Source organism: Lissotriton helveticus (assembly GCF_964261635.1).
Source record: "Lissotriton helveticus chromosome 1_1 unlocalized genomic scaffold, aLisHel1.1 SUPER_1_unloc_11, whole genome shotgun sequence".
NCBI lineage: Eukaryota > Metazoa > Chordata > Amphibia > Caudata > Salamandridae > Lissotriton > Lissotriton helveticus.
Window position 1 is genome coordinate 675698 of NW_027611650.1, and position 144179 is coordinate 819876.

The 144179-nt window shown below is 45.7% G+C and overlaps 2 protein-coding genes across 2 annotated transcripts; one reads left to right on the forward strand and one right to left on the reverse strand.

The window, feature by feature from the left end:
• Positions 1-2026: 2026 nt before the first annotated feature.
• LOC144805466 (uncharacterized) lies at positions 2027-46831 on the reverse strand. Its single transcript, XM_078672014.1, has 3 exons — positions 45634-46831; positions 4963-4974; positions 2027-2887 (listed from the first exon to the last, which is right to left on the reverse strand). Exons 1-3 carry the CDS (start codon positions 46829-46831, stop codon positions 2211-2213), a joined length of 1887 nt encoding a protein of 628 aa, XP_078528140.1. The 3' UTR covers positions 2027-2210.
• Positions 46832-125618: 78787 nt separating this feature from the next.
• LOC144805467 (uncharacterized) lies at positions 125619-131945 on the forward strand. Its single transcript, XM_078672015.1, is given in 3 exon segments — positions 125619-125733; positions 125806-125877; positions 128709-131945. Coding segments are annotated over 3 exon segments (2277 nt in total). The 3' UTR covers positions 130799-131945.
• The last annotated feature ends 12234 nt before the right edge of the window (positions 131946-144179 follow it).

The following is a 144179-nucleotide window of genomic DNA, read 5'->3' on the forward strand; positions in this document are numbered from 1 at the left end:
CACTGTCGAGACAGGACCCCCTTCTAATGCCACCTGTGCCAGACTCCTTGCTGACAGCAGTCACACTGTCGAGACAGGAGCCCCTTCTAATGCCTCCTGTGCCAGACTCTCTACTGAGGGCAGTCACACTGACAAGACAGGACCCCCTTCTAATGCCATCTGTGCCAGACTCCCTGCTGACAGCAGTCACACTGTTAAGACAGGACCCCCCCTCTAATGCCACCCCTGCCAGACTCCCTGCTGACAGCAGTCACACTGTCGAGACAGGGCCCCCTTCTAATGCCACCTCTGCTAGACCCGATGCTGACAACACAAATTATCTTGAGTTTAGGGGCTCAATATAATTTCTTTACAATCAGCAGTAAAATGCCAAAATGCAAATCATTTTTTTATTCTATTACATATCTTAAAAACGTGTCTTTCTTTATAATATGTAAAACTTAGTCATTATTGTGTACATTTTATAGCGTCGTGATTGGTTCTACCTTTATATTATTTTTGTGCAATCAATCTGTTTTTTAATTTCTTTTGTGGAACAATCATGTCAAAAATCGGCTCCATTAGCCATCAAAAAATCGTCATCCAAGAATGTAAAATGGTGATTTTGCCTAACTATCACACAACATGCGGCTCAGTGACTTTTATAAATGATTCCTCACTCTCCTGAAGAGAAGCCGCGTGCTCACCCTGTCCATCACACAGCATGCAGGTTAGAGACTTTCATTAATAATCTGTATTTGCTGAACAGACACCGTGTGCTCGGCCTGGCGATCACACAGCTGCAGCTCTGAGACCTTCATTATTGATCCTGCACTCTTCTGAAGTGAAGTACTCAGCCTAGCTATTAACACAGCAGCAGCTCTACGACCTTCAGTGTTGATCCTGCACTTTTCAGAAGTGTGCTCGGCCTGGCTGTCACACAGCTGCAGCTCTGTGACCTTCGTTACTGATCCTGCACTCTTCTGAAGTGTGCTTGGCCTGGCTGTCACACAGTTGTAGCTCTGTGACCTTCATTATTGATCCTGCACTCTTCTGAAGTGTGCTCGGCCTGGCTATCACACGGCTGCAGCTCTGTGACCTTCGTTACTGATCCTGCACTCTTATGAAGTGTGCTCGGTCTGGCTATCACACAGTTGTAGCTCTGTGACCTTCATTATTGATCCTGCACTCTTCTGAAGTGTGCTCGGCCTGGCTATCACACGGCTGCAGCTCTGTGACCTTCGTTACTGATCCTGCACTCTTATGAAGTGTGCTCGGTCTGGCTATCACACAGTTGTAGCTCTGTGACCTTCATTATTGATCCTGCACTCTTCTGAAGTGTGCTCGGCCTGGCTATCACACGGCTGCAGCTCTGTGACCTTCGTTACTGATCCTGCACTCTTATCAAGTGTGCTCGGTCTGGCTGTCACACAGTTGTAGCTCTGTGACCTTCGTTACTGATCCTGCACTCTTCTGAAGTGTGCTCGGCCTGGCTATCACACAGCTGCAGCTCTGTGATCTTCATTATTGATCCTGCACTCTTCTGAAGAGAGGCTGACGTCTTTGTAGCTTTGAAAGTTGACAAAAGATCTTCACACATTTCCTGCAATGACACGGCTTTTCCCGTGTGTGTTCGCTGATCAGCACTTAATATTGAATATTCATAAAACCTACTTCAACATTCACTGCACTTGAATGATTCCTGTGCGTGTTTTCTGATGCCGTTTTAGACCTGATATATATATATATGTATATATGTCCATTGTCACATTCCTTGCACTTGAATGGTTTTCCAGTGTGTATTCGCTGATATTTTCTTAATATTGATGATTCACTAAAACTACTTCTACATTCTCTGCAATGGTATGGTTTTCCCCCGTGTGTGTTCTCTGATGGTACTTGCGGTCTGATAGTTGACTAAAGCTCTTCAGACATTCATTGAACTTGAATGTTTTTCCCCGGCGTGCGTTTGCTGATGAATCCTTAATGTTGAAGATTCACTAAAACTACTTCCAGATTCACTGAACTTGAATGATTTTCCTCTGTATGTGTTCACAGATGCTGTTTTATGTATGATAATTGAGCAAACCTCTTCATACATTCACTGCACTGGTATGGTTTTTCCCCCGTGTGTGTTTTTGATGCTGATTTAGGTATGATGATGGACAAATGCTCTTCACACATTCACTGCACTTAAATGGTTTTTCCCCTGTGTGTTCGCTGATGAATCCTTAATGTTGAAGATTCACTAAAACTACTTTCACATTCACTGCACTGGAATGGTTTTCCCCTATGTGTGTTCGCTGATGTTTCCTTAATGTTGACGAATCACTAAAACTTCTTTCACATTCACTGCACTGGAATGGTTTTTCTCCTGTGTGTGTTCTCAGATGGCATTTTAGGTCTGATAATCGACTAAAGCTCTTCAAACATTCACTGCACTTGAATGGTTTTTCCCCTGTGTGTGTTCGCCGATGTTTCCTTAATGTTGACGAATCACTAAAACTTCTTTCACATTCACTGCACTGGAATGGTTTTTCTCCTGTGTGTGTTCTCAGATGGCATTTTAGGTCTGATAATCGACTAAAGCTCTTCAAACATTCACTGCACTTGAATGGTTTTTCTCCTGTGTGTGTTCGCTGATGATTCTGTAATGTTGACGAATCACTGAAACTACTTCCACATTCACTGCAATGATATGGGTTTTCACCAGTGTGTGTTCCCTTGTGCCGTTTTAGGTTTGCTGTTTGACTAAAGCTCTTCCCACATTCATTGCACTTGAATGGTTTTTCCCCTGTGTGTGTTCGCTGATGATTCCTTAATGTTGAAGAGTAATTAAAACAACTTCCACATTCACTGCAATGGTATGGTTTTTCCCCTGTGTGTGTTCGCTGATGTGTCTGGAGATCTGATAGCTGGCTAAAGCTCTTCATACATTCAGTGCAATGATATGGTTTTTCCCCTGTGTGTGTTCGTTGATGTCTTTGTAGGTCTGATAACTGAATAAAGCTCTTTACACATTCAGTGCATTTGAATAGTTTTTTCCCTGTGTGTATTCGCTGATGGGGTTTTAATATTGAAGACAAACTAAAGCCCTCACTGCATGTGTCTGAGACTTCTCTCTTGGTTAGCGTCTCTGGCTCTGGTATATACTTGTTTACATCCTTTGACTGTACTTCCTGAAGGGCCAACATGACTGATAAAGCACTTGTGTTATTCTTGCATTCCCTGTATGAGTCGTATTTTGCACGTTTGTTTTCCGATTAAAGAATAAAGTGCAATGGTCACCAATTACTTCCCAATCTCATAATGTGTGAAAGGCTTCTTCGTGGGCAATTGTGTCTTTAGACTGGATAATGGTTCTGCGTGCTTGTGGGTAAAGATCCATCGTCCTTCTGGTCGGGGCACACTGGGACAGTGCTGTGTATTTTAGACTGCAAAACCCCATTTCTTTTAACCTTCAGTTGTCTGACTCCACTCCGTTGCGCTTTTCAATGCTTGCTGTGGATTGGTCTGAAACAGTTTGCAATGCACCTCTAGCACTGAATGGTGGCCTGGTATTATTTAAGGAAGCAGAGCACTGCTGTAACCACCTCATACCGACCTCATGATCAAAGCTGTTATTGGACATGTTTACACAAGAGGAGGTTTATCAGTGTTGTCTTAATTTTCTAGAGGTTACTTCTTCGTTTTGAGGCACGGAGGTGCACAGCTGAGACTCGTGGAATCACTGAATTTCTCGTGTCCCTTGTCCCTTCTTCCAGGATGCCTCAGTTTATGTTCAGTCCGGCTGGCTCTGTCGGTACTTATGTTTTCCTGAACACTGGAACTCAATATTTCAGACTTCATCTTTGCAGATTTACAGTGTTATCTTCCTTATTTTGAAACATTTCGTACAATCAAAGATTGTTTTCTGTCAGATTTAAAATTACTTAAAGGGAAACATAACGGAATGTGCATACACAATTTTTAATTGATTGTTTAAATATATCTTGATTACCATTTTTGAAACTTATGAAGGCATCTTTAACCGTACACAGAAATGTACATAAAAGTTGCTTTGAATATGTCACATCTTACTTATTTCAGCAAAGGTGTTCATGAGTAAGTTAGTAAAAAAAAGCACTCATACACTAGTCAGGAAACTGAGGAGTACGCTGGGTGGTGGGAAATGTGTGCCGGTGCAGTGATCTCACAACTTTTCCACACAGAAATGTGAGGAAAGTGTGACTTTCTATCTAAATTGACGTTTTGCAGGAGCTTCTAGGTAGCAAAACGCTGGAGGTTTCACGCAACCCACACCACCAGCCAAGACCCATCCATGCACACCACCAGCCAAGCACCATCCATGCACACCACCAGCCAAGCACCATCCATGCACACCACCAGCCAAGCACCATCCATGCACACCACCAGCCAAGCACCATCCATGCACACCACCAACCATGCACCATCCATGCACACAACTAGCCAAGCACCATCCATGTACACCGCCAGCCAAGCGCCATCCATGGACACCACCAACCAAGGACCATCCATGCACACAACTAGCCAAGCACCATCCATGTACACCGCCAGCCAAGCGCCATCCATGGACACCACCAACCAAGGACCATCCATGCACACCACCAGCCAAGCACCATCCATGCACACCACCAACCATGCACCATCCATGCACACAACTAGCCAAGCACCATCCATGTACACCGCCAGCAACACAACATCCACGCACATCGCCAGCCAAGTGACAGCCCACACATACCACAATCAAAGCTGAAGTCCACACACACACCTCAAGACATGGTCCATCCATGCAGACCGATAGCCAAGCAACAATCCACGCACACTGCCAACCAAGCACTAGTCCACACACACTGCCAGCTAAGCGCAAGCCCACACACACCACCAGCAAAATGCAGGTTCACACACAGTCAGTCAAACGCCAGTAAACACCGACCATCAGCCGCACTCCAGTTCACACACAGAAGCTAGTGTCTAGAGGTTTTCAGCAGATTAGCCTAAAAATATTGCTGATCTGCCCCCAAGAGTGTGGAGGGGGGCAGAAGCTGCAAAGATTTGTTCACAAAAAAAGGGGACCGGCCCAGCCTAAGCCTATAAACATTTCTCTGGTTCCTGGTGGGCTTTCTGCACCCCAGGGAGCAGATCAGGGGCTATTGCCCCTTTGGGGGAGGGTGCATTAGCATCGCACCCATCTTTTACTAAAACAAATCCTGGTGTCTAATAGGCTTCCTGCCCCCGGGGGCAAATCAAGGGCAATTACCCCCATCTGCCCCCTGAAGGCGGGCAGAAAGACTATCCCATTTTTTGTTTGGAGGTGGGGGCATTGGCATACATATTAAAAACAAGAAATCCCTGGGGCCTAGTGGGCTTTCTGCCCCATGGGGGCATAGCGGGGGCTAGTACCCTCAATTAAACCTGAGGAGGGGCAGAAAGACTTCTATTTTTATAATTGTGAATGGGGGCATGGCTTTGCCCATTGTGGGTAGCCCCCCATCCCTCTTTTCTAATAAAAATGAAATCCCTGGTGTCTAGTGGGCTCCCCCCCGGGGGCAGATCAGGGGTAATAACCCCATCTGCCCCAGGGAGGGACAGAAAGACTGTCCCTTTAGTTTTGGGGTATAGAGACATTAGCATGCCCATTCTGGGAAGCCCCCACACCTCTTTCAGAGAGGGGAGAAAAACCTTAGCGTCTAGTGGGCTTTCTGCCCACCTGGGGGGGGCTGAACGGGGGTAATAATCCCTGTTAGATTTGGCTGTCTCTGGTTGGCAGAGGAAGTTACTTCTGACCAAGCAGGGACCCACCTCCTCTAGTTAGGGTAGAAGGTTACCCCCTTAGTAGTGTTACCGAGTGGTTAGACTTATCTTCGAGGAAAGGCATGACGCATTTATGACCATGTACAGTAATATCTTCACACTCTACAAATGGACACCACACCAGTTGTATATGAAAATATAGTGTTCTTTATATAATCTTTATCATCAGGCCAATAACGGTAAAAAAGAATCCACAATAAGTTAGAAGAAAAAGATGATTGTAAGTGCGTTGCAACAAGACTCAGTTCAGTTCGGTTTCGAGTGGCTGGGGCGACTCGGATACTCACAGTCGACAGGGGTGTGATGTGGAATCATCTGGTACGATGTGTTCGATAGTATGAGTCGGTTCTGGGGAACCGCGATGAGAAGTTGCTGGACTGTAGACGTTGGTACGAGGCGCACTTGATGTTTGGCTCGAGGCGTACGAGCCACGCTGAAATACTGCTGGGCTGTAGATGTCGGTACGAGGCGTACGAGCCGCGCTAAAATACTGCTGGGCTGTAGATGTGCAATGCGATGCGTACAGGAGGTACGGTTCGTAGGGTGTGAGCCCCGACAAAGTCAGCAGGGCTCGTCAGATGCGATGCAATGCATACAGGAGTTACGGTTTGTAGGGTGTGAGCCGCGACGAAGTCAGCAGGGCTCGTCAGTTGCGTTGCAATGCATACAGGAGGTACGGTTCGTAGAGTGTGAGCCGCAATGCAGTCAGCAGGGCTCGTCAGATGCGATGCAATGCGTACGGGGGAACGGTTCGTAGGGTGTGAGCCGCGATGAAGTCAGCAGGGCTTGTCAGATGCGATGCAATGCATACAGGTGGTACGGTTCGTAGGGTGTGAGCCACGACAATGTCAGCAGGGCTCAACAGATAAGATGTGATGCGTACAGGAGGTACGGTTCATAGGGTGTGAGCCGCGACAAATTCAGCAGGGCTCTTCTTAGTCCAAAGCAATCTAAACTACAGCCAAAAAGGCCCCTAGATGTAGGGCAAAAGGGGTCTTTTGAAGTTGTTTGATCCGGCAGGGGGTTCATCGGTACCCAGGTCCTTGTTGTGGGTGTTTCCTGCCAGATGACACCTCTTTCCTTTGAATGAGGGAGGCAGGGTCCCCAGACGCTCAGCGGGAAGTGGGGCCGGCACTGTGGAAGGCAGGATGCTCAACGGAAACTACGCCACCCCTCCCATCTAAATGCAGCCAGCTAACACCAGGCTCTGGAGACGGCCTCGACCCTGTCACTTTTCCCAGACATCTGACCACACATCTTCGGCAGCACACAGCAAGGTTTGGGTAAGAAAATAGTCACTTTCTAAAAGTGCTATTTCCAAGCTCCGAGTCTAAAAATCATTCCCCTAAAAGAATGCATTACGAACTCCTGAGTTCAGGGACACTCGTCTGGGATCTCTACCATTTTCACTGGGTCAGATACGAATATAAGATGTCATATTTATCAGAAGGAGCACTTGCACTGTGGCACTGATCAGCAGTGGCACAGTGCTCAGAGCATCTTGTCCAGCACAAAAATAGGTCATACACGTAGGAGGCATAATGAAAATGGAAAGGGAGTCCCACGCCAAGGATGCCAGGTCTAACAATCCCTATCTACCTCCCAGAGGGGCAAGCAGACTGTTGCTGTTGTGTTTGGGGTATGGGCATAGACAAGCCCATTGTGGGCAGCCTCCACCTCTCTATTATTAAAAAATACAATAATCCCTGGTGCCTAGTTGGCTTTCTGTGACAGTTGGGGCATTATAATGCCCATTTTGGGCAGCCTGCACCCCTAAGTAAAAAAAAAAAAAGATTCCTTGGTGTATAGTGTGCCTTCCGCCCCACCTCCCCGGGGGGGGCAGAAAGACTGAATATGGCCAAATTATTATGGGGGAGCAAAGGCTCTTGCCGAAGGAGCCAATCCCCCTCTCTGGTGTCTAGTGGTGGATCCCTGCTAGGGGATCGCCCTCTTGCGGTGCCAAGAGCATATAGGCAGTGAAAATGAAATGAACCGATCAGCTAATTTCACTTTCACTATAAGGAAGTCAGCACGCCATGCACGCCAATTGTCAGTATACTGGAAAAAAGTGCATCGGGCAGCTAGATTTCAAAATAGTGGGCCTTGGACGTAATGGTTCAATCCTTGGCACCGGAGTGCCACAACCTTGAACGTAACTGTTATGTCCAAGGCTTGGAAGGGGTTAGTAGATCTAGCTCTGACACTGATGTAACTGGAAATGCTTCCCAACCATGATGTGCTCTACATCTGCCACATATATTATGTAATTGATGCTCCCTGCAACCAATATTGCTCAAAGAGTTTTCTTTTGTTGATGTTTGACAAGAATAAAACATGCAATCAAATATTTATGAGATAATGAGATGCAAACATACCTCCACCCTGCACATCCTGGGACAAGACTGCTGGAAAGAGATCGATGGGAAATGAGAAAGGTTTGGAGGTGAGCAAAACACTGAAACATTACCTGAAAGAACAAATTAAAAAATAATTGTAAGGAGGAGATAGATGGATATTAGAAATTACAATAGGGACAAGCAAGATAAGGAAATAAACTCACTTGCCCTGTGATTTTTTATAGAGCAAAAAAAAGTTAAAGTTAGCAAAGTACTGAAAAAAACACAATTTAGAACCTATAGAAACTGAAAACAGAAAAGCCTATGCATCTTGTTTTCAATGCCTATGATCAGAGAAGAGGACTTGCTGTATGCATGGGAGGATTAACTAAGAGATCTAGTGTGCCATGACGGTGCACCAGGTGCAGTTTTCTGTAGTCATGAATTCCAATGGTCTCTGGGAAGTGTAGTCCTTTTATAACTGTGTTTAACGTGGAAGCTGATAAAGCAAGGGATGAAATGCATAATAGTTGAGATTTTCTGAATCTTCACACCTAGGAAAATCTCAATTCTGAGCATGCATACAACACATAATGTGAAGTGCGCACTTGGATTAAAACAAACAGATGGCAGGCAAGAAAAGAAGTGGATAAGGGCAATAGGGAAAGGGAGAGAAAGAAGCACATTGGTCGTGGCACTCTTCCTGATAGCCATAGAGCCCCTCACATTCACCATATGCTGCACAGAAGACATTTGGGAAACTGAAATCATAGCCGGCGACCTGAAAATTTAACTGTGTGCGGACATCATACTCCTCACTTTACCCTCTCCAAAACGTTCGCTGTCAGCACCGACGTTCACCATATCAGACTTTACAGTATTTTCCAGGTACAAAATGAACTAGACCAAAAGTGAAGTCTTACCCTTGATGGTCAATACAACGAGGGAAGCCCTCCGCGCACATCCATTTCGGTAAATCGTCACAAAGATGAAATATCATAAGTATTGATTACTACCAATTTTCCAATGATGATCAAAGGCAATATGAGTCCACTGACTGATCAAATGCACATGGAGTTCACTAAATGGATCAAATGGCAATTGTCGCTGTGGGGACGAGTCTAAACTGGGAACCTGGTGGTAGTTCAAGGTTTAACTACATTTGCAGCATGCTGACTATACTGGTCCTGGCATCAGATCTATGCCTAATAGACGCAGCCCTTAAAACATACTTCTGGCAAGGTGAGACACGCGGACTGGACATGCCGAACCTCCAATGCTCTACTTCAGGCGGACTGAGACTCCCAAAGATGGAAATATATCATATGGCGCATCAGGTCTCACATCAAGTATATCATTCTGCCACAGATCTGAAACGCCTCAATTGGGTACTCCTGAAACAACAATTGTGGGTGGTCACAGGGACCGCAGGTGGTATATCTGCATCATCCCTCACAGATACCTCAAACAGAACTGCTTTGTGGGCCGAGAGCTGGAGAAGCGATGAAGGGGGGTAAATCTTTGCCACCATGTACTCCGCCGTTGCTAGGGGGTGCTGGTTTGTATCCTTCCTTCCCTGTTCCTCTCACAGATCGAGATCATAGACCCAGAAGGTCACTACGTAATATTAACAGGTAAACTGGATGGCAAAGATATAGCCTGTGTGAATATTTATGCCCCCAATGTGGGCCAAACTATCATTCCTTTTCTCCCTAATTTTCTGTTCACCCGAATACATCATTACCCTATGTTACTAGGAGGAGATTTTAACTGCATGGCTGGAGTACCTTTAGATAGATCACACACCCACTGCTCACATCCCTACTACATAAAACTGCCCACGTTGGATTAACGATTGAGGATTTGTTGATGCCTGGAGAACTTTAACTTCGGAGGGCGGCTTCGATTCTTATTACTTGGGTACACACAAGCTATCAGTACACATAAATGCTTTCTTATGCTCGGCTAGCGTACATGCAAGAGCTAGAAGGGTTGAATATCTGGTGAAAAATACTGCGACCACCATCCGTTATTACTGATTCTGGCCTGGGCGCTGTCCAGACCCCGCACTGCGACATGGAAGCTCAATCCTGCGAAGCTGATGACCTAGTCTTCAGATCTACCCTAGGGAACGTGATCAGTTATTATTTTAATGAAAATATCTGTACGACTTCCTCCCCACTAACGGAGTGGGAGGCATTCAAAATAGTGGTACGTGGTCACAGAATCTCAGCAGTAGTAGGGACTCGGTCCCAGCGTCACACTGAGATCAAACACTTGGAGCACCTCTTAATAAAACCGGATCTACCGTCAGAGGGAGAACAGGTGCTGCATGACAGACTGAGAGCAGAAAGCAAAAAACTCCTAAAACTAGTGGAGAGACTCACGGCATACGAATAGTTAGCATATATAAAACTAGGGCACACATAGAATGCTATAAATCCAGTAGATTACTAGTGTGGATGCTCAATCTTGATAGACAGGGTTCCCAAATATTGCAGATGCAAAACAAGGGGAGGGTGACCAGCGTTATAGGTAAGCCGAGATTAATACGGCCTTTGCTGTCTATTATTCTGACATCTATGGGTGCTCTGATGTGGACCCAACCCAGCCAGTGCAGGATTACGTTCTATCGGCAAGTACGAAGCAAATGACACAGGCAGTGGCTGCATCCCTAGGGCAAGGTACCAGGCTCAGATGGCTTGACCCTGGAATTTTATGCATCTTGTGCAAACTCGCTTCCCCCAATCTTGACTACACTGTATAATGCAGCAAAAACAGTGGGGGAACTACCACCAATGAAGGGAAAGTTCCTGTTTGTTCCACTCCACAAAAAGGGTAGAGTGATAAGATACCATCCTATAGACTGCTCTCCATATTAAATGTACATTATAAACTACTTAGTAAATTGTTGGTGACTGGGCAACCATACAGGTGATCTTATTCACACGGATCAAATGGGTTTTATACCTAAACGCAGTTTGATCCCTAACATTCGCCTAATGCTCCATACCCCATTAGTGGACTATCCTAGAGCACTAGTGATCAACACTGACACAGAGACAGCATGTGACTATCGGCGCTGAGACTTTCTTGATGCTACTCTGGCCAGCATGGGACTGGGGAATGGCTTCATCACCTGGACACGTCTGCTATATTTGCCCCTGATGTCTCCGGTCCGAAACGGGGTGTGATATCAGCACCCTGTAGGGTAGAGGCCATTGCCACACAGGGTTGCCCGCTGTCGCCAGTGCCGTTTGCCTTGGCTGTTGAGACCCTGGCCCTGACACTCTGCACCATCCATCATTATCGAGGAATAGTGATTGACGACCACCCCATCTATATCCCCCTATATGGAGAGGATCTATAAGTGTACCGGCGTGGGGAACACGCAAATGTGGATCACGCATTTAGAGCATCGGATGATTTTAGCCAGACGTCGAGAGTCCAGGTGAATTGGGATAAGTCAAATGCATTCCCGATACATGCTCTGACACCAGCCAGTATTCTGCCAGAAATGGAGGAGGATCTCTGCTCGGAACCAGTCACATTATGCTTCCTGGGCATTCATATTTACTACAACTTGGCCGATCTTGAGCAATCTTCAACTGGCACTGATTTTTGCAGACATCCATAAATTTCTGGCTAATACTTCCTCTATCAGTCGCAGGCAGGGTGATACTGTGAAGGTGTTTTTCCTTCCCAGTCTCTTTCATTACTTTGCAGCTCGCCCAAATTGGCTCACAAAATCCATCTTTTGGGAGATTAACAGCCTATTGATATACCTCATATAAGGCACAGGACGTCGTAGACTGGCATTAATAAAACTACGGCTCCCCACTGATGGAGGTGGGTTAGCGGTCCCTGACTTGAAGCTTTATTGCCAGGCGGCGCACCTAAAATGGGCAGCGTACTGAAGACATTGTCGATGGGGGAGAGGGGCGTGATAGAGACTGGCGTACACTTTCTCTACGCCAGTACCATGCTATGGGCCAGATTGATTAGCCCTAATGCTCAAACAAGCGTTAAATATCTGGTCTTTTGCTGGACATCCAGCAATTTCAATGCGCCTGGGACTTGCAGCGAACACAAATGAGGGTTCCGTGTGTGAAGTACCTTACACTGTCGGCATTACTACAACTCTCGCATGAGGTATATTGGTCTAGGTTGTTGGAGAGAAAGGGTATGAAAGTGGTATGGAGTGGGTAACAGGTGGAAAATTAAGGAACTTTGTGGAAATCGTAAACAAATATACTCTACCTTCCCACCACTATTTACTGTATGGGTCAGTGGCGGCAAACATGCGGAGGCCATGGGGGAGGACAGGCAAGAGCCCCCGAAACAGAGGGGTAGAAACCATGTGGAAATAACGCCAGTCCACAAGGTGGGGGGGCGGGTGGGGTTAGGGATCTGAGAAGTTCCAGAAGAGCCAGTTGTTACACAGCTGTAGAAGGCCCAGCGAATCCTTGCATCTGTAACACTATTCAAAGCATCACATAACAAAATTCCATAACAGAACACCAACAAGACCAATGTCTGTACACTGCCGTATTACATCATATAACAATAAACAGTAATGACATCCTATCTGCAGAGGCTACACATCTTCGCCCCTTTTTAACACCACACACAGACATACACACACATACACACACACACACAGAACCACAGAGACACTACCACACACAAAACAGGACAATAAATCAACCCAGAGAACCAGAAAAAAGCAATACCCAAGGTAAATATGAAAAACTAACCAGATGCCACTCAACATGTAAGAGGAGCGTATCTGTTAGGCACTTTGTTAACATGAGAGCTCCTTCTTGACCAAGAACTCTGCAGCATTCCTTGCAACAGACACTTGTTTGTCACTTACATGTTTTTCACTTTCATTCTCACATTTTCCATTTCTAGCCACTCTTGTCATATTTCACCATTGTCCATTCGAACCACGAACAGCATTGCCTCTAACCTCGATGACTCTAACAGGATCTCTAGATTTCGAAGATGCATTTCTTAGCAAAATGGTGTCTTCCTGACACGTGCCAAATCAATCATTGCGATTTTGACCTCCTGGACATATTTTTCCCTACACCTCACGTCCCTTTGACACCGAGCAACACTGTTTGTCACTCAATTTCCCGGCATCATCACTTGCTGTAGACATTCATCACATCCTTGACCCATCACCTCCATCTTCAAAAAGGACACGAGGACAACTCTTTCCTTCCCCTCATGAGTGTAAGAGTTGCTTTACCAGAGATCGAAATAGGGACACAACGAGGACACCTCTTTTCTCCAAGTCATGAGTTTAAAAGTTGCTTTACCAGAGATCAAATGAGGGACACAACAAGGACACCTCTTTTCTCCCTCTCCTGAGTGTAAAAGGTGCTTTACCAGAGATCGTGTGAGGTGTACAGCTATAATCCCACCCTAAATATCTGGGGCCTCATTTATGAGGCCTTGCGTCAGTTTTGCGCTTCCGATGCGTCACTTTTAGTGAGCATCGGTGGCGTAAAACATGCCTCCTGTTGCGCACTATTTACAAAGTGACGCATCTAACCAGATGCGTCACTTTGTAAACCCCTGCGCTACATTATACCTGCGTCAGGTATATTGTATGCAGAGGGGGCGTTTCCCCGCAAAAAGCCTCGTAATAGTGACGCAGTGAAATCTATGAGATTTCACTGCGTCACTTTTAGGACGCTGTTGCGTCAAAATCTTGCGCCTGCCTCACAGCTGGCGTAAGACTGACGCAAGCCCTTTCACATGGGGCTTTCCCCATGTGAAAGGACACATTGCTGGAGTTGCGTCACTTTTGTGACACACTCCAGCAATGTGTCACTTTTGAGCTTACAGATACGTCAGAAATACTGACGTATCTGTAACTCCTTGCTACATGATGCGTCATACATTAAATATGACGTATCAGGTATGTCGCAAGGAGTGCGCACTGAGAAGTGACGCATCGCTGCATTCACGCAGCGATGCGTCATTTTTCATAAATGAGGCCCCTGGTAGTTACTACACAGTCAACTCTGAATGTCACCGCGCTCTGGATACACTCCACTAAAAACCTGTTGAATCTCTTTAGTTGGCCTGAGGGTGGTACAATGGCGTGCATAAATGTTTCACTCCACATTTGCATAAAATCTCTGTCATGGTGGAAGAAGTCAATTGAACTCCATTGTCAGTGAGCAGCTCCTCGAGGGTCCCTTCTCTAGCAAACAATTCACAAACAAAAGGGATCACAGAGTTCGTGTTGGGTTCGGCTATACCACGTACTTCCACCCGCCTGGAAAGATGATCCATCATGACAATAAAGTGTCTTATATTGGAAGGTAATACATGAAAAGGGTCGGGAAAAAAAATCAACCACAACTCTCTGCCACACCTTTCCAGGACATGATACAGGCACAGCAGTGTACACAGAGGTCACCAAATGTTTATCACTCAAACAGCATGGTGCACAATTTCTCACTAATCCTTCTACCTCCACATCCACTCCAGGGCACCAGAAATCATTTCTTATTCTGCTCTTAGTGGCGCTCATAGCCAGATGGCCTACATGAGCTGTCTCCAAAATCTTTTGGTGGAAACATCCTGGGGGAATTAACTTATCATCTCTTACCAACGATCCACCTTTCAAAGATAACTCATCCGCCACCTTGCAATAAGATTGCAAAGAATTCTCCAAAGTTTTTTCCCTCAGCCCCCCAAATTTCCCAAAATTCATGACCTTGGTCAGTACAGTATCCTCCCACAACCGATCACACAATTCCATTAAATTGGAACAAATGACCAAATCTTCAACTTATGCAATGATACATGCCTCAATTTCTTCCTGTAAATCTACTGAACACAAATCTAATGGTAACCAAGACAGAAAGTCCACTCTAATGTTCTTTCATCCTGCAATTTTAATCAAACTAAAACTCCAATCATTTGACAGATAATCTGGCTGAGGATCTTAATTTGGATTCTAGACAAAATAGCAACGAGTGGTCTGTGATCGGTCCTCAAGCTAAATTTACTTTTCAAGAGATATGGCTGACACTTGCCGACACCCCAAACGCATTCCAACATATCACTTTCTATTACAGAATATTGTGTTTCCAAATCTTTCATGCTTCTGGAAGCAAACCCTACAGAGACTTCCATCCAATCCATTACTTGTAGCAAAAAAACTCAATGCCATATTGTAGAAAACTGGCTATATATATACTGCACAAAAATGAGGAATAGTGTGTATAGAGACCGAGTGAACCCAGAGGTAGGCAGAGGTTAAAGTTAGATAGAACCTTACTCTCTAAAGTGGTAGCTTGGTCGAGCAGTAAGGCAGTATCAGAGGACAGTGTTAAGCATTTGATGTACACACTTGGTCAGCAAATGACAAATAAACATGGCACGGGTATGCATAAAATACTTTTCAGTAATAAGTTACTGGATATAGAACAGTTTGAAAATGCAATAGAAATTGTACTTTGTTTGATTTACAGGGTATGCAGAAGGATGCAACAGTTAGCAAATACAGTACATTGAAATGAATATGCTTTTTCAGTAATTTTCACTGCCTGTAGGGAGATGGACCACCTCAACATTTTAGGATTTTCTCCTTTTATTTGCATTAGCCATCTGAGAGGTCTGTGATCAGTTTGAACTAGGAAGTGAGTACCAAACAAAAATCGTCTCAACTTCTTCAGGGACCAAACCCCAGCAAAGGCCTCCCTCTCAAAGGCACTCCAACGCCGCTCCGTGGGGAGGCGCCTTCTACTTATAAAAGCAACAGGTTGGTCTTGGCCTTCATCATTGGTCTGGGATAGGACCGCTCCTATCCCTGGCTCAGAGGCATCAGTCTGCACTATGAGCTGCTTGGCATAATCTGGAGCCTTCAGAATTGGTGCTGAGCACATTGCTTCTTTCAGGGTGTGATCCAGCGGCCTATAGAAAATATATCATAAACAACGCTACCCAACTTCATAACCTATAAACAAAATTCTATACTAAATATGGACCCATTTATAAACCTGACATATTTTGGGCCTACTGAATCAGGTGGTCAGATTAAATCTATATACACATTATCTACAAACTATATACATTTTTATACATCTGCGAAAAGAATATTGTCATTAGAATAAAACTTAACCATTTAAATGACCACCATTGGCGACGTGATCTAGCTAATAGTAACCTACACTTCTGAATAACCAAGACCAGCTTGTTTGTCAAAAGTAAGATTTTATTTACTAAATTATGGTATATAAGTTGATAGTTTTATAAATGAATTTTATTAGCAATAAAGCAAGCATAATTGTAAAGAAATGTGAGAAAATACAATTTAAGTAAGTAAATCAAATTTAAAGTAAATATATAAAGTTTAGCATTTCTAAAACCTAATTCCCTAACTGAGCTAAATAGATAGAAATTAAAGTAAAGTTCTTTGAGGATTCTTACGTGCTCCACGCAAAGTCCGACAGCACATCACCCTCATCGGAAAGTCAGAAAGCAGCAGCCAGCCCATCCCTAGGGGCATGACTTTTTATACCTTTCTACGCTAACTAAACTACGCAAAGGAAAGTTTTCAGAAATCTTCGACGTCCCATTGGCTGAGAGTGACAAGTGACATGTCACCCACTTTTCAAAAGTTCTATTAAATCATGTTTCATAAAGACCATTGTCTCTTCCACGTGAAACCAGGAGCTTCCTGAGTTTGCAACAAATGTTCAAATTTGTTCTCACTACGTCCAAGCAACTTCCGCGGATGCCAAGTTAAGGCTGACAAAATGTTCACTTTCGACCTTGGCCATGTCCGACAGAATGATGACAGCACATCAGTTTTTGCTTTGTGAATGCAGCTTTGATAAACGCTTTAATTCAGAATGGGCGTCTCGTGACTTTTGCAGAATTACAAGTCAGCTCTTTTCTGCGACTCAAGTGACTAGGCCCAAAAGCAGGCAACTTAAGCTTTCTAGTATAAAACAAACACAAGAAGAGTATTAATGTAAGAAATAATGTAGATTCTGTATCCACCCCAAGATTTACTAATTAATTAACCCACCCGATTAATCAAAATGTTATCTAGCCATTGCAAACAAATAAAGCAGCGTTTATATCTACCAGTCTCCGTTATTCCATGAGACTTATATGCACCTAGAATAGTAGAAATGACATCACACAGACAAGGAAAAGCAAAACAAGCACATGCTTCTTTTAAGTTTGCAGCAGTTAGTAATGACAAAAACGAAAACAATAAATTATTTTATTATTTTGCACGAACAAAAAGATGCAACAATTATGCACGTTTATGAGCACACATGTTAGTCCCCCCATGTGTAAAGTTTAATCTAAGTTGTATTAGCACGACATATCACAAATCATTAATATTATTATTCATGTTATGGAAATGTGACTTCACGAGTTTAAACAAAATTTTGTTTTCTATCTCGCTCCATCAACTCCCTCATCTGGTGATTAACAAATCACCACACCAGCACTCAAAATTTTGATAATTTAAATTTCTAAGAAATCGATTCAAATTCATTTGTATCAGTAAACCTAAAAGTCTGTTTCTGCATAATCTTTGGAATTAGCATAACGCTCTCTATGTAACTCCTGTAATTCGATCTCTCTTTCTTCTTCTTTTCTGAGTTTATAGATTCTTTTCTTTTCTTTCAACTGTTTCTTTCTTTTATGTAACAAACAACTTATTTTGGTCAAAATAAAAATGAATACTATTATAATCAAAGGTGCCAGAATCTTGCCAAGAATTGAACTTCCAATATCATGAAACCAATTTTTAATTGCTTGAAACCTTTTTGAAAGTTTCCCTGTAAAATCATCTTCTTCTAAAGGAATTATCTCTGAATGCATTTGTGTAATATTCTTAATATACATTTCAATATTCTTACTTTCATCAGGTATATATGTACAACAATGTTGTACATGTAAAATGCCACAGACTCCTCCCTCTTTTGCTAAGAGTATGTCTAAAGCAAGGCGGTCTTGTATTACCATAGATCTAATTGCAATAACTTCAACATTCACTAATTGAAATCCATCAGCTGTGTCAGTTGATAATCTATCAACTATAGTGGACAATTTTCTGATTCTCCCTGCATTTAGGGTTATACCAACAAAAGGTATTACAGCTTGAAAAATATCTCCCAGAACTTCAGTAAAAGTTTCTCTTTTAACTCTATTTACATAATTATGAATTTTAAACAATCCTTCTGAATCTCTGTCAACATGAAACACTTTAGGAAAAACAATTCCCACATAACAAGTTCCATACCAGTGGTCTGGAAGGTTGTAGTAGGCTTTGTCACCACAAACAAAATAAATCCCAGGGAAGATAGGATCTTTTCCACCTTTAAATCCCCAACCTCCCAAAATCTGATAAGTATCTTCACAGTTACTTGCACCTACAAAGTAATTATCAAAAAGTGTATTATCTCTTCTAATGCAAAGTTTTCCACTAATTGGTTTGTCTATGTGAATTGCAATATTTTCAAGCATTTTGCCATTTAATTTCTCATCCTCTTTCTGCCAGAAACTTGACTTAGTCTGCTTGACTAATTCATTCCTATTATAAATTGCTCTTCTCTCCTCGACCATGTTCAAAAATTTCTTTCCTTCAGCACTTAATTTACATGTTAGATTATTCTTGTAAGCATACTCGTAAGTGAGTTCGTTAGTAACAAGGAAAAATTCTCTCATTTGTTTTGCTTTCTTATGCTTATTTAAAGCATTATCAATCTTAATATTTGCAAAAATTTCATCATAATTTGAATAGTAATATTCTAAACGTCCAGTTTGATAAAATAAACTAGTTAATACACTACATGTTACAGCATAAGTGAGAGGAAGCATATTATATGTTACTCCCTCAGAAACAGAAGCAGGTAACTTAACGCAGACGTAGCAGTCTTTTGCATCCATTACCTTAACATATTCACTCAATAGCTTTGTGAATGTATTACTTGAAAAATCACCAATTGATTTATCTTGATGAATGTTAGGCTGATGATCAATAACTTTTGTAGACGCACTATGTTTAGTTTGGCTAACCAGAGCTTTGCTTGTTATGTTAACTTTGTGTAATTCTCTATTCATTTCCAAAGGGATAATCACAGCTAGAACCAACCAGAGCAGAATTAAAATGAGCAGACACACCAGAGTCATCTTACAGCATCTTTTAAAAACAGAACACTTTGAAGTGCTCTCCTTAACATAAGGCATTCTTGGTTAATTTTAGCCTCAAAAAAATAAAATAAATTTTAAAATTCTAAATTTATATTTACACCCCCCTTTTAAAATATATATATATTTTTTTTTTTTTTTTTTTTTTTTTTTTAAAACCCTAAACAAGATTTCTTCGACCTTATGTCATACATAAGTTTTCTTCAACTAAACAGTTTTTCTTCGACCTTGTGTCAACTAACAAATTTTCTTCAGCCTTCTGCCAATTTAATATTTCTGTACTTCAATCATTGTCACTAATTTCTTGGATTTCGTTTTCTTCTTCACTACTATCATATATGTCAATAACAGGTGGAATTACTAAGTAAGTCCACTCAGGAGACTTGTATTTTTGGTTTGGTCTTATTATTCTCTTCCCTTTTCTCGATATCACTTCAATTTTTCTTCCAACTCCAACTTCTTTTCCAGGACTCTTTTGACTACTGATTTCTTCAACTTGTTCTTTTGGCTTTTTGATCAATCTGACTCTCAATCTTCCACCTGGCCAGTAGTCTGTTTTTCTCACGTACTTCTTCTTTGGTTCAGAATTATTTGATTCTGACTTCCAAGTCCTTTTCTTTCTGTTTTCACTTTCACCTTCCACGTCACTTTCTTCAGTTTCGTAGTCTGAAATTTCAATTGACTCAGGAACTTCTCTATTCGGCAATTTCACTCCTTCAGGAACACTTTGTCTTCCATCACTGGTACTCGGTAATTCGTCTTCCTCCTCTTCCTCAATTACTCCCAACTTCCCAGATTTCGGATTTCTGTTCCTTACTTCAGAGTTTGTTCTCTGCCTTTCGATACTCTCCTGGTCTGAAGCTTCTTTTTGTTTTGCTTCTTTGTCTTCAATGGAGACAACCGAATCCTCAGTTATCTTTCCTTTTAACAGATTCTCTTCACCTTCAGAATCTATTTCAATTATTTCCAAGTCTTTTCTTGTCAAATTTCCATTCACTGGCACAGTTTCCAGATGTCGACTTTCTTGTCGATCTTCAGAATCTGGAATTATTTCACCTTCTGTTTCGCCTTCTGCTTCAGAATCAGAATCATCTGTAGTATCACTTTCAACATCAGAACTCTCAGGAGTTGGTACTGGAATAGTATGACTAGGATGAATCCAACGTTTCAATCCTCTGCACTGTACAGCATTAGTAGTGATCAAAATTATCTGCCTAGGTTTCTGCCATCTAGGAGCTAGACAATTCCTTCTCCGATGTACTTTCGTTCTGACCCAATCGCCAGGTCTCAGATCATGTATCAAAACCTTTTCATCTGATTGAGCTTCAGTTCCCACCTGATTAGACACAGAAGTTACCATATCAGATAACCTTTTACAGTAATCCAAAATAGCACTGTCATTTATGCTCAACAGTTTACCTACAGGTACAAAAGCTTGCCTCATAACTCTTCCCATTAAAATTTCATGAGGACTCAAACCTGTCTTTTTATCTGGTGTACTTCTTAATGACATCAAAACAAGTGGAAGAGCATCAGTCCACTTTATACCTGTTTCAAGACACATTTTTCCAATTCTGTTTTTAATTGTTCCATTTATTTGTTCAACTACTCCTGATGCCTCTGGTCTGTATGCACAGTGTATTTTCTGCTCAATGCTCAAAGCTTCGCAAATTAACTTCATCAGTTTGTTATCAAAATGGCTTCCTCCATCACTCTCAATAGTGACTGGAAAACCGTACCTTGGGATGATTTCTCTGAGCATTAGTTTTGCTACTGTAATTGAATCACAATGTCGTGTAGGGAAAGCCTCTACCCATCTTGAAAATAAGCACACAATTACAAGCACATATTTCAAACAATTGTGTAATGGCATTTCAATGAAGTCCATTTGTAACCTGGTAAAGGGACCACCCTCTCGACCAATTATTCCTGTCCCCACCACTGATTTTCTGTTTGGATTCATTTGTTGGCATGACAAACACCTTTGACAAAAAGATTCAGCAATAGTTCTAAACTTGGTATTGAACCATGTTTCTCTGAAAAGTCTAACCATAGAATCTCTTCCTAGATGTGCTGGACCATGATATAATCTGGCCATGTCAGCAATCAAACAATTTGGTAAGACTACTCTGCCATCTTTGTAAACCCACACTCCATCTTCTTCACGTGGTCTACAATCTGATCTTAACCATAAGTCTTTTTCTTCATCTTCTGCTTCATTTTGTAAATCTCTAATCTCATGCCATGTTTCTACAACAGTTGTTAGCATTAATGAATTTGAATCAGTTTCTTTACTCCTCTCCCGATTGTATGAATAATTTTTCCTTGCGCAGTATTTAGCTGTTTCATCTGCGAAGGCATTTCCTTTGGAAATATAATCAGTTCCTCTAGTGTGCGCTGCACACTTAACAATGGCGATTTCTTTTGGCAATTGTATTGCTTCAATTAATCTCCTAATGAAAACTGCATTTTTAATTGGTGATCCTGCTGATGTCATGTATCCTCTCTGTGACCAGAGTTGTCCATAATCATGCACAACTCCGTACCCATACTGACTATCAGTAATGATGGTAACTCTTATATCCTTTGATATTTCACATGCACGAATTAAAGCAATTAATTCAGCCACCTGTGCTGAACGAACTCCTTCAAGACATGATGCTTCTTCAACATCTACGACTGTACAAACTGAATATGAAGCTTTTAAGACACCTCCTTCGGATCTTAAGCATGACCCATCTACAAAGTAGACAAAATCCGATTCAGACAAAGGTCTGTCTTTTATGTCTTTTCTTGGTTTAGTGCAGAATTCCATGACATCTAAACATTCATGTTCTGTTTCAATGTCATCAACAATTTCAGAATCAGGCAGTAATGTAGAAGGATTCAGATTTAAACATCTTGAAATCGAAACATTATCTGCTCCCAGTATGATTTTCTCATACTTTGTCAATCTGCTACTTGTTAAATGTTGAGTCTTACCTCTTGTCAGTAATATTTCAACTGAATGAGGCACAAAAACTTTCACAGGAAATCCCATAATGATTCCTTCACTTTGTTCGAGGCTGATACTTGTAGCTGCAACTGCTTTCAAACAACCTGGTAATGCTTTAGCAATTGGATCAAGAACTGCAGAGAAGTATGCAATAGGTTTCTTTAAATTTCCGTGTCTCTGAATTAACACAGATAATGCACATCCTTCTCTCTCACTGCAATACAGTTCAAAATCTTTCTCATAATTTGGCATACCTAAAGCAGGAGCTTGGCATAAGCTCTTTTTCAGGTTCTCAAAAGAGTCCATCTCAGCATCATTGAGAATAATTGGATCTTTTACATCTGACTTTGTCAGTCTTTGTAGTGGTTTTGCAATTACTGAAAATCCACTTATCCATTGTCGACAGTAACCAACCATTCCCAAGAACATTCTGACCTGTCTTTGTGTTCTTGGTGGTAACATTGCTTGAATCATTTTTATTCTCTCTATTGTTACTTGTCTTTTTCCCTTTGCAATTCTGTGACCAAGATATTTTACTTCTTGTTTGCAAAACTGTAGTTTTGCTGGGGACACTTTATGTCCTTCTTCTGCAAGGCGATTTAACAGAATTATTGTGTCTGTTACACAATTTTCTCTTGTCTTTGCAGCTATTAACAAATCATCAATATACTGCACTAGCGTAGACCTACCAGGTAAGTCTAGGTCTTCTAATGATCTTTTTAACAATTCGTTAAAAATTGAAGGACTTTCTGTATAGCCCTGAGGGATTCTTGACCATCCGAGGGTCTTACCTTGGAATCTGAAAGCAAAGATTTCATAACTGTCTGGATGTAAGGGAACAGTAAAGAATGCATTGCAAAGGTCAATGACTGTATACCATTCAGCATCATGTGGAATCTGAAATAGAATTACTGCTGGATTTGGAACCACAGGACAACATGGAACGACAATTTGATTAACCTTTCTCAAATCTTGTACGATTCTAAATGTTCCGTTAGACTTTTTAACTCCCATAATTGGTGAATTACAAGAGCTACTCTCCATTTCTTTTAATACACCTTGCTTGATTAATTTTTCAATTATAGGTGTAATACCTTCAATTGTTTCTGTTTTCATTTTATATTGTGGAGTGTTTGGAAATTCTATTCCCTGTTTCAATGTAATTTTTACTGGATCTACGTTTTTCATCAGACCCATCTCATTTCCAGTAAAATCCCATATTTCAGATTTCACTGTTTCTTTGAGTTCTTCAGGTAAATCTTTTTCTTCAAATGCAGGAAACAATTTTGTTTCTTCTGCTTCCATCATCATCATTGTCATTCTGTATAAACCATCTTCCTCCATTGTTTGTAACTCAACTCCATCAGGAGAACAATATATTCTACAATTCATTTTACATAGGATGTCTCTGCCCAATAGATTTACTGGACTACTATTACAAACCACAAATCTGTGTTTATCTCTGTAGTTTCCAATTTCAACTGGTACTGGATCAGTTAAGTCAGTTTTAATTTGTTGATTACTTACTCCGACAACTTGGATGGTATCCCCAGAGAGAGGTAGGTTTTCAATTTCCACTGATCTAACAGTAGAACGGGTAGCACCAGTGTCCACTAGAAAAGTGATGTCTACATCATTAACTTTCCCGTTTACAAAAGGACCAGACTGGTCAACCTCAAGAGTGGCTCCAACAACACACTCTTCCTCCTCTCTCGGGCACCGTCAACAATAATCATCAGAATCGCTGTCTTGACTTTCTGCTAATAAAAATTGTTGTGAAGCATTTTGCATTTGAACCCTTTGCTGCTTTTGCTGTTTTTGTGGTTTTATTACCTGTTCACTTCCCTGAAATCCCACGTTTGGATTATATTTTTGAACTCCCCCACAATTCGGAAAAGGTGGTTGTGGCAATTGGTCTTGACGATTATTCACCTGTTGTTGTTGCTGTTGCTGTAACTGTCGCTGAATATTTAATTCGTTTAACCCCTGTTGTATCTGTAGCTGTCGCTGCAGGTCAACACCATTCTGCATCTGTGGATTCAATAAGGAATTCTTTAAGTTTTTAGGAGGATGAGGACACTCGTCTCTCCAATGTCCAATTTCGCCACAATTAAAACAAGGTAATCTTTGTTTCAACTCCTCGATCTTTGGGCTAAATTTCTTTGGGAAATTATTACCTTTAAACTTTCCTTGTATCTGGTTTGTATTCCCAGTTTGAACAAAATTAGTGTTCTTATTACCCATACTGGCAATTTGTTGCTCAGCCACTTTTACTTGAGCCCACATGGCTTTCTCCTTCAGCTTCTTCTGTTTTACTTCTATTTCATCACTGCAATACTTAGCTTTTCTTAGAATATCATCTACAGATAGTGATTGCCATCCGACAATACTATTTCTGATCATTTCTCCAATTTCAGGTTTTAGTCCATAAACAAATCTATAGACAAAATGGCTCATGTCTTTTTCATCTAATTTTTCATAACCACTGTATTGTTTAAAGATTAACAGTAGTCTTTCATAAAAAGAATGAACTGATTCTTTTGTTTCCTGTTCTGTTCTTTCTATTTTAACCCAATCGACTTCTTTGGGTGGAATTTTGTTTTTCATCCAAACAATTACTTTTTCATAAAAATCCATTACAAGTGGATTTGGAGCACCTGTTTCTTTGATTTGCTCAGGTTCTGTTTTTGGCCAACTAATCGATATCTTGCATTCTGTCCAAAGATCTGATGGAACGACAATGTCAAAAAATCCATCTAAATCAATCCACAGAACTTTTGACACTTTGATAAATCTATCAACTTGCCTGTACCACTCAACTGGTTTCTCCCTCAATTTCGGAAAGTCATTTGTGAATAACAGAATGTCCTGTCTCGACCAAGGGACATGAACATATCCTCCACCTGCAATTTCTCTCATTGGAAATTGTTTTGACAATTTTTCCAATCTTTCATCTTCCTTCTTTTTCGTCCATTTTACTCTCCATTTGTTCAGTTCTCCTAGCTTTTTGATATAGACAATCAAATCTTTAATATGAACTATTCTTCCCATTGAGTTTAAACTCTCGATGTCACTTTCTGAAAAGTCTAATCTGTAATGTTTCGCAAAATTCTTTTGTTTACTCACATCGATTTCAAGTTCTGCTGCTAGATCCTCTAGTTGATCATATTTGTTTTTCGTTTTCCACTGAATGCTTTTGCAAATGAACAGTAGTTCATCATCTCGATAGTAATTTAAACTATCTGGACCAATTGTTCCAATTATTAATTCTTCGATATTCGCTTTTAATTTGGCCACATCAAGTTTTGGTGTGGTTACCCTGACTTCAGGACTCCCTATATCTGATATAGCACCCATTGGTGTTTTTGGAGATAAATCCTCATTAAAGGTTAAATCAGGCATTCTCGATTTAGAAGAGTTTATTTCAGATAAGTCTGAATAAAATTTTTCAGCAGCCTTTTGAATTTCTGTATTTAAAGGAATAGTTAATCCAGTTTTGTTTGTTTCCTTTTGATCAAATACGGGCTGAACAGGACCAATTGTTACTGGAACTGTCACAGCTTCCATGCCTTTTGTCATTCTTTTTATTAATTCTTCTTTTGATCTTAAATATTCATTATAATCAACATCTTCAACATTTCTTGCCTCTCTTGTATAATCTTTTGGAGGTTCTCTTGCTCTTGGAGCCATTGTAAAATGTCTACCTTCATTTCGAGCATTCTCGAATTCTGGTCTTCTAGGAGTTTCAATGATTTCACAATTATTTGGATAAAGTTTAGGAGCTTCATTAATTGGAGGTGCACTCGGTGAAGTTTCAGTAGAAACCACCGGAGTAGACCATGATCTAGGAGGTCTCAAAGGCTGATTCTTTCTAGCAGTTGTATATATTTCTTCCATTACTGCATCCTCAGATTCACTTTCCATAGATTTCCCTGTAGGAGTACCCATTACCATTTCATGAATTAAATACAATCCTTCACTCATGTTTCCCTGTCTCCACATTCGCAATCTATCTTCATGAGTTTCTCTTCTCCAAGGTGGATTTTTAGAAGGTCTTTTAATTCCACTAGCTTCTCTTTGTAATTGATACATCTCGTCTTCCCACTCAACTAAAGCTTCAAATTGAGTTGGTCTCGGTTTCGGAATAAGAGCATTCATTTTCTCTCGTAAATTTCTTAAGACTTTTACATTAAATGAACCATCATCAGGCCAAGTTAAAACACCGTCGTTCTTAGTATAGCGTTTCCAACTATCGAACCATAAGACAGTATGATATCCATATTCACCTTCCATATACGCTGCAGGTGTTTTATACTTATGAAGTAGTTTACCACCTCGCGTTTCGATTTTCTTGTCAGGTGAAAATAAATTCTTAAACTTCTGAAATAATGTTGGCTTTTTCTCAACATGTTTAAAATGATAACTCATTTTTAAGAGTTAAATCTAATTCACAAAATCGTTCGTAAAATATTTCCGGGATGTTCCGAAAAACAACCAATCCGTGCGCGAAACACACCAACAAGCCAATGACAGTTGAGCTACGTCACTTTTCTGCTCAACCAATAAATTTGGAGTTTTTTTTTCCGAAGGACCAATCAGCTCACAGGCCGTCAGAGACTCAAGAGCCAATCAGAACATAGCTTGTGACGTAGGTCACCCAATCCCAGCGCGGCTCTGTGACGTACACAGCAGCTGCGGTTTCTCGTTTCTCACTCCTGGCGCTTACCCCTCCTTCACAAAATCTTTTCACAGCGCCATTTTAAGAACACTTTTCAGTGTAAATTAATTCTTAACAATGACTATAAGGACAACATCTGTTCGTTTCACTATTTAGGATAGTTTACATACATTCAAGTATCCACACTTCGGAATAGACGGCGCTATTCACACTAAGGATAATATTCAATTGTTAGTAGAGTAACCTTACTCCACCCTTCTAACACGTATAATTATGAACTCGCTTTGCTCTGAACCCACCGCGAAGTGAAAGTTCTAAGAGTTCCACTTGAACATAAAATACAATTCAAACTTGCACTTTCACACTGAAATTTCCCTAATTTCAAACACACATGAAATCCGTACGGGACTCTCACCTGTTTATAGAAATCATGCACCGTTAGCAAAATAACGACGTTATCCGTACAGGGCTCTCACCTGTTTATAGATATGAAACATGTACCCGTACAGGACTCTAACCTGTTTATAGATAATCATGCACCGACGCTAATTTACCCTTCACTCAAGCTCGGATATAACTAATACTCTCATCACAGTGAGTTTTATGGAAGGCGCTTTGTCCCTATTCTCATGCTGCTTTAATTTCTTAGAAAACCCTCACTATACAAGATTCAGACCTAGCCCTAAAACTGTGCTGCTCGGCGACAACACTATGGTACACGGCGATACCTCTTGTGATACTCGGCGATATCACTACAAACAGAACAGATGGCTTGCGTGACTAATTTCTCGCCACACAATCTATACCGGTATAGCTTACAGATAGCACGAAAAACGAACTCAACATGTGTTAAAACATCGATCCTATTTCCATGCCATAACGTTTTAGTAACCCTTAGCAACCACCATATTACCTTGGTTACTCTTAGCAACCATCAATTTCTGCTACCAGAGAATTGATCCAGCGGCCTATAGAAAATATATCATAAACAACGCTACCCAACTTCATAACCTATAAACAAAATTCTATACTAAATATGGACCCATTTATAAACCTGACATATTTTGGGCCTACTGAATCAGGTGGTCAGATTAAATCTATATACACATTATCTACAAACTATATACATTTTTATACATCTGCGAAAAGAATATTGTCATTAGAATAAAACTTAACCATTTAAATGACCACCATTGGCGACGTGATCTAGCTAATAGTAACCTACACTTCTGAATAACCAAGACCAGCTTGTTTGTCAAAAGTAAGATTTTATTTACTAAATTATGGTATATAAGTTGATAGTTTTATAAATGAATTTTATTAGCAATAAAGCAAGCATAATTGTAAAGAAATGTGAGAAAATACAATTTAAGTAAGTAAATCAAATTTAAAGTAAATATATAAAGTTTAGCATTTCTAAAACCTAATTCCCTAACTGAGCTAAATAGATAGAAATTAAAGTAAAGTTCTTTGAGGATTCTTACGTGCTCCACGCAAAGTCCGACAGCACATCACCCTCATCGGAAAGTCAGAAAGCAGCAGCCAGCCCATCCCTAGGGGCATGACTTTTTATACCTTTCTACGCTAACTAAACTACGCAAAGGAAAGTTTTCAGAAATCTTCGACGTCCCATTGGCTGAGAGTGACAAGTGACATGTCACCCACTTTTCAAAAGTTCTATTAAATCATGTTTCATAAAGACCATTGTCTCTTCCACGTGAAACCAGGAGCTTCCTGAGTTTGCAACAAATGTTCAAATTTGTTCTCACTACGTCCAAGCAACTTCCGCGGATGCCAAGTTAAGGCTGACAAAATGTTCACTTTCGACCTTGGCCATGTCCGACAGAATGATGACAGCACATCAGTTTTTGCTTTGTGAATGCAGCTTTGATAAACGCTTTAATTCAGAATGGGCGTCTCGTGACTTTTGCAGAATTACAAGTCAGCTCTTTTCTGCGACTCAAGTGACTAGGCCCAAAAGCAGGCAACTTAAGCTTTCTAGTATAAAACAAACACAAGAAGAGTATTAATGTAAGAAATAATGTAGATTCTGTATCCACCCCAAGATTTACTAATTAATTAACCCACCCGATTAATCAAAATGTTATCTAGCCATTGCAAACAAATAAAGCAGCGTTTATATCTACCAGTCTCCGTTATTCCATGAGACTTATATGCACCTAGAATAGTAGAAATGACATCACACAGACAAGGAAAAGCAAAACAAGCACATGCTTCTTTTAAGTTTGCAGCAGTTAGTAATGACAAAAACGAAAACAATAAATTATTTTATTATTTTGCACGAACAAAAAGATGCAACAATTATGCACGTTTATGAGCACACATGTTAGTCCCCCCATGTGTAAAGTTTAATCTAAGTTGTATTAGCACGACATATCACAAATCATTAATATTATTATTCATGTTATGGAAATGTGACTTCACGAGTTTAAACAAAATTTTGTTTTCTATCTCGCTCCATCAGGGTGTCAAAAGCCTTTTGACAACTAACTGTCCAGTTTACCTTTATGGGCATTTTCTTGGAGGTGAGTTCTGTGAGGGGAGTCACAACGGACCCATATCCCTTCACAACCCTCCTGCAGTACCCAGTCAAGCCAAGGAATGCCCTGACTTGGGCCTGGGTTGTTGGAGATGCCCAGTCCAGGATAACCTGCCTCTTGGGCTGTAAGGGTTGTACCTGACCTCCACCAACAAGGTGGCCCAACTACACCACAGTGCCCTGCCCTAGCTGGCATTCGGATGCCTTGATGGTTAGGCCTGCAGTTTGCAGGGCTTTTAAAACCTTCCCAAGGTGGATCAGGTGATCCTGCCAGGTGGAACTAAAGACAGCAATATCATCAAGATAAGCTGCACTAAGGGACTCCAACCCAGTCAGGACTTGATTCACCAACCTCTAGAAGGTGACAAGGGCATTTTTTAAACCAAAGGGCATAACAGATTTCTCCTAGTGCTAATAGTGCTCCAACAGTTTCGCAGAAAAGCAGTGAGGTACGCACACATTACTAATTGATCACAACAAATCTCAGTAGTGTTAAAAGATTTTTCAAAGTGTATTAAACAGCAGTTCAGAATGCACAATCCATTGTGCACATATTTCTCATACAGCAGCGTTGTGTGTACAGATTACAGAGTACAGTAAACATCACTGAAGTGTACACTGATTTCTCCTCGAGTAGCGTCCTATTATTTCTCAAGGTGTAGCAAACAGTAGTGCAGTAAACAGCAGCATGCAATGCTTTATCATAGTCAATTACAAGTAATGAAGCGTATATACAGAGCATAGTAAAAAAGCAGTGCAGTGTGCACAGATTCGTCACTGCAACAAAAAGCAATGCAGCCCATATATTGCCGTCACACAGAAAAAACAGTGTGGTGTGAACAGATCACTCAGTGTAGTAAGATGCAATGCAGTGTGCACAGATCCCTCATATTGTAGTATGATGCAGTGTAGTGTGCACAGATTTCTTAAAGTGCGGTAAGATGCAGTGCAGTGTGCACAGATCATTCATATTGCAGTATGATGCACCGAAGCGTGCTCAGATGTCGTAAAGTGTAGTAAAAAGCAGTGTGCACAGATTCCTCAATGCAGTAAAAAGCAGTGCAGCATGCACAGGTGTCTCCCAGTGCAGGAGGATACGGTGTAGAATGCATGGATAGTGCAGTACAGATCAGTGCAGTGGCACAGATTCCTCACAGTGCAATAAGAGGCAGTGCAACAGTGCAAGGATCCCCTCTTTAACACAAATGATGCCAACAAACACCCCCAGAGCAGATAGAAGAGCCCAGCTCAGTCCCAGGGGCCCACGGATAAAAGAACCCAGCTCAGCCCCAGGGCCCCCGGATAGAAGAGCCCAGCTCAGCCCCAGGGGCCCCCGGATAGAAGATCCCAACTCAGCCCCAGGGGCCCGGATAGAAGAGCCCAGCTCAGCCCCAGGGGCCACTGGATAGTAGAGCCCAGCTCAACCCCAGGGCCCCCGGGTAGAAGAGCCCAGCTCAGCACAGGGGCCCCCAGAGGGAAGAGTCCAGCTCAGCCCCCGGGGCCCCGGAATGAAGAGCCCTGCTCAGCCCAGGGGCCCCAGATAGAAGAGCCCAGCTCAGCCCCTGGGGCCCCCGGATAGAAGAGCCCAGCTCAGCCCCAGGGGCCTTGGATGGAAGAGCCCAGCTCAGCCCCAGGGGCCCCCAGAGAGAAGAGCCCAGCTCAACCCCAGGGCCCCTGGGGTAGAAGAGCCCAGATCAGCCCCAGGGGCCCCCAGAGAGAAGAGCCCAGCTCACCCCCAGGGCCCCTGGATAGACTAGCCCAACTCAGCCCCAGCGGCCCCCGGATAGAAGAGCCAAGTCAGCCCCAAAGGCCCCCAGATAGAAGAGCCCAGCTCAGCCCCAGGGCCCCCGGATAGAAGAGCCCAGCTCAGCCCCAGAGGCCCCCGGATAGAAGAGCCAAGTCAGCCCCAAAGGCCCCCAGATAGAAGAGCCCAGCTCAGCCCCAGGGGCCCCCGGACAGAAGAGCCCAGCTCAGCCGCCCATGGGCCCCCGGAAAGAAGAGCCCAGCTCAGCCCCAGGGCCCCCAGATAGAAGATCCCAGCTCATCCCCAGGATCCCGGATAGAAGAGCCCAGCTCAGCCACCCAGGGGCCCCCGGAAAGAAGAGCCCAGCTCAGCCCCAGGGGCCCCCAGATAGAAGAGCCCAGCCCCCACCCAGGGGCACCCGGATAGGAGAGCCAAGCTCATCCCCAGGGCCCTGGATAGAAGAGCCCAGCTCAGCCGCCCAGGGGCCCCCGGATATAAGGGCCCAGCTCAGCCCCAGGGCCCCTGGATAGAAGAGCCCAGCTCAGTCCCAGGGGCCCACGGATAAAAGAACCCAGCTCAGCCCCAGGGCCCCCGGTTAGAAGAGCCCAGCTCAGCCCCAGGGGCCCCCGGATAGAAGAGCCCAGCTCAGCCACAGGGGCCCCGGGATAGAAGAGCCCAGCTCAGCCCCAGGGGGCCCCGGATAGAAGAGCCCAGCTCAGCCCAGCTCCTGCAGAGATTCCTTCCGGGATTATTCAGTCTATTTCTACAAACACAGCAGAAGGTGCTGACAATCTCCTACCTGAGCAGAGACCTGTGCAGACGTGTCCAGGCTCTCTCCTCCTCCTGAGGGGCTGATGGGGGGGTGGGGCAGATCAGGACTCTGAGGGGGGACAGGGGCAGATCTGGGGTCTGAGGGGGGTCTGTGAGGGTCTGAAGATGAAGGTATCTGCCCACCAGACAGACAGGGCTCTTTCCTTCTTGGCAGCTGGCTGGACACACAAGGAGAGGCCGGCAGTGATGACAGCCTCCGCTGCTGATGCTGTCTCTGCCGCCGCTGACCCGGAAGAGGAAACCCTTCTCTCTTTCATCCAATGAGCAGCTCAGTGGTTTCATCAGCAGGTGAGGAGCGCCCTCTGGTTGCCGCTGCTGGAACCGCCTCCTCCAGGCTCCAGCAGTGAATACATTTCACACAAACAAGCACTTATACCTGTAAAGACCTGGGATTTCAGATGTCACAGACGTGAATGTTTTTAAGGGTCAGACAGTTCAAGTACAGGGCCTCACACTTGGTTGCTGCTGTAAAAAAGTATTTGTAGCTTCACTTCAGATGAGCATCTTCCGAACACTGATGTAAAGGACTTAAGAGTATTTACAGAAAGGTGACAACTGGAAGTGATAGTCCGTATTTCAATGAATATATCTGTATTTCAATGAATATATAAGTATTTTGGTTAGTTTTGCAATTAACCTGGACAGCGTATTAATTTTTTAAAATTATTTATTTGCAGCGTTTTTCAAATCCACAGCGTAGTACGTAGGAAAGTAAACAGAGTAAAATACCGTGGAGTTTTAAACACCAGATCAGTGACAATGCAGCATAGGTCATGTGTCAAAGCGACAATTAAAGAACATAGCTACCAAGGTTTCATATTGCTATGTGTGACATCTTCATAATTTCAGTGTGATTATGAGTGACATTTCAATGACAAGAAGTGACATTTTTTTCCCGAGAAAAAATCAAGCAATGAAGACGAGGGGAACATATTTAATTAAATTAAATTTGAGCAACAAAAAAATCTTTAAACTGCTGCAAAGCACTTGAAACGCATTAAGCCTCTGGCTGAGGCGCAGAGAAGTCTCAGGCATAGCCAACAGCTAGTGCGCTGTAGTGTTAATAATTTTATAAATGAGTCTCCCTCAACATTTACACAGTTGTTTCGAAGTATTTCAAGGAATGGCTCGTTCAACTCGAGGCAGCTAAGCACAAATTAGTAAATATACAAAATAAACAACCTGTTCTATTTCACATCCACATGCTCCAATAATTGGTGTATTTTTGCTTCACTTTAGTTTAGCTAGCATTCATGTACCACACGTATACATCCGGGTACGAGCTGCCTCACAAACATGGGCACTACCTTCGAGAGACACCTAGCAGCCTCTTGAGAGCGCTGAATTTAATTTCCTATCATCACCCAAGTAAAGCACAATTTTTCTGTTGGCTCACCAGGATAAAGTCAAGTGAAAACTAAGGGGGGTGGACAGACTGGAGCAGTAGTACGCACCCCAGGCATTTTGGTCGAGGCAGCCTCAGGCTCTTTGAAGCACACACTTAGATGCTCATTATGATGGCGGGAGGATCGCCACCTCCGGGACGGCGGTGGCGATCCTTCCGCCTTCAAATGTTGATTTACCCACCGATGGGTACCGTGGTGGACGGAAAGTCCGCCCGCTGCATTTCTGCCGGTGGCAGTCTTCACAATTGTCTGGCAGACGGAGCAGGGACACTAATATGGTGGCAGTGCCTTTCAGGCACCGTCCGCCATATTAGGATGTGGGAAATTTAAGGCCTTGCCAACTAAAGGAAGGGAACCGGTCTGTTTGGTGTGATAGAAAGACCACAGATGTAAGTGCAACTACAGTTCACCAATGATACATAACTCGCACAATCTCAGGCTTGAGCATGGTTTCCATCAGCCCACCCATTTGGCGGAACTTCGTCATCTGGAAAACCAGGAGAGCGGGTCGCCACTAGCCAAAGATGATACTTGGGCATAGATGCTGGGCCTCTTGCTCTCAAAACAGTCTCAGCCTCTTTGTTTGTTCAAGATATGCAAGGACTGATGGAGTGCAGTGCAGGTGATCAACGTGAGTGTGAATAAAAATGACTAGAAGGACAAAAAATATGTTTATTAGGAATTGTCCTGATGCCATATGTTAAAAACCGCCTGATAGTATAAAATAATTTGGACCATCTATTGGCTACAAGTGGGGTCGACATGTTTCAGCCATGAAGCTCGTTGGCTTGGCTTTCTTCAGGACCTTATATGTGAAAATGCTAGTGCAGAAAACCTTAAATGCAAGAAGTATTGTGTAAATACATTTTGAAAAAGTGATAAAATCAGTGGTTTATTACCACCCTACCAGACATGTAACTCATGTGAAGGTAGTTTGAAAGCTACTTCTTCATCCTAAAAAGGGAGAAAAGAGTATTTGTAAGAATAAAGCAGCTTGGTGCAATGGTGAACGGCAATAAAGTACTCATTTAAGGGAACCAATATAATAATGATAATTAGAAAAGTACTCACCCAGCTTTTTGTGGGAGTGAGCCTCACCTCACCCGGCAATTGCTCGGTGGCAGAGGCCTCCTTGTACTTTATGACAAAGGGTGAGTCGAACACAATATTGAAACGACTGTGTGATATGATTCGCCTATTATGTTTTGAGCACATTCTTTTGCCGTTCACCATTGCACCAAGCAATGCGTTATACGTCTGAGTCAGGTGAAGCAGGAGGTCAGTCAACCAACACTGTTATTCCTCACAGTGGCACTTATAGGCAGCCAAATTGTTCATCAAATTACCTCTCAAGGCCCTTCCTGCCCTCCCACAGCACCTGTGAATAGGAGATGGACCCAACGTTCTCCTCCAAGTTAGGGGAGAGGAGTTGGCCTAACGGCTAGGGCGGTCGACCTCGAACCTAGGGAACTGGGTCCGAGCCTCGGCAATGTGCTGAACATCCAGTGATTCTGGGCAAATCACTTAATCTCCCCGTGCCTAACAAAAATGAATGTGTCCTAATGTAACGCAACTGGTGCTATGTAAAGCGTTCAGATACCCTATTCGGGTCAAGTTCACACTATATAAAACTCTATTAAAAAAAAAGTACTGGCTCAAATATTGGCACCATCTGTGCTTGTTTTCAGGGGCTTTATACCATGCTGTATGCATAGTCCAATGTGCCTGAGGGGTTTGTAACCGTCGAAGTTTATGGTCGCGTTCCAGAAGATCATGATCAGAGGTACTGTTTGGGAGGATGAAGGCGTTAACGTTTACAATGGACGCAGGAGGTGAAAGTATAGTCCACGTCCCTCAGGTGCGTCAATCACCATGGATCCATCAAGGCATGAACATCAATAATGTCAGAGAGGATGAACCGGTCTCGGGGCTGCCTGGTCGTATGGTTTCTGGACTTGTCAAGGTGCCATACTCCAGAACCCCCCTCATGAATACCCTGGCTGCCCCAAAAGAGAGCAGGAGTTTGGTCAGCCGCCGGGGCATAGATAGAGCCCACACACAAAGACTCATTGAGAATCTGAACCTTGGCAAAAGTATATCTGCCCAGGGGGTCCCGCCATGTCTGCAGTATGCAAACCGCCAGGGATTTGTGAAATAAGATGTCCAACCCACTCTCCCATTTTCCAAAGGAGTAGATGGGTGTGTAAGGGTAGTCTGGATCCTGCTGGCATGTAGTACCGTACTCATCCGAACCCTTCTGAGTTCATCATGTTAAATAGGTGCAGATTTGTTTCCAGGAGCAATGCTACATCAAGGCGGTGCATCTTCTGAAATGAGAGGATATTCTGCCTCTTGATAAAATGGGTCAGGTTGTTGACATTAAAGGGCATATTTACAAGGAAGTGGTGGGGCACGGTGTTGGCCTCCTTGTCTTAACGCAGCGCTCTCCACTTCTGAAATACAGGTCTGTACTGTATTTACAAGAATACGGTGCAGCCCTGCATTTCTCCCTGTGCTGGTGCTACATTTAGCTGATGAGATTTTTTTAATATATGAATATTGTATTGTATGTATTTAACTTTTTCTATTATAATTGATATCATTTATGAGAAACAAAAAAAGATAAAGAAATAAAAAAGATATATTTTTGTAAATTAGGAGTATGTAGTATGTCATTGTACAGAAATCTATGATATGACTGCTGCACAAGCTAATATCTAGCACTATGCCCAGTGCAAGCGTTTTTCCAAGTAAGTTGTTGTCCTTGTTAGGGTAATATCCTATTTACAGGGAGCCCCTTGTGTTTTTGCAGATAAAATACTAATCCTACTCGACCTGTCATCAGCTTTTGACACCGTCAAATACGACAACCTGCTTGATCTCCTGAAACACAGAATGGGAATGTCTGGAAATTTATTTAACTGGTTCACCTCCTTCCTCCAAAATAGATCCCAAAGATTCACGGTCAACCAATCCCTGTCCATCCCCATGCCCGTCACACTGGGAGTTCCACAAGGCTCCTCCCTCTCTCCCACCCTGTTCAACCTGTTCATGGAACCTCTTACTTATCTTCTCAGCCTCACCAAGATATACTTCCAAATGTATGCAGATGACACCCAAATATACATCAAGATACACTCACTGGAGGACATCAAACCGCTCAACTCCACACTATAAAAAACCCAACTTGGCTGGCCGAAAACCATCTACAACTTAACTCACTCAAAGCGGAATTCCTTTTAATCGCTCCCCCTAACAAAACTCTCATGGATTGGATGAAGCACCTAACAGCTCTAAATGGACAACCGCTCATAGTCGACTCAGCGAAATCTCTAGGGGTAACGCTGGACAATAACTTAAAGATGCAGAAACACATTAGCGTCTCAACAAAAGGCAACTTCCATCTAAAGAACCTTCGAAAACGGAAACCCTTTTTTGCCCGCACACGACTTCAAACAAGCAGTTCAAGCCATAGTAATCCCCTGCGTGGAATATGGAGCAGTAACCTTATGCGGTCTCCCAAGGTCATCAACAGCCCCGCTAAGAGCCATGATCAACTCAGCTGCACAACTCATCACTGGTTCTAAGAGAAACGCTCACATTTCCCCAGACCTGAGAGCCCTCAACTGGCTACCGTTTGAAGCCAGAATTCATCTAAAAATCGCTTGCATGACGCACAAGGCCCTCTACCACAACGCCCCACAATACCTAGCTCAGAAACTGGTGCTCTCTGCGGGAAGCAGAACCTCCAGGAGTGCCAAGACTCTTCTCCTACAACCTCAATGATTTGCCAAGAAAAAACTTATAACCGGTCCTTTTCTGGTATGGCTCCGAGGATATGAAATGCTTTGCCCAGTGACACAAGAATGAACCCTTCCACTGCCTCCTTCAAAAGAGAAGTGAAAGCTATCCTCATGGCTAAATTCATGTGAACTCTATGACTATTTACTGTAGTTTTGCCTGTATATATGACCGTATCTTTTATTAGTTGTGTCTTGTATATCTTGCCTTCTATTGATGACCTGTAAAGCGCTCTGATACTCGCAAGAGTCTGGTTTGCGTATATAAAACCTTCAACATAAAAACAAAATAAATAAATACACAAAGCGGGACAGTAATCCAAGTCAGAGTTTCAAACCCACTACTTCCTGAAGTAAGCCTAAAGGAGGTTCTGGCGGTGCCCGACCAAAAGTACCAGTGGAAACCAAGTTGCGTGAAGTTTGAGTGGTTTCCTAGGGTCAGCTCAAACTGCAGCGGTTTAGGGAAAATGACTCTTCCCCCTTCAAGAATTTGACACCAGCCGCTGTACTAGTGGCATACGTACTGTCAGTAAATTATTTTCAGAGGGCCATCGGTCATTCGCATTCAACGCCCATGATCTTCCAGAAGAAGGTCTGTCTGACCCTTGTGAGCACTCAGCATTTCTGGACAGGAACCAGTGAAGTTTCTGCCCCCACACGGGATCAAACTAGTCCTCGTGGATCACTAGGACCAGCCGCTCTGTGCAGCAGCCCTAGTTTTCCTGAAGTGTTCACTCCATGTCTGCTACAGGTGTTGCTGAAGAGGGTTGTAATAAGTTGGAACTGACAGAGGGACTGTCTGTTGTTCACTTACCAGTCCCCTACAGGGCCTGCTGGAGAGGGTCTAGAATAGGGTGGGTTTATGAGAGAGAGTTTAGTGTTCACTCACCAACCGCCTACAGGTGCGGCTGGAGAGGGTCTAGAATAGGGTGGGTTTGCAGGTATGATGAGGGACGGCTGACGTTTTCCATGGAGCGGCGCTGTTAGCAGATACATGTACACACTCTCACTAGCAGTACTAACAGTGTCAAACAGGGATTGGTATCACCATCACCGTTCCTTTGTAAAGTGTACATGTTTCTATTACTTTCATGTTTTACATCTCAAACCTTGATTTCCAAACCTGTGCTGAATATACCTAGCTGGCAGCCCATCTGGACATGGGAGGAGGGGGCCTAATCTAGTCACTTATTGCAATTGTGAGGATGATTAAGTGGTGATAAACAGGTTTGACATTGAAATCCATTGGCTTTGAGTCTCTGTGCCCTTCCCTTTGAGAATTGACCAACCAACAGTGTTACATCAGGCCCCTCACACCTCTCCGATGAGGAACACCCTAGACCAGTGGTCTTAAAACCTTTTAAGGCCACGCCCCCAACCCCACAGCAATCGTCGGGCTCCCCTCAGAATTTTTGACAATTATTCTAATAAATTGGCAATGTTTAAATATGTCTAGACTTATTTAAACATTGCAGTTAAGTACTGTTTTAAGAATGCAATCAAATACATGATTGCCAAACGGATGTATGACGTTACAACGCATACTTTTACAACGCCTACCATTACAACGAAACTTTTACAAAGCAAAAACTTTTACAACGCATACCTTTACAACGCAAGATTTTACAACGCATATACCTTTACAACGCATACCATTACAACGTAAGTATTGGTAAGTATATAATAATTTTTTTTATTTAAATTTATTAAAAATATTGTAATATAATTTAATTGTATTTAATTTTATTTAATTAATTTAATTTAAATCTAATTTTATTTCATTTATAAAAAATACCCCTGTACCCCAAAAACCCAAAACTGACCCTGAACCCTAAAAATACCCCTTTACCCAAAAACTGAAAACTGACCCTGAACCCTAAAAATACCCCTTTACCCCCAAAACTGACCCTGAACCCTAAAAATAACCCTTTACCCCAAAAACTCAAAACTGACCCTGAACCCTAAAAATACCCCTTTACCCCAAAACCCCAAAACTGACCCTGAACCCTAAAAATACCCCTTTACCCAAAAACTGAAAACTGACCCTGAACCCTAAAAATACCCCTTTACCAAAAAACTGAAAACTGACCCTGAACCCTAAAAATACCCCTTTACCCAAAAACTGAAAACTGACCCTGAACCCTAAAAATACCCCTTTACCCAAAAACCCAAACATATAACATTTTAAAAATAATTATATACTTACCAATACTTACGTTGTAATGGTATGCGTTGTAAAGGTATCTGCGTTGTAAAAACATGCGTTGTAAAGGTATGCGTTGTAAAAGTTTTTGCGTTGTAAAAGTTTCGTTGTAATGGTAGTGCGTTGTAAAAATTGCGTGGTAAATGTTGTATACCTTGCCAAACATGCTATTCTGGTCAGGCAGGCTTTAATATAGCCTTATGGCCTGCGGACGAAGGCCTGCGTCTCAGGACTATAACGGGTTCAGGGCATTTAACAACAGGTATATCCCAAGGCAGAAGGGCTATAAGGCTATTAGAACATTCCACCCACTAAGGGTAGAATGTTCTAAATTAAAAATTGAAAACAGGAAGACAAACATTGGAATGTTGGAGCTACAGACCTATACCAGCCATTACAAGCCCGGAGCTGCTTCAATTGAGCTCCCGACATACCAATGTTCTAATAACGGGTACAAGTACCCACAGTGAGTTTATTTGAAGTAGAGTTCCGTCCCTTTTGACACATACTCCTAGCTAGGATATAAACGACAAAACATGTTAGTGATGGCCCACTGGAGAGCAGCTTACTGCCGCTCATTATTTTCAGCTTAAAACGAAGCACCGTTATCAGCATAATGCTTCTTTTGACCAGAGCCTAGCGCCCCACCTGGGATCTTCTCAGGCCCCCCTGGGAGGGACCGCCCCCAGTTTGAGGCCCCCTGCCCTAGACATACATTTCAAGCAGTCTCAGATCCTAAAAAAAAAATATCACATAAGAGCTGACAGAATGTGAGTGAATGAATCAATCAAGATTTATTTAGGAAATAAATAATATTTCACAACATTAATACAGCAATAGTACAGAAGAACAAGTAAACAACTGAAATGCATGTGAACATCAAACTAATCAATTCATAAACACTGGTAGGAAACAAGGAACTGGTGGATCAAATGGATAAGATACATCCTACATCTAAAACTGATTACACGTTTGATTAAACATTCAAAAATACACAAACTGACTAAAAGGATTCCAAGGTTGATCACGCCACTAGTTAAATCAAACCTGCAGAAATATGTTTCCAGCAACATCCTCCAACTTATGGGTGATAGGAATTTTTAGGCTAATTAAGTCACTTTTTGACCTAAAACTCCATAGTTTGTTTGTGTCATACTGTTGACCAATTACTACAGAACGTCCAGATCATCTGAGGTTAGGAGGAAAGTTAGAGTCTCACAGTAGCATTCTTAATTTTTTTTCATTTTTAGGGCTTTATTACAGTGAAAATGTATCTCAATACATAACTGTTAGCAAATTGCTACTTTGTTATAATTTTATCCGTCCCCTCTGAGTCAGCAACTAGGTGTTTCAGAAATTGATGACCTCCTTGTTAAGTACACTGCAGTGAAAACTAGGGACAGCTTTCTTGTTCATCAACCAAACTACCTTTTAAATTAGTTTCAGCATCCCCAGTGCCTTCCGCTTAGATTGAGAAGCCAGTTCTCGGTGAACACCCACCATGTCATACAGGACAGGTAGCCAAGTCAAGAGGAAGTCATCTTTTTTTACTTGAATATCATTAGTTCCATACCAAAAGTGCCATGGTGGACGAAACTCTTGCGCTGTATATGTGCTATGCCCTTTCTAGCATTTAACAGTAACTAAAGGTTTCATTTCCAAGTTGTAAAAGTGACCTCGTCCTAGTCTACCAGATAATGACCTACTATGCTAGGCTGTATCTCAAACCATCTTTATAGGCATATCAGCTAGCACCTGTTTTAAAGAGAACCAGGGGAAGAAAAAGGTTTACGCACTCAAAAGAACCAAATACCATCATTTTCATATCACAATTCTTTGTGTCAAATGTTTTGGTTCTCTAAAATTTCCAAATGATTCGACCTCACTCTATTAATTATATTCAAATGTATGAATATTTAGATATGGTGCTTTAGAAGTACTGGTGTGAATATGTGCACAAAATGAAGACATTTTAACACAATTCCATACACAAATTTGAGCTGGATAAACTGGGTGATAACAGCGATTCTTGTGCCAATCATCTACACTCGAGCTCGTTAGGTAACAAAGACAATCATCAGTACAGACTACTTAATAATAATAAGGGAGTTTTATAAAGCGCCCGGTTACGCTCATATGGCGTGTCCCCGCGCTAAGACAGAAAAAAACTCATGCAAGCAGGCCACAGAGTCAACTCGAGTTACCGTGTGTAGAGATGTGTTTTTAGCTTCTTCCTGAAGCCGGCTTCAGACGATTCTAGGCGAAGGTCCAGAGGTAAGGCGTTCCAACCTTTCGCCACCAAGTAGCGAAAGGATCTGCCTCCCATGCGAGCCTTTCTTGTCCTAGGGACCTTTAACAGGCCACCATGGGAGGAGCGCAGAGCTCGCATAGGTTCGTATCTAGAAACCAGACTCTGGAGTGGTGCTGGCGCCCTCCCATTAAGGATTCGATGGCAGGTGCAGAGGGCCTTAAACTCGACCCTGCTCTTCACTGGAAACCAGTGAAGAGTCTGAAGGGCTGCTTTGGAGGCCGATCTTTTAGGGAACTTCAGAATGAGGCGAGCTGCCGCATTCTGCAGTACCTGGAGACGATTTAATACCTTACTGGTTGCTCCTAGGTACAGTAGGTTGCCGTAGTCCAGGCGCGATGTGACGAGGGCATGCACCAGCGTCCTACGGGCAGACATGGGAAGGAGATCTAAGACATTCCGAAGACTTTTTAGGACGCTGAAGCAGACACCCACCACACGGCCTATCTGAGGTCCAAAGGACAAATCAGCATCAAGCCAAACTCCAAGATTCTTGGCTTCCCGACAGGGGGTTGGAGCCTCGCCTAGGCAAGCGGGCTACCACGCCGACGACCACACACTTATCCCTATCTTGGCTCAGTGCAGGAGGGCTTTTAGTTGCATTATAGTCAATTATACATTTAAAGTTAAGCTTCCGTAGGACAATGGAATTATTATTCCCCAGAGGAACCCACAGAATTCTCATTTACAAGTTACAAACGACAACAGCTCAAGCAGGTGCTGCTCAGTAACACCAGCAGAGGGCTCCATAGATTGCTTTTGCTCAAACTTTAGCACTGTATGTTCTTACAGGGGCTTTAAGGAACAGCCCTCCTTCCATACTATGAAAAAAGCTTGAAACACTCGGTTAGTCCTGGACACAGGAAGACTGACATTCTGGATATGATTGTGGCATAAAACTGTCGACAAAAAAGCCAACCCTTAAATGACCATAGTTTTATAACTGTTCACTCTTTCGATGTGCTCACAGATTTCTGAGAAACTCTTTGTACTCGGCTCCCTTATTCCACCTCCATTACAGATACCCTTGTTCCAGATGTAACACAATCTAACACCCAGTATATAAAGTTGCACTCAATAAGAACCTTAAAATAAGTCTCTTTGGAATATGATAAATGTATGATTACATCCCTCTTGTAGCACAATACATACAAGTACTGAACAATTTATGGCATTTTTATGAACTATTAACAAGGGGAGTGCAAAAACACAGACACATTTTTAACTTTCCCAAGAATTGAAACATTGGATGGACAAAAATGACAGAATTAAAAGAAGTGAAGCCCAGGTCTTCGTATCACAAGTAGCACTTCTCTCCATCAACACAGGAGAGCTAGTCCCAACTCAAAGAAACCTTGTCAGCCATGTGAACACCGAAAGCAGAGCCATTCAGAGAGCAGTCACACTGACGAGACAAGACCCCCTTCTAATGCCACCTCTGTCAGACTACCTGCTGACAGCACAAATTATCTTGAGTTTAGGGGAGCAATCTCATTTTTTTGTAAATCAGCAGTCAAATGACAAAATACAAATAATTTTTTTATTCTATTACATATCACAACACATGCCTTTTTTAACATGTACAATCTAGTGATTATTGTGTACATTTTATAGCATTGTGATTGGTTATAGCTATATATTATTATAGTGCAATCAACCTTTATTTTTCATTTCTTTTGAAGAACAATCATTTAAAAAAAAAAAAGAAACGGCTCCATTAGCCATGTAGAAACTGTCGTCCAAGAAGGCAAAATGGTGATTTTGCCTGGCTATCAAACAGTGTGAGGCTCTGTGACTTTTGTTAGAGCCCTTTCTGTTCAGCAGAAAAGTCTTATGCTCAGCCTGACTATCACACAACATGATATTTATAAACAATTCCTCACTCTCCTGAAGAGAAGCCGCGTGCTCACCCTGGCTATCACACAGTATAGGGGTCGAAGACTTCCATTAATAATCTGCATCTGCTGAACAGAAACTGTGTGCTCGGCCTGGCTATCGCACAGCTGAGACTGTGACCTTCATTATTGATCCTGCACTCTTCTAAAGTGTGCTCGGCCTGGCTATCACACAGCTGCAGCTCTCTGACCTTCATTATTGATCCTGCATTCTTCTGAAGTGAAGTATTCGGCCTGGCTATCACACAGCTGCAGCTCTGTTACCTTCATTATTGATCCTGCACTCAACTGAAGCCTTGTGCTCGGCTTGGCTATCACACAGCTGCACCTCTGTGACCTTCATTGTTGATCCTGCATTGTTCTGAAGTGAAGTATTCGGCCTGGCTATCACTCAGCTGCAGCTCTGTGACCTTCATTATTGATCGTGCACTCTTCTGAAGTGTGCTTGGCCTGGCTATCACTCAGCTGCAGCTCTGTGACCGTCATTATTGATCCTGCACTCTTCTAAAGTGAGCTCGGCTTGGCTATCACACAGCTGCAGCACTGTGACCTTCATTATTGATCCTGCTCTCTTCTGAAGTGTGCTCGGCCTGGCTATCTCACAGCTGCAGCTCTGTGGCCTTCATTATTGATCCTGCACTCTTCTGAAGTGTGCTCGGCCTGGCTATCACACAGCTGCAGCTTTGTGAGCATCATTATTGACCCTGCACTCTTCTGAAGTGAAGCCTTGTGCTCGGCCTGACTAACACATCAGCAGCAACTTTGTCGCCTTCATTATTGATCCTGCACTCTTCTGAAGTGTGCTCGGCCTGGCTATCATACAGCTGCAGCTCTGCGACCTTCAATATTGATCCTGCACTCTTCTGAATTGAAGCCTTGTGCTCGGCCTGGCTATCTCACAGCTGCAGCTGTGTAAATTGTAAATAAAATTGTAAATTGATACTTGTATAGCCGACTACTCACCCGCAAGGGTCTCAAGGCGCTTGTACGAATACCGCTGTGGTACCCATCCTGGCTTTCCCTGTGAGGTGTCCACTCCTGGGCACCCCCAAGGTGGAGGCCAGGCATCCTTAGCGTTGTGGAGGCCGTTGTGGAGATTAAGCAAGCTATTGCCCAGAGTTGCAGAGTGGGACTCCATGATTGGAGTAGGCACCGAGGCCAGATTTATCAGGTCCGTGGAATTTTTGAGCCCAAGACCCGCCGAGGCGGGGAATTGAACCCTGGTACCGGGCTAGACCTCTGCATCAGGGTCTGCCGCTCTAACCATTGAGCCACACTTCTCCACAATGGCTGTGTGACCTTCATTATTTATTCTGCACTATTCTGAAGAGAGGCTGATGTCTTTGTAGCTTTGAAAGTTGACAAAAGATCTTCACACATTCACTGCAATGACATGGCTTTTCTCGTGAGTATTCGCTGATCAATACTTAATGTTGACGATTCACTAAAACTGCTTCTACATTCAAGGCAATTATATGGGTTTTCCATAGTGTGTGTTCTCTGACGCTGTTTTAGGTGTGATAATCAATGTAACCTCTTTAAACATTCACTGCAATTATATGGTTTTTCTCCTGTATGTGTTCTCTGATTGTGATTTTGGTCTGATAATCGACTAAAGCTCCTCAGACATTCACCGCACCTGAATGGTTGTTCCCTTGTGTGTTCGCTGATGAATCCTTAATGTTGAAGATTCACTAAAACTACTTTCACATTCACTGAACTTGAATGATTTTTCCCGTGTGTGTTCTCTGGTGCCGTTTTAGTCCTGCTAAATGTATAAAGCTCTTTCCACATTCATTGCAATTGAATGGTTGTTCCCCTGTGTGTGTTCGCAGATGTTTCCTTAAAGTTGATGAATCACTAAAACTACTTCCACATTGACTGCACTGGAATGGTTTTTCCCCAGTGTGTGTTCTCTGATGCTGTTTTAGGTGTGATAATCGATTAAACCTCTTCACACATTCACTGCAATGATATGGTTTTTCTCCTGTGTGTGTTCTCAGATGGTATCTTAGGTCTGATAATCGACTAAAACTCTTCAGACATTCACTGCACTTGAATGGCTTTTCTCCTGTGTGTATTCGATGATGATTCTTTAATGTTGAAGAGTAATTAAAACAACTTCCACATTCACTGCAATGGTATGGCTTTTCCCCTGTGTGTATTCGCTGATGAATCCTTAATGTTGAAGAGTCACTAAAACTATTTCCACATTCACTGCACTTGAATGGTTTTACCCTTGTGTGTGTTCTCTGATGCTGTTTTAGGTTTGATAAATATATAAAGCCCCTCCCACATTCATTGCACTTGAGCGGTTTTTCCCCTATGTGTGTTCTCTGATGCTTTTTTAGGTGTGTTAATCGACTAAACCTCTTCATACAATCACTGCAATTATATGGTTTTTCTCCAGTGTGTGTTCTCTGATGGTGTTTTAGACCTGATAATCGAATAAAGCTCTTCGGACATTCACTGCACTTGAATGGTTTTTCTCCCGTGTGTGTTCGCTGATGATTCCGTAATGTTGACAAATCACTAAAACTACTTCCACATTCACTGCAATTATATGGTTTTTCGCCAGTGTGTGTTCCCTGATGCCGTTTTAGGTGTGCTGATTGACTAAAGCTCTTCACACATTCACTGCATTTATATGGCTTTTCCCCTGTGTGTGTTCGTTGATGACTCCGGAGTTTTGAGGATTCGCTAAAACTACTTTCACATTCACTGCAATGGTATGGTTTTTCCCCTGTGTGTGTTTGCTGATGTATCTGGAGACCTGATACCTGGCTAAATCTCTTCTCACATTCAGTGCAATGATATGGTTTTTCCCCTGTGTGTGTTCGTTGATGTCTTTGTAAGCCTGATAACCGAATAAAGCTCTTTACACATTCAGTGCATTTGAATAGTTTTTTCCCTGTGTGTGTTTGCTGATGGGGTTTTAATATTGATGACAAACTAAAGCTCTCACTGCATGTGTCTGAGACTTCTCTCTTGGTTAGTGTCTCTGGGTCTGGTATATACTTGTTTACATTCATTGACTGTACATCCTGAAGGGCCAACATGACTGATAAAGCCCTTGTGTTATTCTTGCATTCCCTATAGGTGTCGTATTTTGCAAGTTTGCTTTCTGATTAAAGAATTACGTGCAATGGTCACCAACTACTTCCCAACCTCATAATGTGTGTAAGGCTTCTTCGTTGGAGATTGGGTCTTTTGGTTGGATAATGGTTCTGCAAGCTTGCGGGTAAAGATCCAACGTCCTTCTGGTCAGTGCACACTGGGACAGTGCTCTGTATTTCAGACAGCAGAACCCCTATTTCTTTTAATCTTCAATTGTCTGACTCCATTCCGTTGCCTGTTATTATTTTAGGAAGCAGAGCACTGCTGTGACCACCTCATACCAATCTCATGATCAAAGCTGGTACCGGACATGTTTACATAAGAGGAGGTTCATCAGTGTTGTCTTAATTTTCTAGAGATAATTTCTTCGTTTTGAGGCACGGAGGTGCACAGCTGAGACTCCTAGAATCACTGAATTTCCTTATTCTTCCTTCCAGGATCTGTCAATTTATGTCCAGGTTCGGCTGTCTCTGACGGCACTTAAGTTTTCCTGAATACTGGAACTCAATATCTCGGACTTTGTTTTTGCAGATTTACAGTGTTATCTTCATTATTTTGAAGCATTTTGTACAATCAAAGATAGTTTTCTGTCGGATGTAAAGAGATTTAAAATTACTTTAAGGGAAACATAACGGAATGTGCATATACAATTTTCAATTGATTGTGTAAACACCTCTTCATTACCATTTTTGAAACTTATGAAGGCATATTTAACTATAAACAGAAATTTACATATAAGTTGCTTTGAATATGCGACATCTTAATTATTTCAGCAAAGGTGTTCATAAGTAACTTAGTAAAAAAAAGAGTACTCGCATAGCACTCATACACTAGTTACAGCTTTAGCTAGATGCACATGGTGAAGCTTTTGTTAAAACAAGAACAGCACTTTGAGTAAGAGATGGATCAGGAAGATTTGAGACAGAAGGGTGGACATCAGAATGTTGTGCGATAAATCAAATATTACTGTTCGCAGAGGTGCCTGGCTTCATCCACTACACACACAATATGTAGTAGAGCAGCAGTTTGATGTCTGTATTTACTTTGTGGTTTTTCTTCTCTCACATATTTTAACGTTTGTCAGTATTACCCACTGAGGTGGATGTTCCCCGGCTGGACTAGAAGATTGAGATGGGCTGCTCTGTTGTTTAGTTGTCCCACCTCCAACTTTAGAGCTTGAGATAACACACTACCCTGGCGGCCTATTAGTTGACAGCTGTGCTGCATCAGCGAAGCAAGAGCACAGATGGTGCTCCAAAGCCAAGCCTGTTAGCACCCTTTCACCCCTGGACCATGCACAGCACCCGAAACACTCTCTTAAAAAAATCTCTTAAGTCAAACTGCTCTGTCCATATACCCTACACCTCTGCTGCCCTCCATACAAGGTAGGACCTGTTCGTAAATGTATTCACCTGCACCTCACATGCATAGACCTGCTTTCAACATTCCTTTTCCAGCACAAAAACTGCGAACAACATTTTCCAACCACGTAATTCCCATGACTTTTCATGGATCCCTCCTCCTACTCATGCTTTTCATCATCACCTGTACAAACCACCGTGGCCACATTTAATGGAACAATACTGAGGTGCGCTCATTCTTTCCACAAGATGGAGAATGCACCAGAACAGGGCACGCTGCACAGAAAACAAAGATAAAGTGCCTTCTGCTACTCTCACACATGCCCGGCAATGACACAGCCCCTGCACAGCTTTTGCTAAGGCCCACATGCTTAGCATTGCTTTTCAAATACCCACAAAATGCCATAGGCACAGCTCAACAATGTAAAATAAAAATAATTCACAGTGTGAAACCCACCAGTAAATGATACAAAGCGTGCTGCATGCCACAAGGGTCTTTACGATCTCAGCTGCTTCATACAGGAGCAAAGTTTGCTGTCACCAAAGTGCTCTTCCTTTGAAAAAGGTGCTATGCACGTGGTATTTGTACAGCACAAACCTAACCAAAAAGCAGCTGAGCTCCCTATCGGTCCAAGGCAGGGACAGAGTCAACGAGTGATAGGTGAGGCAGTTGGATAGTAGATTGTTACTGCATTGTGGCCGAAGAGCCTGAAACTAGCAACCTGTGTGCTAATTCCACATCAGCTTCTCCTCTATGACAGGTAAAGCAGGTGCAGTCCCAGATCAGACAGAAATAAAACATTTATAGCTCAGTAGCACTGATGCGATAAAGAACTGGGTAGAAGGACGCTGGCTTCCAATAACACAGCACTGAGCACCCCACCTCAGCCAATCTTTAACGATTCTTTGAAGAACAGAGTAACAGGAAGGTGTATTAAATGCTGATCATCAACTTTTCACCAGTGGCACACAGGGGACTGCATTGGCTAGATGAACGCTGTGCTCCCTCAACCACTCAAGTCATGCATACAGGCGCTACAACATGTTAGCGAAGTGTCCTGGAACCCTCAATTCCAATTCACATGCGCACACACACACAAGACTTACACCGTAGTGTTTTTTTTCAATGAAGGATGTCGTCGAGGATGCAAGAGGAGCAGGAAGGAGAGCAGCCAAGAAGGGGAGGCAGCAGAAATACAGGTAAGTGCCTTCTTTATATATTTGTGAGGCATTTTGAAGTGGGGAGGGAGTGGCTTACTCCGCTCTGCCATGGAGGCAGAGTTTTTGCCTACTCCGCGTTCACCGGACCCCTGGATATTGACATCCGACGCAGTACAGCTCGTACACCGTTCCTCGTCGTCCTCAACAGCACCTGGTCCACGCAGCTACAGAGACAAGGGCATCACCAACTCTTCTGCAACAGCCGACATTGGTGGGCACTTGACTCCCATGCCCTGGGTCAACCCTAAGTAACCTAGACTTTTTCCCCTCTGCTTACAGGTATTTTTCTTCTTGTATCCACTCTTGGATTCCAACAGACTCTCCAGCTTCTTCGCAAGCAGAATCTAGTTGAAGAAGATTTCTGGCGACACTTCGTACCTATGCACATGGGTGCCCTGGGACAGGTAATCTGGATTCCTGGGTATCCAGGGGTGGGGTGACTCTCGACCCGTCCATCTTCCTCAGGGTGTCTTCCAAGTCTTCTGGGAAGGGTCACCTTTCCTAAAAACTATACCTGCGCCTTCGTCCATTGACTAACCTTAAGCACACGGTCATGAATTCATTTAGTACACTGCCTGCATGGGGATCCAGGGTCCTTACCATGGGTGATTCTTTGGTCTCCCAGCACTACTAAGTCTTCTGTGTCAACCCCGACTTTGGTTGATAGTCGCACTCCACTACCTTTGTATATGGTTTGGTCTCCCCCCTGGGAGCCCACTGTATTTTTGTGCTACTTACCTGTCATATTATCAAACTATTTTGTGCATTGTAATTATGTTTCTGGGTAGGAGATATTGCATTGAGTTAGTGAATGTCTGTAATAAATAACAATTTTAAATGACTACACTGTGTGGGTCTTTTTCACTAAACCTGCACTTCCAGATTAGATACTGCTGAAACAAGCTGCTTTACACTCCTCCTAGACTAAGCATGAAGGCTGCTTTCCACAGCTACCACGTATAGAGCTTTCTAAGGTTGTCTAAACCACTAAAAACACCATATGGGTTGTCTGGATTGGCTCAGGGTGCTACACTTGATTAGGTGTGCACCATATACCAAGCCAGCCTCTCACAGGGGGAACTGGGATATGCATATCCTTAGCATAGAAGCCTAGAACGATATTCGATCACCATGAAGAAACTATGTCCGGGACCCCATGAATGCAGAATGTATGTACAATTGTACCCAAGTATGATGTATATCCTCCTGTTCATGTGATCTCTGTTCCCCTGTCAACGGTGGGGCCGGGAGCCATGCCGGCAGATGGCATGGATTAGACATCATGTTGATCTACCCTTATGTGCTCCATGCACACTCTCCCTTATGCCTACTTCCTTATAATTTACAGTTTTATTGACGCACTGTCTGCAATTAGGATTGGCATGTTTTATAGTCCTCACCGTCCTCCTCACCTTGTGCTCATCCTTTACCTTAGCCCCCTCGCTGCCAGGCCTTTTGTCCCCCTGTGCTACTCCCTTTTTTGGCTATTTGGGCTAGTTTGCACTTAGGCACCCATACCTTTTTGTCCACATTAGGTATCAACGCCAAATTAACGTCCTTTTCTTCCAACATCCGGAGGATTCTAAAGGTACCCAGCGTTTGTGGATTCCCCTGGAGGGTACCGAGAAATTAGGCAAAATACAGCAACATTTTATTTTTATTTTAAATGGGAAAAAAGTGCTGCAGAAGACAGCGTCTTATTTTTTCCCTGCAAATGGTATCAACGAAGGGTCTGTAGTGCCAAAATCACAATCTTCCCAGATTTCCAGGAACAGGCAACTTTTGTCAGAAAACAACATTTTCTCTACAGTTTTGGCATTTTACAGGGAAATAGTCTATTTTCCTATTTTTGGTGCTTTCAACCTACTTCCAGTTAGTGGTAGAACTGGGTGTAAAATCAATAATGGATCCCGGAAAGCTTTTCTGAAAAAAAGACATAATGCTGAATTGAGCAAGGGGTCGATTGTGTACATCTTCAAGGTTTTCCTATAGAACGTAACAGTTGAAATAACAAAATATTGAATTTGAGTTCAAAACAACAGCCATTTGTGCCTACATTTTCACCTGTAACTTCTTCTAACTATGCTAGATTTTTTACAGCAATATACTGTTATATTCACAGGACCCTTCTGGTTGCGGGGATATATCGGGCTTGTAGGTTCACCAAGAACCCGAGATACCCAGAGCCAATAACTGAGCTGCACCTTGCAATGGTTTTTGATTGTGTACAGGGTATACAGCAATTCATTTGGTAAAATATAAAGAGTGAATAATAGGTATCATAGAAACGTAGGTATTTCTCATATTGGGAACAAGATAATGAGTTTAGAAGCAGTGGTTATTTGCATATCTCTGAATGTGTGCGTAGCAATACCAGCATGTGAATTAGGGGGCATTTTTCAAAATGTCTTCTTTTTTACCCACTGTGTTACATTTGGAAGGCAGAAATGCATAGACAAACAGCTGCTAATAACACTTGTTCTACTATTCTGGGTTCCCCTAAGTCTACAGATAAAAACGGTACCTCACTTATGTGAGTAGGCCTAGTGCCCGTGACAGGAAATTGGTCAAGATGCAACATGGACATTTTTTGAAAACTTGATACCCAGGGAAATCCAGGATGGGGTGACTTGTGTGGCTCTCGCCAGGTTCTGTTACCCAGAGTTCCTTGCAAACCTTAAACTTTGTAAAACAAAAACATTTTCCTCACATTTCTGTGATGGAAAGTTCTCGAATCTGTGGGGAGCCACAAAATTCCAACCACCCAGCATTCCGTAAGTGTCTTGATAAAATTAGTACCCCACCTATGTGGGTAGGTTTAGTGCCCGCAACAGTAAACGGCTCTAAAAGCAACATGGTCACATAATGTTTTGCAAGGAAAACTGACCCTTTTTTCACTATGTGCCTACCTTTGGATTTTGGACCCTAGCTCAGCCAGCACATAGGGAAACATAGCAACAGGAAATTGCCCAACTAGACACCTGGGAGAGTTCAGGGAGGTGTGGCTCGCGTGGATCTCCCAATGTTTTCTGACCCAGAATCGTCTACAAACCTCAAATTTGGCTAATAAAAATTATATTTTCCTCACATTTCTGTTTGGGATGACCATGACGGCACACATTTCCTACCACCCAGCGTTCCCTTTAAAAAATAAAAATGATACCATGTTTGTTTGTCCAATGCAGAATCGCCTAAAACATTAAAAAATATATGTTTTTGGCCTTTCCCAGTCACAGACCCTTGGCCACCCACACAAGTGAGGTATCATTTTTATTGGGAGACCGAGGGGAATGCTGGGTGGTAGGAAATTTGTGCGGGCATGGTGAACCCACACAGAACTGTCAGAAAAATGAAATTCTTTAACAAAATTTGAGATTTGCAGGGGATTCTGGGTAAGACAATGTTGGGGGGCCCATGCAAGCCACACACCCTTGGACTCCTTGGCTGTCAAGTTTTCAGAAATGTCTACGTTTGGTAGGTTTCCCTAGATGACCGCTAAGCCAGGGAGAAAAAACGCAGGTGCCCACCTTGCAAAATAAGGTCATTTTGTGACAGATAATTTTGTTGTCTCCACAATACGTTTTGGGCCCTCCCTGACGCAGGCCCTTGGCCCTCCCACACAAGTGAGGTAGCATTTATAATCGGTAGAGCTGGTAGAACTCTGGGTGTTAAGAAATGTGTGTGGGCTTGGTGATCCCATAACTTTCTCACACAGAAATGTGAGGAAAATGTGATAGATTGGGAGCACCTGCGTTTTTGGTCCCAGTTCGCAGGCCATCAAGGGAAAAATACTAAACATAGACATTTCTGAAAACAAGACACCCGGAAGAGTCCAGGGATAAGAGGCTTGCATGGATCTCCCAAAGTTTTCTTATCCAGAATCCCCTGCAAAGCACAAATTTAGCTAAAAGGTCAAATTTTCCTCACATTTCTGTGAGCCAAGGTTGTGAGATCACTGCGCCGGCACAATTTCCCACCACCCAGTGTTTCCCTCAGTCTCCTGATAAAAATGTTGGGAAACGCATGCCTTACATTACATGCCTTTACAACGCGGTTGTTACAATGACTGCGTTGTTACAATGCGAACCATTACTGTAGTGTAGTTCCTATCTTCCCAATATTCTCTGCGCATTGGAATAATACCTACAGCAGTAAAGGCCTAGGCCAGACGTTAACTAGGTCTACTACTGTCGATACTAGACTTAAAGTTTTGGGTTTGCCAGCGTAGCTCAGAGTTCGCTAGAAACTTTCTCGAAGTTAAGTCCTCCAAGGAGGACTTAACTTCCCTGATTAGACAAGAAGGGATTTAGTTTCTGACAACCATAGAACATGACAACTTTGCTCTCCCCTAATCAAGAGTCAATCTCAAGAGTCGTGTGAACAAAAGGCAATTTATTTTACTCAGTCAGTACGTGCATTCTTAGTCTCATCAGAATGTAGAGAAAAGGAAGAGACGGGCGTGTTCAATAAAAAGGTGTTATTTATTGATCAGTCTCTTTTCTCGTACAAGAGAAATGGATCGATATTATTGCAATACTTATAGTTAAGTAAAGTGCATACATTAAAAGCAATAGTATAAAGTAATACTGTAAAAACATTGATATGGTTTCTAAGCCATATGATGTTTTAAAATGAATAAAATATATTACATACACATATACATTTGACTAAACGTACTCAACTGGTGTTTCTAGATACGCCTACCCCGTGTACCTGACCTAAGTCTAATACGTGGGCGGGAATAGAAAGTTACAGTTTAAGTTAAGTTTGTTTTTGCCAAGTGAATAACTAAAGAATTCTCTGTGAGGGGTTATTCAGTTCTGTACCTGGAAGTTAGGATGAATGAGGGGTGGTATCTCTCTCTCTGGTCTCGATATTCCAGGCGGCCTGCGAGGGCTGCCCAGAAACGCCGGTGCTGGATTCTCGGCAGGAGAAAGCAGCGTGTCTCTCAGCGCGTCAGGAAGGCGGGGCTGCTGCCAGCGGGGTCTGCTCTGCTCTCGGCTTCGGCAAGTATGGCTGCTCCGTCTCGTCACCACGCGTGTGTTTGCATATGGCAAAATCGGTAATATTTATACCTTTAAGGTGCCGAGATTGACGTAAGGATGGACATAGATACGTCAATAAAGATGTCATACGACTTGCTCGTTAGCACATTCTTTTACTAAAGTTCTCCGTGAAATCAAAACAATGGCCGCAGGGTTTTGCCCAGGTTGTCATAGGTTTGATTTGTTATGAGAACTCCGTATGCCTTATCAGGGGCTGGAGGAATATCGCTTGTCTAATTAGATCGCAAGCGTTATGACCTAATCAGATAACACGTTCCTGTGCCGTAGTGTGACTGCGTCAGATAACGGTATCTGCATCATGGGGAATTTCTGCCTCATGGGCTGACTGCTAGTTAACTTGTTGGTTTGTTTAACTAGAATAGGGTCAGGAATAGGGGGATCGATTCAGAACCGATAGGAATACATGACACCCACTCCACGATAACTATGGACATATTTACTAATCTAGGCATAGTATAACATAGTACAACATACTATAGAGTAGTGTGTATACCTTACCACCCCAAAATACATAAATGCATTTTGAAATTTTCAAATATACTGAAAAGAATTGCAGACATATATATATGGTTTGCACTCAAGCTGTAGAATAATGCCAAAGTAATCGCATTTGTATACATTATTGCTTATTTGGTATATGAGAATTACACATGAAATGGTTTCTTACAGAAAAAAGTTTCGAGACCATTCCATCACAGAATAAAATATCTTTATGAACATGCCAGCGGGCAGCTAATGTCTATAAGCTATCTAAAATCTAGAAACCTTAGTTCTCTAAGAATAGTTCTTACTTTAAGCAGAAGATAGTGTCCCGAAAAATATGCAAAAATATTTGGGGCTGCTGGAAAAACTGCTGTCCGTGAACTGGAGCGAAAATGTTCATGTGACTTTATTTCTAAAGTTGAAGGCCGAATTCAGGGAACGCCGTGTGCGAGCTTGCTCAAAAGTCTCTATTTCTGTTCGGGTGAGAACATCATATCATTTAGGCTTTCGAAAAAACTGTCAACAGCTTCCTGGGAGAGTTCCACTAACTCGGAAATAGGTGTAATCATGCATTCATGCGCATGATTGTCTCCATTGACATTCTGATTTGTATTACTGACAGAAGGTCGTACCTGTTCGATGCTGCTTTCATCTTGAACTTCACTACCCATCAATCGTAGTGGTGAAGCTTCCACGAATGCCGTCATCAGGATTGGTAGCCTTTGAGGGCAGCACAAAGCATGAACCTTGATCGGGCTCAACAATGTTTCTGCATCCATCGGCGCATCCGATTGTAGCGTCAGACAGGTGTCTAACACGCATTCTTCTCCGCATAGCAGACACCTCAATACAGGTAAAACACATCTTTGCCACATTGGTCGAAATGATAGAAACCAAGTCATGTTCAGGTCTCTAAGCCGGGAGAGTCCCAGGATTTTTGATATCCGGTCCCGGTATCCAATGGCTAGGATTGTTTCTTCCCTTGTCGCAAGAGTTTTGTCTGTGACATGGGTTGCCATAACGAAAAATAAGGACTAAGAATAGGATTCCTGCAATTAGTCCCAAGATCAGGGGAAGTCCGCCAAAAATCGAATGGACGAAATCTGGAAAAATACCCAGTATGGCTTTGAATGGTGTTAATGCCATCGGAAATACTGTCTTAAATACATTTGAGACCCCAGTGGTATCAGAAATATTTAAGATTTCATTTAGGATTTCCGCGAAATGTACGGGGGAATTAGTTGATAATAATGTATGTATCTCTTCAGTCGTCCTTGCGACTTGAGGATCATACGTTTCTTTTGATGACGAGAGCCTGGTAGGCGTCTGAAGAAGGACTGTTTTCATTCTGCTTAAAGTATCTATTCGAATAGAAGTAATTTTCAAATCGGGCCATGCCCTTGCCTCCCTGTCTGGGAAGGAGCTGGGGAACAATGAGCGTCCACAGCACTTGACCTTCGCAGTCGTAGTAACTAGATAAGGAGTCCCGGGCATAAGACTACAACATCTGCGGTCTACAATAAGAATGTAACTCCCATTATAGAGTCTTTGAAAGAATGGTTCTATTTCTGTTGCAGGTGCGCCTTGCTGGTGACATGAAAGGTTGTATGAATTCCCTTCACAGGCTCCATGCAAACTAATTCCGTTACACAGAAGCGTGCCGCTTAGTGACATCGCACAATTGTTGCCACTAAGAAACACTTTCTGTCCTTTATTACTGACACATGCATGTGAATAGGGCAGGTTCCAAGTTGTTTTCAGGTACGCCTTTCCCAATTTCTCGTACATGCCAGCCTGTATATATTTTTGGCAGTATGGAAACCTGAAGGTTGAGATTGGAATATTTACGATTCCATGTATTATCCATTCACTGACAGGTCGTTCTGACATTGTCATTGGTAATCTTTCTAGTTTTTCAATGCTCAAGATTGTATAATCAGCACCCTTTTGCGCCATACCGATTTGTCTATCAGTAAGGTTAAAGATTTGGAATAGTGACGTTGTGTTGATTAAACGCCAAGGCACATAGCCTGAACGCAGATTTTGTAACGTCCAGCCAAGCTGTACAATAGAACGCAATTGTGACTGACCATGTTGTAATAACAGTAAGTCTTGCGATAATATATCGATTGCTGAAGACACAATGCTGTCCAATGAAAAAATTCTGGAGGACAGAGTCATTAACCCATTGTCCACTACAGAAAGTGACTTTTCCAAATTAATACGGTCAATTTCCCGTATTCTTTCTGCTGTTTCAATTTGAGTAACCTTCCAGGCCTCATTGTATGCTGCATATACAGAGGCTGCTATGAAACGCTTTTGACGCTGTTTGCGTGGTCCCAAAGTGAAATCACGCAAGTCAGCACCATCAGTAAGTAAAGTTAGGTGTTGCTTAATTTCTGCCAGTGTGGAAGTTTGTAGCCATTGAAGGCATAATTTGCCCACACTGTAGGTGGTTATTATCCCTGGGTGATGTCTTTGAGGATATCTAGGGTCTGGCCTGTTCATTTTGAAACCCTGTGTTTTGTTCAGGAATCTGTCTTGACAGTTATTAGTATCTGTGGGCCAGATCAACCACTGTTTCCAATCAGGATGTGTTCTGTTTTGGTTTAATATATGGTTTACGTCTATCTCTTCATCTGTATCAGAGTTATTGCTAAACATTGTTGGCTTTGGAATAGACGGTTTATTTAAATCTTTGATTTTGGCTAAGCCAAGACAGGTGGTTTGTTGAACAGTGTCATTTAAAAAGATCATTTGTTCTGGGATCATGCAGGCTCTAAACAAAGCTTCTATACCCTGTACTTGCCATTCTTTTGTACCCCAAACACTTTTCAATTCAACATTTTTGTCCCAATAATCAAATCCAAAAGTATTCATTTGTTCAAAAAATGAGTCTGAATATAACAATTTTGTGTTGGTTATCATGGTTTTGGTTCCTGTCTTGTTTGACAATTTAAAATAGAATGCTTCAGCATTACTTGTGTTAAAACCTGAAAAGTATGAATATTTGTCGTAAACGGTTCTTGAGCTCCCTTTTGGAGGTGTTGCACAATGTTCCCATTGATTATAATTTAAAACATTTCTAGGTTGTGCAGATCTATGTAAAAAGTGATTACCATAGTGGTTATAGCAATACATACTGTCATAATTTGGAGAACCCTGCAAATAATCATGTTTGGTAAATTTAGCAGACATTACTAAGTCAGACATCATATTATTAATGCTTTCGAAGTCCCAATCATCAGCAAATGAGTTTGGTTTTGCAAAGTCACTCAACGAGATCTTAATTTGGTGTGGATATTTCAGGATCTCGACCGGACCATAAATTTCATAGTCAGTGTTGTCCCAGGCTACCCCACCAGGTATAGGATTGGCTGTGAAGTTGGCTGAAGAAAGTTCTCTTTTCTCGACGTGTGAAGATGTGTGTGGTTTGAGGATCAAGTTGATGTTCTGACTTGCTGTGTCCATTTTAGCATATTTTCCCTCAATGAAGCGTCCCAAAGTAAGTACCATGATGAGCCAAAGTATGAGGATAAATGCACCAAAACCCACCCAAAATTCAATCCATGGAGAAATCAGATATGTTTCTTTCAGTTGTTTCAAATGTTCCTTAGGTTTGTCTTTAAAGGATTTTGATGATGGCTGTGTCTTTGATTCACTGAAGCCTTCAGAGGAATCATCGAAGTTGATGAAGTAGCCGGATGCAGTTCTGTCAATTGTTCCAATTGCTTCAGGATTTTTGTTTCTTGCATTTTCACTTGGTACTTCATTATAGATTGGTGTGTCTCTGCTAAATGTTTTTATTTGGGTTTTCAGAGGTCTGAGTTCTATTGCATTGTTGCATAGTGCTTGTTGTTCTTCTGTAGGCGTTTCGAATGTGATGAGCCTCTTTGTTAGGACCTCTGTACTGGTAGCAAACCTTGGTGTTCTGCTACTTATTGGGAGTCCACTTGGCCTACTGTTTGTTATCGGCCACATGTTGTGGTTTTACCAGGTCGATGGATACAACTTGGTTCTCCTTTTTACCAGCAAGTGGCGGTAGTACAACTGATCTTGTCCCGTTGACAGACAAGACAGGAACTGCTTTTCTGTAAGAAGGCCCAAATTCCTTCTTTACCGCGATCTTTTCCCTGACTAGATCCCCGACTTTTGGAATCCAGACAGGTCTTGCTGGGACAGGTGGTGGTTCTTCAGTGGTTGTTGGCTGTTGTTTCAACTTTATGTTGCTCAGGTCTTTTCTTGTTTTGTTTAAGTCCTGCAAAATAGCCAAACGGTCTTTGATATCAAAGCTTTTTTCTTTCACCACTGAAGTCTGACTATCAATGTCAGAGATCATCATCCTAGTTCCAAATAATAATTTGTACGCACTGAATCCCTTCAGAGAATTTCTTGGCAAGTTATTGAGACTACGTTGGACACTTATTAGATGTTTGACCCACCCAGCTCCCGAACCTAATACCTTTGCCGTTATAGATTGCTTTATGTCACGGTTTTTTCTTTCAACAATTCCGTTCCCCTCAGGGTGAAATGGACAAGAGTACCGCAATTGCACGCCCATGCTGACCATGGCCTCCTTATAAGCCCGAGAGCTAAAAGCAGGACCATTGTCCGAATGCAGCATGCCAATTGCGTATGTGCCGATAAAGACTCGCAAATCTTTTATAACAGTTCTGGCGTCAGCCGTTCGCTGGGGCCACATCCATATGAATCTCGTGCATGAATCCACTGCGACCAAGATATATTTATAGTTACCATCCCTTTGTAAGGGACCGCAGTGGTCTAGATAAACACAGGCTAATGGTTTATCCGAGATTAGAAGGGGCGTCTGTGCTGGACGTCTCACCGTTGATACTTTCATTTTTTGACATATTTCACACTCTAGAACATAGTTCCTTGTTTGTCTTCTCATTTGTGGCCACCAGTATCTCTGTTTTAATAATGATACTGTGGCTGAGACGCCAGCATGTATAGAAGCAAGCCCTTCGTGTGCCGCTATTATTAGTCCTAACCTATGTTCCATGTTTGGAATTGCCCTATCCCCCACTCCAGGGATTCGAGCAAAAGGAACATTGTTTGCATCAGTTATGTATGAGTATTTTACTGGAAAGCCTTTAGGGAGTGGTTCTATCGAATCCTTTTCTGAAGCGCTGACAGCTTGTAATATTTCGCTGTCTATTTTTGTTTTTGACCGGGTGACGGCAGCTACGGAAGCCGTTTGCACAGCTGCCTTCGCGGCCTCATCAGCCAATGAATTCCCTGCAACGTGAACGCCATCACGTTGATGACTCAGTGTATGTATCACGTGAGTCTTTGGTAGTTCTTTTTGTAAAAGAACCACTTGTTCCCAGAGCATTTTATGCTTGATTGTGCCACCTTTCGCATCCTTGAAACCATTCTGAAGCCAGATCTGCAAGTATTCATTGTAAGATTGAACGCAATAATACGAATCGCACACTATGAGTGTGGGGAATTCTTGATCGGTATTTTCAAGCGCCATCTTGAACGCCAGTAGTTCAGCTCGCTGAGCTGTACAATCTCCTAAAGATTGTGTTTTAGTGATTGCTGGTTTAAATTTTCCTTCGTGCCAGCGGCCTTTAACGATCGTGCACGCAGCACTGTAAGCTTGCTTACCCCCCACTGCGGGTTGTGCTGATCCGTCTGTATATATTATACAGCCGTAGTGGTCAAGAGGCAGAATTTCGGTTGGCGGAGGACATTCAAATTCATATTGGAGAAATTCTTGTGTTTTTAAGTAAGGATCAAATTCGTACACCACGTCTGTTGCAGCAAGAGAATTAGCCCATTGTATCCATCTCGGATGGAGTGCTTTAGCATTTGGAATGCTTGCCTTTGTTACCGCCTCTAGGGCTGGTATTGGTGTCACGATTATTATTCGTTTACCTTGTGCCAGGGCTCGTTCTTTTGCTATAGCTGTCTGTGTTGCGGTAAGAATTTTTTCCGTTGGGCTAAATTTCATTTCAGCCTTAGTGTACAAGTGTGATTTGAATGCAATTGGTACCTTTTCCCCCTCATTAGAGGTCAGGTATGTGAATCCGCATCTCCCTGGGATGACTCGAATCACAAGATTGCGTGTGTTATCACGTGTTTCTAATTTTGTTTTAATTAGCATGTCTGTTTGTAAGGATCTCAAAATTTCTGTGTGTATTTGAGTCCAACTGGATCTTTTAAAGTCTGGTTTAATTAGATCATAAAGGGGTTTGACCCTTTCTGCGTAATTTGCAATATATGTTCTTCCGAAATTTAGGAAGCCTAGAATTGACTGTAAGTTTTTTAGTGTTCTAGGTGCTTGGAGTACGGCACATTTCTCTAGGAAATTGTCAGCCAGGCTTTTGCCTTCACTTGATAACTCATATCCTAAGAATAGGACCGTCAGATGGGCAATTCTGGACTTTTTAAAGTTGAATTTGTAACCCTCTGCAGCGAACCCAAGTATTATGGTGTTCACTCTCTTCAAGTGAGTCTCCAAGTCATCATCTGTTAAGTAAATGTCATCGACATAAGATAATGCTTCATCATCATATAGTTGTAGTAATTCTGTTACTCTCGCTGAGAATACTCCCGGGCTGTTCTTGTACCCCTGGGCTAACCGACAGAATTGTTTTTGAGTGCCATTTACTGAGAATGCAGTTAAATATCTGCTCTCTGGTGCTATGTTTTGACAAAAGAATCCATTGGAGATGTCCAAGGTTGTTTTGTATTTTTTGCGCACTATGTTATTCATTAGTGCAGCACTGTGTGAGTTTTGCACTGCAAAAGTTTTGCAACATGTGTTGAGGTGTCGGTAATCCAAAACTAGACGATATGAATTGTCTGGTTTGGAGACCGGAAACAAAGGGTTGTTCATTTGTGAGGTGCAAGTTTCAATCACCCCCTGGTATTCTAGCTGATCTAGTATTTCATTTACCTGTTTTTTAGCTTCTTGCTTAATTGGGTACTGCCTTTGTGCAGTAGGTTGTGATTTTAACTGGATTTTGTGAGGAGGAGAATCCTCATCCCATCCTACATGATTTTTATATAAAGCAGGTGCTAGAGCCACTGCCCACTTTCTAGCAAGTGTGTATTTTTTATGAATTGGAATTTGATTTGAGAAGGCAGGCATAATTATTTCTTCGCCATGAGGGCACTCCCTGACAAACTCTGGTGGCCAGTCTTTTTCAGCTAGAAGGATATCATAGCCCTTGGAGAGATTATCCCAAAATAGTCCCCTTATTTTCCTAGTCTTATCTCCCTCTATACGTAATGTTATCTCGTATATCTTGTGGGGTTTGCTAACTCTGGTGTCCGCAGTTTCCACTTGAAGATATTCATTCGTGTCCACTGTCTCCAGATGATTCATAAGGACTTTGCGAGCTATGCTCACTTCTGCTGCACTGTCTAGCATTGTCTGAGCCCACTCTCCGTTTTTCAGTTGTGTCCTCAGTATTCTCGGCATTGTTAACTACCTTGATACTGGCTACCTTCTTTTTTGGAAATTGTAATTTCTTTTTTAGCTGAGCAGGTTCCTTGTCCTTGGACTTGGCGTGCTCTTCTCTCTGTTCTGATCGTCCTCTTCTTTCCGATTTCTGCGAGGAATTCTGAAAAGATTGAGAGGGACGTGTATCAATGTCTTGATATCTATCAGGTTTTTTTATATTATCCCTATTTCTAAGGTTATATCTATTCCCAGAGGGGTCACTCTGCGGTGACCTCTGTCTTCGGTTTGGAGATTTTTCTCTTCGCCTAGGAGACCTTCCTCTGGACTGGAATTTCTTTTCTTTAGGATTGGATTGTTTATTTCCATCCCAGTTCTTTTTTGGTGAATTGTTATTAAAAAATATTTTTCTGGACTTTCAGTCAGTTGCGGTTTTACTGGTATTCCACCTAAACTATCTCTACCTAGTTCCTCATAGGATTTTTCTAGGATTCTGGCAATTTCAGCTGGTTGGTCTGCTATATCTGTCTCTTTTAACCTCTGGCGGATCGCCACGTTTGCTGCTTCTCCCTTTATGTTGGCTAATAATATAGCCGAGACCTGCTTGAAGTCTTTCAGTAATTTCATACCAAGAGTTAAAGCAGGTTCTGGACCGTATTCGTATTGAATTTGTTTTAGCACATCTGGTATCACCGAAATGGATGGAACACCGTGCGTTTTTGTGTAGATGGAAGCAAAGACTGTACCCCAAGTGTCACAGTCCTCAATGTGTGGTGCGATTCCCATAGGAAGACAGATAGTCAGAATCCTGTGTTTTTCTAGCGGGGTGGTGTCAGGAAACACCGCCTCTATTTGGGTAATTTTCTGTGCCAATCAGAATGGTATTTGTTCCCGTTTAGCCGGAACTTTACCTAGGCAAGACTGGATGTTCTGTGGTGTAATCTTATTTGTGTTCCCCTGGTGAGGGGTCAGCTGTGGAAGTTTAATCGCTGGCTGAATTGTTGAAGTCCGCATTACATACTGGACTAATTGTCTATGAATTTTTAGTAATTGTTTTAGCTGTATTAACAGCTCTCCTGTTGACATCCCTTCGATGTCTGGGTGTGGTGTGTATCCGGCTAAGACCGGCCACGTTGCTCCTGGTCTACCTAAAGGACCGAGCCTGGTGATGTGATTATTATGTATTAGGGCGCCATCAAATAAGAGCAAATGCTCTTGGAATTTGAGTGGTACTTCCACCTCCTCGAAAGGAGTGTAAATGTCAGGTGGTACCTCTATTTTGTAATAGTGGAAGTACTTTGTTACAGCATTTGCTGCTGGAAAATGTATCCATGTATAGTATACCTCTGTCTGCCGATATTCGTGTGCCTCAATTACGAATATGACTGTTCCACCTCTAGGTGTCAGTCCATTTTCTATAAGTTTTAAGGTTATAGATTTCCTTTTGGTGACCGGGATTAGTATTATATCCCCGTCAGCATCCTGTAGTGCAGTATCAGCTGCTGCTATTTCAGCTGCTAATCTAACTGCCTCTCTTTCATCATCACTCTCTGTCATTTTACTGACCGGATGGTTATTTCTTTTGTTTGCAGATCAGGTTTCTTATGGAAACAAAGATTAGATGCACAATATTTTGGAACTGTTTATCCTTCAACGTTGACTATACCAAGAACCTTACATAGGAGTTCCCTCCTGCGAGGTTTTGGAGGATATTACCTTTCACCCACTCCAGACGTCTTTGGAGTATTTGGGAAAAGGGGTCTGAGTGAGAAAGCACGACTGAGTTACTCTAAATGTCTTACGTTAGTTTTATCGCCCTTTCCAAACGCGTTGGGCGCCATGTAGTGTAGTTCCTATCTTCCCAATAGGCTCTGCGCATTGGAATAATACCTACAGCAGTAAAGGCCTAGGCCAGACGTTAACTAGGTCTACTACTGTCGATACTAGACTTAAAGTTTTGGGTTTGCCAGCGTAGCTCAGAGTTCGCTAGAAACTTTCTCGAATGTTCAAGGAGGACTTAACTTCCCTGATTAGACAAGAAGGGATTTAGTTTCTGACAACCATAGAACATGACAACTTTGCTCTCCCCTAATCAAGAGTCAATCTCAAGAGTCGTGTGAACAAAAGGCAATTTATTTTACTCAGTCAGTACGTGCATTCTTAGTCTCATCAGAATGTAGAGAAAAGGAAGAGACGGGCGTGTTCAATAAAAAGGTGTTATTTATTGATCAGTCTCTTTTCTCGTACAAGAGAAATGGATCGAAATTATTGCAATACTTATAGTTAAGTAAAGTGCATACATTAAAAGCAATAGTATAAAGTAATACTGTAAAAACATTGATATGGTTTCTAAGCCATATGATGTTTTAAAATGAATAAAATATATTACATACACATATACATTTGACTAAACGTACTCAACTGGTGTTTCTAGATACGCCTACCCCGTGTACCTGACCTAAGTCTAATACGTGGGCGGGAATAGAAAGTTACAGTTTAAGTTAAGTTTGTTTTTGCCAAGTGAATAACTAAAGAATTCTCTGTGAGGGGTTATTCAGTTCTGTACCTGGAAGTTAGGATGAATGAGGGATGGTATCTCTCTCTCTGGTCCCGATATTCCAGGCGGCCTGCGAGGGCTGCCCAGAAACGCCGGTGCTGGATTCTCGGCAGGAGAAAGCAGCGCGTCTCTCAGCGCGTCAGGAAGGCGGGGCTGCTGCCAGCGGGGTCTGCTCTGCTCTCGGCTTCGGCAAGTATGGCTGCTCCGTCTCGTCACCACGCGTGTGTTTGCATATGGCAAGATCGGTAATATTTATACCTCTAAGTTGCCGAGATTGACGTAAGGATGGACATAGATACGTCAATAAAGATGTCATACGACTTGCTCGTTAGCACATTCTTTTACTAAAGTTCTCGGTGAAATCAAAACAATGGCCGCAGGGTTTTGCCCAGGTTGTCATAGGTTTGATTTGTTATGAGAACTCCGTATGCCTTATCAGGGGCTGGAGGAATATCGCTTGTCTAATTAGATCGCAAGCGTTATGACCTAATCAGATAACACGTTCCTGTGCCGTAGTGTGACTGCGTCAGATAACGGTATCTGCATCATGGGGAATTTCTGCCTCATGGGCTGACTGCTAGTTAACTTGTTGGTTTGTTTAACTAGAATAGGGTCAGGAATAGGGGGATCGATTCAGAACCGATAGGAATACATGACATTACATCGCGAGTCGTTTCAACGACTTGCGGCAGGGGGCGAGCTGGTGTTGGATTTAGAATCCAACAGCTTCCCTGCTGCTGCACAAACTGGAGTAGGAATAGTATTTTATACTATTTACAATTCCTAAGTCCAACGCGGCCCCTAGAGCAAGTCGTTAAAAAGACTTGCAATGTAATAGTTTGTGTTGTAACTACGCGGTCATTGTAACAACCTCGTTGTAAAGGCATGTGATGTAACCCATTCGAAGTTAAAGTATATATTCAAAAATTATACCTCACTTGTGTGGGTGCCCAAAGCAGAGTCAGCTTACTAACCTATATTAAAAAAAGCCCTTTTGGACCCTCTTTGGTTACCCCTCTGTTTTTCATTTTATACGTTTTGTTGTCCGTTTTGGGCACCCACACAAGTTAGGTATTTTTTTTATTAGGAGGCCGAGGGGAACGCAGGGTGGTGGGAAATTTGTGCTGGCACGGTGATCCTACAACTTTTCCAAACAGAAATGTGAGGAAAGTGTGACTTTTTAGCTAGATTGAAGGGTTGCAGGATATTTTGGGTAGGAAAATGTTGGAGGATTCATGCAAGCCACACCGCCAGCCAAGCACCATCCATGTACACTGCCAGCAACACAACATCCATGCACATCGCCAGCCAAGCGACAGCCCACACACACCGCCAGCAAAGCGAAAGTCTCATACACACAGCAAGACATGGTCCATCCATGCAGACCGATAGCCAAGAGACAGTCCAAGCACACTGCCAGCCACACACTAGTCCACACACCCTGCCAGCTAAGCGCACGACAACACACACTACCAGCAAAATGCAGGTTCATATACAGTCAGCCAAATGCCAGTATACACGGACCATCAGCCAAACTCATACACAGAAGCAAGTGTCTAGTGGTTTTCTGCCTAAAAATATCGCTGATCTGCCCAAGAGGGTGGGGGGCAGAAGCAGCAAAACTCTGGTCTCAAAAAAGGAGAGCAACACTTGCCTAAGGCCATAAATATATCTCTGGTTCCTAGTTGGCTTTCTGCCCCCTCCTGGAGCAGATCGGGGGCTGTTGCCCTTTTAAGGGAGGGGGGCATTGGAATCGCTCCCATCTTTTATTTAATTTAAAATCCTGGTGTCTAATAGGCTTTCTTCTCCCAGGGGCAGATCGGGGGTAATTACCCCCGTCTGCCCCCTCAAGACACACAGAAACTATCACCATTTTTTGGGGTGTGGGGGCATTGGCATACATGTTGAAAAGAAGAAATCCTTGGGGCCTAGTGGGTTTTCTCCCCCCCGGGGCAGATTGGGGGTGAGTACCCTCAACAATGGCATAACGAAAGTTGTGGGGGCCCCCCGCAAGGTACATGGAGGGGCCCGCTCTGAACTTAATCCAGAACTCTTAGGCTGAAATCTCTGGTGTCTAATGGCTTCACCCCCCACAGGAGGGCAGATCCGGGGTAGTAACCCCAATCTGCCCCTGGGAGGGACAGAAAGACTGTCCCTTTTGTTTTGGGGAGTGGGTACATTAGCATGCTCATTCTGGGAAGCCCCAGTTCCTCTTTTAGAAAAGAAATAAAATCCCTGGTGTCTAGTGAGCTTTCTGCCCCCCTGGGGGTAATAAGCCCCATCTACTTCCCAAGGGGGCAGACATCCTGTCCCTTTTGCATTTGGGGTGGGGGCATTGAGATGCCCATTGTGGGCAGCCTCTACCTCTCTATTATAAAAAAAAAATCCCTGGTGCCGAGTGGGTTTTCTGTTCCTGTGGGGAGATGGGGGCAGAAAGGCTGTGCTGCTTTTTAGACAGTTGGGGGCAATTATACTGCCCATTTAGGGCGGCCCCCTCCCCTAAATTTAAATACAAAAGAATCCCTGGGCTCTTGCGTGCCTTCTTACCCCCCGCCCCCACCAGGAAAGACTGAATATGGACAAAATATTATGGGGGAGCAGAGGCCCTTGCCCAAGGGGCAGCTCCCCCCTACCTGGTGTATAGTGGTGGATCCCTGCCTGTGGCGATCCCCAAGCAGAGATACACTAGATTCTCTCCTTTCCGATGATAGCTCTCCCGTCTGCTTACATGCTCAGGGCTAAGACAGCCCCAGGAGCTTCTAGGCAGTCAAAGTGAAATGAGCCGATCGGCTCATTTCACTTTCACTGTAGTGACGTCAGCGCGCCATGCACGCCGCTCGTCAGTACACTGAAAAAAAGTGCATCTGGCAGCTGGGGAAGCTCTACCCCAGCTCCCAAGGCTGGAGAAAAAAAAGGGATTTCAAAATAATGGCCTTGAACGCAACGGTTACATCCTTGGCACCGGAGCGCCACTACTTTGGACATAACCGTTATGTCCAAGGAATGAAAGGGGTTAGTAGATCTTGCTCTGACACGGTTGTCAAATGAATGAAAAGCAGATGCTTACAACTCAACACCGACAAAACAGAAGTACTCATCATGGGCCCACACCCCGACGCCTGGAACGCTTCCTGGTGGTCCACCGGCCTCAGAAGCCCACCCGCCCTCACGGGCCATGCACGCAACTTTGGAATCATCCTTGACTCTGAGCTTATAATGGACCGCCAGATCAACTCCGTCACTTCGTCCTGCTTCCACATCCTCTGCCTCCTATGTAAGACCTTCAGGTGGATCCCCCTCGAGCATAGAAAAGACGTCACCCACGCCCTTGTCACCAGCAGACTCGACTACGGCAACGCACTCTACGCCAGAATAAACAAAAACCTGACCCGCAAGCTACAAAACATCCAGTACGCCGCCACAAGACTGGTCCTCAACTTACCACAACACTGTCACATCTCCCAACACCTCTGCACACTCCACTGGCTCCCCATCGATGCAAGAATCACCTTCAAGATCCTCATCCACGCACACAAAGCCCTCCACAATACCGGACCAGCATACTTCAACAGCTGAATCAACTTCCGCGCACCTCAAAGAACCCTACGATCAGCCAAGCTCTCCTACTCTGTGGTTCCCCACACCAGAAAGACCAGATCTGGAGGCCGCTCCTTCTCCTTCCTCGCGGCCAGCGCATGGAACACCCTGCCGCTCCACCTCAGACAGACAACATCACTCCCCATCTTCATGAGAAACCTCAAAACCTGGCTCTTCGACAGACCCCTCCTGGATGGACTGGAACCTGCACCCCTCCCCCAGCACCTTGAGACTCCTACGGATGAGTAGTTGCGCTTTAACACACCCATAATTGATTGATTGATTGACAATGCTTCCCAACCATGATGTGTTCTACATATGCCACATATATTATGTCATTGATGCTTCCTGCAACCTGCATCGCTCAAAGAGTTTGCTCTTGTTGATGATTAAGAAGAATAGAAAATGCAATCAAATATTTATGAGATAATGAGATGCAAACATACCTCCATCCTGCACATCCTGGGACTAGACTGCAGGAAAGAGATCGATGGGAAGGGTTGGAGGTGAGCAAAACACTGAAACATGACCTGAAAGAGCAAATTTCAAAAAAATAGTTAGGAGAATATAGATGGAAGTTAGAAATGACAATAGGGACACGCACAAGAAGGAAATAAACTCACTAGCCCTGTGATTTTCAACAGAGCAAAAAAAAAAGGTAAATATTGTTTTAAAAGTTTAAAAAACACTGAATAAACCCACAATTTAGAACCCATAGAAACTGAAAACAGAAAAGCCTATGCATCTTGTTTTCAATGCGTATGATCAGAGAAGAGGACTTGTTGCATGCACAGGAGGATCAAATATGAGTCCTAGTGTGTCATGACGGTGCACCAGGTGCGGTTTTCTGTAGTCATGAATTCCATTGGGCTCTGGGAAGAGCAGTCTTTTTATAACTGTGTTAAACATGGATGCTGATAAAGCTAGGAATGAAATGCATAATACTCGAGACTGTCTGAATCTTTACTCGTAGGAAAATCCAAATTCTGAGCAGGCATACAACACATAATGTGAGGTGCGCATTTGGATTAGAACAAACAGATGATAGGCAAGAAAAAAAGTGGAGAAGAGCTAAAGGGAAAGGGAGGGAAAGAAACCCAATGGTTGTGGCACTCTTTCTGTTAACCTTAGAGCTCCTGGCATTCACCATATGCTGCTCAGAAGACATTTGGGAAACTGAAATCATACCCGGCGACCTAAAAATTAAGCTGAATGCGGACAACATACTCCTCACTTTACCCTCTCCAGAACGTTCGCTGTCATCACCGACGTTCACCATATCTGTATTCACAACATTTTCCAGGTACAGAAGGAAATGAACCATAAGTGAAGTCTCACCCTTGATGGTCTATACCAGGAGGGAAGCCCTCCAGGAACATCCTTTTCGGTAAATCGTCACCAAGATGAAATATTATGAGTATTGATTACCACCGATTTTCCAACGATGATCAAAGACAAAATGACTGCATTGACTGATCAAATGCAGAGGGATTTCACTAAATGGATCAAACTGCAATTGTCGCTGTGGGGATGAGTTCAAACTGTGAACATGGTGGTAGCCCGAGGTTTAACTACATTGTCTGCATGCTGCCTATACTGGTCCCGGCATCAGAACTAGGCCTAATAGGCGCAGCCATTAAAACATACTTCTGCAAGGTGAGACCCAGGACTGGCCATGTCCAAACTTCAAGCCACTACTTCAGGTGGACTGAGACTTCCAAGGATAGAAATATATCATATGGCGCATCAGGTCTCACAGGAAGCAACTCATTCTGCCACATATCTGGTACGCACCAATTGGGTACTCCTGAAACAACAACTGTGGGTGGGGCAATGAGACCGCAGGTGATATATCTGCATCATCCCTCACATATACCTCAAACAGAACTGCTTTGTGGGCCCAGAGCTGCAGAGGCGATGAAAGGGGGAAATCTTCATATGTACTCCGCCTTTGGTGGGGGGTGTTGGTTTGTATCTTTCCTTGGACCCTGTTTTTCTCACAGATTGAGATCATTGACCCAGAAGGTCGCAATGTGATATTAGCAGGTAAAATAGATGGCAAAGGTATAGCCTGCGTGAACATTTATGCCCCCAATGTGGGCAAAATATAATTCCTTTTCTCCCTAATTTTCTCGTCACCCGAATACATCATTACCCTATGTTACTTGGAGGAGATTTTAACTGCATGGCTGGTGTACCTTTAGATAGATCACACCCCCACTGCTCACATCCCCACTACAGAAAACTGCCCACGCATTTCAATGTCGGATTAACCATTGAGGATTTGTTGATACCTGGAGAACCTCAACTCCGGAGGGCCGCTTCGACTCTTATTACACAGCTTTGCACAAGCTATCAATACACTTAAATACTATCTTATGCTCAGCTAGCGTAAATGCAAGAGCTAGAAGGGTCGAATATCTGGTGAAAAATACTGCAACCACCACCCGTTATTACTGATTCTGGCCTGGACGCTGTCCAGACCCTGCACTGTGACATGCAAGCTCAATACTGCAAAGCTGACGACCCAGTTGTCAGATCTACCCTAGGGAACACGATCAGTAATTACTTTATGGAAAATAGTGGTACGACTTCCTCCCCACTAGCGGAGTGGGAGGCATTCAAACTAGTGCTACGTGGTTGCATAATATCAGCAGTAGTAGGGACTCGGACCCAGCGTCATACTGAGATCAATCACTTGGAGCACCTCTTAATAAAACCGGATCTACCGTCAGAGGGAGCACAGGTCCCGCATGACACACTGAGAGCAGAAAGGGAAAAACTCCTCAATTTAGTGGAGCTACTCCCGGTATACGATTATCGAGCATTTATACAACTAGGGCACGCATAGAATGTTATAAAACCGGCAGATTATTAATGAGGGTGACCAATCCTGATAGACAGGGTCCCAAATACTGCAGATGCACAACAAGGGGAGGGTTACCTGGTTTACAGGTAAGCCGAGATTAATAGGTAATAAAGGTAATAAACAAAAAAGGCCTACTGGAAGAAGCTCTCTGAAGGAGCTCCAAGTGCTTGGAATCCCTTTTTTGGAATATCCCGATCAGCAGCAGTCACCGAACGGATTCTGACACCCAAGAGTAACAGGATTATTCAGCGCTTCTGATGTGGAGCATTCTGAACAAGGACATCGCAAAATAACAGCGCTTACCTGGGGTTAGACCACTGAGGGGACGCCATCTGCGGGTCGACATGCTGTGGAGATGACCGGGTCTTCCTGGACTCATCGCAGCCCATCGTCGGATTCTGACACCCAAGAGTAACAGGATTATTCAGCGCTTCTTATGTGGCGCAAAAAAAAGCAAAGCTCTCGCAACCACAAGGCAGTAATTATCATAAAAAACAGTAATGACAATAAAGTGGAGAACAACAGCAGATCTTGTATTTTCAAAATTCCAAAGGACGTTTATTGGATCCACATTCAGCCGACACGTGTTTCGTCGTGTTCAATAGTTGAGTCAACACGACTCTTCAGGGCTGGTAAAAGACCCAGGCATCTATAGGTTAATGCAAAACGTCGGTGTTGTAGAGCGATGAATCCTGTATATGAATTAAAAGGTGATCATAGTATGAGTAATCCAAAATACTAGGTTCCGGGTTGGGAATACAACTAGTTTTCAACGTAGGCGCTCACTGAAGCGCATTGGAGAGCAAATGTCGAGACTAGACACGTGTAAGTGTCAGAAGTTACCGGGAGGGGATCCAATAGGAAGGACTGGAGTTATTTGTTTAATTTTCATTAAATATGCGGTGCGCTAAAATTTGGAATCCCTCCTCTGTGTGTTCCCGGTCGCCGTGTTCCATGGACGGACATATGTGGCGCATTCTGAACAAGGACTACATAGGCCTATGCTCGAATTGCCACCGAAGTTCGACGACCGCTGAATCTTCGCCCGTGTGGAACACCAAAGGGCGGGGAGCTCTGCCATGGATTAAGGAGAGGGAGGCTAGCTGGACAGGAATCTCCCCTAGCGGCCCCCGATGACCACTGGACGAGGCTCCATGAGCTCGTTTCCACAGCAGCAGCAAGCCCCGGAGTTCCGAGGACGAGGCTGCAGGATCTCGCTCTGACAACTGGATCTCCCCACTTCAGCGGGGCCTGCACGCGCTGGGCTGCTTTTCGATCAAAAACTGAGGGCCCATGCCGGGCTAATTATCGCTCTGTGTTTTTTTTGCCACAGCAATAGCAAGCGCCGTCGACCTGAAGTCGAGGCTGCTTGTCTTCTGTACCGCAGCAGCAGCAAGCATTGGAGACCAGGAGAAGAGGCTGCACGATTGCGTGGAGGCAGCAGGGTTTCCCAGTTCCCCCACATCCGGATTCCTCACAACAGCAGGGCCATCACGCACTGGGCGCCAGCCGTTTGAAGTTCCAGAGGCTAGGTCGGGCCGATTAACCTCGCTTCGCCTCGGTGCAGGAAGTCGCATCTCTGCCCCGCCTCCACAACAACGTCGATAGTGTGTTTGTTTTGGATCCTTTTCAGGAAATCTTGCCTCATTAGGAGATGCTTACAGCGTCCTTGGAACCTGGGCAACATAACCCCAAGTCTCCAAAGGGGGGCCTAGAGGTAACCTGCAGCCCGACCAGTCTTTGACAGTATTGACGACAGCGACAACATTGTGGCTGTTTTATTGGTACCCCTGCTCACCTCTATTCTGTTTTCATTGTTATTTTCAGTTTGACCCTTATTCTCTTGATGTACTTTGCGATTAGTAGGAGGGTAGTGGCTTTGGATTATATCCCCACAAAATGGCAGTTTGCGTTAAACAACAAAGACAAGGGGGTCACCTTCTGCCACTGGGCATTCCTTTGAGAGATAAACAGTAACCTTCTGACCCAAACCATAACAACTGAAACAGGACTACAACCCTCTACAGTCTTATGGTCATTGAAACAGGTCTACTCCAGGGCTCTCACAGCCTATGGAAACAGAAAGAGGACTGCATAGATGCCTACGAGGATCTTGCCTAAGGAGTTGGCCATATTAGACTGACACTACCACTGGAGTACAGCACATTGATCGTTGACCACCGTCCCCACTCCATACGCATTTCAGGTCAGAATTTCGTTTCACTGCATTCCTCCCCCATTTCATTTCATCTCATTGCATTCCCCCGCATTTTAATTTAGTCTATTTAATTTAAGTATTTCATTTCATTGCATTCCTCCCTCATATCATTTTATTGCATTCCTCCCTCATTTCATCTCATTTCTTTGCATTCCTCACTCATTTTATGTAATCTTTCTCTTTGCCTGTGGTCTCTTCTCTTAGCTAGCCCACTCCGCATTTTAACTTAATCTATTTAATTTAAGTAATTCATTTCACTGCATTCCTCCCTCAATTCATTTCATTGCATTCCTCCCTCATTTCATCTCATTTCCTTACATTCTCCCTCATTTAATGTACTCTTTCTCTTTGCCCTTGGTCTCTTCTCTTAGCTAGTTCATTCCACAGAATACTCTGCTCCTGGCACCTATGGTACTTTCAGTAGTATATTAGATCTAACCCCTGTTTCCCCCCTCAGGTCAATATCCAGCCACCTCCTTAGTTGCTATGTCCCCCTCCCATACCCATCGACCTCCCCTAGCCCATCACGCAGCATTGCACTGACCCCTCACGAGCCCCATACACGCTCTGCACCCCATAACATCTTCCCCATTATTAAAGAACAAGTGGCTAAGCCCTAAACTGCCACCCAAGCTACTCCCACAACCAGTACTCAAAATATCACATCGCCAATCCCGTCTGACAGCCACGCCCCACCACTTCTCCGCCCATTACTGGCTTTGGCATCATACGCCACCTCCTTCCACACCACCCCCCAGCACACTACTCGTCACTTCACCAAACCCTCCCCATCTATGCTCCTCTATTACACCGACCACTTCTCACACTGGAGACTCATGCCACTCCCACGCAGACTAACTCACATATTGTACTTCCTCCGAGCACGACTGAGAAAGCATATGCACCCCCTATATTGATTCCTCTCCATGCTCGATCATTGCTCCCCCCCACTAACATCATCCCTTCCATAACCAACTCTACTGCTACCTCGTCCTTGCTGCACATTGTTACTCTTAGCACGCACTCTCCCCATTCCAGTCCACCCCCCTTCCCCCGGTCAGTCGTTGGTACATAATAGGACACCACATTACCACTTAAATACCACGCCACCCTTAGACCACTCATCGCACCGAGTACACTTCCCACACCCACACCCCAGCCTGCCAAAACCACAACTCAGCCATCTACATCCATAACTCACCCATCCACACCCTTACCCCTGCCAGCCACACCCACAACTCAGCCATCTACATCCACTCCTTCGGCTATACTAATACTGGCACCAGAACATAGACTGGACCAGACCACAATGCAGCCATACACACTCATAACACAGCCAACTACCACACTCATAACCGCTCCAGACCCCAGACTGGATGAAATCATGATCGCACTTCACCAAATCAAAGAAGAACTCCAAGCTTTTAAAGAGGTGATATTGAGTCAATCATGGGGCGTTAGATCTACTAGACTCCCAAGCTAGCAAGCAAGCAAGGAGGCTCCCAAAACACCTAACATTCACCTCAAAACTCACTCTACCCAGCTGGAAATCAGTTCCCTCCCATAATAACTCAACCTGCCCAATTCGAAGCACCAATCCGTTTTCGGAAAGCGATCTACTTTCTCTTCTACACTCTTATGAACCCTCTCTTGCGATCCCTCTCACTACCACTGCAATGTCTATCCACACCATCCCCCCGAACCCTCACAGGACTACTAAGCGTCGGTATCTGGAGTGGGTCCAACAAGCCTTGGCAACAGCAACCCACGCAAGATAACAAAATTGGCTTCGGTGCAGACCAGCAAGGTCTTCGTACTCCACCTTTGGAGGGGAGTCGGAGTATATCGGGAGCAACCAGGAAAACTCAGTAAAGGAAAGATTGTCCTTCGTGGGGACCCACTAGCCAACGGACTAGAGATTGCGAATGAGCCTCGAGCAGAAATGCACAAAGTGGGCCCACGGAACACTCGTGGAGTGTAGGCCTCTGAGCTTCGGTGCAAAAGGTGCTTGGAGCAGGGGCTTCAAATGACCCAATGCACAACTTCGGGAAACTTCGGGAGTAGGAGCAGTTGCAAAAATGCAGGATGTCCAGGCAGAGTGCCCTAGCAACTTGTTTGAACTGGGAAATGCATGGAGCACCTTCTATGCCCCATGCAGTGTCTGAAAAGCATTCACTGAATGCAAACCACCCTACCCAATACACTAAAGCCTGTCTGGGAAGTTGCTAGCACCTCCCTGGACAGGAAACCTATTGTCCAGGCCTCCCCTGCCGGAGTTGAGTCCAGCAGCAGGAGGTCAGACTCGTGTCTGTGGCAGCAGCATCCGTTTTGTGATGCTGAGGCTTTTCTAAACTTTAACAACTGGGTATACCAGTGTGTACATGTCTTCTCCCTCTAGAAGGGTGGAATGCAACCCCCGCCGCCATATCTGGGGGGGGTGGGGTAGTATTCCAAAGTGTTTGACACCTTACACAACATGTTTTGATAAAGCCAAACCAAATTTAGCATTAACCGCGAGGATTATAATGCACTTAAGAGTATATGGTATGGCTATATCATAGAACAGCTATAAGGAGATATTTCCGAAAGCTGCAGAGGGACTCAGCCCATGCTAGGGCACCCTCTCACACAAAACCAAGCACTCTGCCTTGATTGTTAAGGCCTGCCATAGGAGTGACTTATAGGTTACTATGTGTCTATATATATAGGTAGATATAGGGTTACTATATCTAAGTAAGGGGGGCTTACACCACCTTACCCAGGCTGCAAGTGCAGACCTGTGGTGCCATTTTGGAAGGCTGTCCAGGGGTGGCATAATACATGCTTCAGCCCCTGGTAGGCCTCTGGGGTACCTATGCCCTTAGTACCTAAGGTACTATATATAGGGACTCACAAGGGTAACTCAGTAACCATTCTGGTATGCACCTAAAGTACATGGTATCAGTTTAGAGAGCGAACAGCTAGGCTGTGGGCCTGATTAGCAGGGCCACAGCCAGACTAAAGTCGAAAAACCAGGGAAGCACAGCAAAAAGTGGGGGTAACCATAGGAAGCAGATCCTACTCACCTACATAGAGTACGGAAGGGTCTCTCCGTGTGGCCTTCCGAAAGTTACAACTGCACCTTTAAGAGCTTCGATAAATGCTGCTGCGAGACCCATCCCTGGGTCTAAAAGAAGGGCCCACAGCTCCCCAGACCTAAAATCCATGAATTGGCTACCACTGGAAGCCAGAATTCATTTGAAAATAGCGTGTATAACGCACAAAGCCCTGCATCACAAGGCACCCAGCTATCTGGCACAGAAACTGATGATTTCTGGTGGGATACGACCCTCAAGAAGTGCGGAAAGCCTACTACTGAAACCGCAAAGATTCAACTAGAAGAAAACCACAAACGATCCTTCTCAGGGATGGCGCCCAGGATTTGGAATGCCCTTTCCCCGGAAACAAGGCTGAACCCCTCCACTGCAGCTTTCAAAAAGGAAGTAAAATCGATTCTCATGGCAAAATTCTCCTGAGCATAATCTAAAATAATTTTGAGACCATACGTACTCGCGCTACTAATCCTTATTATGACAATGGCCCATTTAGAGTTACTTTATATATTATATCTACCCTTCACCGGACTCAACTGGATTGCTTCTTTATTTTACCTAACTGCTTCACTGTTATATGATGTTATGTATACATGTTTAACTTGCATTTAATTGATGTATAAAGAACCTTACTTAATGTAAAGCGCTCTGATACCCGCAAGGGTCTTGTTCACGCTCTATAAAACTTTCAAAATAAAATAAATAAATAAACATACCTTCCACTGCTTGACAGGCCTCCTGCATGGCACGCCCAAGGTCTGTGCACACACACACACACAATCCCTGCAGCAGGCACACAACCTCTGTAGCGGATAATGCCATAAGACAACCTATGGCACAGGAAACGATTGCAATGACTAAAGCTTTTACCTAGTCTGAGAGATGGAAACAGGGGCAAAGGGAGAAAAGGGGCACGGGGCAGCAGGGTAGCCTTGACGTCATCTGCCTCAGGGACATGCTTCGGAAATAGGGGTAGAGGTGGCCAAGTCAGCAAAAAAACAGCAAGAGCTGAGCAAAGAGTGAATACAGATTCCTCACCGTGTTCTAAGATGCAGTGTAGCATGCACAGATACCTCACAGGGCAGTGGCGCAGACTTCTCACAGTATAGTAAGATACAGTGCAATGCACTGATTTATCATACTGCATTAGAAAGAAATCCAGTGTGCACAGATTCATCATTGAGCAGTAAGATGCAGTGCAGTGGCAGATTGCTCATAGTACAGTAAGATGCAATGCACTAAAACCGATTCCTCATTATGCAGTAAGATGAAGTGCAGAGTACACAGATTCCTCACAGTGCAGTAAGTTGCAGTGTACAGATCCCCTCTTTAACACATATGATGCCCACAAAAACCCCCAGGGCCGGAAGGAAAGACCCCCTTGGCCCCCGGATAGAAGAGCCCAGCTCCGCCACAGGGGCCCCGGATAGAAGAGCCCAGCTCAGCCCCAGGGGCCCCAGCAATAGAAGGGCCCAGCTCAGCCCCAGGGGCCCCGGATAGAAGAGCCCAGCTCAGCCCGGCTCCTGCTGAGATTCCCTCCAGGATTATTCAGTCTATTTCTACAAACACAGCAGAAGTTGCTGACAATGTCCTACCTGAGCAGAGACCTATGCAGACGTGTCCAGACTCTCTCCTCTCCCTAGGGCTGGGGGGCAGATCTGGGGTCAGAGGGGGGGTTCTGTGAGGGTCTGAAGATGGAGGTAACTGCCCACCAGACAGGGCTCCTTCCTCATCTGCAGCAGGCTGGACACACCAGGAGAGGACGAAGTGATGTCAGCACCGCTGCTGGTGCTGTCTCTGCCCCCGCTGACCCGGAAGAGGAAACCCTTCTCCCTTGCATCCAATGTGTGCTCAGTGGGTTTCATCAGCAGGCGAGCAGCACCCTCTGGTGGCCGCTGACGGAACCGCAGCCTTCAGACTCCAACAGGGAAACAAGCATTGGTGCCTGTAAAGACCTAGGATTTCAGATGTCACAGATGTGAATGTTTTTAAGGGAAAGACAGTTCAAGTACAGGGCCTCACACTGGTTGCTGCTGTGGAAAAGTATTATAGCTTCACTTCAGATGATCATCTTCCAAACACTGATGTAAACCCCTTGGATGCGTCGGACGGCTGGGGGCCGTCCGACGTTACTGTTAGAAATGGGATCCCTGGTTGGCCGAGGCTTGGGCCAAGGCCAGGCAGAAATCACCACTTCTAGTTAGGGTAGGGAAGTCACCCGCCAAGACAACCCCTGCTCACCCCCTTGGTAGCTTGGCACGAGCAGTCAGGCCTATCTCGGAGGTCATGTGTAAAGCACCAGCTAGGACCCCCTCTAAACCCTTACTGAGGGAACTACATTGGCTCCCTATACGACAGCGCATTGATTTTAAGATCTGCTGCACGGTCCATAGATGCATCTATGGTGTAGGTCCTAAATACCTGTCTCAATCCCTGGTGCTATATCAGCCCAGCAGGTCCCTTCGTTCAAGCAACCAAGCCCTTTTAAAACCTCCGGCCACAAAGAAATCCAGACAAGGAGACCGCGCCTTCTCCTCGGTTGGACCTGCCTTATGGAACAAATTGCCACCTGATGTTAGATCTACTACTAATTACCTATCTTTTAGGAAAACATTAAAAACCCTTCTTTATCAAGAAGCATTCCTGTCCACTTAATTCCCCTAGATGCACTGACTGAGAATTCTATAGCTGGCTCAGCGCGGAGATACCCTTACGGGATTGATTCCAGCGCTATAGAAGAAATTAAAATTAAAAATTAAATTAAAATTAAATTTGCGCACGCACCCCCAGCAACAACCTTCCGGGCCCCCCACAAAAGGACTCCACACAAGAGATATATGAAAATAGCTTTTGTATTACAAGGGACCCATAGGAACATATACCTTACAGGGTGCCAGAGGCACGGGCAGGATTTACAAGGGACAACATACAGGACAGGGCCATGGGACCACTGCCAGGGATATGCACATGATGGAGTCGGCATTTAGAACATATAACAACTGGGAGTTTCCTCGAACTAGGACTAGAACACACAATCACCAGGAGCTTAGCATTAGAATACGTCCCGCCCCGGGGTTTCATAGGACTAGCACTAGAACTCACTCTAACCAGTATCAACACCCATGAAGCAAGGTTATACAGGAGGGAAGGAATGGCACGGTACATAACACCACAGACGTACCTGTAGGAAGGAAACACAGAATAACTCTCAAGGAGTACAGTTACATTTAGCTAGTACTTTCAACAGGCCCACGGGCCTTCCGGGGCTAGGACGCCCAGAGTCTCAATGTTCAGGACAGGCTGTAAGCAGCCCAGCGCACACCTACACGTAGCAGCTGCCCACGAAGTGCTGGGCAGCTGGGGACCAAGGATGAGGCCAACACGTGGGAGTCTCACAGACTCGGAACAATGGGCTAGGGTGGAGCCTCTCAGGCTCATGAGGAATGCGCCAAATGGGGGAGCCTCTCTGGGCTCGAGAAGCAAGGGCCACGTGGGAGCCATCTCGGGGCTCGAGAACAAAATGGTGGGCGGAGCCTTGCCGGCTCATAGGGACAGGGGCCAAAGGGGGAACCTCTCGGGGCTCGAGGACCATGTGTGGAAAAGTCAGCCCATAATGCACCTGATGCCCAGGCTGCTGGCGCAGAACGCCTCTGAGTACCCATCTTGAACAATTACCAAATAAAGAGACGGACGCTGGAGGCAGGAAAACAAGAACAGAGTTTTATTTCTCATGAGGAGAGCCTGTCATTTCAGACACTCTCATAGTGTCTTCAGGAGGTGCTCTAACAAGTTCCTCTAAGGCTTCGTCTTTTATACACATGTTTATGATACACAAACATTCCTTATTACAATAAAGACATTGTGAAGCATGAAGATATTCCAACACGTGGCTACAGTAGGGGCCCTCACCCTCCATACAATAGGAGGGGGCTGTCACGCAGCTGAGTGTTCTGCTGATTCCTTTGGAATGTGTGCGCCTGATCGAATCTCAGGGGGTGGGGAGGTCATGATCAATAGTAGCTCCCTTTGAAGAGGGGCGAGTGCATACAGTAGTGGGCAGGAAACTGTATCCTCAGGCTAAGGGATGACCAGCGGTCCGTGCAGACAATCAGGCTCAGAGGAAGGGGTCATCAAAGGAGGGGTATTCATGGAAGAAAAGGAGGTGTTGGTCAGGCGCGGGGTGTGATTCCCGGAGACAGAGTCATGCGGGATGGGAGGGTTCATGACTTGTGCATGTGAGAGCGGGGGCGGTCAGGGTGCATGGGGGATGCTTGCAGGGTCAGGGAAGGGCGCTGATGATCGATCGCGAACAGGGAGACCATGGCACCTAAAATGGCTGTTGTATATATGTGCGCATGGGTCTATGCTGGCGGGATAACACAGTCAGTGTTTTGCAATACCCGTTCTGCTTACAACAAGAGGTACAGTGAACACAAATGAACGCCGCTTATGTGCATATACATTGCTATTTTCAACAGTCGCCGCTTTTTAACGTAAGCTAGTTCTTTTGTGTTTACCCTAACTGACGGAGTGTACATATAGCCATGTGTGGCCAATGAAATAACGTTCGTCAATGCTAGCAGATTGAGTATAACCATATGTAGTCACAACGATTGGCGAAATGTGGTACGTATGAATTTACATTTGTTGGGTTATTCATACAAGTCTAGAGATTGACATAACACTTTAGTCGGGGGCAATCAGGAAAAACGTTCCGACACATTATAGACTCAGGTTCTGACTTTCTCTTCAGTGACATCAACATACAGTAAAAGTGCTATATGAGACTTTTGGACTTGAGTGACCGATGAAACATTTTTGAAAGCAATAAAAAAAATAGTTGAGGGAGGAATTCAGTTCGATGTAAGCAACTAGTCAAGGGGTGGGTAGAAAGTTCAGGAAGGGGGGGTCTTAGTGAAAATGTCTTTTCAACGACGAGCCACCACTGGTAGACTCTGGTAGTCCGTTTTCTTTTCGTTGGCGCTTTTGAGCACCGGCGGTGGAGCTATAAGTCCAGCTCGGAATCATCCTTACGCGTTGCAGGGTGCGATCAGTCCTCTGCTGTTAGATCACAGTCCTGTTTCCTAACTGATCTTCTTAGGGGTGCCTTATGCTGGGCACCTGCGTGTCTTTCTTCTTCCGTGGCAAAACCTTATTCTGTCTGAATGCTGTTCTTATTTTCTGAGTCAAAACTTATGTGAAAAAGGGTGAGTTTGTTGAATAATCGAGGGAAGAGAGGGCGGAGTGGGGCCAGATCTTTGAACACACCAAGGGACCAAGGGAGCAAAGGACAACGAGCAGGCAGGCCCATCAGTCGGACTCAAAAGGGGACGGGGACTTCAGGCACGAGTGGGTCAGCAAGTCGAGGGCTTCAGGGCAGCCCTTCATTCCTTCATCTGCCGAGTTTGAGAGTTGTGCCTCGTCCCGCGTCTCGTTGCTCTGCGGCTCCACCTTTGGTTGCGGTCACATGTGCTTCATGTCTGTGGCCAGGCTGTGCGTCACGTCCAGCTCCTCTCCTCCGGTGATTGTATCTTTAAATGAGTACAAAACAAGTTTTTAGAAAAACTGGCAGGAGAAGGCATTTATACATCTCAATTCCGTCCCCAACCCTAAGTAGGTAGGGAATAAGTTCATCGGTCACAGTCAGAAGTCACCACTTATGGAGTATGTAGGAGGACATTTCCACTGAATTCGTACTTTCTATCTGGCGTTCATTCATGACATACGCGGAGAGAAGTCGGATTCCCATCGACAGTGTATTCTATCAAACTCAAAATCGAGTCCTTAACCCAAGTACCAACGATCTTACATCTCCCTTCGGGGTCGGCTAACTCTCGCAAGCAGGAGGTGTTATCATCATGTGGGGAGGGGGGGGCAAAGACCAAACATGCTTTTCTTGGGGAGTGACGGTTAATCAAGGTTATTAATTGTGCTTCGGGGATAGCTGATATGGAGCCGGGGTCAATCGGGAGAAGCGAGGACGCTTTGGACATCCGCACTTAAGTGCAGAGGGGTGGGACAATCTGGGCATTGGGGATCGCATTTCTGATGAACTGAAAAACAGAAGACCATTGACGTTATAGTCCCCCTATAAAAAGGCCAGATTAGGGGACATCAGTCGTCTGACCTGTCCTTTCTTTCATTACCAACTCGGGTTCTATCGTTTTTGCAGAAAGGAGAGGTAGTAATATGGCAAGTTACAATCGTTTAGTTCCTGTCAATTTTGCCGAACACCTTTGTGTTCGAAGAGACCCAATTAGGTTCGTGCCGGTGGGGCACAATATTATCTACACAAGGGAGGAGGAAACAGGGGGACCTTCAGAGCGAGAGAGAGAGTGAGAGTGAGAGTGAGAGTGAGAGTGAGAGTGAGAGTGAGAGTGAGAGTGAGAGTGAGAGTGAGAGAGAGAGAGAGAGAGAGAGAGAGAGAGAGAGAGAGAGTGAGAGAGAGAGAGAGTCGTCCGCACTCAAATCGAACCACTCTGTACACGTTTGACATGGAGAGAGAGAGAGAGAGAGAGAGAGAGAGAGAAACGTGTACAGTAATAGGCCATTTGGTGTGCACACAACACAGAACAGTAGGGGTTAAGTAATACGGAGATCCATACATCACGTACACACAAACTCAGACGGGGGAGACAGTACATGTATTATATACAAAAATCCAAGACAAAACATAGAACAGTTATTGGCCAAAATTATCTTTTCCTGTATGCTGTGCATCCTTAGCATCCTAAGCTCTCTTTACCCTTTTCTTCTCTTTTATTCGTCGGCTGCCTTTACTGGTGGCTTTGATTGTACACACTTACGCCTTTGGCAATTGGTCATGAACTAACCTGGTCGGGCTAATGCTCACGGTGGGATTTTCGAGTCATTTTAGCAAATGTGTTTCCAGGCTGAGACAACAGTTGGTGTCAATTGGAGAACAATGGGGCAGCTTTGAGTTACATGTCTATGAGGATGCGAAAAAGGAGGTAGTAGGTTTTTAAATATTGGCAATATTCCTAGTCCTCCCGGCGGAGGATACTTGTGTAAACCTTACCTCGGAATATTCCTTAAACTTTCCCTATTTAGTTAAACATAGGAATGTATTCATTATTGTACGTCATTTTTAGTTGCATTATTCGGGGTTTGTCGCGGTTAGGTACCATAATCAAACCCTCTTTCCCGTCTCTTCGTCCGCTAGATCACCATTTTCGTACATTAATCGACATTCCGATGTGACCTGCAGAGAGAGGGAAAAAGAAGGGGGCAGGGGCTACATTGATAGACACATTAGAGTGCGTAAACCCAGAAAGGCTTTTACTTACTGCATACTCGGCCTATCTCCACGGGATGCAGTCCCTGCCAACTGGGCGTTCAAGCCCAGGTGGACCGTTAGTGTGACTTTTCTTATATAGGTAGCATATAAAGTATAGGCTAAATACCAGGATCTTTAGCGGTTGCTTTTGGCTGTACAAAAAGGAAAAAATACACAACTAAAACTTGGACCCTTCATATCTGCAATATCTCTATATATTATATCTTTTAACTCTTAACTAATCGAGCTGAGTCATTTCACCTGTATTTTAGTTATATCGGAAATAGGGATCATTTATTTGAAACTTATCAATCTACGCGTGACAACTACGTTTGCTTTTCCCAAAAATCTGTAATAAGAATGTCGGTGCACAAATACGGGCCTACAACCCCGTGGGCCTGCCACGGAGCAGGCTGGAACTGTAGATGTGGGGATACTTTATTAGTGAAAAACCTAATGGAGTCGGGGGTTGTTTATTTTATAATAAAAAGTGCGACAAGTGCAATAAAAACATGTCGAGAATTCAGTGTGAGCGAGTATCATAATTGTTGAAATTCGAACTTGCAATAATCATGAGGCGCCAAAACTTAACAACAATTCATTGTCCGAATGTTCAATCAGTACCCATCTGATGTCAACTCGCTGTCTGAACACATAATCAGTACCCATCCTATATCAATTCATTGTCCGAACATATAACCAGTACCCATCCCATATCAATTCATTGTCCGAATTGACAGTACACATCCCATATCAATTTACTGTCCGAACATATAATCAGTACACGTCCTATATCAATCCGTGTGTTTTTAAAAAAACTGCATACATATCTCATGACACCAGGGCTGAACAATCGGGGTACAACAAGGAGTTGAAAGTTTCATTTGCATCGGCGCCATTTTGGGTGCAGTCAAGCAGATCCAGGCATAGTCTAAATCTCCACTAACTCGTGGTTGGCCCAGAGCTTCTTTCGGCAGTCCAAAAAGTTCCGTTAAAGGGCAAAAGAAAGGATCGGTGGTCTGAACCATCAGTCAAAAAGGGGAGGGGAGGCAACAATTTTTCCTACCGGGTCATACTGGGTTTTCACCGGAACTGATCCGAACTGTAGTCTGCAGGATTCTAGTCATTCAAACTGAGGCTGGAGACCGCATGGGAGCGACGACATTTTGTGGCCACATTTTCATCGTTCCGTGGTCAATCATGGCAGTCATTCCCCATCGGGGGTGTCTGCGGGGGTCGGAGACTCCCGCGGCTCCTATAGAATCTTCAAGGTCGAGGAGAACTTTTATGATGGTGGGACTCGTTTCTTAATCAACAAGCAGCCGGGCCATCTCTTCACCCCGGGCCCGCTCCAGCAGGATCGTCCGCCATTTTACGAGTGGGCGAACCCATGTCGGGTGAGTGGAGCGTTGGGGGTGCCACTGGGGACCTCCACCTGGGGAGGTGGGAGAGACTCGTTCGCGCCGTCTCTCCCTCCCAGCGCACCCCACGCCGTTTTCCTCGGCGCTAATATACATGATGGCCGGACCAGGCGATGAGAGAGGGGGGGGGTCGGAGGCATAGGCAAGACATCTCCCCCCCTAGTGTTGTCGCAGCCATTATAGAAGAAGTGGCGCCTAGTACGTTTCGGGCCGGGCCTCCGGTTGATGGCGGCCGGACGCTCTTCGCCACGGCCCCAGGAACGGGTCCCTTGGTTCATCCCGGGGACAGACCTTGGCGCGTGGTGCCGCCTTCGGGCTATTCGCGTAGTGGCCTCTCCACCCCCAGGCCTTTTTTTTTTTTTTTTGGAAGCCGGCCCAGGCTGTCTGAGAGAGGGGGGGGTCGAGGGCATGGACATTCCCCCCTGCAACTCTCCAGCGTTGTCGCAGCCGCCACGGTGGCCGGGTCCCGTCGGCCCCGGCCTCTCCTCAGGCCCACCTCATGTGATGACCTCCGGCCGACGGCTGGCAGCAGGACCCGCCCTACATGTGTTGAAGATCTCGTCTTCCGGCTGGGCGAAGCCGCAAACATGTTGCACTTTGGGAGTTTCCAGAATGGGGGTAGGTATCTGTTGACTTGTATCTATCTCATGTTACCGTTATTTGGGCGTGGCGGGCGGTGGGACAGGCATGTTTGGAGCAGTGAGGGGTGGCGAAGCCTAATTGCCTCGTGGCCGTCGTGATGTCAAGCTTGGCTTCTCTCACCATTTTCATGTTTCTTATTACGGGCTTATTCCTAACATTTCTTATTTCTAGCGAAATCATGTATTTTATCGGGAGCTATTTCTAACGTTTTCTTATTTGTAGCGAAAATCAAAAACTCATCAGTGGCCTACTGACTTTACTTGATTCCTTTTGTTTTCCCTAACGATTTTTATATATATATTTTTTTATCTGCTAGCACGATACAGCGGCTAATCCGCACTTTTCTTTATATTTGTCCTTTTTATTAGGGGTGTCCCCCGGGCTGAGCCGGATGACCTACCTCTAATAAATGGTCCGGGTGGAACTGGTTTATCAGTCAGTGGGGAGTAGATAGACATGACAGATTACAACGGGGGACAAAGGTCCGCATTACCTACCCTTCACTACTTGCAAAGACTAGACAGAGTATTTCTTTTCTATGTTATTTGCAAACAGAGAATACCTCCAAAAAGAACAAATTCCGAACAGTCAATGTTCGGACAACCAATCAATCAATGAGGAACGAAATAGGCACGACGGGTTACAATGGGGGCAAAAGCCTGCGTTACCTACCCTTCACTATCTGCAAAGGGAGAGAGAATATTCCTATTCTTCCCCGTTTGTAGGCAGAGAAGATCCTTAAGAGAACCAAGTTCGCACAATTCAATGCTCGATCAAACAATCAATCAGTGGGGAGAAAAATAGGCATGACGGATTACAATGGGGGACAAAAGTCCGCATTACCTATCCTTCACTATTTGCAAAGAGAGAGAGACGTTTCTATCTGTCGCTGTTTGCAAACAGAGAATGTCTCCAAGAGAACCAATACTTCAAGTAGCACCCAAGGCTAAATGAACCAATCAATGAACAATACCAGTATCTAAATACCGTTTCCAATATCAACAATTAATCAATCAATCAGATGGATAAAGCCATCCTACCAATTAGACGTAAAGACGTCCTACTTAACCTTACCCGGACCGGACCGTGTGGGCAATTCTTCGCCTTCCTTTCTCCAGCGTCCGATCGTTCTCTTTCTCCATGTTTTTACCGCAGCATTCCTGTGGGATTCCAGTCAGGACAATAGGTCACTTGAGAGAGGTCCGTTCGGAATCGGTGAAGTTCATTCAATCGGCAGCCGGACGAGGGCCCTCTCAAGGCAGATATACTCCAATCGTTTACATGTTCACCCCATCGTCTGGACCTCTCTTACCGGACCTTATGTCGCTGATGGAACCCGCGTTGGGACGCCAATTGTGGAAAAGTCAGCCCATAATGCACCTGATGCCCAGGCTGCTGGCGCAGGACGCCTCTGAGTACCCATCTTGAACAATTACCAAATAAAGAGACGGGCGCTGGAGGCAGGAAAACAAGAACAGAGTTTTATTTCTCATGAGGAGAGCCTGTCATTTCAGACACTCTCATAGTGTCGTCAGGAGGTGCTCTAACAAGTTCCTCTAAGGCTTCGTTTTTTATACACATGTTTATGATACACAAACATTCCTTATTACAATAAAGACATTGTGAAGCATGAAGATATTCCAACACGTGGCTACAGTAGGGGCCCTCACCCTCCATACAATAGGAGGGGGCTGTCACGCAGCTGAGTGTTCTGCTGATTCCTTTGGAATGTGTGCGCCTGATCGAATCTCAGGGGGTGGGGAGGTCATGATCAATAGTAGCTCCCTTTGAAGAGGGGCGAGTGCATACAGTAGTGGGCAGGAAACTGTATCCTCAGGCTAAGGGATGACCAGCGGTCCGTGCAGACAATCAGGCTCAGAGGAAGGGGTCATCAAAGGAGGGGTATTCATGGAAGAAAAGGAGGTGTTGGTCAGGCGCGGGGTGTGATTCCCAGAAACAGAGTCATGCGGGATGGGAGGGTTCATGACTTGTGCATGTGAGAGCGGGGGCGGTCAGGGTGCATGGGGGATGCTTGCAGGGTCAGGGAAGGGCGCTGATGATCGATCGCGAAAAGGGAGACCATGGCACCTAAAATGGCTGTTGTATATATGTGCGCATGGGTCTATGCTGGCGGGATAACACAGTCAGTGTTTTGCAATACCCGTTCTGCTTACAACAAGAGGTACAGTGAACACAAATGAACGCCGCTTATGTGCATATACATTGCTATTTTCAACACATGGTGGAGCCTCTCGGGGCTCATGCAGCAGGATGGGGGGTTTTGGAGCCTCTCAGGGCTCAGGGGCGAAGACCCAGATGGAGCCTCTCGGGGCTCGAGGGGTTAAAATGCCGGTGGAGCCTCTCGGGGCTCAGGACACGTGGGAGCCTCTCCGGGCTCGGGACAAAGTTGCGGGCAGGCGGGGCCCCCCTCGGGGGACCCGGCATCACTGGTGGCCCCACGGCCATGAGGGAGCCTCTCGGGGCTCAGGGGTCAAGCTGCGGGCAGGCGGGGCCCCCCTCGGGGGACCCGGCATCACTGGGGGCCCCGGGGGCCTCTGAGCACATGTGTGCTCGCGCTGGAGGGGAGGGGCGGCCACCGGCAATGTGGCCCGATGCCCCGCCTCCCCTCCTGCATCACTCACCGGCTAGTAGACGCGCCGGTCTCTCCTCGCCCTCCGGGGCTCCCTCTAGCTCCTGGGGGCCCCGGGGGGGAAGTGGCCATTCTTCGGGGGGGACGCAGGGGCGCGGAGTAGGCTCCCGCTGCCCCCTGCATGTCTCAGCTCTCTCCGTCCCTCGCTGCAGCTCCCCGGGCCGCCGGCCAATCAGAGCGCGGCCCGGGGAGACGTCATCAGCCCAGCCCGGGCCGCCAGCCACTCAGAGCGCGGCCCGGGGGCGGGCCTCACGAAGGGTCCCGGGCTGCGGCGGTGAATACAGGGGAAATTGACGAGCGCCAGGATCCCTCGATTAGGGCAGCAATGACGGGGGCAAGCGAGGTAGGCACTCGCTGGGGGCTCAGGCCCCCTCCCTCGAGCGGGCAAAGGCCGGGTGGGCACCGGCTGGAAGGATTGAACGCTCCCAGCGCTAGGAGCATAGAGGCAGCACCTCAAGGCGCTAGGGCAGCAAGGAAGCGCTCCCCAGCGCGGGAAGCATGAATGAAGCGCCCCGCGGCGCTAGGACAGCCAGAAACGGGGAATAAGGTGCCTACCGGCGCTAGGGCAGCAGGAATCAGCAGAGTCTTGGTAGGGTCCAGGACAGCCGTGGTTCAGGGGCAGGGCAGGGCTCAGGGAGGCAAGCCTTTCCCCTGAGCCCCAAGCAGCAGCATACCCCTGGCAGGAGTCAGTCAGGACCAGCAGGAAAGAGAGAGAGAAGAGGGCACACCCTCCTTTTATATCTGAGACCCCTTTGTCTAAAAAGGGGCAGGCAGGATGAGAACCAGCTAGAACTGGTTATCAGGAATTTCTTCTTACTGGCCAGGTTAGGACACCAGACGCACCCCAGGTGGGTGGAGCCAGCATGGTGGGAGGACAGCCCAGACCCATGCAGGATACAGGCACAGCCCCTCCCTCACTTCAGCCAATCACGCGCCAGCATACTTACTGCACACACACACCGATGTCTAGAAGTGGCACTTCTCTTCTAGACACACACAAGCCGCATACATCATCTTGAAGCATTCAATCACACGAATCCATACATACCAGACTCGGGCCTGTACTCCCCACGCCCCAGGAACTATCGGGGACACACACATGCCCCATGCATTCCTATGGCAGGGCAGGCTTCTCTCATGTACACGCACTCAGAGCGGGAATCCCCATTCCCAGGTCACATATAACAAGCCAAACTTCAGGGGTGGACCTGCCAGAAGGGCCCGGTCCAACACAGCCCCCTTCCAGCCCAAAACGCAGGGTAGGCCAATCACCACACTGATGGACTTCCCTGCTTTGGGCGAAAAAAAACATGGACGCGGGCCCACATTGCCGGGACCCTCTCCAGTTCTATGCCACGTTGATCTTATCCATTCAACAACCAAAGAGAAAACAAAAAAAAATTAAATAAAAACATAGGCCCAACTAGGCTACCCCACTGGTACTCCTCAGTTGACCACGGCTAGGACCAGGCCCTAGGCCACCCAGATAGCCCTGGTCCATGCCAACCCGGAGTGGGGGGTGGTAACCCCTGGCCCACGACAGCCATACACCACTCCCTTTCTTTGTGTAGTACCACTTTACCACTTTCGCTTTCACCTAGGGTCCGCACCCTCAGGCTGGCCAGAGGTCACGGGCAAGCTCGCCCCAACCTACCTCTACTTCTGAGGTTCCGTGCTCTCCCAGGAGAAGCACCCTCCAGAACACCGTCTCTCACCAGTCTCGGAACTCTCTCCCTCCACTGGTCTCCCAACTGGGAACTAACTTCACCGGGTCATCTAGAAGACAAAACCGGCCAGGACACTGGCTACAGTCGCCCCGACGTCCAGATCCGGAAACACCGACTACTGGCTCCCCAACCGCGGGCAGTACCCTACCGGCCAGATGCCTGGCGCACCAGGACTTTTTACAAGAAAAGAAATGGAATCTAACACTTCCTCTCCTCCCTCCGCAGGCAGGAGTTCCCACTTGCACTAGGATGAGCCGCGGCAGCGCCAGCAGGTCTCAGTGTTCAGCTCTCCCCAAGGCAAGCCGCGGCAGCGCCAGCAGGTCTTCCTTGTCCGGGATACAACTAAACATACATTCAACAAAAAAAATGAGCCGCGGCAGCGCCAGCAGGTCTCAGTGTTCAGCTCTCCCCAAGGCAAGCCGCGGCCGAGCCTGCAGGTCTTCCTTGTCCGGGATACAACTACACATAAATTCAACAAAAATGAGCCGCGGCAGCGCCAGCAGGCCTCAGTGTTCAGCTCTCCCCAAGGCAAGCCGCGGCAGCGCCAGCAGGTCTTCCTTGTCCGGGATACAACTACACATACATACAAACAAGATGAGCCGCGGCAGCGCCAGCAGGTCTGTGTTCCGCTCTCCCCAAGGCAAGCCGCGGCCGAGACAGCAGGTCTTCCTTGTCCGGGATACAACTTCACACACATTCAACAAGGGGGACACCTGACGCATAAAACACATTCAGCGGTGTACGGAACACATGATGCATCCAACGCTTTCAGTGGGGTAGGTAAGACACAATTATCGTTGATTCAGCAAGCTCCCCATCCCAGAGAACTTACACTCCATTATTCAGCAAGCTCAACATTCATCCACACACCCTCCCCTGGACTGGTAAGACAGTTTCCACCGCCCCTGATTCCTCAACCTGACCCATGTGGCACAGGTACCATTACTCTAGGGAAGGGACAAGGACCGCACATATTGGACACAATTACGCTGCCACCACTGGATCCCACCCTTCTGGTGAATCCAGAAACACATTGCACTTAGGGGGATGGTCTACCCTCCCGAGCTAGGGACACCTAACTCACAGTGCACCAGAACCACATTTTTCACAACAATAGACATTTTTAGCATAGTGCACCAGAACCACATTTTTCACAAGCACATAAATTTTTAGCAAAAAGCACCAGAACCACATTTTTCACAGAACAAAATATTTTTAGCAACGTGCACCAATAGTTTCTTTTCTTTGCGACCATCTAAAACGGCAGAGTGTTGTAGTGGGGCCGGCTATCACTGAGGTACTGCGCAAACACAAGTCCAAATCCCACCGCTGCCACCAATGTTAGAAATGGGATCCCTGGTTGGCCGAGGCTTGGGCCAAGGCCAGGCAGAAATCACCACTTCTAGTTAGGGTAGGGAAGTCACCCGCCAAGACAACCCCTGCTCACCCCCTTGGTAGCTTGGCACGAGCAGTCAGGCCTATCTCGGAGGTCATGTGTAAAGCATTTGCGCACGCACCCCCAGCAACAACCTTCCGGGCCCCCCACAAAAGAACTCCACACAAGAGATATATGAAAATAGCTTTTGTATTACAAGGGACCCATAGGAACATATACCTTACAGGGTGCCAGAGGCACGGGCAGGATTTACAAGGGACAACATACAGGACAGGGCCATGGGACCACTGCCAGGGATATGCACATGATGGAGTCGGCATTTAGAACATATAACAACTGGGAGTTTCCTCGAACTAGGACTAGAACACACAATCACCAGGAGCTTAGCATTAGAATACGTCCCGCCCCGGGGTTTCATAGGACTAGCACTAGAACTCACTCTAACCAGTATCAACACCCATGAAGCAAGGTTATACAGGAGGGAAGGAATGGCACGGTACATAACACCACAGACGTACCTGTAGGAAGGAAACACAGAATAACTCTCAAGGAGTACAGTTACATTTAGCTAGTACTTTCAACAGGCCCACGGGCCTTCCGGGGCTAGGACGCCCAGAGTCTCAATGTTCGGGACAGGCTGTAAGCAGCCCAGCGCACACCTACACGTAGCAGCTGCCCACAAAGTGATGGGCAGCTGGGGACCAAGGATGAGGCCAACACGTGGGAGTCTCACAGACTCGGAACAATGGGCTAGGGTGGAGCCTCTCAGGCTCATGAGGAATGCGCCAAATGGGGGAGCCTCTCTGGGCTCGAGAAGCAAGGGCCACGTGGGAGCCATCTCGGGGCTCGAGAACAAAATGATGGGCGGAGCCTTGCCGGCTCATAGGGACAGGGGCCAAAGGTGGAACCTCTCGGGGCTCGAGGACCATGGTGGAGCCTCTCGGGGCTCATGCAGCAGGATGGGGGGTTTTGGAGCCTCTCAGGGCTCAGGGGCGAAGACCCAGATGGAGCCTCTCGGGGCTCGAGGGGTTAAAATGCCGGTGGAGCCTCTCGGGGCTCAGGACACGTGGGAGCCTCTCCGGGCTCGGGACAAAGTTGCGGGCAGGCGGGGCCCCCCTCGGGGGACCCGGCATCACTGGTGGCCCCACGGGCCATGAGGGAGCCTCTCGGGGCTCAGGGGTCAAGCTGCGGGCAGGCGGGGCCCCCCTCGGGGGACCCGGCATCACTGGGGGCCCCGGGGGCCTCTGAGCACATGTGTGCTCGCGCTGGAGGGGAGGGGCGGCCACCGGCAATGTGGCCCGATGCCCCGCCTCCCCTCCTGCATCCCTCACCGGCTAGTAGACGCGCCGGTCTCTCCTCGCCCTCCGGGGCTCCCTCTTGCTCCTGGGGGCCCCGGGGGGGAAGCGGCCATTCTTCGGGGGGGACGCAGGGGCGCGGAGTAGGCTCCCGCTGCCCCCTGCATGTCTCAGCTCTCTCCGTCCCTCGCTGCAGCTCCCCGGGCCGCCGGCCAATCAGAGCGCGGCCCGGGGAGACGTCATCAGCCCAGCCCGGGCCGCCAGCCACTCAGAGCGCGGCCCGGGGGCGGGCCTCACGAAGGGTCCCGGGCTGCGGCGGTGAATACAGGGGAAATTGACGAGGGCCAGGATCCCTCGATTAGGGCATCAATGAAGGGGCAAGCGAGGTAGGCTCTCGCTGGGGGCTCGGGCCCCCTCACACGAACAGGCCGATGCCGGGGGGGGCACCGGCGGGACGCGTAGAGCGCTCACAGCGCTAGAGGCATAAGGGCAGCGCCTCAAGGCGCTAGGGCAGCAAGGAAGCGCTCCCCAGCGCGGGACGCATGAATGAAGCGCCCCGCGGCGCTAGGACAGCCAGAAACGGGGAATAAAGCGCCTCCCGGCGCTAGGGTAGCAGAAATCAGCAGAGTCTTGGTAGGGTCCAGGACAGCAGTGGTTCAGGGGCAGGGCAGGGCTCAGGGAGGCAAGCCTTTACCCTGAGCCCCAAGCAGCAGCATGCCCCTGGCAGGAGTCAGTCAGGACCAGCAGGCAAGAGAGAGAGAAGAGGGCACACCCTCCTTTTATACATGAGACCCCTTTGTCTCAAAAGGGGCAGGCAGGGTGAGAACCAGCTAGAACTGGTTATCAGGAATTTCTTGTTACTGGCCAGGTTAGGACACCAGACGCACCCCAGGTGGGTGGAGCCAGCATTGTGGGAGGACAGCCCAGACCCAGACAGGGTACAGGCACAGCCCCTCCCTCACTTCAGCCAATCACACGCCAGCATACTTACTGCACACACACACCGATGTCTAAAAGTGGCACTTCTCTTCTAGCCACACACAAGCCGCATACATCATCTTGAAGCATTCAATCACACGAATCCATACATACCAGACTCGGGCCTGTACCCCCCACGCACCCGGAACTATCGGGGACACACACATGCCCCATGCATTCCTATGGGAGGGCAGGCTTCTCTCATGTACACGCACTCAGAGCGGGAATCACCATTCCCCGGTCACAAGCCAAACTTCAGGGGTGGACCTGCCAGAAGGGCCCGGTCCAACATGTACACACTGATGTACTCTAGACGTTGTCTAGACCCACACTTTTTGGTTTTTGTTCCCAGCCCTGAAGAGTCGTGTGACTCACCACACACGACGAAACACGTGTCGGCTGGTTGTGGACCATAATAAACTACCCACTTTCAAGTTTTTACTGGAATTCCTGCAACTGTTTACTTGGCTTTATCTGTATACACATATTACCTGATTTTACCTATGTTATACCCGGTGTATTTGTGTGCGGGAGCATTGCTGTGTTGATGTGTTGTGGAGCCCCTTAGACTCTACTGTTGAACGGTTAAGGGTTTTACCGTTCGCTCCTACGCACCATAACTTACTTCCTATATAATTACCCACAACGGTTACACGAGGTAGTGCGCTTAATTTCTGAGATTCTATAAACCCAGAAACAAGTTGTTCACTTTCACTCAGCTGGGCGCCTCCACGTTGTTATTTACTGATAGATATAACAGATAGCTTCCTTCTGTTAATATGGACCTTTTTGATAACCTAGCCAAAGGCATGCCTACACACCAGGCATCTGCCACAGCAGGTCCTCCTCGCTCTGAGGGTCTCAGAGATAAGTTTATTAAACTTGAGAAGATGAAAAAACAAGAAAACTCACGCTGGTGGGATGGGACCACCCTTAAACACTATATTCAGCGCAAACAAATACCAAGGGGCCTACGCTCCCAAGTCTTCCCCACGTATGACGATTTGGACATAGATTTAATGACCAAATGTGAAGATTCTCTCAACCAAAATTCCATGACTCTAATGGATATCCTGATTGAAAGTGCTGATCGTAAGACTGCCAAACTTCAAACAGACATCTCCACTTTAGGACAAGAGATCAAAGACCTCAACCTACCTGAGGCCACAGTAAAAAACTACACTCTGTTAGACGAAATTTTATTGAAACATCAGACAGAAATCAAGAATAGGAAGGCACGCCAAATCAAAAGAGATGAGGCTGATTACAGAGATGGTAGGGTTTACACGTATGAACGTAAATACGATCACATAATCCCTAATCATACACCTAAGCCACACACAGCAAGATCTACCACCGGCAGCTCCATTAATTCTAGTACAACATCAATAAGCACTACAGGACTAAGTGAACCGGAAACTGATTTAACTGATAACATTGACACGACGCGCTCAGCTTTTTTATTAGAAATGGAGCGTATCAGAAAGGGCAACAGAACACTACCACAAAGGGGCGTTCCAGATCCAAAACCCACAGGGGCAAACGCAGGAGCCAGTGCAGACTACCGGAAGAAATTGAGATCAGGGACACAGAGGAACTAACCACGAGTAATCAGGATGTACAGGGTATTAACCTTTCCTCTTACCCCGTAACCACCGACATGATTTCTCTATTAGGTAAAGGTCTGAGTTTCAATCCGTATGCTACTGGGGACATTTGTCAAACAAAAATTGATATTTTCAAATTCATACGCAACCTTAAGTTGAAAAAACATTTTGCTGGGCAAGTAGATTCTACTAGACAATCGAAAGGTGTATCCTATGGTTTTGACAATGATCTGTTAACAATAAAAGATGTGCAAACAACTCATTTGCTTCTTTCTTTAACAGATAGGGAAGAAAGTCCTTATGACATGGAGAGACTTTTGGAAGAGCTTGATATAAAAACTGATTACAGTTTAACAAGTGGCTTAAAAAGTAAATCTAAGTGGACTCCAACATTACCTGGAGGCAACGCAATAGATAACTTCCACAGACGGGTCCTAGAAGATCTGAATAGAACTAACATCAAAACTCTAGACACTAAATTTAAGTACAGAGACAACTTAACCAAAGGAGAACGTTTGGCACTTTCCAATCTGAGTAAAAACTCTAACATCATCATTAGAGAAGCAGATAAAGGGGGCAACATAGTGGTTATGAACCTCGTGGACTACAATAACGAGATTCATAACCAACTGAGCGACGTAACATGCTATGAACAACTAGGTCAGAACCCTATGGGTCCTCTGACGGTGCTAATCAATGAACATCTTCTGAACTGGAAACAATCTGGTCTTTTGGACGACGACGAGTACCTTTACTTGAAGGTCTCCAGACCCACTTTTCCTTGGTTATATACCCTACCTAAGGTTCATAAAGATTTCCCCTTTCCCCCGGGCAGACCAATCGTCTCGGGAATAGGGGGTCCCACTGAAAGATTGGCGGAGTATGTGAATCTTTTTCTGGGACCTTTGGTCAGAAACCTACCATCATACATACAGGACTCTAAACATATATTGAGTATCATGTCAGACATGGAATGGCAGCAAGGCACCACACTAGTGACTATGGACGTGGTATCACTGTATACCAGTATTAACCCTAAACTAGGTATGGAAGCAGTGAGCAAAGCTCTTTCCAACAGACCTGCCTCACTATGGGCAAACACTCAGATGCTTCTAAGCATGATGAACCTTATTCTTGACAACAACTACTTTCTGTTCGACCGCAAGTGGTTTCGTCAAAAAAAGGGAGTGGCGATGGGTTCTAAATTTTCCCCTTCTTTTGCCAATCTTTTTATGGGGGCTCTAGAAACTGACTTGATTTGGGGCCCAAAAGGGGCTGGTTTCATTGACTCTGTGATCTATTGGGGTCGCTACATCGATGATTGTTTTATACTATGGTCAGGCACAGATGAATCACTGCTTTCCTTTTTTAACTATCTGAACAACAACACTTGGGAAATCAGTTTCACTATGCGTCATAGCAAAAAGAACATGGAATTTCTCGACTTAGAATTTTACATCCTCAATGACAAACTGCATAGTAGACTATATAGAAAACCTACTTCCTGCAATTCCATCCTGCATGCATCTAGTTCTCATCCACAACACCAAATAAAATCAATTCCGTATGGCGAGTACCTCAGAGCCAGACGGAATTGCAGCGAACAGACAGAATTTGACAAATGCATTACCAACATGAAGAATAGATTTCTGAGAAGAGGTTACCCTATTGAGTCAATAGTGAGTGCTGAAAAGAGAATAAGACGTATAGACAGACCAGGTTGTTTGAAGAAACGCACGGAGCCTGTATCCTCCAACAGACAAATAAGATTAATCACAGAATTTAACGCTCTGCATCAAACTGTGAGGAAGAGTTTCAACAGACATTGGAACCTCCTCATAGCTGATCCGGTTCTGAAGGACTGGTTACCTACCACACCCGCAATCACCTATAAAAAGGGACATACACTAAGGAACAAACTTAGTCCTACAGTTCCCCTTAGCACAACGGCCCATAATTGGCTTACAACTAAAAGCATGGGTTTCTTTCGATGTGGCTTCTGTTCTATGTGCAGATGGGGGAAACACGGAACTAAAATCTTTAAAGGTTTTGACAACACCACCTATGACATCAAACAGAACATCACATGCTTGACCAAGTTTGTGGTATATATCATAGAATGCCACTGTGGTAAACAGTATGTTGGCAGCACCATCAGGGCTCTGAAGGATAGACTGGCCGAACATATGAGGGCGATACAAAAAAGAGACCCTAAATACCCAGTGGCTTTGCATATAGCGGAATGCCAACCATTGGAGGACGACATCAAAGTGCGTTTCTTTGGTATCGATGTCATTCCACCGAATATTAGAGGTGGGAACAGGGAACTTACTTTAAGACGTAAAGAAGCTGTGTGGATCATGCGCTTGCAGTGCGTGGAACACGGGCTGAATTATGATCAAGAATTACAATTCTTTTTGGGAAACTGAGTCTACCTTTCTCTGGGAGGGTGGTCGTACATTTTTCAAATCTCTGTATCCACTGTGAATAATATGTAATTGTATTCAGGAAGCATTCATTGACGATTCATACAGCCACATATGGCTCTTAAGGATATATTTAGTCTACTTACTATTTAAGAATTGCATTATACACGGACATAATATGAGCATAGTATCCCTTAGGCCAGCTGCCCTCAAGGAGGAGTAATATATTGTCCTTGGGGTGCTATTGGGTTAACTGTGATGTATGAAAAACTTTTATTGTACTCGAACTGTATTATTTACTGAATTGGAATAATGTCACTGGAGTCACCAGGGTGTAAGGCGTGGACAATTACAACACAGTACACTATGTATGACAAACACCTATCGACGCAACGCCACATTAAACAGTACCAGCGTTTGTTCAAATACAGACATGTATTTCTTGTAGCTTCTGCACACCCCTACTTTAAGACTAAGAACAGACGCACGCTGGTAACTCTTTGCGTAATTCGGGCTTTATAATACACACTTTCACGTAGACTTAAGAATTTGAACGTTCCTTATCGCAATTGGTTCCACCATTGTATATCATAAATCTAACCCTCCCTACATGCATTACTCGCAGAACTTTTGGGTTTTCCTTGAGAATAGGCGCTTTTGAATTACTTAAATTATTCAGGCTTCACGTTAACCAGTAACCCAGTCTTCCATCATGGCGGACGCTTTCTCACAGAGCGTATGTAGGACTGCGGTCTAGTCTTCCGTGAGTTCTACTATAGAAATATGACTTCCTGTGCCCAGTCACGTGTCCGTAACGTGGTAGACGGCGACCGGGAATCACAAGAGGGGGAATACAACGTAGCTGGTGAGTTTTCCTAGCTGGAACCCCCTTTTACCTAAAGCTTTACGTTATCTGCAGACTGGAGCGTATAACTCACAATCACCTCCGGTTTTGAATGAGGGAACGTTAAACTAACAATCGATCTGATTCCCTATTTTTCCTAGATTGTTCTAACGGAAACGCCACAGTATTATAAGTCATATGCTGACTAAAGCTGATCCCCTCCCGGTACAGAGACACACTAACATGTGTTAAGGTACTTTTTTCTTTCAATTTTGCAATACAGGATATTGAAGAGTCTTCCCATGGTAGACTAGCACGTTTATAGACTAGTGACACGGAGAATTTCTCTTTCTCACACAGAGTTTTCTCACTGCACAGCCACACACTTTGGCTGTGTTGTTCCACTGACGTCAATTAATCGTATTCTGGTGGTTTACCGACCACGAAAATTCTCGTCTACGCGTTCTATTTAGAATTCTACTGGTAAGAACACTTCGTTTAAAATAATTAGAATCATGTTGCCCCTGACATATGTTTCTCGCATTCTCATTATTTCCACCACATACTCTTTTTCTTACCTAGAATGTTACCCACATTATATCCTTCTTGACTGGGCCTACGTATCGATAGGCTGTGCCACAAGGTAGGCGCGTGGCTTTTCATGTTTTTGGCCGCTTTGTGCACCATTTTCGTTCCAGTACATAGGTGCACCATTAAATTTGCATGTAACCACCCTTTTTATATTTTTTGACCTGGCACATTTGTATTAGAAGGAAGTTCACCCCACTATCACAATCTTTGTTACATCTAGGCTGAGACCGCTTAGGAGTTGGATTTGTCTTCTTTTTAGTACAGCACATGTTCTATCTTCTAAATTCAGTCTCATGACCAACTACTCACTACCGAAATGTAAATTTGTTGTAATATATGTTAGATATAAAAAAGAGAGGTTAGTGATTTGATGCATAGCTGTAACTGTCTCCATTCCCGTATAGCAAGTCACGCTTGACACCATGAATCACTTCTATCCCTTCTATGATCAGAGGTAAATAGCGGCACAATGTAGATGGTGGCATGCAACACTTACAGTCACTAATGGTCGCTATAATGATGTGCTGTACACACTGATGTACTCTAGACGTTGTCTAGACCCACACTTTTTGTTTTTTGTTCCCAGCCCTGAAGAGTCGTGTGACTCACCACACATGACGAAACACGTGTCGGCTGGTTGTGGACCATAATAAACTACCCACTTTCAAGTTTTTACTGGAATTCCTGCAACTGTTTACTTGGCTTTATCTGTATACACATATTACCTGATTTTACCTATGTTATACCCGGTGTATTTGTGTGCGGGAGCATTGCTGTGTTGATGTGTTGTGGAGCCCCTTAGACTCTACTGTTGAACGGTTAAGGGTTTTACCGTTCGCTCCTACGCACCATAACTTACTTCCTTTATAATTACCCACAACGGTTACACGAGGTAGTGCGCTTAATTTCTGAGATTCTATAAACCCAGAAACAAGTTGGAAGGACAACCTGCACAAGGCACAGCTAGCCACACTGGACACAATGTACACCAAAGGCCTGATTTAGATTTCAGCGGATGGTTTATTCCAACACAAACGTGACAGGTATCGTGCCCGCCCCAATAAAAATGCATTACATCCTGTGGCAATTATAATAAGGCATACAGGATATCTGTCATGTTTTGGTGTAGTTCACAGAGTTTTACTCCGCAGAACTCCAGGAAGTGCGAGGGAAACTCTGCCGCACTCTGCGGACTTCCACAAGTGGCAGAGTTTGTTAAGTTGCACTGCTCGCACTGATTTTTTGTGGCAGGAGTTTGTCCTGCACTGTAAAATCAGCACAAACGGCACTAGGCGTTGCACCAGAGGGCGCTGCTGCTTTCTGCTGCTCGAATTGACATTCTAATCGAGTGGCAGCTTCATCAACGAGAATGGCTGATTTCTACACTCGAATGGTCGCAACCTGCCGCGACCTCCCGCAATGAGAAATCTCGCCAGGAGGTCTATAAGTACTAAATGACTGATATCATTGAATATTAAATTATATGAATCAACGTTTGTTTGCCTTATCTGCGCTTATAATGTAAAGGATGGCCTTACAGTGAACCCCTTGTTCCGTTTGACACAAAAGGCCCGGAAGGAGCTGCATCTTACAGAACGTTATCTACTTTAGGAAGAAATAAAGACTTGCTTTTTAAATTGTCTTTCAGGGCCAGGACCGAGCGCTGTAAGCTGCACTAGTTTCAGGGAGAAGGACAGATGCTATGGCGATAGGAAACCCCGCTCAACTCACAATAATGTTCCAATCTTACAGGTTCGAATAAAACAGAAATGTTTGAACCAAGGAAGGTGTTGAAAGTGTCTAAGGTGGCTTTTGAACAGCAAGGTAAAGACAGGAGTTGGTATTTGAGATGATCTTAAGTGAATGGGAAAGGAACGAGAAGGACGGGTCAGTGGCCGGGCTAACTGGCGGAAGCAAGATGGCGACAATGTAAGAGGTCGACTACAGCACTGGCGGGCTGGTCAGGTTAAGGAAATGTTTACACCCCGGTGAAGGAAAAATCGGCGAAAACCGAACATACCAGTGCGGCACTGAAAATCGCCCAATTAAACCAAGGAAACAAAAGGCTTTTTTTAAAGCTAGAACCTTAAGATTTACCCTGTATTCATATGCTGGGACACCGGAGGAGTCACCTTTCTCTTTGGGCGGCCGTGGTTGGATCTGGGCGACGGTACTTGGAATACTCTGTTTGCAGGTACTTGCTACACCTGTGGGCTCAGCGGTGTGAAGATCAAGTAATGGCTCAAAAAGCAGCAAATACGGAGGCATAGGCAGCGGCGGCAGCCTGTAAGCAGCGAGGAGAGACGGCCATAAGTTCGAGTGATTTAGGAGCAGCAGCAACGGAGAAAACGCCGGGCGATGTACAGCAAGTGCAAACGCCGACTCCAACTCCGCCGAGAAAAGGCAGAGGCGGGGCTGCGAGTAAGAACCGGCCAGCCGGCCCAACGATAGCAGAGCTGCTGACTCGCAGCAAGGCCCCACAAGCAGAGTCAATGGGGGCTGAAGAAGAGATGACCACGAAGGCGCCCCCTCCACAGAAAACTGCAAGTAAGGCCCAAGAAATTGAGGTGAGCTCTGTTGAAGCCCAGACCCTTCCCCAAAATGGTACAAACGTTACAAACGCTATAAATGAACCACTTTTTCTAAAGGCTGCATTGGAACTTCCTGAAATGCCACTAGGGCAAAACCCTGAAAGAGATGAAACCCCAGATAATATGGGGGAGCTGGCTAAAAATGCTGAAAATATGTGTGTACCACTGATTGTAACAGAAGTGTTGGAAGACATAGAAGAGCTCCAGAATGCTGCAGTGGAGGGTGCACCAGCGCTAAGAGTTTATTGGCTGTATTACCTGGTGATCAAGATAAAGAGGGCTTGGAGCCTGATAAAGACCCTAGCGACTGCTTCTTTTCTGTCTCTGAAGGGCCGAGTGGTCCGAAGATGACAGGAGTTCATCTCTAGGGGATAGCAATCTCGACACAGACCCTGAGGATAGCGATCCAGACCGCCCAGTAACCACTCTGAGATCCAATAATCAGCCAGGTGCATACGGCTGAGGAGGAAAAGACTTAAAATGGGATTATTCTTCTACTACCCCACTCGCCACCCCAATTACTGGTATACTTTCTACTGAAATTGTGGCAACCCCCCTCCCATTCTGGAAATAATTCACCAGGCCATCCTTTCACATAGGGAGGAAATGCGACACGATAGACGAAAGGCACAGGCAGCAATGAGAAAGATGCAGGTGGTTGTAAGAAAGTTATCCAAAGCCTTTGCTATTGTGGGGGACAGGGTTTCGAACCTTGAGGAAAGGATTGTTGCAACAGAGTCAGAAGCGGCCGCTGACTCTACTCAAGTAGAGTCTCAAAATGCACAAATTAAGAATATCCAGTGGAAACTGAAAGATTTTGAGAACAGACAGAGGAAAAATAATCTCAGGGTGTTGGGGGTTCCGGAGTGGGCGGAAGGGTCGGACACCAGGGCCTATATAATCGTACCCCATTCAAGGCTCGAGCATCAAGAGGGGAGGATAAACCTCGGGCAATCTTGATATTCTTGTGGAAATTTCTTCTGCGGCAGGCAATCGCAGAGAAGGCTAGACCTGAGTCAAGGAGGACAAGTGGTGGGGTCTCTTTTTTCGTCCGACCGGACTATTGTCATGCAACAGTAGAACGACGGTGGAGGTTAAGACTTTTAATCAAACCATTTCAGGAGAAGAATATCCAAGTGTATTTGATTAACCCGGCGCAGCTCAAAGTGATTCACAATGGTCAGATAAAATACTTTTCCTTGGAAATAAAAGCAAAAGAATACCTGGACACTGTGGGTAACCACAGAGAGTAATCATGATGGTGCTGAAAGGGTAAAGTTAAGGGCATGTCGTATGTATAGGCGGTTTGTTGAATATATATTGGTTAGAGAATTTGAAGATTAGCTGCCTTATGTGACTATTTGTGCTGATGGCTTGCTTGGTGTGGTCAACTAGAAAGGAAGGCAAGGGGTCCTCTGTCTTTTAATCTTTTTGGATTACGTGATGAATGACCAGCCCGTTATTGCTGTATACATCACATGCACAGACTTAGGTCTGAGCGCGTCACAAGGGTGGTGGGTGTAGGGTGGAAGGGGAGGGGGGGGCTCTGAGGGAGGGTGGGGGATGGAGGGGTTGGAGGGGGGAAATGGGAAAAATGAGAAAACCTGGTGCCTTATAGCTTGGGATTGTTGTGTGGTAGGATCTGGTCATGATATAAATGATGTACGGATACAACAGATTGAAGGTGATAATATAAATCGACTATATGGGCAACATTAAAATGTGTACAATTAACATCCGGGGTCTAAATGACTGGAGGAAGAGGCAAAGGCTAGCTCACTTTGTGAACATAAACTGTATTGACGTGCTATGTCTACAGGAGACCCATCTACCCTGGGGAAAGAGACCCCTGCTAAATATAAGAGGCTTTTAGATGCTGACCTGCTCCACGCAAGCCTCTAAAGTTAGGGGTGTAGCAATCTTAGCTAAATCATCTTTGGGTGGAGCTAAGCGACATAAGGCAGGCAGTTCAGGGAGATGGGCAGTTGTTGAGCTAGCAATGGGATGTACACTTTGTGTGATTTACAGGTCTAACCAGGATGATCCGGAGGTGTTCGATTTTTTGGAAAGGGAATTGGCCGGCTGGCCTATCCCAATCATGGTGTGTGGAGATTTAAATATATTTGCTGATCTGACAAGCCAGTCCCCTTATGTAGGTCGGAAACCCCGGGTATTTTGGGCTCGGAGCTTTTTTTTTTTTTTAAAGTCAAATCTTTTTTTATTTTACCCCTTAAACAAGGGGCTGGCAAGAGGCTGACTGTTTACACAGCGTTAAGACTACAACCCACTCTGGGCCGGCCGCGTTAGAGTGTGATGCAATAAATAACAGTTATATGTCCCTCATTCAACTACATTGTACACAGCGTTCCGCCTACAACCTAACAGGGCCGGCTGCGTCATATGGTATCAAATGCACATCAAACAGTCAGCGCCTAAGAAAACCCGGCCTCTAGGACCAGGTGTAGCCTGAGAGCCAAGGGGGTCAGAACAAATAGACCACCAGAGTCCGAACCTCAACAAAATGTCAGGGAAGATAGCAACAGATCAGAGAAGGCAGTAGGAATAAGGAAAGAGATGAGACCAAAGAGGAAGGAAAGTGCAGAGTGTGGCTGAGAGGGTGAGTGGAGAGGGGGGAATTAGTACCTAGGCCAGCGGGTCAACTGGTAGCACCTGCGGTATTAAAGGCCTTACACGCTGGAGCTGTTACAGTAGGAGCCTGCCCGGGTCGGGGGGGGGCACAGCATCTTCTACAAGCCGTAGTGCCCGGAGCTTGGGAGGTATGTAGCGCGCATGTTCTACTTCACACAAATATTTCACCAAAGGTTGCCATAGCGCCTTAAAGCATGTGTCGCGAGCCTGCAGTCTAGCTGTGAAGAGCTCCATGGTTATGACATGCCAGAGTCTGACAAACCATGCAGTAATGGGCGGCGCTTCCGTCTTTTTCCAAAATAGAGCAATGAGCTGTTTGGCCGCCCCCAGCATTTGCAGTGTCAGCATCCAGTCGCTCCGAGTCAGAGCCTTCAGGTCAGCAGGGCGAACACCCAACAGCAGCGTGCTAGTGGCTTCAGGCAAAGGAAACCCCAGTACCCCCCTGATGTGGCTTAGAACCTCCATCCAAAAGAGGGTTAGTGCGGGGCAGGTCCACCATATGTGAAGGAAGCCTCCGGTCGCCGATCTACATCGCCAGCACTCAGGGGAAGAAGCAGGGAACATTTTGTGTAGGCGCTGAGGAGTGTAGAACCACTGGGCCATGACTTTATATGCATTTTCCTGCTGTGGAATGCTATGATATGTTTTGCGGATGTCCCGCCACAATGATACGTGCCATCTGCAAACACCCAGTGCCTCAGCTGGGCATACTGCATCCCAGCCTCGAGCGGAACCTTGAATTCCTCCCTGCATTGGGCAAAGGTCTTGATACTGCCCCCATCAAACAAATCTGTAAGCACTCCACAGTTGCCCTGTGTCCACGCATGGAAGGCCCTAGTACGGTGGGCCGGCGGGAAACACGGGTTCCCCTCTATGGGGGTGTGCAGCAAGGGGAGGGTCGTGAGGCCCCGTCGTACTGCCACCCTGTCCCATATCTCCAGCACCGTTTTCGTGGGCACCGCCAAATATGCACTCGGGGGACGCCCCGTCTCATGTTTCCATGCCACATCCCAGATGGTGCGCCCGGTCACAGCTCTGTCCATGTGCAACCATCCTTGCTCACTCTCGGTCACACCCCATTCCACTATAAACCGAAGATGTGCTGCCCAATAGTATTCCACCAGGTCAGGGCAGGCCAGTCCCCCCCCTATCTCGTGGCGTCAACAGTAGAGCTTGGGCGAAGCGGGCCGTCTCCCCCACAGATGAAAGTAGTAAGGTCACGCTGCAAGCCTCTGATGCTGTGAAGCGGGATGGGGGTAGGGAGGCACTGGAATAAATATAAAACCTTGGAGAGGATAGACATTTTAATGGCATTGATTCTGTCAAACCAGGACGGCACGAGTGGCCTCCACCGCCGCAAATCTTCGAGGACCGATCGCCGACACTCCCTCCAGTTAACTTGCGTCCAGTCGTCCAGAGAGGGGGTCACCTGTAGGCCAAGATAGCGAATATGTTGGGACATCCACCGGTAGGGGGCTAACCGTTCCAGATGTGGGATTTCAGTCTGCGGAATGCTGAGGTTGAGAGCCCAGGACTTACTATGGTTGATTCTCAGGCCAGAGACTTGCTCAAAGAGGCACAGCACAGAATGTACTACTGGTAGGGACTCACGGGGCTTTGTAAGCGTGAGGATAAGATCGTCCGCGAAGAGTGCCACCTTATTGTTTTGTCCGCCCAGGGAAATACCGTGGATGTCCCGGGCCCGGCGAATCAGGTCTGCCAGAGGCTCAATTTCCAGGGCAAACAATAGGGGCGAGAGCGGACAGCCCTGCCTGGTCCCTCTACCGATGTCAAACGACTCAGTTAGCTGTCCATTAACTCAGATCCTGGCCCGTGGCGTAAGGTACGGCGCCATTATCCTAGTGATCATCTTTGGGCCTAGCCCTATCTTGTGAAGTACCGCTCGCAGGAAGAACCAGTCCACCCGGTCAAACGCTTTTTCCGCTTCTAAGGACAGGCGACAGGCTGGGATCTTCCAATGACGCGCCTTCCCCACGAGATGTGCGACCCTACGTACGTTGTCCGCCCCCTGCCGATTGCGGATGAATCCAACCTGGTCGGGGTTGATCAAGCCCGGCATATGAGGATCCAATCGCCTCGCCAGCAATTTGGTGTATATTTTGAGGTTGGTCTTTAATAAGGCGATCGGGCGATACGACGCACACATTGCAGGGTCTTTCCCAGGCTTCAGGATTAAAGCGATTTCCGCCAATCCCATATCAGGGGACGGCCCCTCCTCTTCCGTAAACGAGTTATAGAGCCGGAGAAGATAGGGGCAGAGCTGTACCTGGAACATGCGATAGAAGGATAGTGGAAGCCCATCCGGCCCCGGAGTTTTCCCCAAAGGGAGATCCCGAACGGCGGCCGCCATCTCCTCCATAGTTATCGGTTCCTCCATGCTCTTCGCATAATGAGGGTGTAACGTCGTCCCCTCATACTGCCCTAGGACTTCCTCCACCAACTTAGGGGGAGGTTTCTCCTCCTTATATAGTGCAGCGTAATAGTCCCTAAAAGCCCTACATTTGTCCTTTTCAGTCATGACTCTGCCCTCATCTGGCAGTTGGATGTTGGCTATATGCGTTTTAGCAGCACGGACTCTTAGCCTTCTCGCCAGTAGTCTTCCCACCTTGTCCCCGTCCTCAAAGTACCTCTGCTTCAATGTCAAGAGGGACTTCTCCGCCCTATTCGTGCGCAACATCCGGAGCTGTCCTCTAAGGTTAGCCAGTTGCCGTCTCGACCGTAGGGTGGAACCACCCTGGTCTTGCCACTCCGCCTCCTTTATGTCACCCGTTAGCTTATCCTCTATCTCTCGCACCTCGCAGGCCCGCGCAATCAAGAGAGAAGTGATGTGCCCCGTATCGTGGCCATGAAGGCGTCCCAGACTACGGGGAAGGGCGTCTCCGGCAAGTAATTATACTCGAAGTAGGATACAATGGCCCCCCTGATGTCTTCCACGGCCGCCGCATCCCGAAGAATGCTCGGCGGCAGGTGCCATCTCCGTTCCCAGGCCGGGTAAGCGGACGGGTCCTGCAAGACCAACTCAACATGGGCGTGATTGGAAAGTAAGATATCAGACATAGTAGCCCCGAGAGCCTCGCGGATGAGATAATGGGAAATGAATAAATAATCGATGCGGGAATAGGATCGGTGTGCATGTGAGTAAAACGAATAGTCCCTCTGGTCCGGGGAGAAGTAACGCCACGCATCAAACAGCCCCAAATCCGCTATCTGTTTGAACAGCACCGAGGACATCGCTCCTGCATCACTGAAGGAGCCTCCACGGCGATCCAACTCTGGGTTCCAGACCAGGTTAAAGTCACCCCCCATGATGAGTGAGGAGCCTCCCTGCGGTACCTGCTCCCTTAGAAGATCCTGGAGGAAGCGGTCTTGTGCCTGATTAGGGGCATAAATAGTACACAAATTGAAACGGCGGTGCCCAACCTCCACTCTCACTCTAAGGAAGTGTCCATTTCCACCTTGAAAGGGCCTGTCACCTCCCCTCCTGATGCCAGCCCTGCACAGTATCGCCATGCCTGCTGTCTTTGTGTCTGCTGCAGCCCAGAACTGGAGAGGGTACCTAGGGTGCGCCATGAGATTAGTGTCGGCTTGCATGAGGTGCGTCTCCTGTAAGAATATGATGTCGGGTTCTGTCGAAGGAGGTAGTGCCACGACTGCTTACGCTTATTGGGTGAATTCAGGCCCTTCACATTGAGCGTCACCACCTTCAGGGGGCTAGGTGTGTGTGTCGTCATGTCTGAGTCGTGTCGTGAATCATCTGCGCCCCCGAGCATGCCCCCCGCCCACTTCACACTTACAGTAAGCAGTTACCCGACCCGCCCCACACCCATCCACCACCCACAGTCCCCCCCACACACTCCCGGGAGAAGAGAAGAAAGAAAAAAGGCAAGGTAGCAGAGAACAAGAAAAGAAGGAAAAGAGCTGTGAGAAGTTGGCTTGATATATGATGTCCTCAGTTCTGAGGGCACCTTGTATCAGTCCAAACAATCTTTATGGTGTCAGGTTGTAAGTCAACCTTATAGACAAGCTATCCTAAGGGTAGCATGGACTAAGCAGCCTTAAAGGCTTTAACTCAAGAGGTCGTGTTAAGCGAGCTGTTTTACCAATCACAATCCTGTAATATCAAATGAAAGGACACCACACAAGTATATATTATAAAAATATATGTATTTATTACTCAAAGTAATCCTCAATACTCTTTATGAGTAGAGAGGCACAAGCGTTTAAACAAAAGCACACTATAACATATAGAAGTTGCACAATTTTGGATGAGCCCTAGGGGCCACCCAAACCATATACTTAAAAAGTGGTATAAGAGATACCAATCGAACAATGGTCAGGCCTAGGGCCTGGGGAATCTCTGGGAGCAGTCAGGACTAGCAATGCTGAAGTCGGGAAAAGCCCGCGGGATTCGGGTGCAGCACGTAAAGTGCGGCTTGCACCAATGCAATGTCAATTGTGCGTAAAAGTTACACAAAGTGAGTTTAAAGATACTTCCGCTGAACCTAGAAGGACCAAACTTTAGACTCAGACCCTAGAGGTGTGTACCAGTGTGGGAACACCGGCGTTGCAATGTTACCTCACCCAGAGGAAGTGGGTGCACAGGGTCAAAGTGGCGTCGGGTTTTGTCACGCAGGCTCTTGGTGCTTGAAGCTGGAGATGCTGCAGGCGATGTGAAGGGGAAGTGTCCGGTGTGATCCAAGGGTGGATCAGAGTAGAAAAGTACCTGAAAGCAGCGGGGACAGAGTCTGGGTCACTCAGCAGTGACCAGGGTGGAACCAGGACGGAACCAGGCAATGTCGGGCGCAATCAGGTGGTCGTCGAGGAGCTTCTCTCCGCTGTCACGTGGGCTCTGGGGCATCTACGACGTCCAGGAGCAGGTCACGATCTGTCCCATATAGGCTCTCGCTGTCGACGCAGTCGGCTTCAAGATTGGAGCAAACAACACTTGGTAAAAGCAATCCACGCAGGACTGAGAGATTGCTTCTCACTCAGACCAGGAGGGTCAGAGCGGGGGCTCCTTTTCAGGGGAGCTGGTGCAAGTCTGGAGCAACCAGAATCGCAAGTCGGTTTTAGGTTTTCGTTGGCACAGGGGCCACTAGCCAGCTGGCAAGTGACCGGGCCAACGCGTTGAGCCAAAATAAGCAGAAGGGCCCCACGCAGCACTCGTCGAGTGTGGAGGGGTGAGGTTCGGTGCAAGAGTGGGGGCTTCTCAAACCCCAGTGTACAGCTTCGAGGGTCACTCGTGGGCTGCACGGTCAGCGTCTCGTGGTCTTTTCAAGATGGCGGCTCCCACGCTTCCGGTCGCCTCCACGGGTCTCAGCTCTGCAGGGACTTTGGATCGGGCTGTAGGAAGGCAGGCAAGCTTGATCTCGTCGATCTCTGTCGCTCGAGTTCTGGCGGGAACTGCAACAAAGCAGACGTTGAGGTGCTGGGTGGTACCTGTTTGCACAGGGTGGTCACTCCTTGACCACAAGGGAGATTCTTCAGTCTTCTACGTCGAGTAGGATGTCGAAGGGTCCAGAGTTTCATTTGTTATGTTTCATCAGGATAATCTGAAGTGCATTGGCACTGCTCCCATTCTTATACCAATCTAGGGGGCTGGATTACCTGCTAGGTCCCCTCCTATGGGTGGGACCCAGGAAGGGGGTGGTTACACCCCTTTCCTTTGATCCTGGCCGCGCTGGGACTGGGGCTGGTGTGCTCCAGAACCGGTTTGACCGGATTATGCAAGGGGATGCCTTGTGCTCCCCAGGCAGTGTCTGGTTTCTTTCAAACCTCCCTGCTACAATCCACTATCTCCTGTCTGGGGTGGTGTGACACCACCCTGCGACAGGAAACCCTTTGTCCAGGCCCCCTTGGCTGAGTTTTGGTCAGCTTCAGGGGGTCAGACTTGTGTCTGTGGCAGAAGCATCCATTTTGTGGCTCTAAGGCTCTTTTAAAAATCAACCGCGTTTAAGAAAAGTAACATGTCTTCTCCCTCTAGAGGGATGGGATGCTATCCCCATCGACAGGGTTGTCGAGGGGATAGTATTCCAATTCGTATGACACCTTACACGACATGTTTTGATAAAGCCAAACCGAAGATGACATATTACCGCGAGGATTATAATGCACTTAAGAGTATATGGTATGGCATTATCCTGGAACAGCTTAGGGAGTTGTTCCCGACAGCTGCAGACAGGCTCAGCTCATGCTCGAGCTCCATCTCACATTAAACCACGCACTCTGCCCTCAGGATTGATAGGGCCTTCCATAGGAGTGGCTCACAGGCTTATATGTGTCCAGATATAGGTTTAGACATAGGTATACTATATCTAAGCAAGAGGTGATTACACCAACTTGCCCCAGCTGAGTGATCAGCCAGTTGTGTCAATTTAAGAACCAGCCAGGGGTGGCAAAAGCTATGCTGCAGCCCCTGGTAGGCCTTGGTGGCACCTATGCCCTGAGCACCTATAGTGCATGGTACAGGGGCTGACAAGGAGTCCATTTCCAATTGTGGTATGTGCCTATAGCACATGTATTATGAATTTAGAGAGAGAACAGCAGGTTGGGGGTTTGATTAGCAGGCCCACAGCCTCAGTAAGTCCAAAACCAGTGAAGCAAAAAGCAAAAATTTGGGGTGACCATAGGATAGCAGACCCTACTCTCCTACACAACCCCCCCCAAACGCAGGGACATTAAACTTAACCTTGACCAGATAAGTCTTCATGTTCTAAGTGGAAGTACCTGGAGAGAACATCTGCATTACCATGGGCAGTCCCTGGGCGGTGCTCCACTGTAAAGTCCATCCCCTGTAGGGAAATGGACCACCTGAGTAGTTTGGGGTTTTCACCCTTCATCTGATTTAGCCACAAGAGGGGCTTATGGTCTGTCTGAATTAGGAAGTGAGTTCCAAACAAGTATGGCCTCAACTTCTTCAGGGCCCAAACCACAGCAAAGGCCTCCCTCTCAATAGCTGACCAACGTTTCTCCCTGGGGGTCAGCCTTCTGCTAATAAAAGCAATGGGCTGGTCTTGACCATCTTGATTAAGTTGTGAAAGCACAGCTCCCACCCCCAACTCAGAAGCATCTGTCTGTACAATGAACTGTTTGGAGTAGTCAGGACTCTTCAGGATAGGTGCAGAGCACATGGCCTTCTTCAGGTCATGAAATGTCTTTTGACAGCTAACTGTCCACTGAACCTTTTTTTGGCATCTTCTTGGATGTCAAGTCATTTAATGGTGTAACAATGGACCCATAGTTTTTCACAAACTTTCTGTAATACCCAGTCAGGCCCAAGAAGGCTCTGACTTGTGTCTGGGTAGTTGGAGGAGCCCAGTCCTGTATGGTCTGGATCTTGCTCTCCAGTGGCTGAACTTGGCCCCCACCTACTAGGTGGCCCAAGTATACAACCTTGCTCTGCCCTATCTGGCACTTGGTAGCCTTGATAGTCAGGCCTGCCTTTTGCAGGGCCTCCAGAACTTTCTTCAGGTGGATCAGTTGATCCTCCCAGGTGGAGCTAAAGACAGCAATATCATCTAGATATGCTGCACAGAAGTCATCCAACCCAGCAAGGACTTGGTTCACCAACCTTTGGAAAGTGGCAGGTGCATTTTTCAAACCAAAGGGCATTTCCACAAACTGATAATGTCCACTGGGGGTAGAGAATGCTGTTTTGGCTTTTGACTCTTCAGCTAGTCTGATCTGCCAGTAGCCAGCTGTCAAATCAAATGTGCTCAGAAACTTGGCAGAAGCCAATTTATCAATGAGCTCATCTGCTCTTGGAATGGGATGTGCATCTGTCCTAGTGACAGCATTGAGACCTCTGTAGTCCACACAAAACCTAATTTCTCTCTTTCCATCTTGGGTATGAGGTTTTGGCACAAGGACCACTGGGCTAGCCCATGGGCTCTCTGATGGCTCAATCACTCCAAGCTCCAACATCTTTTGCACCTCAGCCTTTATACAATCCCTGACATTGTCAGGTTGCCTGTAGATCTTATTCTTCACAGGCAGACTGTCACCAGTGTCCACCTCATGGGTGCACCAGTTAGTTTGACTGGGTGTGAGTGAAAACAAATGCCTGTGGGCCTGCCACACCTGTTTGCAATCCACCTGTTGCTGCTCAGTGAGGCTGCCTGCCAAGGCTACTCCATCAACTGAACCATCATCAGGGTTCTGAGAAAGCAGGTCTGGGAGAGGGTCACTCTCTTCCTCCTGTTCCCCATCTGTGGCCATGAGCAAGCTCATTTCCTCCCTGTCCACAAATGCTTTCAAACGATTTACATGGAGCTCCCTGTGGGGGCTCCTGGGGGTTCCAAAGTCAACCACATAGGTGACTTCTCCCTTTTTCTCTACAATAGGGTAGGGTCCAGTCCCTTTGTCCTGGAGTGCTGTTGGGCCCACTGGGTCCAACACCCACACCTTCTGTCCTGGTTGGTACTCAACCAAAACAGCCTTTTGGTCATGCCAAGCTTTTTGAAGTTCTTGGCTGGCCTCCAGGCTTTTGGATGCTCTCTCCATGTATTCAGCCATCCTGGAGCGGAGACCAAGTACATAATCCACTATATCTAGTTTAGGCTTTTTGAGAGGTAACTCCTATCCTTCCCTCACCAGAGACAATGGACCCCTTACAGGGTGGCCAAACAAAAGTTCAAAAGGGCTGTAGCCAACCCCCTTCTGTGGGACCTCTCTGTAAGCAAAGAGCAAGCAGGGTAAAAGGATGTCCCATTTCCGCCTAAGCTTCTCTGGTAATCCCTTTATCATTCCCTTTAGGGTCTTGTTGAATCTTTCGACAAGCCCATTGCACTGCGGATGGTAGGGTGTGGTAAACTTATAGTTTACTCCACACTCTTTCCACATTGCTTTTAAGTATCCAGACATGAAGTTGGTACCTCTGTCTGAAAGAACCTCCTTTGGAAAGCCCACTCTTGAGAAAACTGCAATGAGGGCTTTTGCCACAACAGGTGCTGTTGTGGTCCTCAGGGGAATTGCTTCTGGATACCTGGTGGCATGATCCACTACTACCAGTATAAATCTGTGCCCAGATGCTGTTGGAGGATCCATGGGACCCACAATGTCTATTCCAACTCTTTCAAAGGGTACCCCCACCACAGGTAGTGGTATCAGGGGGGCCTTTGTTGTGCCACCTGACTTACCACTGGCTTGGCAAGTGACACAGGAGCGACAAAACTCCTTGACATTTTCTGACATATGAGGCCAGTGAAAGTGTGGAACAAGCCTGTCCCAAGTCTTATTCTGGCCTAGGTGTCCTGCAAGGGGAATATCATGGGCCAAGGTTAGAAGGAAGCCCCTGAATTGCAAAGGTATGACCAACCTCCTGGTTGTACCAGGCTTGGGGTCTCTAGCCTCTGAATAAAGGAGCCCATCATCCCAATATACTTTATGGGAACCTTGAGCATTCCCTGCAGCCTCAGCAGCAGCTAGCTGTCTGAGGGGTTCAAGGGAAGGGCAAACTAATTGGGCCTGCCCCAGATCTGCCCTTGAGGGTCCCCCTGTCCCCAGGAACTCAACCTGATCAGGCTCAAGCTCCTCAGAGACAGTCTCCTCTTGGACTGCAGAACCAGCTTCCTGTGAAGGCTGATCCTCAATCTGGGGCAAGTGGGAATGCTCAGCCTTAACCCTTTTGCTCCTTCTCTTGGGTTGTGGTTGGTCTATTGTTTCAAGATCCACCACTGGTTCAGGAAGGCACTTCTTAGCCTGAGACCTTGTCACTGCAAGGACATGAGCTGAAATCCCTAGCATTTCTGCATGAGTCCTGTACTCCACTTCTGACCAAACTGAGTTTTCCAGATAATTGCCTAACAGACAGTCTACTGGGAGGTCTGCACTCACAACAACATTCTTTAGGCCAGTTACCCCTCCCCAGGAGAAGTTCACAACAGCCACACTATGAGTAGTAGTGGTATTGCTTGCATTGACCACTAGGTAATTCTCACCTAGTACAATTTGTCCAGGGTCCACAAAGTTAGGTGTCACCATAGTGACACTGGCACAAGTGTCCCTGTAGGCCTGGGCCAGTTTCCCATTAATCAAAGGCGTCTGCCTATACTTGCCCAGGTTACTGGGACTCACAGTAGTGGACAAAGCTAAGTCCACATCATATAGGAGAACAGCCTGAGTGGGGACTCTGACTAGGCCAGAATCCATCTCAGTACCAAGGGTCAACCCTACTAAACCCTTGGGCTGTGTACCACCACTGCTGACTGTACTAGGGGGTGCAGGTGCTTTAGGAGCTGCAGTGGTGGGGACTGGATTTTTCTTGGTGCATTCACTGCCCCAGTGTGAAACTGATTTGCAGGTATTACACCAAGGTTTCTTTGGGCCATCATTCTTCTTCTTTTTGTTTCCAGTTTGGGAACCACCCTCCTTATTATTAGTTTGGGGGCATGAAGACTTCTGGTCCTTTTCTTTATCTTTCTGATTCCCACCCTTCTGGTCTGTTTTCTTCTGGTCACCACCTTGGTTCTGGGGTTTCTGCTTAATCCTTGTTCTGACCCATTTGTCCGCCTTCTTTCCCAATTCTTGGGGAGAGGTCAGATCAGAGTCAATAAGGTTTTGATGCAATAGCTGGTTCTGACAGTTATTAAGGATCTGTTCTCTCATTAATAGATTGTACAATCCTGTATAGTCTGAGACTTTACTTCCCTGCAGCCAACCCTCCAGAGCCTTAGTGGCACAATCAACAAAATCAGTCCAGTCCTGGTTCTGTGCTTTTTGGGTATCTCTGAACAACAACCTGTATTGCTCAGTGGTTAGGCCAAACCCTTCAATAAGAGCACTCTTCAGGACAGAGTAGTTTTTGGCATCCTCAGGTCTAACTGTGAGGAGCCTATCCCTCCCTTTCTCAGAAAAGGAGTACCATAAAATTGCAGCCCACTGTTCCTGAGGAACCTGCTGTACCATGCAGGCTCTCTCCAGAGCAGTCATCCATTTGTGGATGTCATCCCCTTCCTTGTAGGGGGGCACAATTTTTGTCAGGTTTCTATTGTCATAGGACCTGTCTTTCTCTCTAGGAATTATGCTGCCACCAGTGGAGTCTAATCCACTTAATTTCTGATCTCTTGCCAAAGCAAGTTTAGCCTGGGCCAAGGCTACCTCTTCCCTCTCTATCTGGAGTTGGACAGCCCTCATTCTGGCCCTATGCTCCTTTTTCTGGGCTGGAGTCATTCCCCTTTGTGATTCTCTTGAGACACTAGAAATGTGAGAGTCCTGTGAAGGGGATCTCACTCTCCTATTGCCTGGGAAAATCTGGTGTATGGGTCTGGGGAGGTGCTGGCCCTCTCCATTCCCATGTAGGCTCAAATTGGCTTGGCTAAGCCTACCAATTATTGCCTGGTCACCCCTCCTCTCAGGATCTGTATCAGAATCCTCTTCCTCCTCTTCCTCCTCACCTTTCTCTTGGGAGTCTACATTCTCAGGGTGTTTTATTCCATCTCCTGACTCTGGGAACACCTCATCTGCTGTCTCCAAATCATCCAGTTCTAGGATGGCTATAAGGGAAGGAATGGTGGGGTTTCTGCCCCTTTTTAGCCCTCTTGAAATGCACAAGGCAGACAAGTCTTTATGGCTAAATTTGTCATAGCTGGAAGTTGCCTTGGTGGGGTCAACTGTTGCAGACTGAGAGCCAGTGGCTTGGTCTACATCAGACATGACTGCTAGTGAGGTGTAAGTGGTGCACTTACCTACACTAAGTGTTTTCCTACTGTACCTTGCTAGTGAGTTGTAGTCAAAGTGTGCTAAGCTCTTTACTCTACAACTACTAAGTTCAGTAGAACTTAAATATGCTAAGCTTTTGTTTATATGTACCTAAGTACTTGTATGTGATCTTTCAATTTGATAAAAAGATTGCAATGGTAAAACAACAGCAAGCTCAAATCCGCACCGCTGCACACCAATGTGAGAAGTTGGCTTGATATATGATGTCCTCAGTTCTGAGGGCACCTTGTATCAGTCCAAACAATCTTTATGGTGTCAGGTTGTAAGTCAACCTTATAGACAAGCTATCCTAAGGGTAGCATGGACTAAGCAGCCTTAAAGGCTTTAACTCAAGAGGTCGTGTTAAGCGAGCTGTTTTACCAATCACAATCCTGTAATATCAAATGAAAGGACACCACACAAGTATATATTATAAAAATATATGTATTTATTACTCAAAGTAATCCTCAATACTCTTTATGAGTAGAGAGGCACAAGCGTTTAAACAAAAGCACACTATAACATATAGAAGTTGCACAATTTTGGATGAGCCCTAGGGGCCACCCAAACCATATACTAAAAAAGTGGTATAAGAGATACCAATCGAACAATGGTCAGGCCTAGGGCCTGGGGAATCGCTGGGAGCAGTCAGGACTAGCAATGCTGAAGTCGGGAAAAGCCCGTGGGATTCGGGTGCAGCACGTAAAGTGCGGCTTGCACCAATGCAATGTCAATGGTGCGTAAAAGTTACACAAAGTGAGTTTAAAGATACTTCCGCTGAACCTAGAAGGACCAAACTTTAGACACAGATCCTAGAGGTGTGTACCAGTGTGGGAACACCGGCGTTGCAATGTTACCTCACCCACAGGAAGTGGATGCACAGGGTCGTAGTGGCGTCGGGCTTTGTCACACAGGCTCTTGGTGCTTGAAGCTGGAGATGCTGCAGGCGATGTGAAGGGGAAGTGTCCGGTGTGATACAAGGGTGGATCAGAGTAGAAAAGTACCTGAAAGCAGAGGGGACAGAGTCTGGGTCACTCAGCAGTGACCAGGGTGGAACCAGGAAGGAACCAGGCAATGTCGGGCGCAATCAGGTGGTTGTCGAGGAGCTTCTCTCCGCTGCCACGTGGGCTCTGGGGCATCTACGACGTCCAGGAGCAGGTCACGATCTGTCCCACGTAGGCTCTCGCTGTCGGCGCAGTCGGCTTCAAGATTGGAGCAAACAACACTTGGCAAAAGCAATCCACGCAGGACTGGGAGATTGCTTCTCACTCGGACCAGGAGGGTCAGAGCAGGGGCTCTTTTTCAGGGGAGCTGGTGCAAGTCTGGAGAAACCAGAATCGCAAGTCGGTTTTAGGTTTTCGTTGGCACAGGGGCCACTAGCCAGATGGCAAGTGACCAGGCCAACGCGTTGAGCCAAAATAAGCAGAAGGGCCCCACGCAGCACTCGTCGAGTGTGGAGGGGTGAGCTTCGATGCAAGAGTGGCTCAGGGTAGGGGCTTCTCAAACCCCGGTGTACAGCTTCGAGGGTCACTCGTGGGCTGCATGGTCAGCGTCTCGTGGTCTTTTCAAGATGGCGGCTCCCACGCTTCTGGTCGCCTCCACGGGTCTCAGCTCTGCAGGGACTGTGGATCAGCCTGTAGGAAGGCAGGCAAGCTTAATCTCGTTGATCTCTGTCGCTCGAGTACCGGCGGGAACTGCAACAAAGCAGACATCGAGGTGCTGGGTGGTACCTGTTTGCACAGGGTGGTCACTCCTTGACCACAAGGGAGATTCTTCAGTCTTCAACGTCGAGTAGGATGTCGAAGGGTCCAGAGTTTTGTTTCTTATGTTTCATCAGGATAATCTGAAGTGCATTGGCACTGCTCCCATTCTTATACCAATCTAGGGGGCTGGATTACCTGCTAGGTCCCCTCCTATGGGTGGGACCCAGGAAGGGGGTGGTTACACCCCTTTCCTTTGATCCTGGCCACGCTGGGACTGGGGCTGGTGTGCCCCAGAACCGGTTTGACCGGATTATGCAAGGGGATGCCTGGTGCTCCCCAGGCAGTGTCTGGTTTCTTTCAAACCTCCCTGCTACAATCCACTATCTCCTGTCTGGGGTGGTGTGACACCTCCCAGCGACAGGAAACCCTTTGTCCAGGCCCCTTTGGCTGAATTTCGGTCAGCTTCAGGGGGTCAGACTTGTGTCTGTGGCAGAAGCATCCATTTTGTGGATCTGAGGCTCTTTTAAAAATCAACCGCGTTTAAGCAAAGTAACATGTCTTCTCCCTCTAGAGGGATGGGATGCTATCCCCATTGACAGGGTTGTCGAGGGGATAGTATTCCAATTCGTATGACACCTTACACGACATGTTTTGATAAAGCCAAACCGAAGATGACATATAACCGCGAGGATTATAATGCATTTAAGAGTATATGGTATGGCATTATCCTGGAACAGCTTAGGGAGTTGTTCCCGACAGCTGCAGACAGGCTCAGCTCATGCTCGAGCTCCATCTCACATTAAACCACGCACTCTGCCCTCAGGATTGATAGGGCCTTCCATAGGAGTGGCTCACAGGCTTATATATGTCCAGATATAGGTTTAGACATAGGTATACTATATCTAAGCAAGAGGTGATTACACCAACTTGCCCCAGCTGAGTGATCAGCCAGTTGTGTCAATTTAAGAACCAGCCAGGGGTGGCAAAAGCTATGCTGCAGCCCCTGGGAGGCCTTGGGAAAGAGGGTTTGTGGCTGTCCTAAGGATCTAACATCCAGGGGGCTCCTGCTACCACCCCAACCCTCAAGCCAGGAGCCAGGATGGTGCCCAAGGGCCTGCAGCACATCCCCTCCCTCCGGGAAATGAGTGCGAAACCTCCTCTCCAGGGGGCGATAAGCAAGCACCTCTTGTGTCATGGCGATGGGGAGCGCCCGCCCGATTCTTCCCTATCCCCCTCAAGGGATCTGATATGGGCGATGATGTCCTGTTTCGTCTGAGAGGGTGAGCGCTCGGGCTTAGGGGAGACCCGCTGTTGCCGGTGGACTGTGGTCCATGAAGGTCCAGCCGGTATCCTCTCCCGTCTACGGGGTTGAGATGGTCTCGCCGGCGGCGTGGTCGGTAGGCGGAGGAGTTGCGCCGCCTCCGTGTAGGACCGCATGACTCTACGCTTGTGTTCCCACTGGAATATTAGCGCAAACGGGTGCCCACATTGATAGGCGATGCCCATACTGCGTAATTTTTCAATCCCCGGCCGAAATGCTCGTCTCCTCTTCAGGGTGTTGGGCGCCAGATCTTGAAAGATTTGAATCTTGTGGCCCTTGTAGCGCAGGCCTGGCTTGTCCCGCGCCATCTTCCAGATTGCCTCCTTTTCGGTGAAGAAGTGGACCCTGGTCAGAATGTCCGGCAGGAGCCCCGGCCTCCCCGCGGGCCCGGATACACGATGGGCGCGATCCAAAGCCGGCAGAGAGGCGTTCTCATCACCCCAGACCTCGTGGAGGAGCTGCGCCACATACCCCATGATGTCCTCCCCTTCTTCTCCGAGAGGAACCCCCCCGGATGCGGAGGTTCGTTGCGGCGGCTGCGGTTCTCGAGGTCTTCCTGCTTTACTTGGAGCTCAATGTTCTGCTCCTCAAGGGCCGCCAGGCGCTGCCACAGGTGTTCCTGGTCCTCCGTGCGCTGGTCCATCGTTCGCTCCAGCCCGTCCACGCGATCCCCAAGGTCCGTGACCTCCTTCCGCAATTCTTTCACACAGGTATGCACCTCAGTCCGCAGGCAGCCTATTTCTGTTTTCAGTTCCGACATGAAGGTGGACATAAAGGCCTGAGTGGGGACGGCAAGGAGTCTCCCGTGGCCGGAGGCGGGCCCTCGCCGGCGGCAGGAGCTCCCGCCTTCCCCCACATTGCCATGACCCTGTTGTCCTTGGGGGTCGCAGTCGGGTCAGCCTTGTTCCCTTTATTGGAGCGCGTCATTGCCAGCTGCACGTGCTTCCAGTCAAGATCTATGGGTGATCTCTGTAGCTCTCCGGGTATCGGACCAGGGCACCAGGCTTCAGCACGGAGCCCGGCTAGGGCCCCCTCTCACTTTCACACTTCTCCACGCTTCAGTGCCCCAGCAGATCCTCCCCACCACCCGCGGGATGCTAGATCAAGTGCAGAGGTCACCCGAGCCGCCACCAGGAACCCGACGCACCAACACCGTGAGGGCCAGGACGCAGCTCAGAGTACCCGGATAACTCCCACTATCCAGGGTGGGGAAAGCAGGGGGGGCACAACGGGACAGCAGGTTCCTCCCTGGTTCAGTGCACTGCGCGTAAACCCTCACCCCAACACGTAGAAAACCACTCTTCTCCTGCTGCAGTCAAGCCCAGGGACACAGGCGATAATCAGGCGTTTGCACATTCACAAGAGGCCCAACAACCCCTCCAAGAGCGCCTCCTGTCAAAGCACCCAGTCCCCGGAGTTCACACCCCTACTGTCCGGCTGCAGGTCAGGCCGTGACCGATCCAGGCCGTTGTGGCGAGTCCCACCGCTAGCGTGCAAGTCTATGTGATAGGGCGGGCGGAGCACCCCAACGAGGTACACAAGTTCCCCACAGCAAGGCCCACTTCACTTCAGGCCATCCGCAGGCCAGCTAGCCCCCAAAAGCACAAAAAGTTCACACCAGGGTCGAGAAGCTGCCTATTCCCTCCCCGACCAATGGGCCAATTGTCACAGAAGCAGGCGTCGCAAGGCAAGCCCCACACCCAAGGACAGCAGGCCGCACCGCCCACTGACACCGCTCACCTTAATGTCCGTATCCGCTCCAGCCCAGCTCCCCGCCTCAGAGTTCCACCAGAGAGCAGGCTCTCACCCTCAGCCAGGATCCGCTGCCTCAAACTCGGTCCCAGTCCCGTCCAGGACCGCCTCGTCCGCAGTGCAGCAGCCCCAGCTCCAGCGTCCCTCGCCGTCGTCTACTACAGGGCCTCTCCACGCTCCGCTCACTGGGAGGCCACCAGGGGCACGTCCAGGCTGCAGCCGCGGGTCCCTCCGCCGCCGAGCCGTCCTCCGGAGCAGCTCACAGGGCAACAAAGCAGCCTGCCACCCAGGAGCCCCCGGATCCAGTGAGGGCTCGACCAGGGACAGGCCAACAGGCACCTGCCACTTGCAAGAGACATGGTAGTCCCGCTGCAAGGCCCCTCCGGCCTCAGGACACCTCTGGTGCCAGCTCCCGGGAGGTGGCTGCCCCCGCCGGGGTCTCACTGCACCTCACCCGCTCCGAGTCTCTGTTACCCCTTGCCGCTGCTGTAGGGAGGGAGACCGCTTAATCTGTGGCGGCATCTCCCATGTAGTCGTGACACCGAGGCCCGGCTCTCCCCAGGGTGGCGGGCCACCGCTGCAAAGCCTCCACAGACCCTATCATCCGCCGTTCTGCTGCAAGAAGAATGTCGCTGTACGCTCTGGGGGGACGCCCGCCTACCGGCTCCTGCGCATAGGCCTCTCCGTGCCCCCTCACGCAAAATGGCGCGCCGTCTCCTCTGGTCCGCCAGCAGTTCACACCGGCCCCGTTCACCATCAGCTCCCGGGGGCCAGTAAACATCCACAGCCCCTCGGTCCACAGGATCGCACACCCCAGCCCGGGTGCTATCACTCGCCCTGCTCCAGTGCCAGGCTTAGCGTCTGGTCATCGGCCGCCGGAGTCACTCAGGCAGGGGCACACAAAATGGCGGGTCTCCGCTTCTTGGCCGCTGCACCGCTCTCCCTATGTTTCCTCTAAGCAGCTAACCTTCAGGGATCCCGGAACGCGCCCCCAGGGTCCTGGCACTCTGACAACCCTGTTGCGGGTCAGGGATCGCAGTTGTTCACCCCGGCTCCGCTTAAATCGTCTATGATAGCAGGCAGCAGCGGGAGCCCTCTCAGAGCACGTCCGCTCACATCACTCGCCAAGCCACGCCCCCGCTCTGAGCTCTTTAATAAATCACAAGAGTTTGCAGATATCTGGGGAGATAAGGAGCCCAATAATCCGGATTTTACATATTTTTTAAACCCCTTCCAGAAGTATACAAGAGTAGATTATTTTTTAATATCTTTATCAGAACAAAAAAAGGTGAGCATCAGAAAACTGCAGAACGTAATATCTGATCACAGTCCACTGATACTGTACTATGATCTGGATTTATTTTTTAGGAACCAGTCAAGATGGACTTTCGAGAGAAGGTTATTAGCAGACATTAGGTATGTGGAATATCTAAAGAAATGGACGGGGGAGTATTTTGATGCAAACAGCTTTAGTGCTCCGAGGAATAATGTCTGGGATGCTTTCAAACCCGCTTTGAGAGGGGAGTTCTGGGCAGTTAGTAGAAGCAGAAGAACAGCACGTTAGGGATATTGGTGAAGGAAAGGAAGGCGTGGAGAGCCAACAGAGGATGGTGGCTATTAAAGCAGAGCTTCAGAAATTGGTAGCTCAGAAAGTAACCAGTGAGTGACAGGTTTCAAGGGGGAAGTACTATGAAACAGGGGAGCAGGTGGGTAAAGCATTGGCACTACGGATATGGCAAGGTCATGTTAAGAATGTAATCTCTAGTATACAGGAAGGTGGACGGAATTACACAGAACCTGCATACGTCTTGAAAGTTTAAAAAAACCTTTACCAAACCTTATATAATGAGGAGGCTGACACGTTTGTATCTAGGGGAGAGTTTGGGGAAGGAAATCCCCAGGCTGGATAAGTTGGGTAGAGAAGATCTAGACAAGGAGTGAGATCTGTGAAGCGCTACAGGAGTTAGCCGTGGGTAAGGCTCCCGGCCCGGATGGCATCCCACTGGAGGTTTATAAGAGCATCGAGAAGGAGATTGCCCCATTATTACTGGATTTATTTACCAGGATAATATGTTCCGGAGTAATACCAGACTCCTGGAAGGAAACCAGCATAATAGTGTTCCATAAAAAGGGGAACCAAAAGAGTGCCCTGGGTCATATCGACCGATTTCCCTCATTAATGCGGACACTAAGCTGTATGCAAAGGTTTGGGCAAAAAGGTTGGGGGGGGGACATTGGCGGTCTGGTCTCCCCGTGGCAGCATGGGTTTATCCCGGGCCGTGGTACAACTGACCACATTAGGCGTGCTATCACACTATTTGATGCCCATGCTGCCTCAGGGGCGGATGGCCATGATCCTCCTCGACGCGGAAAAGACCTTTGATCGCGTTGCATGGCAATATTTGCTGGGAATACTGGAAGGCAGGGGCTTTGGCCCCAAAATTATGGGTGCTCTTATGGCTATGTATCATGATCCCGTGGCCAGAGTCCAACTTATGGGAGAAAGCTCGGAAAAAATGTATATCAAGAGGGGGACGCGCCAAGAGTGTCCCTGCTCACCGATACTTTTTTCATTATATATCGTTCCTTTGATACGTAGGATCCTTGGCTGTGCAGAGATTAGGCCTGTAGTTTTTAAAGGATTTGAAAATATATTGATGGCATACGCCGACCTCCCCGACGGTACCAACGGTTAGAGCGGTGCCTCCTTCGCCCTGACCTGTTGCCAGGCGGGGTGAGGCTTTTCCTCCATACCTTTGAAATTGTTCCAAGAGGCAAGAGGAATGTTGATTGTGAGAAGCTACACTCACAGCGTATCCTTTTTTGTTTATCTCTTGATCACACCAATGTGTTGAATTTCAGTAGCATTCTATATTCAAGAGGTCCTGACGAAAGCACTAGGTTCATTTCTACCTGTCTGTGCTGAAACATGTTGACCAACTCTTTTGAATGGACGGTTATCTATTGAATCCGCCCCTTTCTGCACGGTTTTTAATGTTTGTTCGGTTCAGACACGAATAAAGTTGCAGTCTGATTCCGCTTCAATTTTAGATTCACATCACACCTTTTTTTGCACTGCATCTTTTTCCCATACACTCTTTACATCATACTTGCTCACATCTGTACCTATTAATACCTTGAAAACATCCTTGGGCTCCTCCATCACTAGGGTGGAGTGTTAGCCCTATAAAGGAGACCCAGATGATGAAGCATGTCGCCGGGACCGGTGAGTGATGGGAATCCGTACAAATTTTGCGTATTTCTTTGATCAGTCTAGGCAGCCGTTAGTTGTTCTTTGTCTGTTTGTATGTTCACCGCAGGATATTTTTTGTATTTTTTGATTGGCATACGCCGATGACCTGGCCATAATTACCCCAGAACCTGATCACGCTTTGCCAATTCTTGTTGGAATAGCGAAAGAGTATGGCAGTCAGTCGGGGTATTTATTGAATGAGAGTAAAACTCAAATAATCTGCACTAACAATATAATCAAAGTAGATACAAGATATGTGGATGCAGCAGTATATTTGGGGGTTAGGGTAAATGCTGCAGTAGACCAAATTATCAAAGATAATTTTAACCCACTTATAAAATCAATAGCGGCAGAGTTGAAAAGAATTGATGTGTTGCATCTGTCCCTGATAGGTAGGGTGTACGTATTGAAAATTACTATGTTCCCCAAGGTTTTGTATCTTTTACGCTCTATACCGATTCTTATAGAGGAGGGGGTGATTAAGTCAATAGAATCAATTTTTATGAGGTTTGTTTGGCAGTACGGTAAAGTCAGACGTTCGCTGAAATATATGTCTCTTCCGTGGGAAAGGGGAGGGCTGGCACTTCCAAATTTAAGGTTTTATCATTGGACACGCTTGTTGACCCAGATGGCCATGTTTTTTGAACCAGCTATGAACATGGTTAATACACCTTGGGGTAATCAGGACCTACCCTCTATATATGAATTGTTACTGGGCAGAGAGGCTTTGGGACTGCTATTGCGGAAAACAGAGCGTCGCTATTATAGGAAAACACGGTACAAGGTTCTTGAAAGTGCCTGGGGGTCTGGAAACTTGTGCAAAAGACACTGGCAATGCCTAAAATTAATCACTACCTGCCAATATGGAACTCCAGTCTGTTTCCACAGCTTAGTATTGATAGTAGTTGGGGGTTTTGGGAGCAGCATGCCGTTAAAAAACTAGGAGATGTTATGGAAGGGGACTCCATGATGGGGTTTGAAGTTATCCAAGAGCAGTATGGCATCCCTCCCAACCAATGGTTTAAATTTGTACAGATCTCTCAAACACTGCTGGCCATAAGACCACACATCTGCTTAGGTGCCAGTAAGACCTTGTTGGATTACTTATTAAAAGGGGGTAAAAAGATTAAAATGGTATATAACTTTTTGTTGATAGGTATTCATGATGACCTGAAAAAAGTTGAGACCTCTTGGGCTGCAAAATTAAAAGACCCAGATGTAGATCTGGGTAAAGCCCTGCTATTAAATCAAAAAGTATTTTGTTCTTCCAACCTGAGGGCACGGTACTCTAAAAAACTTTTTAATCTGTATTTTACACCAGCACATGTTTGAGTGGGGTATCAGGGAACATTATAGATGCCCTTGATGCAGTGAAGGACCTGCGGATATATTATATATGTTTTTTCATTGTGAGAAATTAAACATAATCCGCGGGGAAATTGAGAAATTCTGGGAGGGGCTGCTAGATGTTAAGATTATTCTATCCCCTACCCTGATGCTATTAGGTACTGATTGTAAGCTGGGGCTGAAAAAAGAGGATGAAGCTCTGGTGTTTATTTCTGTTGCCATACTTCGGATTCTCCTATCAGCTGGTGAGAAGGATATCACAGCCCCCTCCTTTCAGATGTGGTTAGTCAGACTTCTGGGGATGCATAATATTGAATCCTGCCTATACAAGCACAAGGGCAGGAAAGTCCGGGAAATGGGTTTGAATATTTGGGCTCCGCTCAAAAGGTGGAGGGACTCTAGATTATAAAAATGAATTGTTGAAATATTAAAACTCGGATTTTCATAGGTGCAAATTATGAATTATGCTTCTTTTATCCGCTGATATGAAATGCGAAACATTCCTGTTTGTTCGTATATTTTGGGCCTCTAAGGACTGGTTTCTTGCTTTGAATCTATTTATACTGTATGCGGTTTTATCACTTTTCTCGATAATAATGCAATACATAATATATTTATGTGGTTTTATCACTTTTTTTCGATAATGATACAATATATAATGTATGTTTGTACCAGGAATTCTCAATAAAAAAGAAAAAAAAAGAAAAGAAAAAAAAGGAAAAGAACGAGAAGAAGTGTGTGACTGGAGTTACTTTTGTTGTATACCTCGTGAAAAAGTTACTGGAAATTTTGCAGCACAGCCTGATCCATCTCTTTTTCTAAACTCTATTGTTGTTTAAATGAAATCCTGACCATATGCGTCTATCTTAAGCTATACCTCGACCACTTGGGTGCTCCGAGAGCGCCCCTACTTTGCTAAGTTAGTCTGTAAAAACTGGTAAATCACCTCCTTTTCAGACATTAATAAGATGTCACCTGATCAACAGAACTTTTAGTTAAATATCTGTGTATGATGAACTATTCCTTGCTAAGTTTCAAAGGCGGTAAAGAAGAAGGGGGAGATTTATTAATATTTTGCGCCGTGTTTGTGTCACAAAAGTGGCACAAAACAGCGCAAAATATTTTTTTCCTAATAGCGTAAAAGTAATGTGAAGCAGCACATATCACTGCTTTGCATTACTTCACACCATGAGGGCTTGTCAAGGTGGGTGCATGGGCGTTCCCATGCAACCACTCAAGGTTTCTCACGCTAAACCCAATTTACCAAATACAGTAGATTGGGTTTAGCGCGAGAAAACTGCACCCTTTTAAACTAGGCGCAAGGAAGGAGAAATGCTTTCATTTCTCCTTCCTTTTCTGACTTTGCATGCGTGCTGCACTGTGCAACACGCATACAAAGTGGGAAAAGCTTTCCCTCGTGTCTCGGGAAAATTATTTTGTACAGGAAGGGTGTCCTTTCTGTACAAAACCTATGCTGGACTCACACACACACACCCTAGCGCTCTGGTGCTAAGGTGTGTGCATGGTGCAGGCCCGTTGTAATCAGTGCCAGAGCAAGGGAAAGGGAAGGACAGAGCCATAAACATGGTGCTCTCCTGCTCCCTCCCTGTCGTACATCGCAGCCTCGCAGGGGCGGCTGTTCTGCATTGCGTGGAGATTTGGTAAATCTCCCCCAAAATGTCTTTTATAACCAGTTAAACATTGTGAATTCTCATTCCATTATGTTTCAATTTAGTAATTTTCAATATCTTTACATCCAACAGAAACCCATCCTTGAATGTATGAAATGACCATCAATAGTGAAGCTAATGCTGTACATCTTCAATAATAGCAGAATTAATTAGATACAGTATTCAGGAAAACATCAGCGCAGTCGGCGGCAGAGGAACCTGCACACAAACCGACAGATCCCGGATGAAGCATCAAGGGCAGTTCAGTGATTATAAGAGGTTGAGCTGTGCACCTCCACGCCACAAGACGAAGAAATGTCCTTAGGAAAATTAAGGCAACAACAATAACAAACCACCTCCTGTATAAACAAGTGTCCAATACCAACTTTGGTCATGGGATCTGTATGGTGTGATTACTGCAGTGCTCTGTTTTCTAATATGATGTCAAGCCATCATTCCGTGCTCTAGGTGAATTGTAAACTCTTTCTGGACAAACAAGAGTAACCAGAGAAGAGCACAACAGAGCGGAGCTAGACAACTGATGGGTAAAGGAAACATAAGTTCTTGTATCTACAATACAATAGACTGTCCTAATTTGCGCCGGCCAGAAGGAAGATACAGCTTTACTCACAAGCGTCCATAGCCATAATCCAATCTAAAGGTACAATCACCTACAAAGACACCTTCTGCGTATTAGGAGTGTGGCAAATATTTGGTGGCTATTGCATTTACTGTTAAAACAGAAATTAAATGTGCAAAATACTACAAGCATATAAAGTGTGTGCGAAAAACACAAGTGCTTTGTCAGCCATGTTGGCCCATCAGGAAATACAGTCATGGGCTGTAGACAAACATATACCCGACCCACAGATAGTAACCAAGAAAGAAGAATCATACACGTGCGGCAAGAGCTTTCATTTGTCATCACTACTCAAGCTCCATCAGCACACGTACACAGGACAAAAACCATTCAAGTGCAGTGAATGTGTCAATAACTTTAATAGGTTATCAGAACTACAAAGACACCAGCGAACACACACAGGAGAAAAGCCATTCAAGTGCAGTGAATGTGTCAAGAGCTTTAGTAGGTTATCAGAACTACAAAGACACAAGCGAACACACACAGGGGAACAACCATTCAAGCGCAGTGAATGTGCAAAGTGCTTTAGACAGTTATCAAAACTAAAAAGTCATCAGCGAACACACATGGGGGAAAAACCATTCAAGTGCACTGAATGTGCAAAGAACTTTAGTCAGTTATCACACCTTCAAAGACATAATCAAACACACCCAGGGGAACAACCATTCAAGTGCAGTGAATGTGCAAAGTGTTTTAGTCAGTTATCAAAACTAGAAAAACATCAACGAACACACACAGGGGAAAAACCATTCAAGTGCAGTGAATGTGCAAAGTGCTTTAGTGAGTTATCAAGCCTGCATAGACATCAGCAAACCCACACAGGGGAAAAGCCATTGAGGTGCAGTGAATGTGCAAAGTGCTTTAGTCAGTTATCAGACCTAAATAGTCATCAGCGAATACACACTGGGGAAAAACCCTATCATTGTAGTGAATGTGACAGTAGTTTTCGTAGCTCTTCAGTATTAAGGAATCATCAGCAAACTCACACAGGAGAAAAAGCATTCAAGTGCAATGAATGTGGGAAGAGCTTTAGTCTGTTATCAAACCTCCAAGCACATCAGCGAACACACACCGGGGAAAAACCATTCAAGTGCAGTGAATGTGTGAAGAGCTTTAGTCGATTATCACACCTTCAAAGTCATCAACGAACACACACGGGGGAAAAACCATTCAAGTGCAGTGAATGTGCAAAGTGCTTTAGTGAGTTATCAAGCCTGCATAGACATCAGCAAACCCACACAGGGGAAAAGCCATTGAAGTGCAGTGAATGTGCAAAGTGCTTTAGTCAGTTATCAGACCTAAATAGTCATCAGCGAATACACACTGGGGAAAAACCCTATCATTGTAGTGAATGTGACAGTAGTTTTCGTAGCTCTTCAGTATTAAGGAATCATCAGCAAACTCACACAGGAGAAAAAGCATTCAAGTGCAATGAATGTGGGAAGAGCTTTAGTCGGTTATCAAACCTCCAAGCACATCAGCGAACACACACAGGGGAAAAAACATTAAAGTGCAGTGAATGTGTGAAGAGCTTTAGTCGATTATCACACCTTCAAAGTCATCAACGAACACACACGGGGGAAAAACCATTCAAGTGCAGTGAATGTGCAAAGTGCTTTAGTCAGTTATCATACCTAAATAGTCATCAGCGAATACACACTGGGGAAAAACCCTATCATTGTAGTGAATGTGACAGTTGTTTTCGCAGCTCTTCAGCATTAGGGAGTCATCAGAAAACTCACACAGGAGAAAAAGCATTCAAGTGCAATGAATGTGGGAAGAGTTTTAGTTGGTTATCAAACCTCCAAACACATCAGCGAACACACACAGGGGAAAAGCCCTATCATTGCAGTGAATGTGACAGTAGTTTTTGCTTATCTTCAGTATTAAGGAATCATCAGCGAACACACACTGGAGAAAAACCATTCAAGTGCAGTGAATGTGCAAAGTGCTTCAGTAAGTCATCAAACCTACAAAATCATCAGCGAACACACACAGGAGAAAAGCCATTTAAATGCTGTGAATGTGGGAAGAGCTTTAGTAAATTATCACACCTTCAAAGTCATCAAAGAACACACACGGGGGAAAAACCATTCAAGTGCAGTGAATGTGCAAAGTGCTTTAGTGAGTTATCAAGCCTGCATAGACATCAGCAAACCCACACAGGAGAAAAACCATTCAAGTGCAGTGAATGTGCAAAGTGTTTCAGTCAGTCATCACACCTACAAAATCATCAGCGAACACACACAGGAGAAAAGCCATTAAGTGAATGTGGGAAGAGCTTTAGTAAATTAGAAAATCTACAAACACATCAACGAACACACACAGGGGAAAAACCATACCATTGCAATGAATGTGAAAGCATTTTTAGTTGTTACTCAACATTAAGGGTGCATCAGCGAACACACACAGGGGAATAGCCATTCAAGTGCAGAGAATGTGCAAAGTGCTTTAGTCACTTATCAAACATCCAAACACATCAGCGAATGTGACAGTAGTTTTAACTTCTCTTCAGCATTAAGGTATCATCAACGAACTGACAAATCATTCAAGTGCAATGAATGTGGGAAAAGTTTTAGTCGATTATCAGAGCTACAAAGTCATCAGCGAACACACAGGGGAAAAGCTAGAAGGGCACTGAAAGTGTGAAGGGCTTTTATCAAAATTCGATTCCACACAACCCTCAATGAATACACTACTTCATTTAACTCAATAGAAATAATCCTGGAGATGCAGAGAACCCAAAAAGATCTTAAAAACATCAAAAATAATATCGACCCATCTGAGGACATAAACGAGCTGAACAGTGCAGTTATTATGAGAGGAATAAATTATGGAAAAAGATAAAATTCAAATTATGTGGGACCTTGAAATACCAGATGATAGAAGACCGGACTAGCAGTAAAGAAGAAAAACAGATAACAGTATTTACAGAATTATAGAAGTGTTTGTTTCCAGTGATTGTTCACTTCCGTACACATAGCAAAGTGACGTGATGTACCAGGATACACAGTGGGAGACAAGCACAATGTGGATTAAAAGAAAAGAAACATTGTTGATTTTTATTTGGTGAAGAAGAGATACAAAGGAAAACATTCAATCGCCCCTGACCACACTACCTGTAAAAGCAACACTGAACAATACTGGGACTAACAACGGTACTTTCAGCTAATTTGTCGGATTAAAACCTATAAACCCACACACCCAGAGTGGACAGGTTCTGGAGATGGTTAACTTCATTGGTAATATGTATGTATTACTGTTAACAAATGCCACTGCAGTATATGTAATGAACTAAAGCGAAGCACCGGTGTTCAAGAAATAACCTATTTTTAGATATAAAAGAGCATATACCTTGTTTTTAAGTAACGTTTGCTGCATCTTTTACAGACTGTTTTCGATTGATGGATAAGCTCGTGCCTCAGACCTTAAAACAAAGTGTGACCTGTGGCTCCTCTCCGACTTGGCTCTCCCTATTCATTTGGTGACTTGCCAAACTCTTATTTTTACCAGAATTGAGCCACTGTAAGCAGCAGACTCTGTTTGAAGAATGTGGTGAAATAGTGAAATCCCACATCAAAAGTATATATGTGCTAGGACAATCAGTTGCACTCCCAGTAACTCGTCTTCCACACTGATTGTCCCTTGTCCCTAAATGTTCTGAAGGATATGTTGTATGAATGCCAGAAGTGAAAGTGACATTCATGAAGCTAAAGCTAACAGGAGTGTGTGGGAGATATAGAGGGGGCGAGCTAAAGAGAGCAAGAGAAACAAAGAAAGGGGGAGAAAAAGAAAGAGAGAAATGGAAGGAGGGGGAATGGCAGGTGATTTGTATTCACCTAAAAATAGAAGATGCAGCCGAATACATGTCAATGTGTGACATCACCAGAAAAAACGGGCTGAATACCAGTGATTTTATATAGTTTATTTTTAGGGCACAAGTAAGGAAAATAGTGAAGGAGCCCATTATCGGATGTATGATGTTACCACGCATCCTTTTACCACGCATCCCTTTACAACGCAGTTTTTACAACGCAAACCTTTACCACGCATTTCTGTTTGGGGTGCTGGATAGTGAAAAGTTTAATTTACCATTCCAACTCCAGTCCCCGTGGACACTAGGGAAGGTGTTGGATAGTAAATTAAACTTATTCCCTATCCTAGAGCGCCCCCCACAGCAATGCGTGGTAATGCTCTGCGTTGTAAAAGCTGCGTTGTAATGGTACTGCGTGGTAAAAGATGCGTGGTAAAGGTTGTATACCCCCATTATCATATGCAAATCACAATGACGTCACAAGAAGTGATGTCAGGCCCTTATAATAATTTTCACTTCAAAGGTCGACGGACTGATTTAAAAACAAGAAACATAAAATAATGTAAAAAGGTTCTGGTATCAGTTTTTATACAACATGTGTTTTTCCCACTATCAGTTTGTAACTAAATGGCTGAAAGTGTAAATATTTTTTGACAGATATGTGGAACCTGGAAATTATATATTTAAACAATTTTTAGAGAATAAATAAAATGTGCTTTTAATTTGCGTTTGTTTCCTGTTTCCACTATAAATGTGATACCCCAAAGGGTATCACATTTATAGTGTATTAAGCAATAGAAAGGCTAATTTTGTCTAGATATCTGATCCTCTCGTGGGCCACTCACACAAAAAAATAAATGGGACTAATGAGCTCTGTTCCGGTTCGGCATGCTCAAACTGGCATGCCGGACCGGAACAGAGCCCATTAGTAGGAGTTTTGCCGACGTCTGTCCGTGGTAATAAACACAGTGGAGCTGGTAACGTTTTTTACGGATAGAACCTTGGTGAGAGGATGCGCAACATATACAGCCATTTGATTCTACTCCCATTTGTGCAAAAGAATTGACACAAAAAGGCCTGTTATAGGACAATAATTCGCTTCCCTGCACAGACAGTACACTGTTTCAACATTTGGAGGCATTGCTAAAGGCTGCACATTTGAATTGTTGAAATTGAAACTATTTCCCCACTGGCTTGGTAGCTACAGATTAACCCATTTTGGTTTGTTGTTTGAGACTCATTTTATACCAAGTATTGGTCCTGAAGAAGGTGGTGTTGCCACTGAAACACTCGTAGACCAACACATCACCCATGAGAAACGGCCCCTGAGAGGCCATGACATCACAAACAACTGATGTTTAAGAGCTTCCAGTAGTGAACTGTTTTTTCTTTAGGCATTTGTGGGACCCCCCATAGGGTTGAAACTCTTCTTCTTTTAACTATGAATGAGAGTGTATGAGTGTCTGCACCACCACACAAGTATTGTCTTCCTCCTCCCTTCAACGTTAGTATTCTCACACGTATGGTATAGGGACACATATGTCCGGGACTATAATTTTACAAGTTGATCCTATGGCAGTCTCCCCCTTCTGGGCTCATGTGCTTCCATTCCCTTTTAGAGCTATTGCGCATGACTTGTCTCTTCCCTATAAATTTTAGTTCCCATTACATCCGTTCCCCTACTCAGCTTGCCATTGATTATGTCTAATGCTCAAGAGTCTCTCCTCTTATTTTCTCCATTGTGCTACATATAGAATGTCGAGCTTAGTGTGTTTGTGTTAAGAATTAACATGTAATTTTGCTTAAGTATATTATTTACGTTGCAGTTCATGTTACCACCTTTTGATGCCACCCTAAAACCAATATTCACCGCTTGTTAGTATTGTTTCTCATTATCATTCCACAATGGTTCTTTTGCTCTCTCCGTTGCGCAGTCACGATTTTTACCCCACGGGGCCTGTCTCCATACTAAGTCACATTTACATTTGTATGTCCACTTTTCTTCATAGGGTTTCCACGTGCTATTGGTGGTCCCGATACACATTTCCCTATTGTTGTGTTTATCTTGGTTTTGGCAACAACTAATTCTATGATTTTATAATATTTTACTATATGTTGTGTATCTTCCCCAGCCCTGAAGAAGTCACAGTTTACTTCCCTTATGTGACAAAACACCTGTTTTTCTTTGTTGCATTATTAAATACATTTGCATATTATACTGGTGTCGACCACAGATATTCGTACAATGCGTGCCCAGGACTGTGCTTTCAGTATGTGCATATACTCTGAGCAAACGAGATATGCGGTCGATTTTATTCTTGCTAAGAGCGGTGGTGCTTGCGCATTAATAGGAGAGCAGTGTGTGGTCGGTATCACGAATAAGGAAAGGAATATCATTCTGCATATTTTAGACATTTTGTAAAACGTTCGAGGAATGGAGCAGTAATTTGAGTTGATCTTTATTTGGTGTTTGGGGTTGGATTCTAGAAAAGGTGATATATATCATTGTTCTTTTAATTTGTTGCCGTGTCTTGATTCAGTGTCTTCCCTTATCTACTCATACTGTGCTACTTATTTCTCTCCCAAAAGGATTTCAGTTCATGATATTAATACAACTATAATGCTTCAAAAGAAGCTTGATACTATTATGCAAATAGATGAGGGTGTTTTTGGTTCAACTACTTCTCTTGCAGGTTCTGTTCCTGATGTTACTCGTACTACTGATGTTTAGTGTCATTTTCTTCCATACGCATGCTATGCATATATACATATATTCGTATTTGACATATTATCGCCTGTATTCATCTATTGTCTCTACTTTTAGAATTGTAACAACCTCTACCTGATAGCAAGAATAAAGATGTCCGTGTTAACTAATAAATGCTAAAAGGAGGGTCTGTTAGAGTTGAAATGTATTACTGCCATATTACTCATATTTTACCTGATATTATGTTAGCATTTAAGTAGCTATTTCATAATATATTCTTGCTGTAGGCGAATGCAATTATTAAGTACAGATGTTACGTTAGGTAGGTTGACATCTGTTCCACCATTTTAGCTTTCGAAGACGCCATTTTGTATTATAATCAAAACTTTTACTTGAAACCTTTACCAGAAATGGTCCTTGGTAAGTTTTATTTCTCAAAGGTTAAATCGTGCTTATTAATGCATGCCTTTTCTGTCACATAGAGGCCTTCTCCCACCTGTCTAGTGGGGAGGATGGGCAGTGGATAACTTGTGCCAGGCTGTGGAATTGAAACGTATGTTCTGTACCCCCATTGTATTATGACAGCTACCAGTGTTTTTACATAATAGGCAGGTCTTTGTGGACTCCGCAACATACATAATGTAACTTTATGACTGTAAGAGTCAGTCCCTCATCAGCCATCATAGGAGGATGGTCAGATTGTATTCCAGTGCAGTGTACTTTATAAATAAACTAGTTTGCTTGTATTCTCTACTATGTCATTAACTCTTCATTCTTTGAAGGTTAGAGGAGGTCGAGCTTGACCCGGGTGGCACTAGTGGGGTAATTTCCTTCACTACATTTGCTCTTTTCTTTTCCTGGTCTCCACCTCTGTTCATGGCGTTCATTCTTCAAAGTGCAGAGCCAGATTTCTGATGCTATCAGGTTCCTGCCTCTATTGACAGTGCTCTAAAGGGAACTACAGAACTGCAGGTACTCACTCTCCAGCCTACCTGCTTGCTGCTCAGAAGTGCCGTACTCTCCCATTACAGGTATCCTATCAATACTGAGAAGTGCAGTTGCTGTCCCTTGTGAATGGAAGAGGTGCAGGTGCTGTCCCTTGTGAAAGAAAGAAGTGCAGGTGTCTCCCTTGTGAATGAAAGAAGTGCATTTGCTGTCCCCTGTGAATAAAAGAAGTGTAGGTGCCGTCCCTTGTGAATGAAAGAAGTGCAGCTGCTTTCCCCTGTGAATGAAAGCAGAGCAGGTGCTGTCCCTTGTGAATGAAAGAAGTGTAGGTGCTGTCCCCTGTGAATAAAAGAAGTATAGGTGCCGTCCCTTATGAATTTAATGAAGTGCAGGTGCTGTCCCTTATGAATGAAAGAAGTGCAGGTGCTGTCCCTTGTGATTGAAAATAGTGCAGGTGCCGTCCCTTGTGAATGAAAGAATAGCTGGTGCTGTGCCTTGTGAATAAATGAAGTGCAGGTGCTGTCCCTTGTGAATGAAAGAGGTGCAGGTGCTGTCCCTTGTGAATGAAAGAAGTGCAGGTGCTATCCCTTGTGAATGAAAGAAGTGCAGGTGCTGTCCCTTGTGAATGAAAGAAGTGCAGATGCTATCCCTTGTGAATGAAAGAAGTGCAGGTTCTGTCTCTTGTGAATGAAAGAAGTGCAGATGCCATCCCTCGTGAATGAAAGAAGTGCAGGAGATGTCCCTTATGAATGAAAGAAGTGCAGGGGCTGTCCCTTGTGAATGAAAGAAGTGCAGGAGATGTCCCTAATGAATGAAAGAAATGCAGATGCTGTCCCTTGTGAATGAAAGAAGTGCAGGTGTGTCCCTTGTGAACGAAAGAAGTGCCAGTGCTGTCCCTTGTGAATGAATGAAGTGCAGGTGCTGTCCCTTATGAATGAAAGAAGTGCCGGAGCTGACCCCTATGATTGAAAGAAGTGTACAGGTGCTGTCCCCTGTGAAAGAAAGAAGTTCAGGTGCTGTCCATTGTGAATGAAAGAAGTGCAGGTGCTGTCCCTTGTGAATGACAGAAGTTCAGGTGCCGTCCCCTCTGAATAAAAGAGGTGCAGGTGCTGTCCCTTGTTAATGAAAGAAGTGCAGGTGCTGTCCCTTGTGAATGAAAGAAGTGCAGGTGCTGTCCCATGTGAATGAAAGAAGTGCAGGTGCAGTCCCTTAAGAATGAAAGAAGTGCAGGTGCTGTCTCTTGTGAATGAAAGAAGTGCAGGTGTCGTCCCCTGTGAATGACAGAAGTGCAGGTGCTGTCCCTTGTGAATGAAAGAAGTGCAGGTGCTGTCACAAAGAAGTGCAGGTGCTGTCCCTTGTGAATGAAAGAAGTGCAGGTGTTGTCCCTTGTGAATGAAAGAAATGCAGGTGCTGTCCCCTGTGAATGAAAGAAGTGTACAGGACCTGTCCTCTGTGAAAGAAAGAAGCGCAGGTGTTGTCCCTTGTGAATGAAAGAAGTGCAGGTGCTGTCACAAAGAAGTGCAGGTGTTGTCCCTTGTGAATGGAAGTAGTGCAGGTACTGCCCCTGTGAAAGAAAGAAGTTCAGGTGCTGTCCCTTGTGAATGAAAGAAGCGCAGGAGATGTCCCTTATGAATGAAAGAAGTGCAGGTGCTGTCCCATGTGAATGAAAGAAGTGCAGGAGATGTCCCTAACTAATGAAAGAAATGCAGATGCTGCCCCTAGTGAATGAAAGAAGTGCAGGTGTGTCCCTTGTGAATGAAAGAAGTGCCAGTGCTGTCCCTTGTGAATGAATGAAGTGCAGGTGCTGTCCCTTATGAATGAAAGAAGTGCCGGAGCTGACCCCTATGATTGAAAGAAGTGTACAGGTGCTGTCCCCTGTGAAAGAAAGAAGTTCAGGTGCTGTCCCCTGTGAATGAAAGAAGTGCAGGTGCTGTCCCTTGTGAATGAAAGAAGTTCAGGTGCCGTCCCCTCTGAATGAAAGTGGTGCAGGTGCTGTCCCTTGTGAATGAAAGAAGTGCAGGTGCTGTCCCTTGTGAATGAAAGAAGTGCAGGTGCTGTCCCATGTGAATTAAAGAAGTGCAGGTGGCTCCATTGTGAATTAAAGAAGTGCAGGTGGCTCCATTGTGAATGAAAAAAGTGCAGGTGCTGTGTCTTGTGAATGAAAGAAGTGCAGGTGTCGTCCCCTGTGAATGACAGAAGTGCAGGTGCTGTCCCTTGTGAATGAAAGAAGTGCAGGTGTTGTCCCTTGTGAATGAAAGAAGTGTACAGGTCCTGTCCTCTGTGAAAGAAAGAAGCGCAGGTGTTGTCCCTTGTGAATGAAAGAAGTGCAGGTGCTGTCACAAAGAAGTGCAGGTGCTGTCCCTTGTGAATGAAAGAAGTGCAGGTGCTGCCCCTGTGAAGGAAAGAAGTGCAGGTGCTGTCCCTTGTGAATGAAAGAAGTGCAGGTGCTGTCACAAAGAAGTGCAGGTGCTGTCCCTTGTGAATGAAAGAAGCGCAGGTATTGTCCCTTGTGAATGAAAGAAGTGCAGGGGCTGTCCCTTGTGAATGAAAGAAGTGCAGGTGCCGTCACAAAGAAGTGCAGGTGCTGTCCCTTGTGAATGAAAGAAGCGCAGGTGTTCTCCCTTGTGAATGAAAGAAGTGCAGGGGCTGTCCCTTGTGAATGAAAGAAGTGCAGGTGCCGTCACAAAGAAGTGCAGGTGCTGTCCCTTGTGAATGAAAGAAGTGCAGGTGTGTCGCTTGTAAATGAAAGAAGTGCAGGTGCTGTCCCTTGTGAATGAAAGAAGTGCAGGAGATGTCCCTAATGAATGAAAGAAATGCAGATGCTGCCCCTTGTGAATGAAAGAAGTGCAGGTGCTGTCCCTTGTGAATGAAAGAAGTGCAGGTGCTGTCCCCTTTGAATTAAAGACGTGCAGGTGCTGTCCCTTGTAAATAAAAGAAGTGCAGGTGCTGTCCCTTGTGTAAGATAGAAGTGCAGGTGCTGTCCCTTGTGAATGAAAGAAGTTCAGGTGCTGTCACTTGTGAATGAAAGAAGTGCAGGTGCTGTCCCCTGTGAATTAAAGAAGTGCAGGTGCTGTCCCTTGTAAATAAAAGAAGTGCAGGTGCTGTCCCTTGTGTAAGATAGAAGTGCAGGTGCTGTCCCTTGTGAATGAAAGAAGTGCAGGTGCTGTCCCCTGTCAATGAAAGCAGTGCAGGTGCTGTGTCCGGGGAATGAAAGAAGTGCAGGGGCTGTCCCTTGTGAATGAAAGAAGTGCAGGTGTGTCCCCTTGTGAATGAAAGAAGTGCAGGTATGTCCCCTTGTGAATGAAAGAAGTGCAGGTGTCTCCCCTTGTGAATGAAAGAACGGCTGTTGCTGTCCCTGTGAATGAAAGAAGGGCAGGTGCTGTCCTTTGTGAATGAAAGAAGTTCAGATGCTGTCCCTTGTGAATGTAAGAATGCAGGCGTGTCCCTTGTGAATGAAAGAAGTGCACGTGCTGTCCCCTGTGAATGAATGATGTGCAGGTGCTGTCCCTTGTGAATGAAAGAAGTGCAGGTGTGACCCTTTTGAATGAAAGAAGTGCAGGTGTGTCCCTTGTAAATAAAAGAAGTGCAGGTGTTGTCCCTTGTGTAAGATAGAAGAGCAGGTGCTGTCCCTTGTGAATGAAAGAAGTGCAGGTGCTGTCCCATGTCAATGAAAGCAGTGCAGGTGCTGTGTCCTGGGAATGAAAGAAGTGCAGGGGCTGTCCCTTGTGAATGATAGAAGTGCAGGTGTGTCCCCTTGTGAATGAAAGAAGTGCAGGTGTGTCCCCTTGTGAATGAAAGAAGTGCAGGTGTCTCCCCTTGTGAATGAAAGAATGGCTGTTGCTTTCCCCTGTGAATGAAAGAAGGGCAGGTGCTGTCCTTTGTGAATGAAAGAAGTTCAGATGCTGTCCCTTGTGAATGTAAGAATGCAGGTGTGTCCCTTGTGAATGAAAGAAGTGCACGTGCTGTCCCCTGTGAAAGAATGATGTGCAGGTGCTGTCCCTTGTGAATGAAAGAAGTGCAGGTGTGACCCTTTTGAATGAAAGAAGTGCAGGTGTGTCCCTTGTGAATGAAAGAAGTGCCGGGTCTTTCTCTTGTGAATGAAATAGGTGCAGGTGCCGTCCCCTGTGAATGAAAGAAGAAGAGGTGCTGTTCCTTGTGAATGAAAGAAGTAGAGGTGCCGTCCCCTGTGAATGAAAGAAGTGCAGGTGCCGTCCATTGTGAATGAAAGAAATACAGGTGACGTCCCTTGTGAATGAACGAAGTTCAGGTGCCATCCCCTGTGAATGAAAGAAGTGCAGGTGCTGTCCCCTGTGAAAGAAAGATGTGCAGGTGCCTTCCCCTGTGAATGAAAGAAGTGCATATGTTGTCCCCTGTGAATGAAAGAAGTGCAGGTGGCTCCATTGTGAATGGAAGAAGTGCAGGTGCGGTCTCTTGTGAATGAAAGAAGTGCAGGTGTCGTCCCCTGTGAATGACAGAAGAGCAGGTGCCGTCTTCTGTGAATGAAAGAAGTGCAGGTGCTGTCTCAAAGAAGTGCAGGTGCTGTCCCTTGTGAATGAAAGAAGTGCAGGTGCTGTCACAAAGAAGTGCAGGTGCTGTCCCTTGTGAATGAAAGAAGTGCAGGTGCAGTCACAAAGAAGTGCAGGTGCTGTCCCTTGTGAATGAAAGAAGTGCAGGTGCTGTCCACTGTGAATTAAAGAAGTGCAGGTGCTGTCCCTTGTAAATGAAAGAAGTGCAGGTGCTGTCCCTTGTGTAAGATAGAAGTGCAGGTGGTGTCCCTTGTGAATTTAAGAAGTGCAGGTGCTGTCCCTTGTGAATGAAAGAATGCAGGTGCTGTCCCTTGTGAATGAAAGAAGTGCAGGTGTCGTCCCCTGTGAATGACAGAAGAGCAGGTGCCATCTTCTGTGAATGAAAGAAGTGCAGGGGCTGTCTCTTGTGAATGAAAGAAGTGCAGGTGCTGTCACAAAGAAGTGCCGGTGCTGTCCCTTGTGAAAGTAAGAATTCAGGTGTGTCCCTTGTGAATGAAAGAAGTGCACGTGCTGTCCCCTGTGAATGAATGATGTGCAGGTGCTGTCCCTTGTGAATGAAAGAAGTGCAGGTGTGTCCTTTGTAAATGAAAGAAGTGCAGGTGCTGTCCCTTGTGAATGAAAGAAGTGCAGGAGATGTCCCTAAAAAATGAAAGAAATGCAGATGCTGCCCCTTGTGAATGAAAGAAGTGCAGGTGCAGTCCCTTCTGAATGAAAGAAGTGCAGGTGCTGTCCCCTTTGAATTATAGACGTGCAGGTGTTGTCCCTTGTAAATAAAAGAAGTGCAGGTGCTGTCCCTTGTGTAAGATAGAAGTGCAGGTGCTGTCCCTTGTGAATGAAAGAAGTGCAGGTGCTGTCCCCTGTGAATTAAAGAAGTGCAGGTGCTGTCCCTTGTAAATAAAAGAAGTGCAGGTGCTGTCCCTTGTGTAAGATAGAAGTGCAGGTGCTGTCCCTTGTGAATGAAAGAAGTGCAGGTGCTGTCCCCTGTCAATGAAAGCAGTGCAGGTGCTGTGTCCTGGGAATGAAAGAAGTGCAGGGGCTGTCCCTTGTGAATGAAAGAAGTGCAGGTGTGTCCCCTTGTGAATGAAAGAAGTGCAGGTGTGTCCCCTTGTGAATGAAAGAAGTGCAGGTGTCTCCCCTTGTGAATGAAAGAACGGCTGTTGCTGTCCCCTGTGAATGAAAGAAGGGCAGGTGCTGTCCTTTGTGAATGAAAGAAGTTCAGATGCTGTCCCTTGTGAATGTAAGAATGCAGGTGTGTCCCTTGTGAATGAAAGAAGTGCACGTGCTGTCCCCTGTGAATGAATGATGTGCAGGTGCTGTCCCTTGTGAATGAAAGAAGTGCATGTGTGACCCTTTTGAATAAAAGAAGTGCAGGTGTGTCCCTTGTAAACAAAAGAAGTGCAGGTGCTGTCCCTTGTGTAAGATAGAAGTGCAGGTGCTGTCCCTTGTGAATGAAAGAAGTGCAGGTGCTGTCCCCTGTCAATGAAAGCAGTGCAGGTGCTGTGTCCTGGGAATGAAAGAAGTGCAGGGGCTGTCCCTTGTGAATGATAGAAGTGCAGGTGTGTCCCCTTGTGAATGAAAGAAGTGCAGGTGTGTCCCCTTGTGAATGAAAGAAGTGCAGGTGTCTCCCCTTGTGAATGAAAGAATGGCTGTTGCTGTCCCCTGTGAATGAAAGAAGGGCAGGTGCTGTCCTTTGTGAATGAAAGAAGTTCAGATGCTGTCCCTTGTGAATGTAAGAATGCAGGTGTGTCCCTTGTGAATGAAAGAAGTGCACGTGCTGTCCCCTGTGAATGAAAGAAGTGCCGGGTCTGTCTCTTGTGAATGATAGAAGTGCAGGTGTGTCCCCTTGTGAATGAAAGAAGTGCAGGTGTGTCCCCTTGTGAATGAAAGAAGTGGAGTTGTCTCCCCTTGTGAATGAAAGAATGGCTGTTGCTGTCCCCTGTGAATGAAAGAAGGGCAGGTGCTGTCCTTTGTGAATGAAAGAAGTTCAGATGCTGTCCCTTGTGAATGTGAGAATGCAGGTGTGTCCCTTGTGAATGAAAGAAGTGCACGTGCTGTCCCCTGTGAATGAAAGAAGTGCCGGGTCTGTCTCTTGTGAATGAAAGAAGTGCAGGTGTGACCCTTTTGAATGAAAGAAGTGCAGGTGTGTCCCTTGTGAATGAAAGAAGTGCCGGGTCTGTCTCTTGTGAATGAAATAGGTGCAGGTGCCGTCCCTTGTGAATGAAAGAAAAAGAGGTGCTGTTCCTTGTGAATGAAAGAAGTAGAGGTGCCGTCCCCTGTGAATGAAAGAAGTGCAGGTGCCGTCCATTGTGAATGAAAGAAATACAGGTGCCGTCCCTTGTGAATGAACGAAGTTCAGGTGCCGTCCCCTGTGAATGAAAGAAGTGCAGGTGCTGTCCCCTGTGAAAGAAAGAAGTGCAGGTGCCTTCCCCTGTGAATGAAAGAAGTGCAGGTGTTGTCCCTTGTGAATGAAAGAAGTGCAGGTGGCTCCATTGTGAATGGAAGAAGTGCAGGTGCGGTCTCTTGTGAATGAAAGAAGTGCAGGTGTCGTCCCCTGTGAATGACAGAAGAGCAGGTGCCGTCTTCTGTGAATGAAAGAAGTGCAGGTGCTGTCTCTTGTGAATGAAAGAAGTGCAGGTGCTGTCACAAAGAAGTGCAGGTGCTGTCCCTTGTGAATGAAAGAAGTGCAGGTGCAGTCACAAAGAAGTGCAGGTGCTGTCCACTGTGAATTAAAGAAGTGCAGGTGCTGTCCCTTGTAAATGAAAGAAGTGCAGGTGCTGTCCCTTGTGTAAGATAGAAGTGTAGGTGCTGTCCCTTGTGAATTTAAGAAGTGCAGGTGCTGTCCCTTGTGAATGAAAGAAGTGTTGGTGCTGTCTCCTGGGAATGAAAGAAGTGCAGGAGCTATCCCTTGTGAATGAAAGAAGTGCAGGTGCCACCCTTTTTGCATGAAAGAAGTGCAGGTGCTCTCCCTTGTGAATGAAAGAAGTGCAGGTGTGTCCCTTGTGAATGAAAGAACGGCTGGCCCTGTCCCCTGTGAATGAAAGAAGGGCAGGTGCTGTCCTTTGTGAATGAAAGAAGTGCAGCTGCCACCCTTTTTGCATGAAAGAAGTGCAGGTGCTGTCCCTTGTGAATTTAAGAAGTGCAGGTGCTGTCCCTTGTGAATGAAAGAAGTGCTGGTGCTGTCTCCTGGGAATGAAAGAAGTGAAGGAGCTATCCCTTGTGAATGAAAGAAGTGCAGGTGCCACCCTTTTTGCATGAAGTGCAGGTGCTCTCCCTTGTGAATGAAAGAAGTGCAGGTGCTCTCCCTTGTGAATGAAAGAAGTGCAGGTGCTGTCCCCTTTGAATTAAAGAAGTGCAGGTGCTGTCCCTTGTAAATAAAAGAAGTGCAGGTGCTGTCCCTTGTGTAAGATAGAAGTGCAGGTGCTGTCCCTTGTGAATGAAAGAAGTTCAGGTGCTGTCCCTTGTGAATAAAAGAAGTGCAGGTGCTGTCCCCTGTGAATTAAAGAAGTGCAGGTGCTGTCCCTTGTAAATAAAAGAAGTGCAGGTGCTGTCCCTTGTGTAAGATAGAAGTGCAGGTGCTGTCCCCTGTCAATGAAAGCAGTGCAGGTGCTGTGTCCTGGGAATGAAAGAAGTGCAGGGGTTGTCCTTGTGAATGAAAGAAGTGCAGGTGTGTCCCCTTGTGAATGAAAGAAGTGCAGGTGTGTCCCCTTGTGAATGAAAGAAGTGCAGGTGTCTCCCCTTGTGAATGAAAGAATGGCTGTTGCTGTCCCCAGTGAATGAAAGAAGGGCAGGTGCTGTCCTTTGTGAATGAAAGAAGTTCAGATGCTGTCCCTTGTGAATGTAAGAATGCAGGTGTGTCCCTTGTGAATGAAAGAAGTGCACGT

What these genes read in the sequence shown, in the direction of transcription:
- LOC144805466 (XM_078672014.1), bottom strand. Translation starts at nt 46,831, where the DNA reads ATGTTGGCCCTTCAGGATGTACAGTCAATGAATGTAAACAAGTATATA.